General features: G+C 41.6%; 2 protein-coding genes across 4 annotated transcripts; both read left to right on the forward strand.

The window, feature by feature from the left end:
* The first annotated feature begins 46,406 nt into the window (after positions 1-46,406).
* PVALB (parvalbumin) lies at positions 46,407-65,250 on the forward strand. The gene is made up of 4 exons (XM_070754828.1): positions 46,407-46,490; positions 59,387-59,519; positions 62,929-63,038; positions 65,082-65,250. The coding sequence occupies exons 1-4, from the start codon at positions 46,430-46,432 to the stop codon at positions 65,108-65,110; spliced, it is 333 nt and encodes a 110-aa protein (XP_070610929.1). The 5' UTR covers positions 46,407-46,429; the 3' UTR covers positions 65,111-65,250.
* A 26,956-nt stretch (positions 65,251-92,206) lies between these two features.
* On the forward strand, positions 92,207-106,929 carry IFT27 (intraflagellar transport 27). Of its 3 annotated transcripts, XR_011559509.1 has the most exons (9): positions 92,800-92,885; positions 93,093-93,158; positions 95,142-95,221; positions 95,732-95,791; positions 98,700-98,759; positions 100,459-100,576; positions 100,833-100,942; positions 101,086-101,536; positions 106,493-106,929. XR_011559509.1 is itself a non-coding variant. In XM_070756193.1 (8 exons), exons 2-8 carry the CDS (start codon positions 93,125-93,127, stop codon positions 101,182-101,184), a joined length of 561 nt encoding a protein of 186 aa, XP_070612294.1. In that variant the 5' UTR covers positions 92,207-92,885; positions 93,093-93,124; the 3' UTR covers positions 101,185-101,956. The 3 variants fall into 3 exon arrangements, 2 of the variants coding, with proteins under 2 accessions (XP_070612294.1, XP_070612293.1); XM_070756193.1 differs by lacking the exon at positions 106,493-106,929 and having other exon boundaries at positions 92,207-92,885; positions 101,086-101,956; XM_070756192.1 differs by lacking the exon at positions 106,493-106,929 and having other exon boundaries at positions 92,782-92,885; positions 92,989-93,158; positions 101,086-101,956.
* Positions 106,930-144,179: the final 37,250 nt, after the last annotated feature.

The raw sequence follows: 144,179 nt of genomic DNA on the forward strand, positions 1-144,179 counted from the left end.
TGAGATCAGGGGATGTATTTCATAGGTGAGTCAGAGAGAAGAAACACTATCCAGTTTACAAGATCTTTATAAGTAATAATCCAGCAGTTTATTCATGCGTTTACTAGAAACAGAATCGTGTGAAGGTGATCTAAGTATTGCCCACAAGATCATATGCTGCAACGTTCTACCTGTCAATGACTACTTCAGCTTCAATCACAACAACACAAGAGCACACAACAGATTCAACCTTAATATTAACCACTCCAAACTTGACTGTAAAAAATATGACTTCAGCAACCGAGTTGTCGAAGCGTGGAACTCATTACCTGACTCAATAGTGTCAACCCCTAACCCCCAACATTTTTCCCTTAGACTATCCATGATTGACCTCTCCAGGTTCCTTAGAGGTCAGTAAGGGGGTTGCATAAGTGCACCAGTGTGCCTTCTGTCCCCTGTCCAATTGTCTCTCCTTATCTCATTTATCTTTTCTTCCATTCAAATATGTTCACCTATACTTTTATATCTTTTCTTCTATTCTTTTCTTTACTTATATTATTACATATCTTTCTCTTCAATGTGTATTTTGTATTGGACAAAATAAATAAACAAACAAATAAACAAACAAACAAATAAATAATATACAGCGAACCAAAAATGATACAATGACGATGGAATTAAGGGGACAAAAAGATTCTGAGTATTATGAAATATGAGCACAGTGGCACAGATGGGTTGAATTAAGAATTAGAAATCAAAAGATCACAAAAGATACATAAAGATCAGTAAAAGAAAGAATATAAATATGTAAATATGAATGGTTTGAATAGGGATTTTGTGATTGTATGAAATAATACGAATATTACTGTAATTCATTAATATGTATATTATTACAGGATTTAATGAAATATCTGATGTAATATTGCAGGAATACTGAATGTTTGCTGGTATTATAATTTCTTTTATTGTTGTTTTGTTTGTTTTTATTATTATTATTATTATTATTATTATTGTTATTGTTATTGTTATTTTTGCATTTATTAGATTTGTATGCCGCCCTTCTCTGAAGACTGTTTTAAAATATATTTGAAAACCAAAAAAAACTTTTTTTAAAAAAAAATACCCTGATGCAACCTTTTCCATCTTGAATCTACCGCTCTCACTGCTAAACAAAAGCAATTCATGCTCTGGAGCATGAACAGTCAAGGAAAAAAGAGAAGGAAGTGATGAGCAATATGACTTTGGTAATAGTGTAAGGATGTTACAGCACAGAATAAAATCTACTTCTACTTATTTAATGGCTGTTTAACACATCTACTTCAGCGGTGGATCCCTCTTACCTACTGCTTCTGGTGCGCTACGCTCGCAGCATGAGGGTTCTCGTGTGTGTTGTGGTTGGCTCTGGCCCAGCTCCTGCCCCAGGGAATGTGGAGGTGGATGCAGGGGAAACTTCAACATGTCACAGGCCTGTGTTATTGCCGACAGAGTCAGTTCAGAGTTTAGTTTCCTCGGATGAAGAAGAAAGTGGGAGTGACTCGGCAGAGGGGGGCTTGGCACACAGCCCAGGCAGTCAATCTCCCTTATCTTCCATTGAGTCAGATGAAGACGTTTTGGATCCACGCAACCGCAGAATTATGCGTAGAAGAGACCAAGTAAGGACATATTACAGGAGATAAGAGCGGCCACCTGTGTTTGGGTGGGGTTCCAGTAATTAGGGCTGCTGCTATAAATAGCAGCATGTGGGTTTGGCCGTTGTGGAAGAGTATCTGATCGCAGTTTGTCAGGAATCCTGTGTTGCTGGTTTCTGGACTTTGTTTGGTGATTTTTCACACCTTTGAAACCAAAGCACAGCAACATGTGTGTGTGTGTCTCACTTCGTTGGAAGAAGAAGGGGTGTGAAGTTTCTTCACAGCTGCTAGCTAAGTACTTAATGACTGCTTAAGGTTAATTGTACAGACTACCTGGTTGTTTGGGACGAGTGCTCTTTGCAATACAAAAAGAGTGCTTAGTTTATTTTGAATTTTGGGATAAAGAACATTGTTTTGAATTTTCAAACTTGTGTGTGTCTGAAATTTGTACCCTTGAATTTTCGGGAGGCTCCTACCAGAGAGCCCGGCAGAACAGCGTGCAAATATCCCCAATGTGATTTTGCTTCTGCATGTGCTCAGAAGCTTGTAAGGGGATGAGAGAGAGAGAGGGAGAGAGAGAGAGAGAGAGAGATTGATTTTGGTGCAAAAGCAAAAAATCACTGAAATCTCACAAGCGCGAGTGTCCCCTCATGAGATTTCGCTTCTGTGCATGCGCAGAAAGCAAAAGAGACCAAAAATTCAAGAAAAAAGATGGCGGCACCTGAAGGACCAGCATCAGAGGGGTTGTGCACAAATTATGAAATCTGGGAGTTGTCATGAGTATTCCTTGGCAGCCTCAGGAAATGTCAGATTCTGAGGATGAGGAAACAGAAACTTTATCTTACCCTAATTTAAGAAGGTTATCAGAAGGCAGTGGGGACGAGAGCATAGGAGACAATGATTTAGAAGTTAGCATGGAAAGTAGTTCATCTTCACAAAACAAGGGGATAGCTGTCAGCCCATGGGTATATCCTGGGTTCAGGAGGTGCACTAAAAGAAGAGAAGAAATTACTGGGAAAAAGTTTTGAATCTGCAGGTGAGAAATGTGTAATAGGTGACACGTAATTTCCAGAGATGATCGGAAGAGATGCTTGCTTTTGAACAAACTGTGTAGTGAAATATGGCCTGAATTCCTACCTCCGGAAGAGTAAGCTTTTGATAATAATTTAATAATAATAATAATTTATTAGATTTGTATGCCGCCTGAAATGATCCGAGTAAACGGCTTTGAGTTAAAACGCTTTATTCTTTCACAGAGAAACAACAGCCGCGGCTTACTTTCACTGCCGAATGCAATCTGACAGGAGACGCGTAAGCCCGGTAGCACAGGAAAACTTTCGCCCGGCAACAAGCGACGCCTGACAGCTCTTTAGTTTGGCGCCCAAAGCCCAGCGGCCAATCAGAGGTAAGTAAACAGTCCTGTCTGACTCTAATGACTTTTGCTTAACAATAACTCTTTAACTAAATTCCCTGGTAACAGAAACTTCTGGATTTAACATCCCTCCCCCTTCTGGTTGATTTATTACAGATGTTCACTCTGATAAATATGTAATAAATTCGTCCAAACGGGCTGGTCTTCTGGGTGCCCGCTCAGACCTTCGTGGGTCTTGGAGGACCTGGGTATCCACCGATGAAGATGGCTCTTCCGGATGGGACTGTCCAGCACCCCCATGGCTGGAGCCTTGCGGAGCTGCAGCTGCGCTGGCTTGACTAGTAAATCCAGGTAAGTCCCAGTCTATTTGTTCCTGGTTCCTAGTAGGTCTTGAGTAATTTCCTGTGGGGTGTGAAGGAGGAGAGGCCCCATTACTTATGGCAGCCATATTGTCCCTTATACTGGCAGATGCCAATCTCCCTCTAATGTGATCTATGTGCCTCTTCCAGAGGCGGCCATCACTTAGGGCAATTGTATATGTTTTTGGACCGGTTTGTTCTGTGACTATTCCACTCTCCCACAATGTGCCCTTATCAAAATTTTTAACATACACATTTTGACCGATACATACCGAGCGTTCCGGAGTGGTGACATTTACCGTTTTTAACTGGACATAGGCTGGGTGCAGCCTATCCAATGGTGACCTTAACTTCCTCCCCATCAGTAATTCAGCCGGGCTTCTATTTGTAGTCATACTTGGTGTTATATGTTGCATTAGAAGGAAAGTGTCCAGTCTGCCTTGAATTTCCCCTGGGGATGATCTTTTGATGGCCTCTTTGGCCACTCGGACATACCTTTCAGCCATCCCATTAGCCCACGCTGCGTGGACTGAGACCAAAGCATGTTTCACCCCCAACCCGGCGAGGAACATTTCAAACTCCCTCGAAGTAAATTGGGGCCCATTATCCGATACCAGAACATCTGGACACCCATGTGTCGCAAACAATTTCCGCAACACCTTTGACACTGATGTTGTTGTAGTGGACCCTAGTAACAGTATCTCCAGCCACTTGGAGTATGCATCCACCACTATTAAGAACATGTTATTGTTCACTGGCCCCGCTAGGTCGATATGTATTCTTGACCACGGGCCCCTAGGGGTGTCCCACTGTGCAGGGGTGGTTTTGGGAGGATTTGGTCTGGTCTCCTGACAGGACTTACATGTAGCAACCCAGTCCTCTATAGCCCTGTCCAGCCCTGGCCACCATAAATACCCCCTAGCCAAGGCCTTCATCCTGACCACCCCGGGGTGTCCTTGATGCAGCAGCTGCATCACTTGGGGCCTTAGGGAATGGGGGATGACTACCCTATCACCCCATAACACACATTCATGCATCACCGACAGTTCTAGCCGTTTTGTCTTAAACTCACCTACTATTGGGTCATCCCCATTGGCTGGCCATCCTTTTAGAATATAGTGAAGGACTCTTCCTAAGACAGGGTCAAGTTTTGTTTCCTTGGCTACCTCTTCTGCTGTCACGAGGGATGGATTGCCTAAGTCAATTAAGAGGACATCTCCAGCAGGGGCTGGATCTACCACCTGCTGACCCAAGGGGCAGCGGCTCAAGGCATCAGCATGATTAATTTGAGAGCCACCTTTATGCACTAGAATATAATCATAGCCAGCTAAAAATATAGCCCACCTGGACATGCGGGGGGACATGAATGGAGGGGTAGGTTTCCCAGTGGCTAATAATCCCAGCAACGGTTTGTGGTCAGTAATCAATTGGAAAGGGCGGCCCAACAAATAATTATGGAATTTTTTAACGCCGGCAACCAAAGCTAGGGCTTCTCTATCAATTTGGGCATAATTTCGTTCAGCCTGGGATAAGGTCCTTGAAAAGTAAGCTATAGGTGCCTCCTGACCATTAGGTAATATATGGGCTAGGACAGACCCCACCCCGTATGGCGAAGCGTCGCATGTGAGTCTGAGGGGTAATGTGGGACTATATTGCACGACTACACTTTGGGAAGTCAGGAGTTGTTTGACAGCAGTGAAAGATGCCTGTTCAGTATCTCCCCATTGCCATTGCGCCCCCTTGTGGAGAAGTCTATGAAGCGGCTCAGCTGCAGAGGCTTTATGCTTCAGAAAAACTGAATAGAAATTCAATAACCCTAAAAAGGCTTGCAGCTCTGCTTTACAAGTGGGGGCAGGTGCATCTCTAATGGCCCTAATTTTATCATCTGTGGGATGAATTCCTGCTGCATCGATTTTGAATCCTAGGAAATCCACAGATGGAGTTCCCCATACACACTTGTCAGGGTTCAGCCTCAGCCCTTTAGATTGTAACCTGGTCAACACCTGTCGGATTCTAGAGTGTAATTGGTCCCTTGTGTCCCCACAAATTAGAATATCATCGAAGTAAGGGACCACCCCTTTAAGCCCCCATAACAAGCGTTCCATTAGTCTCTGGAAAATACCTGGGGCTACACTAATGCCAAATTGCAGGCGTGTGCACCTGAAGGCACCTCTGTGGGTAACTATTGTCTGGGCTAAAGAAGTGGCTTCATCTACAGGAAGCTGTAGGTATGCCTGGGCAAGGTCCAGCCTTGCAAAGACCTTCCCAGACCCTAAAGTGTGCAGCAAGTGCTGCACAACTGGAATTGGATAAGAGTTGTGCTGTAATGCCTTATTCAAAGTGGATTTGTAATCAGCACACACACGCAGAGATCCATCAGGTTTAAGGGGGGTTACAATAGGTGTCTCCCAGGGAGCGTGCTCAATAGGAACCAAAATGCCTTGGGCTTGGAGTTTGTCCAATTGGGCATCTAATTTGTCAAGCAAGGGCAGAGGTACCCTTCGAGGCTTTAGTCTCAAGGGGGGAATGGCTGGGTCTAAGGAGAAGGAGATTGGGGGTCCCTTATATGTTCCCAACCCTGGTTTAAAGACATCTGGAAATTCCTTCACAAAATCAGGTGTGTTAGGTGCAAAAATTTTGTGGACACCGGTGATGGCTAATCCTAGGGGAGCCATCCAATTCAAACCCAACAAAGAATGATTGGCCCCGTCCACGATTAATAGGGGCAACCTATGGTGCACATTTTTAAAAGTTATAGGGACGCTAGTAGTACCCAATACACTAATTGGGTGTCCCTGAAAGTCTTTGATGACAATATCTGAAGGCAGCAAAGAGTCTCGAGACACATCGGGTAAATAAAGTCTTAGTTTGTGCCACGGCATCAAAGTATATTTGGAGCCCGTATCCAGCTCCATGTGGCAGGGATGTTGATTTAATAGGAGAGGGACAACAATTTTATTAAGGGGAGAAGGAGTAGCTGCAGAAGCAGGGCTTGCAAGGTTACCTCTGTTGGACCATGGTCTCCTATTTCCCCGTCCTTGTTGTCGGAATGGCCGGTAGGAACGCTGGGCAGGGAACGTTGGCAGCAGATCTTGGTTCCCTGAGGTGTCATCTGGCAGGGCGGCACGGCATACAGCAGCGATGTGGCCTCGTTTGTCGCAGCGGCGGCAGAAGGCGTCCTTGAAGGGACATCTCGAACGTGCGTGTTGACCTCGGCAGCCAGCACAAGCAGGGAAGTTTTGGCGGAGTTGCCGGTTAGGGGGTCCCCGAATCAGGCAGCACTCGTCGTCCTGGGCATCAAAATCAGCGGTGTAGTAGTCCAGCGAAGAGTTGACTTGTGCGCGAGGATGTGCAGTGAGTTTGCATACCGTTGACAGCTTGTCATTCGATTTCAATTCAGCGGCAGCAGACTCTGCCACTTCAGCCGTCTGGGCAGCTTTGATCACATCTTGCAGGGTCGAATCTTCCGTTGCTAATAGCTTATTTCGGATGGAGACATTCTTCATTCCGAAGATAATGGCATCTGTCAACCTCGCCTCAGGGTTATCAAATTGACATTTTGCCAATATGGTCCTGAGGCGAGTGGCGAACTGGTTAATTGTTTCCCCTTCGGCTTGTGCCGTGCGGGAAAACTGGTGCCGGTAAACCCTAGCGGGCTTAGTTGGTTTGAAATGGGAGGCTAATTTTCCTTTCAGAATTTGCCACGAGACGGAATTGGCAGGCTCTGGGTCTGTCAGGGTGCCCGCCAGCTCAAAAATTTGAGTGCCGCAATAGTTTAGGAATAAAGCTCTTTTGCGGCTGTCAGTGGCATCTTGCATGCCGGCTGCTTCCAAAAAAATTTCAAATTTTGCCATATAGGCAGTCCAGGTTGACCGTTCAGGGTCAAAAAGCTCAGGCGGCTGAATGATTGACGGGGTAGACATAATGATTCAAGGAGAAAAAGCAGTCCTCAAGACCCTCGTCGCCAATGAAATGATCCGAGTAAACGGCTTTGAGTTAAAACGCTTTATTCTTTCACAGAGAAACAACAGCCGCGGCTTACTTTCACTGCCGAATGCAATCTGACAGGAGACGCGTAAGCCCGGTAGCACAGGAAAACTTTCGCCCGGCAACAAGCGACGCCTGACAGCTCTTTAGTTTGGCGCCCAAAGCCCAGCGGCCAATCAGAGGTAAGTAAACAGTCCTGTCTGACTCTAATGACTTTTGCTTAACAATAACTCTTTAACTAAATTCCCTGGTAACAGAAACTTCTGGATTTAACACCGCCCCTCTCCGAAGACTCAGGGCAGCTCACAACATAACATCAATACAATATAAATACAAATCTAATGTTATTTTTTTTTTAAAAAAACCCTAATTTTAAACACATTGTTATTAAAAAAAACTTATGTACTACACAATCATACACACTCAAACTGAATGAAGATAAACATAATAAAGGTCAGCGAAAAAAGGAGGGGGGGATTTTCCTTTTTATCTTTTTCTCTCTTTTCTTTGTAATTAATTCTTGTTAAATTTGCTGTTTATCTATTTTTTCCCCTTTTATTAAAAGGAAACACAGAAACACACACACACTAAACAATACAAAAGAAACTTTAATAAGTAATCAGCTTAAGATCAAAATCTCTTAATATGTAAAATTAAGTGGATGTTCCATGGTTATTTTTCAATGGATGGAAAAGCTAAATAATTTTACACTTGTAATATTGCCATCCTAAATATTAATTAAAGTTGATGGAATAATCTTTTCTTTCCCTTTTCTCTCCTCAATCAATTTAAATAATATAATGCTAATAATTTTAAACAGATTATACAAACATCAATATATAGAAATAATACATATTTATATAGAACCTAATGTTCTAAGATTTATAACAACATAAAAAGAAAATAGAGTTACCTCTTCAGTTGTTACTCTCATTTACCAATAAATTAACTTTGCAGATAAATTCTCCTTCCATTCCTATGAACATTGACAATATTCTGGGAGTGAAATTAACTTTTTCCCTACCAGTTCTGTGGCCATGGCTTGGTGGGCATGGCAGGGGAAGGATATTGCAAAAACTCCATTTCCATCCCAATCCAGGGAAAGGATACTGCAAAATCCCCATTCCCTCCCCATTCCTGGAGGAAGGATATTGCAAAATATTCAATCCCACCCCACTCTGGGGCCAGCCAGAGGTGATATTTGCCGGTTCTCCAAATTACGCAAAATTTCTGCTACTGATTCCTATTTTACGGATTATAAACTAAGGCTAATCAGGCCAAACAACTCATCACTTTATGCTATTGCTACTCCTTCCATCATTTTGAACAAGGACTAATAGTAATATGCTGATCATATGCTGCAACGTCCTACTGGTCAATGACTACTTCAGCTTCAACTGCAACAACACAAGAGCACGCAACAGATTCAAACTTAATATGAACCGCTCCAAACTTGACTGTAAAAAATATGACTTTAACAATTGAGTTGCCGAAGCGTGGAACTCATTGCCGGACTCAATAGTGTCAAGCCATAACCCCCAACATTTCTCCCTTAGACTATCCACGATTGACCTCTCCAGGTTACTAAGAGGCCAGTAAGGGGCGTACATAAGTGCACTAGTGTGCCTTTCGTCCCCTGTCCAATTGTCTTTCCTTTATCTCATATATCATATATATTTTCTTCCTTACATATATCTTCTCCTCTATTTTCACTTTTATCCTTATATATATGTTTATTTTCTTCCTATGTATTTGTGTATTGGAGAAATGAAATAAATAAATAAATAAATAAATAAATAAATAAATAAATAAATAAATAATAGCAATAGCACTTAGACTTATATATCACTTCACAGCTCTCTCTGAGCCATTTACAGAGTCAGTATATTTCCTTCAACAATCTGGGTCCTCATTTGACCAACCTTGGAAGGATGAGTCAATCTTGAACCTGGTGAAAATTGCATTGCTGGCAGTCAGCAGAATTAGCCTGCAATACCGCATTCTAACCACTGCACCACCACGGCTCTTATCTTAAAATTGTTTAGTTGCTGTTAAATAAACTGCCCAATTGGAATCATGTGCAAGGAAGGCTTTCATTGTGATTTTGGAATAATGCATTGGATGAATCATATAGTATATGCAAATTAATCTCTGCTATTTTAAATCTTTAATCATCTCTATCATTTTTATCTCAAAAAACCCCAACCTAATGTACTGCTCCCGTTGGGTATATGCCACTTATACAGTGCCATATTGCACACTCGAGTAGAAATCCACAAAGCTGTTAATTTAGGTAGGTCACCTAATAAGGTCACCCAATAAGATTATAACTGTCCCAGTTAATCAACTATGTAGGAAATTATTATATAATTAGGACTATCATATCTAGGCCACAGACATCTGGACAGCCACTAGAGGGCAGAAAAGAGATACAGAAAACACAAAGTAAGGTGTATAAGGATGGTTTACACAAATGCAACATCTTCAAAAGAGTGTTGCCAGAGAAAATTTGAATCGAGTTGCTTTTGATTTGATTTGATTTGATTTATTAGATTTGTATGCCGCCCCTTTCCGCCCCACAGAGAAGGCTCTTCCCCTAGGCCCTGCCAACCAACACTGTTTGGTTGACGGAACCCTAAGTAGACCAAATCTGTGGGACCTCACCGGTCACTGGGATTCATGTGGCAGAAGGCGGTCTCCAAGATAGTCTGGTCTTGACAAGCAAAATACAAAGAACAGAAATACATAAAAGAAATTGTTAGGATTGCATCAGGATCTTTAGATGTCCCTTCCCCTTCGCTCTCCTTTCTTTGTGACCCAGATTGCCTCAACAGCAAATTGGTCAGACAAATGGGGGGTTACTAGAGAGCAACACTTCAGTAATTCTTCAACCTGCAGCTTATTTAACAGTCACTTGTCTCTGCATCCTTTGGCAGGAATTTCCTGATGCTTTTCAGCACTTTGGCAGATTTGCTTCTATGACTCCCAAGACGATGAAATGGAAATGTGTTGTATTATTTGTGTTAGATACGATTTTTTCACATTCTGACATTTAAAAAAAAAAACCCAACCCACCTGTTTTGCCAGGCTCTCTGGTAGGAGCCTCCCGAAAATTCAAGGGTACAAATTTCAGACACACACATGTTTGAAAATTCAAAACAATGTTCTTTATCCCAAAAGTCAAAATAAACTAAGCACTCTTTTTGTATTGCAAAGAGCACTCTTCCCAAAACAACTGGGTAGTCTGTACAATTAACCTTAAGCAGTCATTAAGTACTTAGCTAGCAGCTGTGAAGAAACTTCACACCCCTTCTTCTTCCAACGAAGTGAGACACACATTCAAACACACACACACGTTACTCTGCTTTGTTTTCAAAGGCGTGAAAAATCAACAAGCAAAGTCCAGAAACCAGCAACAGATACTCTTTCACGACGGCCAAACCCACACGCTGCTATTTATAGCAGCAGCCCTAATTACTGAAGTCCCACCCAACCACAGGTGGCCTCATTTTCTCTTGTAATAATCCTTTAGTTGTTGTCTCCTATGCATCACTCTACGCATGCGTGGATGTGTCATTAATTCTTGTTCAAAGAATCCAAAGATGATACAGATGATTGGTCTCCTCCTGGGCTGTGTGCCAAACTCCCCTCTTCCCTGTCACTCATGCTGCCTTGGTCAGAGGAGGCTTCATCGGCAGATTCCATCGGGAGCAAAACAGGCATGTGGATGTCTCCCCCACATCCACCTGCACATTCCTTGGGGCAGGAGCTGGGCCACAGCTAACCACAACACAGACAAACATTCCAGAGATAAAGAAGGAATCATGAAGGAAGAATGCATCTGAGCAGATTACAAATTATACGGAAGGGAGAGAAGCAAAAAAAAAAAAGCAAGCAGAAGGGGACACAGGAGAGAACAGATGGACACTAACTCTTGTCCAGCAGCATAAAATATGGCTTCAGAACCTGACCCATATCTCATGCTTTTTAATTTATGGGAAGCAACAAGGTGAACCAGTCAACATAAATCATTCATCTTGGCTAAGAGGGAAGGATATAAGATGAGTGAAATAAGAATTCAGCCCATTATTTTGTACACAGAGTTATATCTTCAGAGGCATAATAAAGAATAGCTCTACTTTGTAGGCACAACATTTATGGTGTGTTTGGTCTCTTATACACAAGGGGCCAGCAACCTTATCAGTTAATAGGCACCATTGCTCAATTTATCTGATGTGAGACAACCCAAAATTAATTTTGCCTTCCAGCGGAAATCTTGTGACAACTTATTAGGATTAGCAATATCATGCAGTGATAACGTTTTGGTTTTCAACCTGATTTAGTTTTGGGATGGCCGTTCAAGAATGTTTGGGCATTTGCGGATTTTGTTGAACTAAGTCAGGAGGAGTCTGATAGGATCTTTTCAGGGTACAGCATATGTTATTAAAAGTGATAAGCTCATGAAAGCTTATGCCTTTTAATGAAAAGGAAAGGTGCTATCAGGCTCCTGACTTATTTGCCCCCGTAGATTAGCACAGCTCTCCTCTACAATATTGCTGTATTGTGGGCTTTAAAACTATCTCGACAGTCAACTCTTGTTCTTATGATGTAGGCGGACTGATTAGGACAAGCTGTGTTAGAGGCTGAAATGGCATGTCTACTAATTTGGAAATGCGTCCTCTGAAATCTGTCAGATTAGCTTTATCAAGTAAATCTTAAATTCAGTCAAGCTATAAAGTTTAAAAGTGTAAATGAAGAGGTTTCTTTTATTTATTTTTATTTATTTATTTATTTATTTTGTCCAATACACAATGAGAGTTTTAGTGTGTGTGTGTGTGTATATATATATATATATATGTCAAATGTTTTTTTAGCTGGAATTTTTAAAATTAAGGGAGACTAGGATGGTCCCATTTCGGACCCATTTGATCCGGTGGACTCTGCCTTGTAAGGCACAGAATTAGCAGTTGAGCTATCAGTTCAGCTATCATACACACACACACACACACACACACAGAGTAAAATACATGATGAAGGTTATAGAGGAGATACTCATAGTAAAATATATCTATGAAAGAATAGAAAAGAAGATATAGTAATAGAACATATCAGTGAAAGAATAGAAGAAGAGATATAGGAATAGAAGAAAGGTATAAGAGATATAGGAGAGCAATAGGACAGGGGACGGAAGGCACTCTAGTGCACTTGTACTCGTCCCTTACTGACCTCTTAGGAATCTGGATAGGTCAGCCGTAGATAATCTAAGGGTAAAGTGTTGGGGGTTTGGGGATGACACTATGGAGTCCGGTAATGAGTTCCACGCTTCGACAACTCGGTTACTGAAGTCATATTTTGTACAGTCAAGTTTGGAGAGGTTAATATTAAGTTTAAATCTGTTGTGTGCTCTTGTGTTGTTTTGGTTGAAGCTGAAGTAGTCGCCGACAGGGAGGACGTTGCAGCACATGATCTTGTGGGCAATACTTAGACCTTGTTTAAGGCGTCTTAGTTCTAAACTTTCTAGGCCCAGGATTGAAAGTCTAGTCTCATTCTGTTTTGAGTGGAGGAGTGAAGAGCTCTTCTGGTGAAGTATCTTTGGACATTTTCAAGGGTGTTAATGTCTGAGATGTGATATGGGTTCCAAACAGATGAGCTGTATTCGAGGATGGGTCTGGCAAAGACTTAGTATAGACTTAGTGTAGCTTAGCACAATGTGTGACTTTCCTTGAGACTTTACTCTTTGGTCAACCTCCATCCCCTAGGACTGGACCTGTATTAATGTTTGATAAGGTATATGATCAGGCTTACACAGACTGCCTCTTCTGGCACAAAAATCTCATTTTATTTTTCATGCCTTTATCAGCCAGTGGATGATCATTTATGAAGACATCCGCTAAGCTTTACTTAACTGCTTGTTCAAGGTCTCCAGTAGAAATTGGCCCACAAAGAGGTATTACATTTTCCGCTTAGATTTTTTTTCATTATCTGGATACCCCAGAGCAATTACATTCTCCATCAAAGTAGCTGAAATGTCCCAGTGTTAATATAGAGAATCCTTTTCTTCTAAGATCAACTAATTACAGGCCCAGGGTTTCTGAACATCTCCAGTGTAATTCACCCAGCATGAGGGAAGACTTCTGGAAATGAAGGTTATTCTCCAGTTTCGAAAAGCTTTGCCTAAGGTGTACAGCCTAATTGAGATTTGTAGGAACAAAAGAAGGGTCAATTCCAAGCAGTGAGGACAGCTGGTTCCTATCTTGTTCCTCAAATGCTCCAAGACTAAGCTATTTCAGAGCCGCTGTATGAAAGCCATTCCCAAATCCTTGGCTGCTGCTTCAAATTCCAGACTATAGGAGGGAAATCAAGAGAAGGCAAATGCTAGAATATCTAATAATTTTGCAGTGATACTGGACAGCATCTTATGCTTAGTTACCACTACCCCCATCATGCCCCACCCTTCACAAATCAATTCATAAAGAAGACTAAGAGATAAAGCAGTACAGTGGTACCTCTACTTACGAACTTAATTTGTTCCATGACCAGGTTCTTAAGTAGAAAAGTTTGTAAGAAGAAGCAATTTTTTCCCATAGGAATCAATATAAAAGCAAATAATGTGTGAGATTGGGGAAACTACAAGGAGGGTGGAGGCCTTGTTTCCTCCCGGAGATTCCTAGAGAGGCCCCACAGAGGCTTCTCACTGCCTTTTCTGGCCCTGTTTCCTCCCAGGAGATTCCTAGAGAGGCTCCATGGAGGCTTCTCCCTGCCTTTTCTGGTTACAGTTTCAGAGGCTGGGGTTTGTAAGTGGAAAATGGTTCTTGAGTGTTCTGTCTGGGTCCCCCCAGACGCCAACACCAACCAAAAAGAGTAGCCAGACACACTGGTAAAAAGCAAAGGCAGTTTATATAATTCAAAGCAAACACAGGTAACAAAAACTGTTCTTACAGACAGGAACACTGTGAAGCTTCACAGAGGTTTGCACGAAGGCCAGGCAATAAAACAGGATTCTTGCTGGCAAAAACAACGCTGGAGATAATAAAACCCACGCCTCCCCCAAGTCTTCCAGACTTCTAGGCCACAAGCCAAGATCAGAGACGCCGAGAATTGAAGCAAGGTAACAGGACTCCCAGTTGATAACTCTCCACAAGACTGTAAGGGCGGGCCTGCCTTTTCAACCCTGCTGAGGAGAACCACACCCAAACCCAGCTGTTGCCAATTCAGGGATGGAAATACCTTTCTAATTGGCCCCTGTCTTTGAGTTGCTCGTCGCTGCCTCATGTCTATTATAGCCTGTGCTTCTTCATCCAATGAATCCAGGCTACTAGCTGGGGAGAGCCTCCCCCGGGGGTCTCAGGCTGCTCTCCCTCCTCCTCTTCCTGACGTTCCTCTCCCCTGTCTGCCTGGTCCTCCCCCTCCTGTTCACTGTCCTCCTCCTCTGGGCATGGATCCGGCAGAGCTCCAGCCAGTCCCTGAGGAGCCTCAGGCTGAATCACAACATTGAGAAGAGGCAAAAAAAATCTTGAACACCTGGTTCTTATATAGAAAAGTTTGTTAAGTAGAGGTGTTCTTAGGTAGAGGTACCACTGTAGTTTCTAGCTTTCCATAACTGCTGTTCTCTAGTAATACTCGACAAAAATACCTGTAATTTCCTCTGTAGTCCTGCCACTGACCATTCTGACTGGACGTATTGGGGAAACGCAGTTTACCACATCATGCTTGTTTCGTTCCAATGTTCTCTGTGTTCCTTGGCCTCATTTTCCCTGATTCCATATTTCTCCCATTAACCTTTCCTGTCATTCATCGGTGATGCTTTTTTCCTCTCTCTCTACAAAACAGGAGTGGACTTTTCATCTATTTTAAAAGGTAGGATTTGAGTAAACACGGATTCTTTTATTGTTTTTCTCAATTGTCAGATTCTTTTTAGGAGGCTATTAGTAGGACTACAAGATAAGGGCTGTTAAAATCTAAATGATAGATAGATGGCAGCAAAGAATAGTTTTTTGTTTTACTTTTTTTATTGATTATGTGCCATTATTATTATTATTATTATTATTATTATTATTATTATTATTATTATTAATAATTAGACTTGTATGCTGCCCCTCTCCAGAGACCCGGGGTGGCTCACAAAATACAGTACAAAACAATATGTATACAAATCTAATAATTAAAATTGTAAGCTAAAATCCCATAATCTTAAAAAGCAGTCAATTTACTCAATAACAGCCACACATAACATTTAATGGTCAGAGAAGGAAGGGGCATGATTTAGCTGCCCCAAGCCTGGAGACATAGATGGGTCTTAAGGCTCTTGCAAAAGGCAAGGAGGGTGGGGGTAGTGTGAATCTCCGGAGGGAGCTGATTCCAGAGGGCCGGGGCCTCCACAGAGAAGGCTCTTTCCCTAGGTCCTGCCAGACGACATTGTCTGGTCGACAGGACCTGGAGAAGGTCAACACTGTTGACCTTATCGGCCGCTGGGATTTCAAATCATTATGGACTCTTAGTGATCACATGGATAGATTTTTCTCCATGACAATCTGATCCTAACCTGGTCCTTCAAATTTTCTAGCTGTGCACTCAACGCTACAGCAACTGAGTCTATATAACTTACTGGTGGTCATCTTTTTCTTCTTAGGTTCATTACATTCTTTCTATTCTTCCTATAAATTCATCCTGTTAACCATTATTTGCAGGTTGCAAACAACAGTTAAACTAAATTAAATTTTGGAATCCCATATTGTATGTATATCGGATGTAGCTAACTTAATGGAAGGTGGAACTGAAAACTAGTAAGTATAAACCAGTGAAGGGCTGCAAAAAGTTTTACTACCACACTGTGGGCATGGCGTGTTTGTGGGTGGGGCTTGCCAGCCATGTCACCAGGTGGGAGTGGCTTGATGATCATGTGACCTGGGGGTTGGCTTAAAAGTCAATGTGACTAGCTAAAAGGTGCCCAACTTGATGTCACTCATGTCAAGGGTTCGGGTTCAGGTTAGGGTTAGGATGCCTGGCCTCTCCTCACCTCAAAGAGATACAATTTCCCTATCTATTTACTGTTACTGAACATCCAAAATATACTATTTAATTCTATGTATATATACCATATGTGTACATACATATTACACACAGGCACACAAAAATATACATTATATACTATATAAACTGTATGTGTATGTACATACACACACACATACAGCGCTCTTCTAAAATTATATACATTTAACCTCATTTACTGTAATAGGAAAAACATACCCAGAGCCCAGAAGGGGAAAAAAGAAAAAAAAATCATTTTTTTTCTACTGGTTCTGCTACCTGAGTCCATCACTGGTAAAAACAGACCTTCTAAGAGTCTGTCTATATCAAATTCATATTCTTTTTTTTTAATATAATTTTTTATTGATTTTTTAAGAATTTTACAAAAAACAAAACAGAAAGCATAAAGTGTACCATCACCATACAGAAAAAAAAATCCCTTCACCAGGGAAGAATCAATTTTGTATCCTTCATTTGCTTTGTCTCTGGGTTACATTGTCCATTCTTTATAGAGTGATTGAATATTATTTCTTACATTTGCATTGCTTACTGATGTTGTTAATATATAATTTTTAACCTTCTCCCACCGCCTCATTGTTGCTGCTAATTTCCCTTCATGAATGTGATCCGCCATGTATTTGCACCAATTTTTTATCATCCATTTATTGTCATCTTTCCACCCAAGCACTATAGTTGCCTGGGCACTTTCTATCGCTGCAATTTTGATTTCTTCATATTCTTTTACCTCACTATTTTTTATCAATAATGCTGCTTCCTTAGTTATTTTCCAATTACCATTCGTAATTTTATTCACTTCCATTTGTATTTGTTTCCAAAATTTTTGAACTTTATTACATTCCCAAAACATATGCATAAATACTCCTTTTTCCTTGCACCCATGCCAACAATTTCCTTTCTTCGTTGTTTGAAAACGTGCTAATTGTACTGGTGTATAATACCATTTATGTAGTATTTTTCTTCTCATCTCTGTTATTCTTGTGTTTTTAATATCAAATTCATATTCTCATGTCTTTTAACTGGTTCTAACTTAGTGATCTCAACATGACAGAAAGCCAGTCCAAGAAGGCAGCCGGTCACTTAAGCCCAGCTATCCACTGCGTTCACATGAACGGTATGTCTGGGTGCATATGTGCCAGCCTTAATTGCAAATTCTGTTTTCTTTCTACCTATGTCTAGATATATAATTTGTTAATGAGTGAAGTTGCCAAAACTCTTTTAAAAACACTTATGTTGGTCAAGCTACAGTTGGGGTGGGGATGTCAAGCCAGGAATACAAGGCAAGGCTAAGTTGCTCAACAACCATACCACAGCTAAATATGGTGTACTTTCCTCATAACCTAATGCCAGTGAACTAGCAGACAATCTTTGTTGATGATTATCTACGTAGATTATCCATAGTTGACCTATCCAGATTCCTGAGAGGTCAGTAAGGGGCGAGTACAAGTGCACTAGAGTGCCTTCCGTCCCCTGTCCTATTGCTCTCCTATATCTCCTATGCCTTTCTTCTATTCCTATATCTGTTCTTCTATTCTTTCATTGATATGTTCTATTACTATATCTTCTTTTCTATTCTTTCTTAGATATATTTTACTATGAGTATCTCCTCTATAACCTTCATCATGTATTTTACTATGTGTGTGTATATATATATATATGTTTTCATAGTTTTTCATGGGTATATGTATGTAGATTATTCTGAGTTCGGGTTTTGCCCCGTGTAATATTTTGAGTGTCTATGCGACGTTTTGGTGAAATCACATTCACCATCATCAGGCTGATGTAGATATAGTTTGTATATCTACTATATCTACAGCAGCACGAAGCTTACAACTTCAGCCTGATGATGGTGAATGTGATTTCACCGAAACGTCGCATAGACACTCAAAATATTACACGGGGCAAAACCCGAACTCAGAACAATCTACATATATATATATATATACCAACTAAAACTCTCATTATGTATTGGAATAAATAAATAAATAAATAAATAAATAAATAAATAAATAAATAGATGGATGGATGGATGGATGGATGGATGGATGGACGGACGGACGGACGGACGGACGGACGGACGAACAAACTAACTAACAAACAAACAAACAAACAAACAAATGCCATTAGCCACCAAACAGCTGATTGATGGGCCAGCTGTGGTAACTCTGGTCTCAAGTGATTCACAAAATTCCAGAAAATGTAGCAATTTGCTAACATGAGCCGGTACAAGCTTAGAAAACCAAGAATAAATGGATAAAGCATGCCAACCACATAAGTAGCAAAGGCAATTATAATAAAGACGGCTAAGGAGGCAAAGAAATCTAATTTACAATTATGAGTTTAGATGAACTAATGTCTATTTTGCTACTATTTCTCTGAGGCCTCCTAGTGTGGAGGTCATAGAATAACTTTTTCATCATCCTGTTTATTGTCTATAGAGGAATTTTATTACAGTGAAGCTATTTTAAAATAGGAGATAACTCAAGGTCCTTCCAGAAGCTAAGATATAAAGCAAGTTGCATAGTCACTCTTCTAACTGGTTTGTAAGAAAGGCTTATTCTTGATTTTTAATGGTTTAATCAGTCTTTGCAGTGATTGAAAAGGCAGTTAGGGGGTTTTTTTCTTCTCCCATTTTTTTTAAAAAAGTCTTCCTTAATGTAACTGACTACCATATTTTAGAATTGGAGCTGGCTTTGGGCAGTGTGATTGCAAAGAAAAATGGAGCAAGCAATACTTCTACTTCAGATCTTCATTTAAACAACATATTTTTTTTCAATTTGTTATGTAGCCAAAATTCATTACTATTGTAAATTTTCAAAAATACAGGTTCTGACTGCGATAAACCTGTCCTCATAACAGTTCTGAGGGGCAGCTAGTACACAAGGTGAGGGGGCAACTCTTAAGTAGACTGTTAGATGTTGCTGGAAATAGAATTGAGAGTATTGGAGAGAGTCAAGGTTACTAGAGCAGTGTTCTCAGTCTCAGCCATTTTAAGATGTGTGGACTTCCCAAAATTCCTCAATCAGCATGCCTACTTGAAGTCCATAGCTCTTAAAATGGCTGAGGTTGAGAAACACTATATAGAGTAATGTTCTCTATATACACCATGTTCTCATATTTCTGCACCAATACAGAGTAAGGGAAACAAACCAACAAACGCAGAGTAAGGGAAACAAACTTAAATATCAACACAGGATGAAAAATATGATGTCCTCAAATTTGGTGGGATGGAAAATAGTTATGGAAGGCTACAAGTTATTCAAAATCATAAACTCTACAGAAAGGCAATGAACATAGAACTTTACCATAAAAGAACATATGCCTGCCCAGATGTTTATGGATTGTAGCATGGGAAATCCTATTGAGGGTGGCTAAGAATAACAGGAGAGAGAAACAGATGTGCTATTTTTTTTGACAGAAAATAGAAATGGATGATTTTTTATCAGATGACAAACTTTCATAAAGTCACAAAACAATGACAGTGACAAATTTCCATGACACCTGTTAAATATCTGCTAGGAATCCAAAATCCTAGAAAGAAGTCCTATCTTCCCTCCTATGTCACCAGCTACCAAGCTCTCTTGGTGCTTTTAATAAGATAAAGCCCTGTAAAAACAGAATATTTTTTAAAAATTAAAATATTTAAAAATAAAACTTTATTCAAAGAGCTGTGCTTTCAATTTTAGTAGCGTAACCCTGCATCAGAGGCATTGCTGATTGAAGAAATGAAGTTTTTATTTTTTTATTTTTTATTTATTCAATTTTTATGCCACCCTTCTCCTTAGACTCAGGGCGGCTTACAACATGTTAGCAATAGCACTTTTTAACAGAGCCAGCATATTGCCCCCACAATCTGGGTCCTCATTTTACCCACCTTAGAAGGATGGAAGGCTGAGTCAACCTTGAGCTGGTGATGAGATTTGAACCGCTGACCTTCAGATCTGTAGTCAGCTTCAGTGGCCTGCAGTACAGCTCTTAGCCATCTTAGTAACAGTGATAATTGAATTAGGACATGGAAGTATATTGGCCTGAAATGTCAAAAAGCAATGTTATATGCTCCCATTTGGGACTTAAATTAAGATAGACTTTACTCCTTCTTAGTACTCAAGAGAGGGAATCTTACTCATCATAATTGCCACATTTTGGTTATTCCAACTTCTCATAAATAGTCATGTCTAACATAATTTGCCCAATAGTTGTTCCCAAAAATTGTGTTCCACTCCCCTTCCTCCAGTCTTAAATCACTCAAGAGGGGTTAGCAGAGCGATACCTTCTACAAAGCTAGCCTGATATGCACCTTTAATTGTATTGTCTTATCCTGATGTAAATAAAACCACAGTAGCAATTACACCAACTGCCTGATAGAACATAACTCCCCAATCCACTTTACAGCTTGTCTTCTCATTTTAACAGCACTTTTTTCTCCTTCTCGGACATCAGTAAGAAAGTTACTACCAGTAACATTTTCTGTCCACATACATTTATATATTTCTAGTTTTCCCAATAAGTGAACAACATTTTTGTTTTCCCATCGCTCAGGGATGAAATGCTCCGGGTTCGCTTGTGCCTGTCAGTCATCAGAGAGCTGGTCGCAAAGGCAGCGTGAGTCTCGGTTGGAGTAACGTTTTGCGGAAGCTAGCCCACCCAGATAGCCAAAGTAGCTAACCAGCTTGCCTCAGACCAGGATATCAGGAACCTTGAAGATAATTGAAGACATGATCAATTTCCGGTCACAATTCAAAGTGTTGGTTATGACCTTTAAAGCCCTTCATGGCACTGGACCAGAATATCTCCGAGACCGCCTTCTGCCGCACGAATCTCAGCGACCGATTAGGTCCCACAGAGTGGGGCTTCTCCGGGTCCCGTCAACTAAACAATGTCGGTTGGCGGGCCCCAGGGGAAGAGCCTTCTCTGTGGTGGCCCCGACTCTCTGGAACCAACTCCCCCCAGAGATTAGAACTGCCCCTACTCTCCTTGCCTTTCGTAAGCTCCTTAAAACCCACCTTTGTCGTCAGGCATGGGGGAACTGAGACATCTCCCCCGGGCATATACAATTTATGCATGGTATGTTTGTGTGTATGTTTGCTTAGTAAATGGGGTTTTTTAAATATTTTAAACTATAATTTAGATTTGTCATGAATTGTTGCATTCTGTTGTGAGCCGCCCCGAGTCTGCGGAGAGGGGCGGCATACAAATCTAAATAATAAAATAAATAAATAAATAAATAAATAAATGTACTGCAGAGTTTCTTAAGAAAATATTTACTTCTTTCATTTTTTTTAAAATAATTTTTTTATTAGTTTTAAATGTTAAAACATACAGACTACATACATACAACATAAAAACAGTGTCCTGTGAAGGTGCACCCATCACCTGACAACATACATATATACCCCACCACCAATTGGAGGGTCTGTACTAACATCTTTAATATTCTTCTAAGCTGGAATCTGCATTCTATTTACATATCAAAGAGTGATTCTAATTTATTCTTTATGGCTAGATATTCAATATAAATAAATAAATTAATGAATATTTACTTCTTTCATAGCAAACCTACACTAACTATTTACACTGTAGCTATCTCTCTAGTAGTTACTATACAAGTACTCTATTCATGATTCTTGAACTGCTAATCTCAGTTACAATATTCAACTTCAGCCACCACAAACCACACTAAATTTACAAGCCACTCTAAACCATACTAAGCCACAATACCTTCAAGCCAAGCCACAAGCCACACCTATGCAAAGGTGCATTATGTAATTTTGTCAGCCAATCAGGTTATATTACAATTTGCATATTCACCATGACTAGGCAGTTTTACATTGTTAAAGTTATACAATTCTTCTCTCTGCAATTTGGAATGTTCTCTCAGGTAGGCCTTATCCCGAGAGGCTCCACCTACCCACCTGGACACCGCCATTTAGGTTCTTTTACCTCTGTGCATGCGTAGAGTGTTCTGTACATGTGCAGAGGGTAATAAAAGAACCTAAATGGCAGCATTCATGTGAGTGAGCAGAGCCTCACACTGCTTTCATGACCAGCTCTCCAGCAACTGACAGGCATCAACAAACCAAATAATGTTTCAATTTGTGACTATTTATTTGATTTGATTTGATTTGATTTGATTTGATTTGATTTGATTTGATTTGACTTGACTTGACTTGACTTGATTTAATTTGATTTGATTTGTATGCCGCCCCTCTCCAAAGACTCGGGGCGGCTAACAACAGTGAAAAAGACAATATAAACAAATCTAATATTAAAAGTAATTTTAAAAAACCCAATTTAAGAAAAACCAATCATACATACAGATATACCATGCATAAATTTTATAAGCCTAGGGGGAAGGGAATATCTCAATTCCCCCATGCCTGACAACAGAGGTGGGTTTTTAAGAGCTTACAAAAGGCAAGGAGGGTTGGGCAACTCTGATATCTGGGAGGAGTTGGTTCCAGAGGGTTGGGGCCGCCACAGAGAAGGCTCTTCCCCTGGGCCCCGCCAAACAACATTGTTTAGTCAACGGGACCCAGAGAAGGCCAACTCTGTGGGACCTAACTGGTCACTGGGATTTGTGCAGCAGAAGACGGTCCCAGAGATATTCTGGTCCAATGCCATGAAGGGCTTTATAGGTCATAACCAACACTTTGAATTGTGACTGGAAACCGATCGGCAACCAATGCAGACTGTGGAGTGTTGATGTGACATGGGCATATTTAGAAGAGCCCATGATAGCTCTCGCAGCTGCATTCTGCACGATCTGAAGTTTCCGAACATTTTTCAAAGGTAGCCCCATGTAGAGAGCATTACAGTAGTCGAGCCTCGAGGTGATGAGGGCATGAGTGACTGTGAGCAGTGACCCCCAGTCCAAATTGATTTAGTTGCAGGATTTTAAAAGATTGTAATTGAAAGTATGTCTTTCGAATGAGCTGAATTGGCAAGTGGTCAATATTGGATTGAACATGTTAGATGGGAGGGAGCTAATATCAAAGCCACTACATCCTTATCTATATTTAGGGCTGATTACTTGGAATTTTCCTTTCTTGGTAGAAAATACGATAAAGGGTAAAGGTGGACTGTATTATTGCAACTATCGGAATTATTTCCCTTGTATTATTGCTGTTGTATGATATATTACCTCCCCAAAATGTCTGATAAAAAAGATTTCACAACAGAATGTACAGAAAATTATTGTTTTAGATGCTACAGCATATTTAGAACCACCTCTTATCCCTTCTCTGAGAAGAGCCTAAATGGTTTATCAAATATTCTTCCATTAAGATATTTTCTAAAATATTAGCCAAAGTCTAATTTGCATTCAGAGTATCTTTCTCTAACAATAAAATTATGGCCTCGGCTAGCATAGCTAGATGATAAAAAGGAAGCGTAGGCATCTTCCATTATTAAAGCACTTTGGCATGCAAATTTGCCATGCAAATATTATGCATCTTATAGAAATGTTCACTTGCTCACATAAACTATTAAGATTGTGTTAAAGGGCTGTAGAGGCCATAGGAAATAGCCTTGAATGGTAGGAGTTAAAGAAAAAAGAAAAAAAAGACTACCAAGGCAATGATCAGATAACTTCTGGAGCTGGGAATGTGGTCCTATCTTATGTGCTACAACCTTCCTTCTTCCCTAATTTAAGCTGCATTCTGCATATCTGAACCCCAGGGCTTATCAGCGTAAGAAAAACCAGGCTGCCAATCATCACTAGAAGATGTCCATCCTGCTGTTCAAAGCCACCAGTTAAATTGGATGCAGATGTCAGTGACAGTTTTCAATAACTCCTAACTAGATTTGGATTTGTAAGGGTGACCCTGAGATATCAAGCTCTGCATTTCTTTCCCAGTCTTGCCAGGTGGAAAAAGTGCTTGCTGGCTCATAAAATATCGCCGGGTAAATTACCATTTGACAGAGTCCTTGCAGTTCTCTCACAGTGGCCAATGAAAGTTATAGATTTTCTTTCCTTTGCATATGATTGCTCTGCCAATAAGCCCCTCTGAGGAACGCCCAGGAAAAAGGAAGGAAGGCTCCTATCTGAATTGGCTTCCCTTTCCTGAATTGGCAAAGATTGAAATCAGGGTCCACCAATCTTTCAGTTGACCTGTCCAGAGAGATGATGATGATGATGATGATGATGATGATGATGATAACAACAATAACAACAATAACAACACCAACAACACCAACAACACCAACAACACCAACAACAATAACAACAATAACAACAATAACAACAACAACAACAACAACAACAACAATAACAACAACAATAACAATAACAATAACAATAACAATAACAATAACAATAACAATAACAATAACAATAACAATAACAATAACAATAACAATAACAATAACAATAACAATAACAATAACAATAACAATAACAATAACAATAACAATAACAATAACAATAACAATAACAATAACAATAACAATAACAATAACTTATTAGACTTGTATGCCACCCCTCTCCAAAGACTCAGAGCGTCACACAACAAAATACAAAGCACAAATATAATATTAAAAACAATTATAAAAACCCGTTATAAAACAGTCATACATAAAATGAAACAGCTAAGAGTCAATTAGGTCCCCCAAGCCTGGCGGGATAGGTGGGTTTTCAGTAGTTTGCGAAAGGCAAGGAGGGTGGGGGCAGTCCTGATCTCCAGGGGGAGTTGATTCCAGAGGGCCGGGGCTGCCACAGAGAAGGCTCTTCCCATGGGCCCCCCCCCAAACAACATTGTTTTGTCGACAGGACCCAGAGAAGGCCAACTCTGTGGGACCTAATCAGTCACTGGGATTCGTGTGGCAGAAGGCGGTCCAGAAGGTATTCTGGTCCAATGCCATGTAGGGCTTTATAGGTCATAACCAACACTTTGAAATGTGACCGGAAATTGATTGGCAGCCAGTGCAGGCCACGGAGTGTTGATGAGACATGGGCATATTTAGGAAAGCCCATGATAGCTCTCGCGGCCGCATTCTGCATGATCTGAAATTTCCGAACACTTTTCAAAGGTAGCCCCATGTAGAGAGCGTTACAGTAGATACCATCCTAAACTTATTGTTTACATCTATCTGTGAGAAAATAGAAATGAAAACTCTTGATAGAATAGATGATTGCAGTATACTGCAACACAAAATGTAAAATTATGAAAGGATGGGAAGGTGGATATGCAAGCAGTTGGCTTATATTGCAGGCTTAAGGATCAAAAGGCCTGTTCGTGCAAATATGACTTAGAAGAATGAAAAATAGAAAACTGAAATAGATCAGACTGATGGCAATAAGAAGGATTTTTGAATAAGCGGACTGTTTTTACCCTTGGCAAAGTCAAAGACCGGCTAGCTGCTATATCATATACAGTATTAGTAAAATAATATATTTCTCCCAAGCTGTCAATTGCAAGCTAATTAGCATGATGCTTGGCAATTGATGAAGCCCAGGAATATTAATACAGGTATTCCTCAACCCCAGTAATATCATTTTATTAACCAAAGCATACAAAACTTTCACCAGACCAATCCTTGAACACAGCTCATCTGTCTGGAATCCACACCGCAATTCTGACATAAATATATTAGAAAGCATCCAGAGATACTTTACAAGAAGAGTACTCCACTCCTCTACTCGCAATAGAATACCATGCACAACCAGACTTGAAATCCTAGGCTTAGAAAGCTTGGAGCTTCGTCGCCTTAATCATGACCTAAGCATAGCTCATAAAATCATCTCCTACAACATTCTTCCTGTCAATGACTACTTCAGCCTCAACCACAACCATACACGAGCATACTCAAAGTAAACCACTCCAAACTCGACTGTAAAAAATACAACTTCAGCAACTGAATTATTAATGCCTGGAACTCACTACCAGACTCTGTTGTTTCACCACCAAAGCCCCAAAATTCCTAAGAAGTCATAAGCGGCGTGCATAAGTGCACCATAGTGCCTTCCGTCCCCTGTCCGTCCCCTGTCCTAATGTTTCTCTCTTATTAGTACCCATCTTATATATATATAAACAGCATTATATCTATGAATACTACCAATATTACTTGACAGACAGATAGACAGATAGACATAAGTAAATAAGTAAATAAGTAAATAAGTAAATAAGTAAATAAGTAAATAAGTAAATAAGTAAATAAGTAAATAAGTAAATAAGTAAATAAGTAAATAAGTAAATAAGTAAATAAGTAAATAAGTAAATAAGTAAATAAGTAAATAAGTAAATAAGTAAATAAGTAAATAAGTAAATAAGTAAATAAGTAAATAAGTAAATAAGTAAATAAGTAAATAAGTAAGCAAACAAACAAACTTGCAACTGTTCATCTGATGACCATCATCATCATCACTGGAAAAAGTGACTTATGACCATTTTTGACCCTTACAACTATTGCTGCATTCCCATGGTCACATGATCAAAATTCAGATACTGTACTTCGCAACTGACTCATATTAAAGATGGTTACATAGTGTCCCGAGATCATGTGATCATCTTTTGTGGCCTTCAGACAAGCAAAGTCAATAGGGAAGCCACATTCACTTAACGACAGTGTGACTGACTTAATTGTGGTGATTTACTTAACAACTGTGGCAAGAAATGTTGTAAAATGAGGCAAAACAAAGATCCAACGTAGCAACAAAAATTTGGGGCTGAACTGTGATCGTAAATCATACCTGTAATGAACAGACGGGTAAAGGGATAAAAAAAAATGAACAGAAAGATTAAAAGGAAAACAGACATTTAAAATTATTGACGGAAATTTTTAGAAAAATCTATACATATGAACACACAATGAGGTATTAGATGAAGGGAAAAAATCAAATTGAATATTTACTTAATTTTTCAAAAAAGATTTAATGATCTTTTTGATCTCATATTAAGTCACGAATGAAGGCAAATATGTGTGTTCCAGGATAATGTTTCAGGATCAAAATTGACTCGATTACCAGGACCAGGAATTTAGTCTTCCAAACTTTGGACCATGCTGATGTCCATCCCCAGAGAACTTCTTTTTCAATAGTTTTAGACTGGGAAGTATGTGGCTGAAAGAATTGAAATTTACATTATGTTACAATCTATTATGTAGAATGTATAAATATATTTAAAATTTAAAAATTGAAAATTTGAATGAGAAAGTATATTTTATCATGTTTGGTAGACATTATAAAAAAAATTGGAAGGACTGATGAACAAACAGTTGGGGAAAAGTCATAGAACTTTGTTTTTATACATGACCACTGCAGCCTGATTATTGCATTGCATACATTATTGCAGTGTTTCCCAACCTTGGCAACTTGAAGATATTTGGACTTCAACTCCCAGAATTCCCCAGCCAGCTGGCTGGGGAATTCTGGGAGTTGAAGTCCAGATATCTTCAAGTTGCCAAGGTTGGGAAACACTGCATTATTGCATGCCCAAAGATGGAAAGAATCTGCACTACCCACAATCGATAATGGAAGGCAAAAAAAATGGAACTTGCTGAGATGGCTAAATTGACTTTTTTGATCAGAGAAACAGCAAGATCTACATTTATTGTTGACCGGAAACCCTTTATGGACTTTTTGCATAAAACAGGAAAAAAATATTTATGAAGTTCATTGATTCTAGCCTTAACATTCTTAGCTATCCAGACTTGACTTAGTTTGTATTTTCTTGCTGTTTATTTGGACTTAGCCCACCAGTAAATCTACCTTTGAATCCATGATCCCCAGCCTGAATCCCTGCTGACCTTGAAATAAGCCTGATATATTTATTTTAGTAATTGAAGTCAGACAAGCACAACTGTTGTGGGGCCTAAACATATTATCACATCTTTCAACATAGCCCTTATTACAAAAGATATCCTGGTATCTGATTTTATGTTCCTATCCTTTCAGGTCTCATGACTAGAGTAAATCCTCAGCTTACACCGAACTCCTCTGATTAGCTCTGCAGAACTGGAGCAAAAAAGGAGTGTAAGAGGCCTGCCTTTTCTGTCTCATATATTCTGAACCCTCAGTGAAAGATTCTCACTGCAGGACAACTTCTCTGTAAAGTACGCCTTGGGAATAACCAGGAATAACCAAATGGAACCCATTTATCCATGAATATCTGACCATTTATTTATTATTAGAGTTTATTTTATTTATTTATTACTTAGATTTGTATGCCGCCCCTCTCCGAAGACTCGGGGCGGCATACAAATCTCGGAGTTGAAAGGGACCTTACAGGTCATCAAGTTCAACCCCCTGCCTGAGCAGGAAATCCTACATCACCCCAGCTAAATGGCAGTCCAATCTCCTCTTGAAAGTGTCCAAAGTTGGGGAGTCCACAACCTCCGTTGGCAGGCCGTTCCACTGGTTGATCGCTCTCACTGTCAGGAAATTCTTTCTTATCTCCAGGTTGAATCTTTCCTTGGTCAGTTTCCAACTGTTGTTCCTCATCCGGCCCTCTGGTGCCCTAGAAAACAATGTGTCCCCCTCCTCTCTGTCGCAACCCCTCAAGTACCTGTATACAGCTATCATATACCCCCTAGCCGTTCTTTTTACTAGACTATCCATGCCCAGTTCCAGCAACCTTTCCTTGTATGACCTAGTCTCTAGTCCCTTTATCATTTTAGTTGCTCTTTTCTGCACCCTCTCTAGAATCTCTATATCTTTTTTGAAGTGTGGTGACCAGAACTGGATGCAATACTCCAGGTGCGGTCTGACCAGGGCCTTATAGAGTGGTATTATTACCTCTCTGGTCTTGGAGTGTATCCCCCTGTTCATGCAGCTTAGGATTGTGTTGGCTTTTTTAGCCGCTGCTGCACATTGCTGGCCCATGTTTAGCTGGTTATCCACTAAGACTCCAAGATCCCTTTCACAGTCACTCATGGTGAGTGTGGTTTCGCCTAATTTGTATGCATGTTTTGGGGTTTTTTTGCCTAGATGCAGGGTTTTACTCTTCTCTACATTGAACTTCATTTTGTTCGTTTCGGCCCACTGTACAAGTCTGTCTAGATCTTTTTGAATTCTGTGTCTATCTTCTGGGGTGTTGGCCACTCCTGCCAGCTTGGTGTCATCTGTGAATTTAATTAATTCCCCCTCTATCATTATCATTATCTATCTATCTATCTATCTATCTATCTATCTATCATTATCAGATATCTGCATACGGTTACAAGTGTGACAACTGTGACAATAAGTATAAATATTAAAGAAGGATGATTATAAGAGCTAGAGAAATGTTATAATCTGTTATGTAATGATAATAGAATTATCCACTTAGGGAAGGAATTAAAGGGCAGGTGGGAAATAGGAATGAAGGAGAGAAAGGAGAGAGAGTGGGTAAAGATTAGAGAGAAGGAGGAAAAAGAAGGGAAGGGTAGTAGTAGATGAGGAAAGAAGGATTAAAAATGTAGTTAGCAGATGCGGGATAGCTGCCTGAGATAGAAGGAAAGAAGTGTAGACAAGGAAGTTGGATACAGATGAAATAATATAAAGCTAACCTGGAATATGATCTAGTTCATTGTATTGTATTTGAATAATGATATATGTATAATAAGATATATTGAAGGTACATAAAGTTGTATGTTGAAAGTGGAGGGAAAAATGGGGGGAAATAAAATGGACAACTTTGATGAAAGAATACATTAATTCCTCTTATGTTGGAGAAGGTTGAATAAAATAGTATTATTCACTTTCTTCTCTTTCTTGCTGTTCACTCTTATTGTGATTGCTGTAGGTAAGTTAAAAGTTGCACTTGAAGCTTGAAGAACTCTTTCTAGAGAAAAGATTAAAGTTGGTTGTTTATTAGCACCCTCTGTTTCCTTAGTAGAGTGATTCTTTTAAAAAAAGTGATTTAATTTATGAAGTGAATACAATATGTTGCTGGATGCAAAAACTAAACTTGTGGCAAAGCAGTCAAACTCATATACAAAAGTCTCAAGTCAGTCCAGATAAATCAAGTCATGGTGATCAGATAATACTGTCGGAAGGAATAACCCAACATTTTTACACAGTTTCTGACATAATATAAAATTTCCTACCTACAAAATTAGGCTCCGCATTGTCACAGTTCCTAGGTTTCTAGTCCACTTGGCTTTTAAAAAAACACCTAAAAATTATTTGTTTATTTTGGTTCTGAAGGAGTTAATTTTTCAGGCGATGGGATTTTAAGATCTCTTGACTAAATAATTGGCATTGTATGTGTGTTTTTTTAAAGGTCTGTAATTTATTACTATTTTTCATTTTAAATCCTGTTTTGGAGCAAAAAGAAGGGGACAGGGATTTTATATCTGACCACTAAATAAATGTGCTGAATGCTGTTTTAGTTTATCCTAAATTGAATAATACAGTTAAAAGTCAACAGTTTCATTTTCAAGACAATGAGGTGAGTTAAAGAGAAGAGGCAAAGATTATTAATACCGCTGGTTATTAATTCGTTTAAAAAATATAAATGTAATATCACTACCACCAACCCAGGGCATTTTTTAGCATGCAGCATGGAAAAAGGGAATAGAATGGTGTATAAGGGCTAATTTGCACACTTGTATATAGTCGGTTTTGTAAGGGAGAAATTCCTTTCATTCGCATGTTGGTTGTTGGTGAATCTGCACCACAGAGAGCAGATGTATTCTCTCAATGATAGAGTTCATGAGGTAACATATATATTTATTTATTTTTATTTTATTTATTTATTTATTTTGTCCAATACAAATTGAAAGTTAAGGAGAATAAAAAAGTGTAGTAGTAAATATCAGGGAAGGGATAGAAGAAGAGATATGAGAATAGAACACATCAATGAAGAGTAGAGGAAGGATATATGGATGGGAGAAAAAATATATAAAATATAGGAGAGACAACTGGACAGGGGACGGAAGGCACACTAGTGCACTTATGCTCGCCCCTTACTGACCTCTAAGGAATCTGGAGAAGTCAACTGTGGAAAGTCTAAGGGAAAAATGTGGGGGTTGGGGGTTGACACCATGGAGTCTGGTAATGAGTTCCATGCTTCAACAACTCGATTGCTAAAGTCATATTTTTTTACAGTCAAGTTTGGAGCGGTTGATATTAAGTTTGAACCTGTTGCGTGCTCTTGTGTTATTGCGGTTGAAGCTGAAGTAGTTGTTGACAGGCAGGATGTTGCAGCATATGATCTTGTGGGCAATACTTAGATCATGTTTAAAGCATCGTAATTCTAAGCTTTCTAGACCCAGGATTGTTAGTCTATTTTCGTAGGGTATTCTGTTTCGAGTGGTGGGGTGAAGGGCTCTTCTGGTGAAGTATCGTTGGACCTTTTTTGGGGTGTTGATGTCCGAAATTCGGTGTGGGTTCCAGACAGGTGAGCTGTATTCGAGGATGGGTCTGGCGAAAGTATTGTAAGCTCTGGTGAGTAGTGTGAGATTTGCCGGAGCAGAAGCTACGTAGGATCAGGTTGACAATTTTAGAAGCCTTTTTGGCGATATTGTTGCAGTGGGCTTTGGCACTTAGGTCATTTGATATTAGTATTCCAAGGTCTTTTACTGCGTGGGGGTTGTTTGTCAGATTTTGTTTATTTAGTTTGTATACGAGGTTCGGATTCTTTTTGCCGATGTGCAGAACAGAGCATTTACTAGATGATATTTGAAGGTGCCAAATGTTAGACCAATCTGAGATGAAGTCAAGGTCTTTTTGGAGAATAGTTGTGTTGTCTATGGTATTGAAAAGTTTTACATCGTAAAACATATATATAATGTTCATAGATAGAATATTTAGGATTAGGATAGGATCTAAATGAGGTACAAGGACTGTGTATATATGTTATTACTTGAGAAGAGAAATATAGTTCTGCTGTCAAATTGTTATTTGTGAAAACATAAAGAAGAAGAAATAAAACACATAAGCTTATATTGGAGTCAGTGTATTTATGTGCCCAATATACATCGTGTTGCACAATTCTGCTATAATAATATTCTGCTAAGTGAATTGAAGAAGATTACTTTAGAAACATAAATTTCATAGAAAGCTAACACATTTGACACAAGGATATATCGAAAGGGGACAGGAGGGACATAGCCTATCCAAATGAGAAACTTCATTGTCCCTTAAAAAGAGGCACCTGGAGTGTCACATTTCTTAAGAATATCTCCCAAACCCACCAGTCCTCCTAATGCAGGCGTCTCCAATCTTGGCCACTTTAAGACTTGTGGACTTCAACTCCCAGAGTTCTTCAGCCAGCAAAGATGGCTGAGGAACTCTGGGAGTTGCAGTCCACAAATCTTAAAGTGGCCAAGGTTGGAGACCCCTCTGTCTTAGTGGACATACATTGAAGCACTAAAACAGGGCTGCCTGGAAAAAGAGGCTGCCCTTTTGACACAATGTCTAGATTTGGGGAGCTAGTGGAAGTCTGGTGGACTAAGTTCTTCCCCAGCCATCATGGAACTACAGGCATTTGGGTAAAGTTCAGCATCTCTTCTCTGATACTCTTAATTTTAAAAAAGCAGAATTCTAGGCCTTGTTTGTTCATTTGTTTTGTCAAACATGTACAAGATAGCAAGTACAGATCTAAATGCATTGGTTGCCAACTGCATTGGTTGTCAATTGGTTTCTAGACACAATTCAAAGTGTTAGTATTGACCTCCAAAGCCCTACATTGCATCGGGCCAGATTACTTATGGGATCGCCTTCTGCCGTATGTGTCCCAGCGACTGGTTAGGTCCCACAGAGTTGGCTTTCTCCAGGTCCCCTCAGCCAGACAATGATGTTTGGGGAAGAGGGGGGGGGAGAACCTTCTCTGTGGGGGCCACGGTCTTCTGGAATTAGCTCCCCCCAGAGATTTGCACTGTCTCCACCCTCCTCATCTTCCGCAAGATTCTTAAGACTTATTTATGTTGCCAGGCTTGGGGCAATTAGATCTTGTCCCCTTGGCTGACGAATGTTATGTATGGTTGATGTCTGAATGGGTACGATTGATTTTTAACATAATTGGGGATTTTAGATCAATTTATCTAGTTTTAATTAATTTGATTTAGCCATTGTATTTCATTGTTTTTTTATATATATGTTCTAAGCCAGTAGGTAGGTAGGTAGGTAGGTAGGTAGGTAGATAGATAGATAGATAGATAGATAGATAGATAGATAGATAGATAGATAGATAGATAGATAGATAGATAATAGATAGGTTGGGTGGGTAGGTAGGTAGATAGGCAGGGCCGCCGATAGACCGGTACTACTGGGAGTGGTGTCACGGGCCCGGGAAAATTGAATAATGGGGGGGGCGGCGCTTCTCCTGCTGAGCCCAGTCCTCTCCCGGTGGCTTTTGGCTCCTCCCGCCGAGGAGCTGCAAGGCTGGCCTCGGAGCCCCGCGCAGCCAGCGTTCCCTCGTGTCCGGCGGGCTCCCCTTTCCTAAACCCCCGCCAGCCCCCTCCTTCCCTTCCCGCCCTGCCCTCCTTCCCCGAGGCGTCCCTTGCCCATCATCCCCGCCGGGCAATGGGGCAGCGGGACTGCTAGATGGGCAGCTCTGCCGGCGAGGGTGGGCAAGGCGCGCCCTTCTCAGCTCTCGGCCTCCGCCCGCGCAGAAAGCATCCTTCCTCACACCCAGCGCCAGCCATGGGGGCTTCCGCCGCCGCCTTCCGCAAGGCCCCCCGAGGAGCCACGTGGGTCTCCAGCCTTCTCCTGGTGAGTCACCGCGGCAAGGATGCGGGCGAGGGAGAAAGGGAAGAACCCGGCGCCTCGGGCGCTTCCATCTTGCGGTACAGGGGTAGGTGGTTTGTGGGGAGCCGGGAGCGGGGGAGAGAAGGAGCCGGCATAGTCAAAATCACAATTTCTTTCGTTTCTTTTTCTTTCTTTCTTTCTTTCTTTCTTTCTTTCTTTCTTTCTCTCTTGCTCTTTCATTCTTTTTTCTTTATCTTGCTTTCTTTCTTTCTCTTGTTTTCTCTCCTTCCTTCCCTCTTTCCATTTCTTTCATTCCCCCTCTCTTTTTATTTCTCTTTCATTCTCTTTCTTTTCTCTTTCTTTCTTTCGTTTCTTTTTCTTTCTTTCTCTCTTTCTCTCTTGCTCTTTCATTCTTTTTTTCTTTCTCTTGCTTTCTTTCTTCCTCTTTCTTTCTCTCCTTCCTTCCCTCCTTCCATTTCTTTCATTCCCCCTCTCTCTTTTTATTTCTCTTTCATTCTCTTTCTTTCTTTCTCTTTCTTGCTCTTTTTCTTTCTCTCTTTTACCTTCCCTTCCTCTATTTCTTCTTTTCTTTCTCCTTCCTACCTTCTTCCCTCCCTCCCTTCCTTCAGTCCTTCCTCTCTTACTCTCCCCTTTCATAAGTTTCCTTCCTTCCTTCCTCTGTTCCTGTCCCTTCCCCCTTTCTTTCTTTCTTTCTTTCCTTCCCTCCCTCCATTTCTTGCTTTCCTCCCTCACTCCCTTCTTTCACTCCTTCCTCTCTTACTCTCCCGTTTCACACCTTTCCTTGCTTTCTTTGCACCCTTCCTCTGTTCCTGTCCCTTCCCTCTTTCCTTCCTTCCTTCCCACCCTCCGTCCATTCATTCACCCATTCCTCTCTTGATCGCCCCTTTTACCATTCCTTCCTTCGTTCCTTCCTTCATAGCTCGCCCTCGCCTTTCTTCCCTTCCTTCCAGATGGGAGTGCCCCCTCAAGACACCCGCCTGACTGCTGGTACCCTGCTTTTTCTCTCCCCTCGTCCTTTCCAGCTCCTCTCCGGTGGCTGCCGGGTGTGGGATCCCCCTCCCCTCTCCCCTCGCTAGAAAGCACATGGTTTCGTCAACAAGAAGGGAGAAGTGCCAAGGAGCCGTAAATAAGCCTCGCTCCGCCTGACCGATGCCAGGATCTTTCTTTCCCTTGTCACTCCTGCTTCTTTCTTTCTCCTGGACGAGTCCACACAATCGGCTTAACCCAGTTCCTGAAATAGCCTATGGCAGTGCTTCCCAACCTTGACAACTTGAAGATATCTGGACTTCAACTCCCAGAATTCCACAGCCAGCATTCGCTGGCTGGGGAATTCTGGGAGTTAAAGTCCAGATATCTTCAAGTTGCCAAGGTTGGGAAACACTGGCCTATGGGACCGCCTCGCTTGGCGTGAAGCGGGAAATGATCCCCGGGGGATGGAGTGGATAGGCGACTTAAAATAGTTTTAAAATGGCGGGGGGGCACAGACACTTAGGCTGTATGGGGCCCCAAAATTCCTGATGGTGGCCCTGTAGATAGGTAACAATGATGGGCTCCTACGGGAACGGTCAGGAACGCAGTTCTGATATCAAAATTTGGAACTCCACCCCAGAGCACCTAATTTGCACTGAAAGATGTTGAAACAAAATGCATAAGCCACGCCCACAGTGTGGTAGTAAAAATTTTGGAAGCCCATCACTGGTAGGTAGGTAGGTAAGTAGGCAGGCAAGCAGGCAAACAAGTAAACAAACAAACATAAACAAAGGAAGTAAGTACAGATAAATGGAGACAGTAAAACCGGGACGAGAAGCACCAGAGACCAGGGCAACCTGGGATCAACTATGCAAAAGAAAAGAAAAGCAAGAATGGAAAAAGCAGAGCAAAGAGAAGTAAAGCTATAGTTGAACCCCGCGGGGGAGTGGGCAGTTCGCTAACTTCTCCCTGGGAGGCAGGATCTCTAAGAGGAAAGGCAAAGGGAGAACAGCCAAACCTTTCCACCGTTCAGTGCCTTTCAGTCTCTAGTTTATTATTATTATTTATTTTGCCGTCGCGTTTGTCCGGTTTAACTTTGAAAGCTTCTGCCTAGGATCTCTGCAGGAGCTTTCCTATTGGTTATCGCGAGCGCCAAAAGGGCTGAGGATAGTACATGCCAGCCAGTCACTCTTCTTCCATTCGCGCCTTGGCTCAGCTCTGCTGGAGGAGGGGGAGGAGGAGAGGAGGAGGGCTGAACCAGCGCTTCCCTAAAACCTGCCAAGTATGTACTGTAGTGGTGGGGTGTTTTTTCTTTTACATATTTTTTAAAAAAATCCAGAATCAAGACTGGCCCATTGGACCAACTGGTCCAAAGGACCACGCAAGACAAGGCTGGTGAAGCGTGGCGCGTTCCCGAGGCGGCCGATCGATTTGCAACGCGGATGCTACCTTGCCCCTCCTAACCACGCTTGCTTCTCCTTTAACGTTGTCAATTCCCCCTTACTTCAAAGAAGTTTGTTTCTCTTGTGCGTTGGGCGGAATGGGTTGGGCTCCACGTCTTATTGCGCGCGGCACAATTTTTTATTTTTTTTGCAATGCGCCAGTTTCTTGGAGATGGAAGACAGCTTTCATCCGTGAAGAAGATTCCTACTTAACCCTAAAAGCTTTTCGTTCTTACACTTAACCAGCAACTAGCCCAAACTTGATCTATTTCACTTGCAATAAAATTCTGTCCTTGCTGGAATTTCGCCCTGAAGGCGCATCGGCACCCATCTCCCCACCCCCAATTTCTGGTGTCCTCCTTTTCATACACTCATTCCTTGAGACTCTGGGAAATGGGCGCACGCGCTTCTTTCCTGGCCTCCCGCCATTGGCCGGACAGGAACTTAAGCACAAGTAAATAGCCCCTCTCTATTGCTGGCGACATCCCTCACCCCAGGACAGATCTCGAATCCCAAGTATTAATGAATAGATCTGCCCCCAACCAAGGGATGGAGCAAATGGGTCACCCGAAGAGTAGCAGCAGGCGGTTCCCCCTCCCTCTTTCTTGGAAAAATACGGGCAAAAATTCGCTGTTAACCAAGCAGGGCGACCCGAATCAGATCCGTGAATCTGATGCAATCCAAATGGGCGGGAAGCAGGGGGAGGGGATGCCAATTACAACTGTAGAAATTTATTATTATTAATAATAATAATAATAATTTATTATTAATATTTATTAGATTTGTATGCCACCCCTCTCCAAGGACTCAAAAACTACTTTGTGTATTAAAGAACGCTTGTATTGTTCTATTGTCTTCTATCATTACTTTTTATCATCACTTATCTAATGTTTTATTTGTACAAATTGCCATCCTATAAATAAACAAAAAATAAAATAAAATAAATAATAAATAAATAAATACAAATAAATAATTTCCCCCTATATACACACAAACACTCGCCCACCACTCCACACTGGTTTTTTCCCATCTCATTCTTTCTTCTGTTTGTCTTTTGAAGCCAGTAATCTGGAAGTTGTTTGGGTAAAACCCAAAGACTGGCATCACTCTTGGGATGATCTGTTTGAATTGATTGTTCACCTGGAGTGCCAAACTCATATGGACTAAGACAGCGGGACAGCTGTAGGGGTCAATCATCCCCTCCTCCAATTAAAAACACCAATTCACAGATTTAAATTTCAGCCGGACTCCTTCATAGCCTTTTTCTCCTGATTTATTCCAGCCAATCTAATAAAACAAAGGGTATTTTTTTTCAAAGATCCTCATTTGACTTTAATGGGTGAAAACTTGCAAAAGTTCTCACTCGGCTGTCTCTTCTAGGAAGAGCCTCAGCTGCCTGTGTATCTTTTGAACAAATCTGATAAATGGCAAAATCCTTGCTGCAGTTTTATCAGAAGCCATAAAATTACATAAAAGTCAAAAAGAGGGCTGTGAAAATGTTTACTGACTTCTCGCATCCTGGTCATAAACTGTTTCAACTCCAACCCTCAAAACATCACTGCAGAGCACTGCACACCAAGACAACTAGACACAAGAACAGTTTTTTCCCAAACGCCATCACTCTGCTAAACAAATAATTCCCTCAATACTGTCAAATGTTTTACTAAGTTTACACTTCTATTTCTACTAGTTTTTTGTCATCATTCCTATCACCCATTTCCTCCCACCTAGGACTGTATGACTGTAACTTGATGCTTGTATCCTAAGATTTTTATTAATATTGATTGTTTCTTCATTGATTATTTGACCCCTATGACAATCATTAAGTGTTGTACCACATGATTCTTGACAAATGTATTTTTTTTAATGTACACTGAGAGCATAGGCACCAAAGACAAACTCCTTGTGTGTCCAATCACACTTGGCCAATAAAGAATTCTATTCTAAAAAAAGAAAAAAAAGAAATGAGGTGAGTTCTCTAGGGCAGTGTTTCCCAACCTTGGCAACTTGAAGAGATCAAGACTTCAACTCCCAGAATTCCCCAGCCAGCATTTGCTGGCTGGGGAATTCTGGGAGTTGAAGTCCAGATCTCTTCAAGTTACCAAGGTTGGGAAACACTGCTCTAGGGATTGTATTTTATTAGGAGACCCCCTCAGCACTACTAGGAGTTCATCTGTTTAAGGCTCCCCTATTAAGCATCGGCAGGGAAAAACCATTTCGCAACTTTTAACACTTGTGTTTCCGTGTGTGCGTGCATGAATCTGCACAGGAACACACCTTTGAACCTGTTTTTTATTTGTGACAACTGCCTGGAAAAGTGCCCGCAGCTTTTTGGGCAAGATTTTTGAATTAATTTCTCATTGCCTTCCTTGGGCTAAGAGAGACTGGCTCAAGGTCACCAGATCTGGCCTGATGCCTTCACCGCTACAACAAATTGGCTCTCTTTTCTTGCTTGATCTTCCTATTTATCCATGCAGTTTATAAATAATCTTGGTTCATTTATTGCATTTTCTCTACTGGTGGTACTCAATGCATCCATCTCTAGACGTGCGTTTTCAAGAGGCAATTGGACTTTTGGGGGTGGGGGGGGGGGCGTTAAGACATTTTGCTTCTCATCCAAGAAGCTACTTCAGTTCTGAAAAAGAGCTGCAGAAGCTTCTTGGATGAGAAACAAAAGTCTTCAAAGAAAAACCAGAAAGTCCAGTTGCCTTTTGAAAAAGCACCTTTGGAACAATCATGACTGGGAATCTCCATAGACATCTGTCTCTAAAAAAAACAGTAATACTCTTGGGTCCTCCCTCTCCCGCTCTCCCTCCCTTACTCTCCCTCTCCCCTCTTCCTCCCACTCCTATTCTCTCTCTCTTCCCCCTCTCTCTCCCTACCTTCCTCTCCTTCTCTGTTCCCTCTCCCGCTCTCCCTCCCTTCCTCTTCTCCCTCCCCTCTTCCTCCCTCTCCTATTCTCTCTCTCTCTCTCTCTCCCTCTCTCCCTCCCTCCCTCAGTCTCCCTCTCCTTCTCCGTTCCCTCCCCCTCTCCCGTTCTCTCTTCCTTCCTCTCCCTTCCCCCCTCTTTCTCCCTCTCCTATTCTCTCTCTCCCCCTCCCTCTCTCTCTCTCCCTCTCCGTTCCCTCCCCTCTCTCCCGCTCTCCCTCCCTTCCTCTCCCTCCCCCTCTCTTGCTCTCCCTCTCCTTCTTCATTCCCTCTCCCTCCCTCTCTCCCTCTCCCTCCCCACTCTCTTCCACCCACTCCCATTCTCTCTCTTCCCCCTCTCTCTCCCTACCTTCCTCTCCTTCTCTGTTCCCTCCCCCCTCTCCCGCTCTCCCTCCCTTCCTCTGCTCTCTCCCCTCTTCCTCCCACTCCTATTCTCTCTCTCTTCCCCCTCTCTCTCCCTACCTTCCTCTCCTTCTCTGTTCCCTCCCCCCTCTCCCGCTCTCCCTCCCTTCCTCTTCTCCCTCCCCTCTTCCTCCCTCTCCTATTCTCTCTCTCTTCCTCCCTCTCTCTCCCTCCCTCAGTCTCCCTCTCCTTCTCCGTTCCCTCCCCCTCTCCCGTTCTCTCTTCCTTCCTCTCCCTTCCCCCCTCTTTCTCCCTCTCCTATTCTCTCTCTCCCTCTCCCTCTCCATTCCCTCCCCCCTCTCCCTCTCCCCCCTCCCTTCCTCTCCCTCCCCCCTCTCTTCCTCTCTCTCCCATTCTCCCTCTCTCTCCCTCTCCTTCATTCCCTCTCCCTCCCTATCTCCCTCCCTTCCTCTCCCTCCCCACTCTCTTTCTCCCTCTCCTATTCTCTCTCTGCCTCCCTCCCTCTCTCTCTCTCTCCCCCCCCCCCAACAATCCAGTGAAGTGGGTTGGGTTGAGAGAGAGCTTTCATATCTAAGCTTAAACTATAACTCACAATCTTTTGTCTTAACTAATACAATAAACGGGTTCTACGCAACTGGAATTTTTGGTGATCGTATATTTATCTTTTTATTATTTGTTAGCTGCCCGCAAGAAACAAACAAACAAACGTTGAGTAAAGCTATACCCAGTTGTTTCAAACTCGAAATGTGAACAGGAATGTCATTATGATCTACAAATGAATTATAGAGATTAAAGAATTATTTGATCCTGGTGTAGTTTAATGGTTAGAATACTTGACCAAGATGGAGAAGACTGAATTTCAATCTCAAATATAATACAAAACTTCAATAAAGCATATGAATCTAGAATAGTCATTATTTTGCTATCAAATGCCTTCTTAGGTTCATTGATAGGGTAAAATGGGGGAATAACTCCAGTTTGGAGGGAAGCAGAATATCTACGGCCTGGATTTGGATATATCCTGTAAATAAGTAAAAGCAACCAAGAATTATAGGACAGAATTCCCATGAAAAAGATCATTATATAATAATGGATATGCCAAATTCATGGCCTCTACATACATTGCCAAATTGCAATTCCCATGAGTCTCAACAATTAGGCTACTATAAAAGAATATTGGAAAATATAATCTAGAATTTGCTGTTCCTGGCATACATGGGTACCTGTGAATCAGATCCAAGGTAGGAGCATGCAAAAACTTGGTAACGTCAATAATCTGTTGGCCCAAAAAGTATCCATACAGTACAGCTTTCACTATAGAAAATGACATTCAAAGGACACAAAAAGAGTGGTTTCCTTTAAGTAAAGATGCTTACTTAACATTTACTTACAAAGGTCAGAAAAATTATACAAGTACATTTACAGAAACACTGTACTTGCACAATTAGCTCAGAAGATGCTAATCAAGTACAGTGGTGTACTTATGAACTCTTCTAGATAAGAACCGGGTGTTCAAGATTTTTTTGACTTTTCTCAAGAACCATTTCCACTTACAAACCCGAGCCTCCAAAACTGTAACCGGAAAAGGCAGGGAGAAGCCTCCGTGGGGCTCTCTAGGAATCTCCTGGGAGGAAATAGGGCTGGAAAAGGCAGGGAGAAGCCTCCATGGGGCCTTGCTTCTTCTTACAAACTTTTCTACTTAAGAACCTGGTCATGGAACAAATTAAGTTCGTAAGTAGAGGTACCACTGTACTTGCACAATTAACTCAGAAGATGCTAACCCAGCTTGGATAATGGAGTATCTGCAAGAAAACAACCAAGCTTAGAGAGCACAAAGCACCCCTCATTTCAACTCTAAGCTACAACTACTGTATTCTCCTTTATTAGAAAGATTGGAGTCAGAAATGTCAGTGCTCCAACCACCATGTATGCACGCTTTCGTGCATGCACATACACATACACACACACATCGACAAATACTAAAAAAGATTTTAGCCATCTGGCAAACTTTTTGAGAATAATTTTGAGGTACAAAGCAGGAGGATATAATTATGACTTCCCTGACTGATCTCTAAATGATCAGCATTTTGCAAATGGTGCAGCATACTTTACTTTTTGTTCTTTCTATTTAGACTGGATACAGCTTCCCTTTGCAAGCTATTTGAGCATTATATTTCAGAGCATTATACTTTTGATCTCTTTATCTTTTATCTTCTATCTGTGCTCTTTTCTTTATTCTGGAGTGTGTCCCTTTTGTTCCAAGGATGATCAGCAGGGATAATGTATTACAGCTCCTCAAGTCCTTACTTTTGTAATTTTCTTCCTACCGAAAATTGGTCTGATACTCTTTGTCCTTGTTTAAAGGACTTTGTACGATCTGTGTTTTTCTTCGTTTTTTTACCCCCTTTTTATTGTTAAGCACATTTATGGAAATTTCTTACTTTTTTCCATTTCCACCTTTTCTTTGTTATTAAGGCAGACTTTTAAAGCTTTTGTTTTCTCCTGATTTTACAGTCTCTAAAGCAGGAATTGTTGTTATAATTATTATTACTGAGGGAGGAGGAGGAAGAGGAGGAAGAGGAGGAGGAAGAGGAGGAAGAGGAAGAGGAGGAGGAAGAGGAGGAAGAGGACGAGGAAGGGGAGGAAGAGGACGAGGAAGAGGAAGAGGAGGAGGAAATACCTGAAGGCTTTAAGTAAAATATAAAAATATATGTTCAGGATCCAAAAGAATAAATTGGAAAATTGTTTTAGAGAGAATACTAGGAACCTTTGTTCAGCTATGTATCATATTGAGTGCAGAGGCCTTATTTTGGGATAGATGGCTAGAGCTGCAGTTTTAGAACATAGCGCACTAAAGGAAACCCATTGGGCTAAATTCTGAATCAAACTGACTGGAAACCATAAGAAAAGAGCTGCTTTTCAGCCAATGTGTAAAAGACAAATTGCTGAGAGCATTTAATAAGATTATAAGCAATTTCAAGAACAAGAAATTTGAACAAACTCAAGTTGTCCTTAAAATGAAATGGAAAATTTATAACTTATTTTAAAGTACTATGGTGGCTCATTCAAAATATACCTGAAAGAAAGCAAATCCAGGAGGAAGATGCCTTAGATTATGAAGGATCAACCACAGAAAGGAAAATACATCCTATAGGCAGGTTATAGGTTTTGTGATTAAATGAGAAGCAAAAGCATAAAATAAATCTAGATGTCTGAACCTGATTGGTTCCTGTCGTGGTAGCTGAATATTGTATTTATTTATTTTATTCATTTTATTTTGTCAAGGACGTATTGGTTAGTATACATAGATATAACACTGTTTATATACATGAGAGGGGTACTAATAAGAGGGAAACATTAGGACAGGGACAGTAGGTCCTTTACTGACCCTTTACTGACCTCTTAGGAATCTGGTGAGGTCAACAGTGAAGAGTCTAAGGGTAAAGGTTTTGGGGTTTGGTGATGTAACTACAGCCAGGTAGTGAGTTCCAGGTATTAACTACTCGGTTGATGAAGTCATACTTTCTATAGTCAACTTTGGCGCAGTTACTTTGAGTTTGTATCTGTTGTGGGCTTGGGTATTGTTGTGGTTGAAGGTGAAGTAGTCATTGACAGGAAGGACTTTGTAGCAGATGATTTTATGAGCTATGCTTAGGTCCTATCAAAGCAATGTAGTTCTAAGATTTCTAAGCCTAGGATTCAAAGTCTGGTTGCCACTGAAGGGCTACCAAAATTTTTACTACCACACTGTGGGCATGACTTATTTTGCAGGTGGGGCTTTGATGGTCCTGTGACCAGGTAGGAATGGATTGCATTAGGTTTCAAGCATTATTCATTCTATTTTCTAGGGAAACTTGGCAACTTTAAGACTTGTGAATTTCAACTCTCAGAATTCCCTAGCCCAGTGTTTTTCAACCAGTGTGCCGTGGCACACTAGTGTGCCGCGAGACATGGTCAGGTGTGCCGCGAAGCTCAGAGAAAGAAAACAAGAGAGAGAGAAAGAAAGAAAGAAAGAGAAAGCAAGCAAGAGAGAAAAAGAACAAGAGAGAAAGCAAGCAAGAGAGAGAAAGCAAGAGAGAAAGAGAGAGAGAAAGAGAACAAGAGAGAAAGAAAGCAAGAGAGAGAGAGAAAGAGGGAGGGAAGGTGGGAGAGAGAAAGACATAGAGGGAGGTAGGGAGGGAGAGAGAAAGAGAGCAAAAAAGAGGAAAGAAGGAAGAGAGAAAGAAAGGGATGGAGAGAGAGAAAAAAGAGGAAGGGAGAGAAAGAGGGAGAAAGAAATAGAGAGAAAGGGAGGAAGAGAGAGAATTTTTTTGTCCAATATTTTTTTAGCCCCCCCCCCCTCAATGTGCCCCATGGTTTTGTAAATGTAAAAAATGTGCCACGGCTCAAAAAAGGTTGAAAATCACTGCCCTAGCCAGCTATGAAGACATCTGTTCTAGAGGATATTATAGCCATTCAGAAAGGAGGGAGAGGCGGAAACCCAGATCACATAGAATTAATTCCAGATCTTATCTCCTTATACTTTTCCTAGATACTTTTGTTTGTAGCAGAATCGCTGGCTTTGGGGTTTTCAGGAAGAACGCAGATGCTGCCCAAAGAGAACGCCCTGTATTTTCTTTCAATATCTTTCAGTGCAAATTGGTTGCTCTGGGGTGGAGCTCCATTTTTGCTACCCCATTGCGTTTCCCCCCACTCTCATCCAGGAAGCAGCCCATCCTGCTGGTTGCCCACAATTCTGTTGCAAGTAGAGGAGTTGAGGGCTCTTCTCATAAAGTATCTCTGGACACTTTCTAATGTTTCAAGAGTTAACCTTTTGCACAGTCTTGCTTCCACACATAACCATTCTATATTCTTCTAGAGTTCCTTCTATTACTAGAAACAATCAATTAAGGAGGAGAAGCAGGGATGGGGGCCAAGTCTCTTGGACAGAGTTGGGGGAGCTAGGCGGAACCCATCCTCTAAAACCAGTGATTTTCAACCTTTTTTGAGCCGCGGCACATTTTTTACATTTACGAAACCCTGGGGCACATTGAGCGGAGGGGGGGGGCTAAAAAAAGTTTGGACAAAAAAATTCTCTCCCTTCCTTCCTCTTCCTTTCTCTCTCTCCATCCCTCTTTCTTTCTCTTCCTTCCTTCATCTCTTTTTTGCTCTCTTTCTCTCCCTCTTTACCTCCCTCTATGTCTTTCTCTCTCTCTCCTTCCCTCCCTCTTTCTTTCTCTCTCTTGCTCTCTCTCTTTCTCTTGTTCTCTTTCTCTCTCTCTTGCTTTCTTTCTCTCTCTCTTGTTCTCTTTCTCGCTCACTCGCTCTTTCTCTCTCTTGCTTTCTTGCTTTCTCTTTTTTTCTCTCTCTCTTGTTTTCTTTCTCTCTCTGAGCTTCGCGGCACACCTGACCATGTCTCGCGGCACACTAGTGTGCCACGGCACACTGGTTGGGAAACACTGCTCTAAACCAGTGTTTCCCAACTTTGGCCACTTGAAGATATCTGGACTTCAACTCCCAGAATTCCCCAGCCAGCATTTGCTGGCTGGGGAATTCTGGGAGTTGAAGTCCAAATACCTCCAAGTGGCCAAGGTTGGGAATCACTGCTCTAAACATCTGAATGGTGGGGAAATAAGCAAGGGCTACTACATAGGGAAGGCAATCTCTACTGACCCGTTTTTTTAAAAAGCGAGATGGCTGCCCCAACGCAGGTCTTGTCTGGAGCAGCAAAGAAGACCACATGCAAGAATTACCCCGCCGCCCGCTGCCCCCCACCCCCTCAGTCCCACCGCGATACTTAATTCACAATGCAAAAAAAGCCGGGGGGGGTGTTAATGGGAGCTCTGCATGCGGGAATGGGGAAAAAAGCCTATCTCCTTTTTAGAATTAACCACTAAGGGAGCGGGATTTATTCTTTACAGGGCGGGAGTCGGGAGTTCATTCACTGGGTGACCTTGAGCAAGTTCCTTCTGCTGTCTTGGGAATCTGCCTTGCGGATTGGTGCTGAGAATTGAGAATAGCGAGGAAGGGAGGGAGGGAGGATAGACGAAGGAAAGAAGGAAGGATAAAGGAAGGAAGGAAGGAAGGAAGGAAGGAATGATAAAAGAATGAAGGAAGGAAAGAAGAAAGGAGGGAGGAAGGAAATAAGGATAAAAGAATGAAGGAAGGAAAGAAAAAAGTAGGGAGGAAGGAAGAAGGAAATAATGGAGGGAGGGAGGGAGGGAGGGAGGAACTTCTCCATCTCTTTGCAAGAAATCTTCCGGACTCGGATGAAAGATAGGAGTGATCTTACAACTGCCCTCTGGTTTTAAAAATAAATAAATAAAAATAGTGCTGGTTTTGGCACTGGCCCGTTTTTTCCCTGCCGCACTGCTTCCCCCCCCCCCCAATCTCACCTCACCTCATCACAGTTTCCCCGTGCCCTAAATGACCATCTCCCCCCCACCCCCCAACAAAACGAGTCTTGATTCTTGACCGGTCCCTTTGCAAAGTGGCGCGCCTGGCGACCGAGCGGACCCGCAGCACTGTTCCTCAGTGCGCTCCTCGTTTGCGCTTCTGCCGCTGCCGGCAGCGGTGGCGTCTGGCACCAGTCCAACCTCGTCCCGGTGTGCCATCCCCGCCCAGCACTGCAGCTCTGGTCATATGAGCCAAAACCGAGGAGAAGGGCACTTCTCCCCCCTCCCCCCTCCGCCTGAAGTCTTCCCTTGCACTTTCTCGCCCGCTCCGTTCCCCCCAAAACAGTTGCGAGGATGGCGATGGCTGACTTGTTCGCCGGCGAGGAGATCAAGAAGATGCTGAGAGCCTTTGCGGGTGAGCCTTTTCCAACGGGGCAGGAGGGAGGGGATGGGAGCGGCAAGGTCCGGGTTGCTGAAAAAGTGGAGCTCCAGCAGAAAGAGGGGGATCGGAAGGCGCCGGGAGAAAGGGAGAGAGAGGGATGGGGATGCCCACCCAGCCTAAGCGGGCACAGCCGGGACGAGTCTCTGCGCCAACTTCCTTGAGTTGGAAAGGAAAGCTGGTCCAAGGAGAAACGCTGGGAAACTGCTGCTGTGCTGCGTTAGAACCAAGCAGGAGAGTCCAAAGGAAGTTTCTAGCTTTACCCTTCAAACCAGGGGACGCATCTTTTGCACTGCAGCTCCCACAAAGCTGGACCTCTTCGGGCATATTAAACATTTATATGCTCCTCGGACATATAAAAGTTGCCCTGCCACAAACCTGAGGGAAGGCAAGGTTGCCCTGTTTTTCCCCAATCTTCTTCTCTGTGGTCCCATCTTTCCAAGAGTTTCAATTTCTTGTCATAGACTTGGTTACTTTATTTGTCTGCCTGTCTGTCTGTCTATCTATCTCTATTTATCTACCTACCTACCTACCTACCTACCTATCAACTTACTTATTTATCTATTTGTCTGTCTGTCTGTCTGTCTGTCGGTCGGGTCGGTCCTATCGATCTGTGTATCTATCTACCTACCTACCTACCTACATACATACACCTATCTATCTGTCTGTCTGTCTGTCTATCTGTCTATCTACCTATCTATTCTATCTATCTATTTATTTATCTATCTATCTATCTATCTACCTATCTACATATCTATCTATCTATCTATCTATCTATCGATCGATCGATCTATTGATCTATCTATCTATCTATCTATCTACCTATCTACATATCTACCTATCTATCTATCTATCTATCTATCTTTTGCTTTCCAGGAAACAGCTTAATTTTAAGGGATGGGAAGATCAATTACTTTGAATTAAGTCACTTACAAGGGCAGAATGAAGATATGAATTGGTCAAATTTCCTTTTGCAATTTCCCATAATTCATTGATGTTGGCACCTAGTGGTTAGTTTTTGTCCCTAGATGGGGATTCGGGCACCTATTGGTGCCCCGTTGTGACCATGAGCTCAAGGGGCATTAAGGTCATGTTAAAACACAAAAGGGGCAAGGGGTTGGGGGGGTTGGAGAGAAGGAATCCACAGAGGTCTGGTGCAAGAAAGAAGAATGACAAGCTCTCCCACATTGCCAGCTGCACCGGAAAGATTATTTCTCCCAGTGTTACTTAGCATGCAAACCTGATCTGCAGAATTTCCTTCTGTCAATGATGCAAGAGATGTCTCGTCTCCTGCCTTCTTCGATATCAGACCACACTGATCTCTCAAATTCTCACTTTAACGAACGTGTCTTTTCATGTGTATGTTCCTTCAATATTTATACCGTGTACTATACTTTGCTAATGCAATTATTATTCCTTGGTTTGCTTCTGTTGTATGAACTTTTAAATGACATTTCTCTGGGAAATTCCATATAACTTCAGTGTGCCCGGACTGCAGATGGCTGTACCACTGTCAAGTAATACCGTTGAGAATGGCTGAAAATAGAATTGTTAAACCAAATTGTCATTATGAAGTCTGGTGTCCTCCATATATATTAGACTGCATGGTCAACGTTTGTCTACTTGACATAACCTTCTTTTCCTTCAAAATCTGGATTAGTTTACCCTATAAGACAGATCTGGATTAGAGGTTCCATTCAAGCAAGCCACTGCTATTTTACCCAAGTGTTCTCAAGGCTCTTTTCTTCTTTGGGATTTTATTTTGCTCTTATAGTTATATCCCGCCTTTATTTCTTTTTTCATTTCAGGGTGTGTACGTAACGTTTCTTTTGTCCTGTTTCCCCCACAACAACAATCCTGTGAGGTAGGTTGGGTTGAGGGAGTGACCACAAGGCTAGAACTTAAGGAGTCTTATACACCTGCTCAAAAAAATAAAGGGGGACACTTAAACAACACAATATAACTCCAAGTAAATCAAACTTCTGTGAAATCAAACTGTGCACTTAGGAAGCAACACTGATTGATAATCAATTTCACATGCTGTTGTGCACATTCAACTTTGTACAAGAACAAAGTATTGAATGAGAATATTTCATTCATTCAGATCTAGGATGTGTTATTTGAGTGTTCCCTTTAATTTTTTTGAGCAGTATAGTTTTGGTCCCACACCTTTAAAGCCCTCTCCCAAACCAGTTCTCTGGATTTGTCACTCTCTCAAACCATCCGATATTGTATGTTTGAGACAAGAATGAGGAGACCTCAAACTTACAAAATCCACTTCATTTTTTTTGAAGGAAAAAAACCCCCACCCTACGACCTATGAATCAACCTCAAATAAAAGCATAGCACATTCACGCCTAGACAGATGCTTGCAATTTAAAAATTCCTTCATCCATGAATTTATTTTCAGCGGAATTCAGAGCTTAGTTACGGAATGGTTTTTTCTTCATCTCCGTAAACTGAAGAACAGGAGCCTTTTTCATTTCCAGAGGTAGAAATCTGATCATTCCAGCCGACAAAAAAGAAACGGGCTTCTATTGTCCAGTTGTGGGCTAATACATATGCTTTTCTGTGTATATGTGCTTAAATTAATGCAAAGTAGCAGGCTAAATTGTGCCCGTCCTCTTTTTAGTTAAACACTGCAATTTGTGTGTGATTCTTTTTGCCCAGTGACCTTGGGTAAATGCCCTGAATGAAATGGTAGCAATCGCGCAAGGAAAGCGTGCCGTAGAACAGATTCCTCTAGGAGTGGACTGATCTCCAACTCACATCTTCCTCCTCTTTCTGTTCATTGATTTCCTCTAAATTTACATGCGGTGCCAGAAAAAGAAACCTGACCAAATGAAAGACATTGCCAATCAGAGCACTTCTTAAAGTCACTGTATCAGATTTCCCCATTACCTCTCCTGGATGTAAAAAAAACCAAGGTGACAATTATTTCAGCATTCAAACTGAGCCATTTAAAGTCTTGAGGATTATCATCAACATTATTAATGTTCTTACTGTTGTTCTGTAAGGTGTGTGTGTGTAAGAGAGAGAGAGACAGAGAGAGACGGATAGAAGCTCATGTCAGGGCTGTGATATAATGCAAAGCCTGTTTTATAGCAGTCTCCTAAATAATATCTCACCACCTCCATGTGCACCGTGAGATAATTTATACAAAATATACACTGGAGAAAACTTTAAATAGCTATTTGTCATCCCCTTTTAATTCTAGCCTTCCCTCCTGTTTAGGAATCTAAACAGCAATTTTAAAATATGGAAATTAAGGCACTCTTGATTGACAATGGGAAATTCTCCCGGGATTTTTTTCCCCCTCTGCTACAGAATGATGGTTAAAATATCTGTTGCCTTATCTTCTCCTCTCTTAGGACTCATCATATGCTGATCTAACAGGATATTCTTACTTTCTCGTTTTCTTGAAACTACTACTTTTTTCCTTGTAGAATTCTGCCAATGCCCTGGACATCCTGTGGACCTCTGCAAAATCCCCTCTCTTGTTCCCTGGGATGTAACCAGGCCACTAAACTGCTAAATCCTGTATCCAGCTCCCCCCAAAAACCCCTAAGTTCTTAAATTGGTGTTTAAAGTACAACCTGAAATGTCTTGAATCTTTTTGGGTGAACTGTGTGAATATCATGCAATCGTGAATATATTAATCCTCATTTGCAAATGTTCACACATATCTCTATTAGGAAGCTGGGACATATCTGTAGAGTGTAAGGGGAGGGGAGATAGACTGAGAGATGAGAGACAGAGAGAGAGAGAGAGAGAGACAGACAGACAGACAGAGAGAGAGAGAGAGAGAAAGGCAAGTGATTATCCTAAAATCATCTTAGGCTGGTTTCCTGATCAGGTCCTAAAATGTAGCTGAAGGCAATAAGACAACCTGGATGACTTTGGGTTAGTCACCTCTTTTGATACAGCCCCCTCTCAAGATTGTTGCAGTGGGGAAAACAGGAGACTAAAGCATTAATATGGCCCCCTGGGTTTCATGAAATAAAGGTGGAATATAAGTCTATTAAAAGTTATAAAAATATCACTACTGGCTTTGGATTTAGTGGGAAAGCACTTGGGGTACTTAAGAAGTAAACAAAGAATAAAACAAAAAGGTAAATGTTGGCTGTAAATATCAGGGTTCAGGGATCTTTCCTGCAAATGGTACGGTACAATTACCGTGTTGGTGCAGTGGTTAGAGCGCAGTATTGCAGGCTAATTTTGCTCACTGCCAGCAGTTCAGCAGTTCGATTCTCACCGATTCAAGGTTGATTCAAATTTAAATCCTTTTGAGTGTGAGTACAATGAGGACCCAGATTGTTGGGGGCAATAAGCTGACCCCCTGTAAACCACTTAGGGAGAACTGTAAAACACTGTTAAGCGGTATCTAAGTCTAAGTACTATTGCTATATGTTCTGTCTGGGTCACTCCAGAAGCCAATACCAACCCAAAAAGAGAAGCCAGACACACTGGTAAAAGGCAAAGGCAGTTTTATAAAATTCAAGAAAAACACAGGTAACAAAAAATGTCCTTACAAACAGGAAAATGCTGTATCTTCAGATATATTCACGAAGGCAAAAGTCCATGCAGCAATACAGAATTCTTGCATCCAAGCCGAGGCTGTAGATAGCAGACCTACACCTCCCACGGGTCTTCCAAAGCTGCTGGGCCACAAGCCAGGAACAGAGACACCGAGAAACAAGACAGGGGTAACGCAACTCCAAACTGATAACACTCCACATGGCTTCAAGGCTTGCCTGCCTTTTTAAACCCTGCTAAGGAGGACCACACCCAAACCCAGCTGTTCCTAATTCAGTGCTGATAATACTTCTTTAATTGCTCCTTTCGTTGCTCTGACCGTCTCTGTCGCATGTCAATGACGGCTTGTGCGTCATCACCTAATGACTCCAAGCTACTGGCTGGGGAGAGCCCCCCCCCCCGGGGGCTCTCATGCTGTTCTCCTTCATCCCATTCCTGATTTTCCTCTCCCCCGTCCGACTGTTCAGCCCCCTCCTCTTCGCTGTCCTCCTCCTCCGGGCATGGAGCCAGCAGAGACACAGCTGGTCCCTGAGCAGCCTCAGGCTGAATCACAACACTATATAAATAATTCAGAATAACAATACACATATGCCCGGTCAATAGATGGTGGGGTCTTAAAATTCCCATTTTAACGCTGTCTTAACCTTCTTCCTTCTTAAAAGCTAAAGTTACATTTGCATCCTTTTGGGTTTGATGTTCCCTACTGTGCTTTTCACAATACCACAAAAATAGTCTTGTTGTCTCCATTATGGTTGTGCAGTGCTGCACTAATAATTTGGAGATGATGCTTCTAGCAAGGCAGGACATGAAAATAGTATTAAGTAGACAACAGCAATTCTTTAAAGCAACTACATTTTCTAGGATTGTGAAGTTGCCCTCTGTGGTTGTGGTCTGATCTTTGGAAAAGACATGGCTGCTTTACAGAACTGAAGATTTATGTTCTCTTCATAATCCTGTGAGCATTGAAGCAACTTTTTTGGAATAGCCATAGCACTTAGACTTATATACCAATTCAGAGTGCTTTATAGCTCTCTCTAAGCAGTATACGGAATCAACATATTGCCTCCAACAATCTGGGTCTTCATTTTGTTCTGCCTGACTGGCTCAGGCAATGCGTAATAGTCCAAGGAAAAGAAACACACACGTGCTCTGCTAATCAGCAAACTTGTATTAAATAAACAAAAAAGGGTTACTCAAAACAGTTCTTAGTGTCCAAAAACAATGATAGTGCAAGGCTGACTTCAGCCGCATACAAAAACACAGGAAAAAAACGAACAAAGACAATCTGGAATGAGCAAAGACGTTTCAGGAGTCCTTTTGAATCTTTGAAGCAAACAGCAAGTCCCAGAGTTTTCACCTTCCACTTGTCTGAAAAAGCTGGGTTGAAAACTCCAATGGCACAGAACAGAAACTTCAGAGCAGGAACCACAAAATAACACAGATAAACAGCCACAGTTTGCCTTGGGCTGTTCTTCCCTTTTATACCTTTAGCCCTCATTAAGGGAACCACACCCAGCCCTCAGTATAAGAACCACACCCAGCCCAGGTGCTCCTATAATGACTTGTAATACTCCTTAAAGTGATCCCTTCTTTGCATAGCTCTTCAGCTACGCAGATCAATATATTGATCTGCAGAAGAACCCAGGGACGAAAGACTGTCTGAGGGACTGCATGCCAAATCCCCTGGGCTGTCTGGTGAATCCTGCGTCCCAGTGGCCTCATTCTCCTGGCTGTCTGCCACGTCTTCCTGGCTGTCTGCCACATCTTCCTGGCTGTCTGCCACATCTTCCTGGCTGTCAGCCAGGCTTTCATATTCACTTTGTGCCGTATCTCTCCCATCTGTGGGAGCAACGGCCGGCCCAGGCCCAAACACAACACATTTTACTGACCTTGGAAGGATAAAAAGTTGAGTCAACCTCGCCCCTGGTGAGATTCAACATGCCAAATTGCAGGCAGCCAGCAGTTGTAGCCTGCAGTACTGCATTCTAACCACTCTACTACCATGGCTCTTTGAATCACACTGAACATCATTACTCCCTGATATTCATAGATTCGTTTTTCCAATTGCAGTTTCAATTGGCCTGAAGATGTAACTGCAACCTAATGGTCTCTTTTGTTCACATACTGCTGGCCGCATCTAATTTGTAGGGTAATCAGTTTGCAGTCATCCCTTGGCAGTCCCAATTAAGAGCAGTTTTATTTCATATAAAGTGACAAGGTCCTGCCATAATAAGATGGGTACAATCCACCCCTGCATTCAGAGCAATTAGATATGAAATCTTGCTTCTGGAGTTGTCACAAGTGTGTATCTATCTACATGCATCTATACGGTCATCTATTCACTATCTAGTCCAGTGATGGCGAACCTATGGCACAGGTGCCACAGGTGGCACACGGAGCCATATCTGCTGACACGCGAGCCATTGCCCTAGCTCAGGGGTAGGTAAATTTGGCTCTTCTATTATATTATTATTATTATTATTTATTAGATTTGTATGCCGCCCCTCTCCGAAGACTTTAAAGTCCACTTTATATGTGGACTTTAACTCCCAGAATTCCTGAGCTAGCATGATTGGCTCAGGAATTCTGGGAGTTGAAGTCCACAAGTCATAGAAGAGACAACTTTGCCTACCCCTGCCCTAGCTCAGCTCCAAAGTGCATGTGTGTGCCGGCCAGCTGATTTTTGGCTCGCACAAAGGCTCTGAGAGGGCATTTTTGGCATCCAGAGAACCTCCAGGGAGATGGGGGAGGGCGTTTTTACCTTTCCCCAGCTCCAGAGAAGCCTTTGTAGTCTGGGGATGGCGAAACATGAGCCTACAGGGCCCACCAGAAGTTGGGAAATAGGCCATTTGCAGCCTCCAGAGGGACCCCAGGGGTGGGGGAAAGCAGTTTTTGCCCTCCCCAGGCCATTGAATTATAGGTGTGGGCACTGTCCCATGCACGATAGCACACACCCATGCTCTTTTGGCACCTGAGGAAAAAAAGTTTTGCCATCACTGATCTTGTCCATGATGCTTTCCAAGTGAATATTCAAGCATTTTATGCTATGTAAAGTACTAGGTACTTAAGAGTGGGTTCAGACTAGTTCAGACCAGTTCGGCCAAGCCAGTAGTGACCCCCCCCGGTGATGTCATGATGACATCACTGACCTGGTTCAGTCAGTGCCGGTCCATGGGCACAGCCATCTCTCTTTAAAAAAAAAAATCGGGAAAAAATTCCCCCAATTTTTTTAAAAAATGTTTTTTCTTCTGAGCATGCACAGAACTATGCATGTGGTTGTCATCTTGTTTTGGGTGGGTTTTTTTAAAGGATTTTCTGGCCCTGCATAGTAAGGGGCGAGTACAAGTGCACCAGAGTGCCTTCCGTCCCCTGTCCTATTGCTCTCCTATATCCCCTATACCTTTCTTCTATTCCTATATCTCTTCTTCTATTCTTTCATTGATATGTTCTATTACTATATCTTCTTTTCTATTATTTCTTAGATATATTTTACTATGAGTATCTCCTCTGTAACCTTCATCATGTATTTTACTACGTGTATACCCACTAAAACCCTCATTGTGTATTGGACAAAATAAATAAATAAATAAATAAATAAATAAATAAATAAATAAAATGCTGGATGAAGCAAACCCATAGCTAGGTAAGTGAGAATCCACCCCTGTAGGTACTCCTAAAAGTAAAACAAGGAAGAAAAGCAAGGAGCAAAATGAATTTTTACAGAGCTAAAAAGCAGTATACGGTGAGTTCAAATCCCACCTTAGCCATGAAAACCAACTGGGTGACTTTGGTCCAATTATCCTCTCTCAACCACACCTACCTCAAAGGGTTGTTGTTATGAGGAAACAGGAGAAGGAAGGTGTATTGGACATGTTTGCTGTCTTGTGTTATTTGTAAAAAATAATAAAGATATGGAAATAAATAAATACATACAAGAGCCGGGGTGGCGCAGCAGGTAGAGGGCTGTACTGCAGGCCACTGAAGCTGACTGTAGATCTGTAGGTCAGCGGTTCAAATATCATCACCGACTTAGCCTTCCATCCTTCTGGGTAAAATGAGGACCCGGATTGTGGGGGCAATATGCTGGCTCTGTTGGTTTTTTTAAAAGTGCTATTGCTAACATGTTGTAAGCCATCCTGAGTCTAAGGAGAAGGGCGGCATAAAAACTGAATGAATGAATGAATGAATGAATGAATGAATGAATGAATGAATGAATGAATGAATGAATAATACATACATACATACATACATACATACATACATACATACATACATACATACTGTACGTACATACATACATACAGTGAAGAGCTACCAAAAAATTTACTACCACACTGTGGGCATAGCTTATGCATTTTCTTTCAACATCTTTCAGTGCAAATTGGGTGCTCTTGGGTGGAGCTCCATTTTCACTGTGTTCCCCCCTCGTCTGGGCAGCAGCCCACCTCTGCATACATACCAGTGTCAGATTACACAGAGTAGCATCAATTTTGCTAGTTACAGTCACCTAATTTTTGCCTTCTTCCTGCCAACAGATAACCTTGACTTGGCGATGTCTCACACTATTGAGTTAAAGTACCATCCATCCATGCATCCGTTCATCCATTCATCCATGAATTATAAACTTGTTGCTTCCATTGCCGATCCCTATCCTGCCTCCACTCACTGCATCTGTTTCAAATCGCTGCCAAGTGCTATTTAGTTATTTATGAGCACGCCAATCATTAAAAGGCAAGGTTAACAGTTATTTGCTGTAGCTTGCCTGCTTCCTGTTTCAGCCAGTGGGAAAAGATACAGCAATTGGGGCACGCTAAGAGGAATGGGATTGGTTTGCCTTCAAGACTTTGCGTAGGCTTGTCTAGCCTAGCTTTTCTACCACTTTTGCACAAGTTGAGCACACAAGAGGGGGGAGAGGGAGGGAGGGTGGGAAGAAGGAAGGAAGGAGGGAGGGGGGGGGGGGGGTGGGAAGGAAGGAAGGAAGGAAGGGAGGGAGAAACAGCCCTAAAAACTAGGGAGGTAGGGCAAAAGTAGCCTCAGCGAAGGGCTACCAAACTTTTTACTACCACACTGTGGGCGTGGCTTATGCAGGACACCCTGCATTTTCTTTCAACATCTTTCAGTGCAAATTGGGTGCTCTGGGGTGGAGCTCCATTTTCGCTACCCCGCTGCGTTCCCAACCCCCTGTCCAGGCAGCAGCCCACCCCTGGTTAGCCTGCACTTTTCATTACTCCTCAAATATACAGTACTTATCATATCTTCTGGCAGTCGGATAGGACTTTCTAGATTTATACTCTGCTCCTTACCATACCAACAAAGTCATATCAGCCATCACTTCCTTCTCTTTTCTTTTGAATACATGTTCCACCACAGGGTTGCTATTGCTCAACAGTGGAAGCAATAGATCAGAAATGCGAGAAATGGGCTGCCACAAAGAAGAAGGAGTCAAGCTATTCTCCAAAACACCTAAGGGTAGGACTAGAAGCAATGGGTGGAAACTAATCAAGGAGAGAAGCAACCTGGAACTAAGGAGAAATTTCCTGACAGATAGAACAAGGAATCAGTGGAACAATTTGCTTCCAGAAGTTGTAAATGCTCCAATACTGGAAGTTTTTAAGATGAGATTGGATAACCATTTGTCTGAAATAGTATAGGATTTCCTGCCTAAGCAGGGGGTTGGACTAGAAGACCTCCAAGGTCCCTTCCAGCTGTTGTTCTATTCTATTCTACTCTACTCTACTCTACTTTACTCTACTCTACTCTACTCTACTCTACTCCATTCCATTCCCATTCCTATTATTTCTATTTCTATTATATTCTAAATTTCTTGTTTGCTGTGTATGATCTATATGATCCCTGTATAGGTATACTGTATCTTCACAAAGTTCTGTTCTCGGTCAACACAATATTTACATAAATCTTATTTATACAAATGTCTCTATTATTTACATAAATCTCATCAGCCAGATAGTGTCTTCCTCTCTGATTCTTCTAAGAAGTACATGCCTGTATCCCATTTTCAAACTTTATAGTCACAGAATGAGACAACTCTCCACAGCCAACTCACCATGGTCAACTTGTCACGGGACAACAATTACCCATATATATAATTGCTGAGCCATCAAACCACACCCAGCCACCAGTATTTATAGAAGGAAGGCAGCTCAGGTCTCGCTGTGTTCGCCCTAGAACAAGGACAGAAACACCAGCCTGAAGATGACGAGTGGGACCTCGTCGAAATGTCACCAGAAATTTCCAAATCTTACACGGGAAGAAACCCAAATATACCAAGACCATCATTCATATATATATATATATAGTTTGTCAGACAAACTAACAGGAGAGTAAATGCACGTGTTGTAGAACATAAGAATGCATTAAGGAAAAAAGAAAAAAACCACCTCCCTTTTCCAACACTTCAAAACTACAGGACATGAAATTGATTTTGACAGTACTAAATTAATTTCCAAAACAGAACACTACAGCAAAAGAATAATAATGGAAGCCATCGAGATAGAAAAACATCCCCAAAATATGAACAAGCGGGATGATACCTCCCGCCTACCAGACATCTGGAAACCAGCCCTCAAACGTAACCCAGTCATAAAAACAAAAACTAGACTCAGAACACATATTGCAAAACAATCAAGTAGCCTGCAAGCTCCAACTACTGAGGATATCACGCCTAATCAACAACCATTAACTAATCAGCATACTTCAGCTACATCAACGACCCCAGATGTTACCCCACTGACTCACCAGGAAGTTTCTACACAGCAGGCAATTGCTGAGCCATCAAACCACACCCAGCCACCAGTATTTATAGAAGGAATGCAGCTCAGGTCTCGCAGTGTTTGCCTGAGAACAAGGACAGAAACAACAGCCTGTAGATGACAAGTGGGACCTCGTCGAAACGTCGCCAGAAATTTCCAAATCCTACACGGGAAGAAACCCGAATATACCAAGACCGTCATACCTGTACCCGTGAAAATCTACGAACACACACACACACACACACACACACACACACACACATATATATATATATATATATGTCACATGTTTAAGCTGAATTTGAAAATTAAGGGAGACTAGGATAGATCTATTTCGGCCTTATTTTGGCCTCATCAGCTAGCCATACCCACTGGGACTTGAACCTGCAACCTTTGCCTTGTAAGGCAGAGAATTATCCTCTAGGCTACAGTATCCAATCCCTTCAGCTCTGCACCAGGGAAGGGTTACATTATTATTTAAATAATTAAATTGAATTGTTGAATTGCCCCGTGATGAGTTGGCCGAGGCGAATTGGCTGTGGCAAGACGGTCGTGGCAATAGTGATCCCCAGGTTTCTCCAGGTATCTCCTAGCCTGCAGACCTGGGATAATTTGAGTAAAGCAATGAAGTAAGGACAAGTAACAGAAGTTTGATTAAACTGCCTATTACTACCATCTGTCATGTGGAAATAATATGTTTTAAAACAGCATTTCGTGTACTGTATTTTTATTTACTATTGTTTACGTTATTTGACAGCTTCTTTGGGAAGATTGATGTCCTCAAAAAGAAGGAGATCAATCTATCAATAACAAAGAAGACCAAACAGCTCAAGGGCAAAGTGAAGGCACAGGGTGTAGTACATAAAGTTAATGTTTGGCTACCATAGATTAACATTCTTATGGATAGATAGATAGATAGATAGATAGATAGATAGATAGATAGATAGATAGATAGATAGATAGATAGATAGATACGGTAGATAGATACGGTAGATAGATACGGTAGATAGATAGATAGACAGACAGACAGACAGACAGACAGACAGACAGATAGATAGATAGATAGATAGATACGGTAAATAGATACGGTAGACAGATAGATAGATACTGTAGATAGATGGATGGATGGATGGATGGATGGATGGATGGATGGATGGATGGATGATAGGTAGGTAGATAGATAGATAGATAGATAGATAGATAGATAGATAGATAGATAGATAGATAGATAGATAGATAGATAGGCTTAGCTGCAGTCCCAACATCTGGAAGAAACTAGAATAAGTAATTCTAGACTGTAATAGGCACCAACAGCTGGTCATTTTTTAAAGATGTTAAAACATTTGTTGGATGAATTATCTCCACTGAGAATTATTCTAATTTGCTCAAGCTAGGGTGGCACTCATTGGCATAGTTAAATCACCAAACTTTGCTTCCTCCTCCCCACAAAATATGAACAATCCTGTATCAATTAATTGCTTCTATACTGTGACAAAGAATGGACCAGGACTTCTACAGAAGAAAAAAAATGCTTATGCAAACCGAATTCTGTTCATCTTCCTGCAGCTACCAATTCTTTTGACTACAAGAAATTCTTTGAGATGTTGAGATTGAAAAATAAAAGCGTCCATGAACTGAAAATGTTTTTTAGCATTCTGGATACAGATAAAAATGGCTATCTTGAACCCGGTGAAATACAGTAAGCAAAGATTAATATTCTTTACATAATGTGTACTAATTGAAATGTGCTCTTTGCTAGCAATGTGGAATACAGGTTGATATTTTTTTACACTGATTGGCTATTAGCAGAAAAATGCAAGCATAGATGATAATCTCCCATTTTTTATTTTTTATTTTTTTTGTAATGTAAAACTTATTTTAGATTTTAATTATTAGATTTGTTACCATGTATTGTTTTTATCACTGTTGTGATCCACCCCGAGTCTATGGAGAGGGGCAGCATACAAATCTAAATAATAATAATAATAATAATAATAATAATAATAATAATAATAATAATAATAACAACAACAATTATTATTCTAGCCCTACTGAAAGTATAGCTATCTCCAGTATACTACTCTCTGTTACTAATAAATCAGATAGAATATTCTCATTAAAGAAATAAAATCAGAACGGAATCTGAATTTAAAATTCTGAACTGAATTAAAATAATATCCCTAATACAAACTCTAACTCAGTGGTTCCCAACCTTTCTAATGCTGTGACTCCTTAATACAGTTCCTCGTGTTGTGGTGACCCCCAACCATAAGTCTAGTGCCAATTCTCCCATCAGAGCTTTAAGCTGATTGGCAAGAAGGTCAGAGGGACAGCCCCACTGTAAAAATCTGATTGGTCGGATTGTAAAAATAGGTTCCAAGGCTCCAGAATAGAAGCTTTAGTTCCTAACACCATGGGAAATTTGTATTTTCCCATGGTCTTAGGCGACCCCTGTGAAATGGTCATTCGACCCTAAAAGGGGTCCCGACCCCCAGGTTGAGAACCACTGTTCTAACTGATGTAGAATGAATTTTGCTGTTGATCACAATTTTCTATTTCTTAAACTATTTACCCAAACATGTTTGCATATTGCTTTTTAACTTTTAACCACCACTTACATGAGATGGAGAGACATAAAATTGAATAAATGAAAATAATAACTTTTCCCTCCAGCCCTTTATTTATTTGTGTTGACTTTTCAGACATTTCTCATGATGTTCCACTAAAATCTATTCTCCTGAAACTTAACTCCATTAAATCTATTCTGCTTTTAAGTCCATTAAGTCCATCTACTATTTTCAGTGGAAAAAATTCTGTAGGGCAAGCTTCAAGCCAATAGAGCTTGAATTACAGATACTGAGAATGGCTTGAAATAACCACTGTAGCATCTGAAATTGTGCTTCTTCCAATTGCATTCTCTTCCTTGCTAAGTAGTCAATGTCAGGCTGAAGCCATTTTAGTCGGGGTCTTTGGCCTGCCACACCTTATAGTATTATACTGTGCATTGTTTAGTGTGGGAATTTGGAAGGTGGAATTGCATTAAAGGCTGTCTGTATGTAGCCATAGCAAATTCTCTCTAGAAAGTCAAGGTCGTTCTTTGTCTCCATACTCCTGCACTTGCACAGGAGGAGATGGGTGGATCTGCCAGGCTGGCAGTTGGACATTGGTCAACATGATAGATTTGGAGGTGTGGGGACAAGAGCTTGAACTTTCAACTGGGTGGTGAACCCTGAAGGACTTCAGATTCAGGATTTATCCAGATGTGCCAACAGAGCTATGTTAATAAATTGAAATTTTGAGGAAGCAATTGCCTCAAATTCTAATTTAATTTTAGATGCTATTTGGAACCCTGACACTTAATATGTGACAATGTCCTTTCCTAGGCAAATTTAAGGTCATTCATTCAAGGTTTTCCCCCCTCTAGGCTGGTACTAGAACACAAACACAAATTAAAGAGAAAACACATTAATTTAGACAAGTTAGAGAGGAAGATGCTAAGGGTAATGACTAGGAATTAAGAAGTAAGTGGATGGTTCAAACATGATAATACACTAGTCCAGGAATATTCTTCGGTTTGTGAATGTAGCAGAAGTGCAGTGGAACCTCTACCTACAAACGCCTCTAGTTACAAACTTTTCTAGTTATGAACCGGGTGTTCAAAAAAATTTTGCCTTTTCCACTTACAAACCCAAGCTTCCGAAACTGTAACCAGAAAAGGCAGGGAGAAGCCTCTGTGGGGCCTCTCTATGAATCTCCTGGGAGGAAACAGGGCCTCCACCCTCCCTGTGGTTTCCCCAATCGCACACATTATTTGCTTTTACATTGATTCCTATGGGAAAAATTGCTTCTTCTTACAAACCTTTCTACTTAAGAACCTGGTCACGAAATGAATTAAGTTCGTAAGTAGAGGTACCACTGTATACTTTATCACCAGACCACTTTGCGTTCTGCTGTAATCCATTCCACTAAAGAACCAAAGTTGCTTTTCTAAAAGTCAACTGGATTTTCTTGATTTGTTTTTTCCCTTGAAAATGTTTTGCTTCTTATCCAAGAAGCTTCTTCGGGTCATGAATAACTGAATGGATGAGACGTGAAATATTTTCAATCCAAAGTCCCAAAAAGTCCACTTTCTTTTTGGAAAAGCAAAGTTGAGAATCTCCATAAACACTCTATTGGAATATCAATTTTCCATGAAGACGACCTTCAGGATGATTTAGAAATCTGAGGTGGTCCAAAATGAAGAACAGTGATTTTTATTGGGTGCCGACTTCTGCAAGCACAAAGCCTTTGTCCTATGAAATTCAGTTGCTGCCATTAGGTCCAAGGTGGTCGATCATCAAAGTCCTTTGCAGGCCTGTCAGACACAGAAGAACCTGTCTCATTCCTTATATCACTTCTCTCCTCAATAAGCTAAGATATACAGAGATAATTTCATTTGGAAACTAGACTAAACAAATAAAATGCATTTTAAAAATCAATTTCATTTTATGACTAAGCCTGCATTTAGAACAGACTACCTGTACTTGTCTAATAGATACATTATACTGAACCCTTTCATTGTCAAGTTAAAATCCTTTTCTTTCTGCCAAGATATAATTTCCATTACACATTTAGTTCTGTTTTAGAGCTGGGGTGGTGCAGTGGTTAGAGTGCAGCAGTGCAGGCTACTTCAGCTAACTGCTAGCTGTAGTTCAGCAGTTCAAATCTCACCACTGGCTCAAGGTTGACTCAACCTTCCATCCTTCCAAGGTGGGTAACATGAGGATCCAGATTGTTGGGGGCAATATATGCTGATTCTGTAAACCGCTTAGAGAGGGCTGTAAAAGCACTATGAAGTGGTTTATAAGTCTAAATGCTATTGCTATTAATTTGCATGGATTTTTCTTTTTAAAAATACACTTTGTTTCTTTCTGTTGTTCAATCATTCATATATTTTTGACTCTTAAGATCCAAATGAGGTTAGCTTTTATATTTTTTCAGTTTTGTCGCCAAAACTAATTTTTACCATTTTTTGAAAGAAAATAAAATTCTGCAAGTATAAATATAAATGTTTATAAAACCTTTACCTCTGGAATCAGTTATTCTGTTCTTTTCCTTTCCATTCACAGGGTGATGTTGCAGATTTTTGCCCCCCAAAGCAGGCATCTCACTGATAAAGAAATCCAGGAATTTATGGGTGCTGGAGATAAAGATGAGGATGGCAAAATAGGTATTGATGGTGAGTGTACTGTCCTGGACCAACCAACTTTCGTACCAGAATTTCAGAATTCAATAACTTGAAATAACTTGTATTCAAAGACAGTGATAAAAACATAAGGCTGGAAGGGCTGAGCCTTATTTATTTATTGGATTTGTATGCCACCCCTCTCCGCAGACTCGGGTCGGCTAACAACAATGATAAAAACAGCATGTAGAAATCCAATTAATAAAACAACTAAAAACCCTTATAATAAAACCAAAGATACACACAAACATACCATGCATAACTTGTAATGGCCTAGGGGGAAGGAATATCTTAACTCCCCCGTGCCTGGCGGCATAAATGAGTCTTGAGTAGTTTACGAAAGGCAAGGAGGGGGGCAGTTCTAATCTCCAGGGGGAGTTGGTTCCAGAGGGCCGGGGCCGCCACAGAGAAGGCTCTTCCCCTGGGGCCTGCCAAACGACATTGTTTAGTTGACAGGACCTGGAGAAGGCCAACTCTGTGGGACCTTATCGGCCGCTGGGATTCGTGCGGTAGCAGGCGGTTTATGAGCCTGCTACCGCACGAATCTGGTTCCATGCCATGTAGGGCTTTAAAGGTCATGACCAACACTTTGAATTGTGACCGGAAACTGATCGGCAGCCAATGCAAGCCATGGAGTGTTGAAGAAATGTGGGCGAATCTTGGAAGCCCCACGATGGCTCTCGCGGCTGCGTTCTGCACGATCTGAAGTTTCCGAACACTTTTCACTTACCCCTTGCTCAGTCCAGAAATCCAAATTATTGTATCCCCAAATACTATAATTTAGATTTCAGAGTATTTGAGCAGATGCAGTGAAGGGGTTTGACCACGGATGGGTTCTACTTACCTTTGCCATCGGTTTACATTACGTTGTGTACGCGCATCTCCTCACGCAATTTCACTTCTGCACACGCTCAATAGCTGGATTCAGACCGAAACACAGCTGATGAGCTAATCAGCTGTGCTTTGGGCACAGAAATAAAGGTTATTATTAACCTGGGGCAGATAGGGGGGGCTCCTTTTCGAGCAGTGGAAGAGGGGAAGCCATTCAAACACGGAAAAATTTGCCAAAAATTCCAAAAAATGATGGCGACACTCACGGACTGGCACCAACCGAACTGGATCTGTGACATCATTGTCACATCACTAGCGGGTCACTAAAGGTTCAGGCAATCTGGTACAAACCAAGAGTTTCACCACTTTTCATGAAATGATTCTACCATCAAGCCACTTCTGCGTCAGTAGATATGTACCAGTTCCGTTTATCAATTACTTTAGTCAACAAAGTGTTTCTCTAATCCCATTTTCTCAGGACTAAATATTGGCCCTGCAAGGGGCAAGACAGGCTGGTTTGTGATGAACCACTTTTTACCAGATAATGCAACTCCCTCTTTCTTTCAAAGAGGCACTTCATGTCAGCTCACAAATCTTCCTGACCTGACGCTCTCCAGAAATGTTAGGATTACAACTCCCAAAATTCCTAATCAGCAATGGCAGCCACCATTGGTTGAGAATGATAATACAGTAGTACCTATAGATACGAGCTGCTCCACATGCGAGTATTCCAAGATACGAGCCACGAGGGGAGAGAAATTTCTTTTTGAGACCCGAGCTCAAATTCGGAATATGAGACGAGCGTCCACTAGGTGGCGCAAGAATCCTTGCTTCTGGTTATCTCGGAGGGGAAAAACAAAGTCTAAAGCCATTTGTTCCAGATACGAGTTGTTCGACATACAAGCTCCCTTCTGGAACGAATTAAACTCGTATCTATAGGTACTACTGTATTCTAGAAATATAAGAACATAAGAAGCTGTTTTGTAAGTTTCATCCTTGGTCCCACTACCTAGTATAGTCAACACTAATTCAGACAATGTAGAAATTGAATATGAGACAACCTTTTGTCCATGAAATGTGTGATCTATCCCTTACCCCCTTGATTGCTGTGAGACAGGGAAAACAATGAACTTGGTTGTGTCTGCCATAGCTATCTCTTCTGTACATTAACCATTTATTCCCTTCTCATTTTTATTGTTCCTCCAGAATTTATTATCCTGGTGAATCAATCATAAAGGTTTGGAATCATCAGAATCCTTATCTATCATTTACTACCTGATTCCACTTGTTCGTATGGGCCTCTTTGGTTCTCCACCTGTTCCTCTATCTTGTTCTATACGTCAACTGTCCGCAGCAGTCCTGTAACACTGTAGTTGTGCTGGAAATGCTCTTAAAAAAATAAAGGCCACATCAATCTGGACTCTGTTCTCACTGCTTCTCTAATATTATTTTGGCATGAAGGGGAAGGGACACTATGGGAGGATTGGGAAGACATTTTTTATTTTATTTTATTTTTTACTTTATTATTATTGAAAGGGACCTTGCAAGTAATCTAGTACAACCCCCTGTTCAAGCAGGGGACCCAACACCACCCCAATCAAATGGCAGTTCAATCTCTTTTTGAATATGTTGAGTGTTGGGGCATTCACAACCTCCACTGGCAAGCTGTTCCACTGGTTGATCGCTTGCACCATCAGAAAGTTCTTCCTTATTTCCAAGTTGAATCTCTCCTTGGTCAGCTTCCATCCATTGCTCCTGGACTGGCCCTCTGGTGCCCTGGAAAACAGTGTGACCCCCCTCCTCTATGTGGCAAGCCCTCAAGTACCTATATACTGCCATCATGTCCTCTCTGGCCCTTCTTTTCACAAGACTATCCATGCCCAGTTCCTGCAATCTCTCTGCGTATGTTTTGGTTTACAGTCCGCTTATCATTCTGGTTCTTCTGAACTTTCTCTAGGGTTTCAATATCCTTTTTATAGTGAGGTGTCCAAAACTGAATGCAGTACTCTAGGTGTGGTCTTACTAGGGCATTATAGAGTGGTATTAGCCACACCATTCCCCGTAGGCTGCGCGCCCGCGCGCCGCCAAATACCCCCCACGTGCCCTTTTCCATGGGCGCGCAGTCCCCATCCCCCTGCCAGCCCGAGGGGGGGCGGGGGCGGGGAGGTGCTGGCAGTAGAAGGCGCTGCCCCCGCCCGCCCGATCCGCTCCCTCTCCTCTTCCACCGAAAGAAACGCGCAGAAGCTGCGTGCTTGAGCCTCGCGTTGCTCCACCCCACTTCGTCCTGCTTGTCATCCTCCATTGTGTTTTCAGGGGGGAGCGGCGGGAAAGCCCTGTGCCGGCCAGGAGAGCCGGGTTTGCTTTCCGTGAAAGCAGCGCGCCTTTTAAACACGCTGCTTTCCTGCACCTCTTTCCGGGGGGGAGTGGCATCAGCGCCAACCCTCTATGAGCAGCAAAAGCCTCAGCGACTGGGCACGCCGTTTGCCTTTCGGCTCCATCGTTGAGGCTTTTGCTGCTCATGGAGGGGAAGGCGCCGATGCCGAAAGGCAAATGGCGCGCTCCGCTGCTTAGGCTTTTGCTGCTCGTAGAAGGGTGGGCGCCGATGCCGAAAGCCTCAGCGATGTTTGGCTGCCGGGGGGGCGGGGAGGAGAAAATCCTCCCCCCCCTCCAGGAGCAGCAAAAGCCTAAGCGGCGGGGGCCGCCGTTTGCCTTTCGGCTCCGTCGCTTAGGCCAGCGTTTCCCAACGCGAGACACGGCCAGGTGTGCCGCAAAGCGCCTAGGGAAGCTCCAGCTGGGCGGGGCTCTGCCGGTGCCGACCTGGAGCTCCCGCTTGCAGCTGTCCCCCAGCTCCTGCTCGATGCCGCGGTTTTCGGCGCTCTCCTGCTGGGCCCCAAAAAAGGAAGGCAGGAAGAAGGAGAGCTCCATTCTTCACGCCTTTTTCCTGCCTTCCTTCTTTGGGGCCCAGCAGGAGAGCACCGAAAACCGCAGCATCGAGCAGGATCCGGGGGACAGCTACGAGCAGGAGCCACAGGACGGAGGCACTGGCAGCGCCCCGCCCAGCTGGAGCTTCCCTGGCATCGGTGGCAAGTGTCCTTTGTGGCCCGGTGGGAGGGCACTGACGGTGGGAGCGGGGGGTGGGGGTGGCTGCAGCAGCCGCAGGCAGTCACGGGGAGATGGCGGCGGCGAGAGGGAGCTCCAGGCGGCGGCGAGAGGGAGCTCTCTCTCTCTCTCTCAGCTGACTGCAAGCGGGAGCCCTGACGGTGGCGGTTGGACGTGCTGCTGGACGTCGTACATGCTGGCGCTGCTGGCCTGGCATATACGGTGTCCAGCAGCACATCCAGCTGCTGCCGTCAGGGCTCCCGCTTGCAGTCAGCTGAGAGAGAGAGAGAAAGAGAGACATATAAGAGAGGCAGAGAGAGAGAGAAAGAGAGACATAGCAAGAGAGGCAAAGAAAGAGAGACAGAGCGAGAAAGAGAGACAGCAAGAGAGGCAGAGAAAGAGAGATAGAGAAAGAGAGAGAGAAAGGGAGACATAGCAAGAGAGGCAGAGAGAGAGAAAAAGAAAGAGACATAGCAAGAGAAAAAGAGACTTAGCAAGAAAGGCAGAGAGAGAGAGAAAGAGAAAGAAAGAGAGACATAGCAAGAGAGGCAAAGAGAGAGAAAGAGACATATAGCAAGAGACAGTGAAAGAGAGAGAGAGAGCAAGAAAGAGAGAAAAAAGCAAGAAAGAAATAGCAAGAGAGACAGAGAGAGAGAGCAAGGGAGAGAGAAAGATAGCCGATGCCAAATGCTTTCCCTCCACGGTGGAGGGTGCAGGGCAGGCGCAGTCAGCCCCAGGAGACAAAGAGGGAATGAGAGAAAGGAAAGAGACAGAAAGGGAGGGAGAGAAAGAAAAAGTGAGAGATAGAAAGGATAGAGAGAAAGGGAATGAGAGAAAGGAAAGAGAGAGAAAGGGAGGGAGAGAAGGAAAGAGTGAGAGATAGAAAGGATAGAGAGAAAGAGGGAATGAGAGAAAGGAAAGAGAGAGAGAGAGAAAATAAGACAGTGAACGAGAGAGAGAGCAACAGAGAAAGAACAAGAGAGAGAAAGCATGAGAGAGAGAAAGAACAAGAGAGAGAGAGAAAGAAAATAAGAGAATGAGAGAGAGAGAAGGAAAGCAAGAGAGAAAAAAAGATAGCAAGAGAGAGAGAAAGCAAGACAGATAGGGAGAGGAAAGGAGAGCGAGAGAAATGAGAACAAAAAGGGGAGAAAAAAGGAGAAATGAGAAAATGATTGAGGCAGAGAATGAGAGGAGAGAGAAACAAAAGAGAGAGAGAGGTGATTCTTGAAGCATATGGTAAAAAGCATCCAAATAATAAGAAAACCCCGCCAGCCCACACCTGTTTTTGAAAAGAATAAAAGAGAAAATACCCCCAGCCCTCAACTGGTTTTGGAAATGGTTACACACACACACATAAGGGGGGGAGGGAGAGAGAGGGATGGAAAAAGAGGAGAAGTGAGAGGGAGAAGGAATGAGGGAAAAAGGGAGGAAGAGAGAGAAATGAGAAACATGAGAGAGAAAAGGGGGAAAGACAGGAGAAGTACCCAGAAATGAGACAATGGTATAAATTTCAGGAGGGATGATTGATGATTGACTGTATTTATAAGGGGATGTTACATGGGATTGTATATATGAGGGGGTTATTTATGTATGTATGTATGTATGTATGTATGTATGTATGTATTTATTTATTTATTTATTTATTTATTTATTTATACCTCTATGCCGCCCAGTCCCAAAGGGACTGTCGCTCAGACACTATACTTTTCCGCCCACACCGGAAAAAAATTAGAGGGAACATTGATTAGCAGTGATGGGCTGTTACGGGTACAATCAGGTACACAGAACCAGTAGAAAAAATTTGGTCAGTAGAAATTTTTTGAATTTTTTTCTTTTTTTCCCTTTTGGGCTCTGGATGTTTTTCCTATCGCAGTAAATGAGGTTGAATGTATATAATTTTAGAAGAACTGTGCCTGCGTATGTGTACATACAGTTTATATAGTAGATAATGTATATTTCTGTGTGCCTGTGTGTAATATGTATGTACACATATGGCATATATACATAGCCATAACCAACATTTGAATTGTGTCCGGAAACAGATCAGTAGCCAATGCAGTCCGCGGAGTGATGATGAGATATGGACATTTCTTGAAAGGCCCAAAACCGCTCGCGCGGCTGCATTTTGGACGATCTGAAGTTTCCGAACACTCTTCAAAGGTAGCCCCATGTAAAGAGCATTGCAGTAGTCGAACCTCGAGGTGATGAGGGCATGAGTGACTGTAAGAAAAGACTCCCTGTCCAAATAGGGCCGTAACTGATACACCAGGCGGACCTGGCCAAAGGCCCCCCTCGCCACAGCTGAAAGATGGTGCTCTACAGCCAGCTGTGGATCGAGGAGGACGCCCAAGTTGCGAATTCTCTCTGAGGGGGTCAATAATTCTACCCCCAGGGTGATAGACGGACAGATGGACGTGTCCTTGGGAGGCAGTACCCACAGCCACTCTGTCTTGTCTGGATTGAGTCTGAGCCTGTTGGCACCCATCCAGACCCTGCCAACCTCCATCACTTCCACTGCTTCTCTGAGTAAACACAGGGTGGAGATGTACAGCTGAGTATCATCAGCGTACTGATGGTAACTCACCCCATGCCTTTGGATGATCTCATGCAAAGGTTTCATAAAGGTATATTGCAAGTGTGCCTAATTTAATCTCATCCTATTTTATTGCTTTCTGACAAGACTGATTTCTTCTTTCAGAAACTTACCCGCACATGCACATAAGAACTTTACAAATCTACAGTGATAGCAGTTAGAAAACGTCATTTGACAGCCAGTTCCTATATATGACATTGTCACAACATATTACAATATTTCTTACCTGGCTTGGGTTTTGCTTACTTTTAAAAATGATAGGTGACTATTTCTCTAGTCATATATTCAGGAAATTATGCGTGTCTGGAAGATGCCTTATGCACAACCTTTGCAACTATTTCAACCAAGGGCAGTCAGTTCAGGAATGGACAATAGGGAATGTCTAGCAGCAGTGCCAGTAAGTAGCTTGTATGGGAAACAAAATGATTCATGCTACTTCCCAAAAATTCAGATGAACAGAAAAGAAATAGCTTTGCTGAATTTTTTTGTGCAGCTAATATCATTCCTGCCTTAGGGGGGAAAGGCTGCAGAGTTTATTCTCCCAAAGCAACAGAATTTTATTCTAGATTTTATCCATTGCAAGAGACGTTTTCATGTGAAACACAAACATTTTTCTTCCTCCTGAATCTTTGCTATTCTCTGCAGCAAATTTCTGACACTGTGAACATAGTTCCCTCTAAGCTGAGCAGTGAGCAATCGCTCACTTAAAAATCATCATCAACTCAGAGTTTTCCAAACCTGCCCAGAAGCCGAGAGGGAAAGAGTGAGAGGGAAGGAGAGAGAGAGGAAGAGAGGAAGAGAGAGAAACAGATAGAAAAAAGAGAGGAAGGAAAAGAAAAAGAAAAAGAATGGGAGTAAGGAAGAGAGAAAGAAAATCAAAATCTAGTTTGAAACTAGCTCAACTATTTAAGTGGCATTTTGATATTGATAGAGTTGCCCTATTATGAGCTCACTGTTATAGACACACAGTACAGTATTTTATTTTGAAATTCCCTGAGGCAAAACAGGGTGGGTTTTTTATTTGTTTGTTTGTTTGTTTGTTTGTTCGTTCGTTCGTTCGTTCGTTCGTTCATTCATTCATTCATTCATTCATTCATTCATTCATTATTTTTGTGCCGCCCAGTCCCGAAGGGACTGCCGCTCAGACACTATACTTTTCCGCCCACCCAAAAAAAAAATAGAGGGAACACTGACTGTGAACTCACTCTGTTGTGTGAGCCAGGCTGGGCACAAGAACTGAGGCGAGGAGAACGAGGTAAAGGTTAACACATGAATGTTTACTAACTGAGGTAACTGCTAACTGGGAACAATTAATTTAATTTTAATTTAATTTATTAAATTTATAAGCCACCCAACTCCTTACGGAATCTGGGCAGCGTGCCGCAAATAAAAACAATGTAAAAACAGTTAAAACCTCAGAAACAGAATAGCCATTCAACCAACATTCATTTCTTCTTGGCCAGAGCTAGATGGTCTTACTCAACAGGCCCAGGCCTGCCGGCAAAGTCAGGTTTTCACAGCCTCCCAGAAGGCTAGGAGGGTGGAGGCGGTATGGTCTTCAGGTGTAGTTGGTTCTGGAGAGCTGGAGCCACCACCGAGAAGACCGTCCCACGCAGCCCCACCAAACAACATTGTTTGACCGACGGGACTTTTGTTTTCTTCATTGATGACCTCCACCTCTCAGTTACTGCCCTTGACATGGCTAGTGCTACTTCTCGGCATCAGGTAATGTCCTATGTCAGTGATGGCGAACCTATGGTACGGGTGCCACAGGTCTGGCACATGAGGCATTGCCCTAGCTCAGCTCCAATGTGCATGTGTGTGCCAGCCAGTACACAGGGGCTCTGGAGGGCATTTTTCTCTTCCAGAGAGCCTCCAGGAGGATGGTGGAGGATGTTTTTACTCTCCCCCAGCTCCAAGGATGCCTTTGAGCCTGGGAAAGGTGAAACACAAGCCTACTGGGCCCACCAGAAGTTGGGAAACAGGCCTTTTCTGGCCTCCAGAGGGCCTCTGGGGGGCAGGGGAAACTGTTTTTGCCTTTCCCAGGCATTGAATTATGGGTGTGGGTGTTGTAATCATAGGTTCTTAGGCACTGAACGCTGGGATAAGATATTACTGAAGGGTGATGTTTTAGCCTAATGGGTGTTGAATAAAACCTTATTCTTCCTCTATAGAAAGGGAGCAAAAGTCCAGGCTGAATAGCAAGCTGCAAAATCCATGATCACGTGGAAAATAATTAACTTGATATACAGCATGAAGATAACGTAGAGCTAACTTCCATATAAGGAAATATATGCCTTATTCTCGTTCCTTTGCCAATCACCAGTAAACACACAATCCAGGAAAAGGCAATGAATGGAGCTTCCATTAATTATCTATAGTAGTGGTCCCCAAACTACGGCCCGCGGGCCGCATGCGGCCCGCTGAGGCCATTTATCCAGCCCACGGGTAAGTGACACAACACAGTGTTCCATCTAATTTTCTATGAATAAAATGTGGTATTTTGTTAGTAACTAATAAGTTGCAAAAGTTTTTTTTTCTACTTTTATCATCCAGTTACATTCATTTTCTTTTAATTAAATTCCCTCCTTAATGTTCCTTCAAAAAGTACACCAATTATAATTCTAACTTATTAACCATTATGCCAAAGTGCTTCCTTCTTTCTTTATACATTTTTCTATAAGCCAAGAAAACCTACAATCAGATGTTAACAAAAGAAAATTAAAAACAAAACATAAACTTATATGAATTTCAGACTTCTTCCCTCCCTCTAAATAGTACATTCCCATTTTGTTTTTTACTTTAAAATAAGGTATGTGCAGTGTGCATAGGGATTTGTTCATAGGGTTTTTTTTATAGTCCAGCCCTCCAACAGTCTGAGGGACAGTGAACTGGCCCGCTGTGTAAAAATTTTGGGGACTCCTGATCTATAGGGAAGCCATGAGGAGGTTGCCTTATACAGCGCATGACTGAATGGTAGTTGGGGGATGGCTTAATGTATGTGGCATTCGTGGATTGGTTATTCTGTACCACATGTCAGGAAAAGTGAAATACAATAAAAGGAGCGATCTCAATACAATCGAGGTCGTCTCACTGAGAAAATATTCTCCGTTGCTTCATTTTGATGTGGCAATTATGGCATTCTGTACCTTCCTAGAGGTCGGCCCACTGGGGAAGGGCTGTTTCCCTTCATGTGGGCACTCGTGCATGCATGCATCAACACTTTTTCAGCACCCAAGGGAAAAAAAGGTTCACCATCACTGTCCTATGTGATCGACTGGATGCAAAGGGGTTGGCTGAGAGAAAGGGTGATCACAGGCTATGACAAACATGAACATATCAATCTTTCCTAAAAATGTATTTCTCGTTTATAAATCAACCAACAGATCAAAGACTTTCTGGGATTCATGCCATTTCAAGTTCTGCATGTCATAGGAATGATAGGAAGGGGAGATGGGAAGCGTTTTAGTTGGCTCCACCCTCCTCTGGATTGGTTCATTGGTTCTTGACGTCAACGTTCTGGCTGATGAACCCAACCAAAGGAAGCATGGCTGAATCTTTTTCTGCAAAAACTTTATTGAGTGCATCACATCGGTAAAGGTAAGGGCAAGGTCAGATCTAACCACAGTAGTACTTCATCTTGCGAACTTAATTTGTCCCGTGACCAGGTTCGTAAGTAGAAAAGTTCATAAGACGAAGCAATTTCTCCCATAGGAATCAATGTAAAAGCAAAAATGTGTGCAACCCCATCCCAAAAGTCACCCCTTTTGCCTTGCATGGCTAGGAATCCCTGCCTCCGGACTTCTGTTGCCAGCTGAAGTGCCCATTCTTGCATTGCTGGGATTTTCCTGAGGCTCCCCTCGTTGGGATTCAAAAGAGCGCCGGCAAAAATGAAGGAGATCCCAGCAAGGGGAGCCTCAGGGGAATCCCAGCAATGTAAGAACGTGTGCTTCAGCTGGCAACGGAAGTCCAGAGGTGGGGATTCCCAGCAAGGGGAGGCTCATGGGAATCCCAGTGCTTCGGCTGGCAACGGAAGTCTGGAGGCTGGCATCCCAGCGGTGGCGGCTCCAGTTTGTAAGGTGAAAATAGTTCAGAAGAAGAGGCAAAAAAATCTTAAACACCGGGTTCGTATCATGAAAAGTTTGTATGAAGAGGCGCTCATAAGATGAGGTATCACTGCATTTCCCACACAAACATAAAGGTAAAAGTTCAGGTATTTCCTCCCCCCTATTAAACCAGGTCACATTGTCCAATGCAGTCCCGCGATATTGTTGTGAGAAAACATTTTGGCTTTGGTAAGCACCTGCCGAAACGTCCTTGATTCTCATGGCTGACATCTTGATGTCTGGAACCTATGTTCTATCTCCCCTTTGCCTGCCCCCATAGTTGGTTGGCAAGCTGAGAAGCGATAATAGTTGCAACAGCAAAAGCACCTTTTGAAGCTTGACATTTGGCAACCTGAATGGATCTCTCCTGGAAGGCATGTAACTGTGACGGTGCATAATTCTAAAATGAGAGAGAAATATAGGTGAACATCTACACTCTCTGTTGCAGAAGTTCCCCATATGACTCTTTCTTTCTTTCTTTCTTTCTTTCTTTCTTTCTTCTTTCTTTCTTTCTTTCTTCTTTCTTTCTTTCTTTCTTCTTTCTTCTTTCTTTCTTCTTTCTTTCTTCTTTCTTTCTTTCTTTCTTTCTTCTTTCTTTCTACTTTCTTTCTTTCTTCTTTCTTTCTTTCTTTCTTTCCTCTTTCTTTCTTCTTTCTTTCTTTCTTTCTTCTTTCTTTCTTTCTTCTTTCTTTCTTTCTTCTTTCTTTCTTTCTTTCTTTCTTCTTTCTTTCTTTCTTCTTTCTTTCTTCTTTCTTTCTTTCTTCTTTCTTTCTTTCTTTCTTTCTTCTTTCTTCTTTCTTTCTTTCTTTCTTTCTTCTTTCTTTCTTTCTTTCTTCTTTCTTTCTTCTTTCTTTCTTTCTTTCTTTCTTCTTTCTTTCTTTCTTTCTTTCTTCTTTCTTTCTTTCTTTCTTTCTTTCTTTCTTCTTTCTTTCTTCTTTCTTTCTTTCTTTCTTTCTTCTTTCTTTCTTCTTTCTTTCTTTCTTTCTTCTTTCTTTCTTTCTTTCTTTCTTCTTTCTTTCTTTCTTTCTTTCTTTGACTTCTATGCCGTCCAATCCCAAAGGACTCAGGGCGGTTTACAATAATAATACAATACAATACAAAAAGATACAAGCAATAAAAGAGGTCAAATATAATCTCTATAAAACTAACCCCGATAAAACCCATTTATATATTTTGTATACAAATTTAGATTTGTAATTATGTAATTTAGATTTGTATACCACTCCGAGTCTTCGGAGAGGGGCACCATACAAATCTAATAAATAAATAAAAATAAATACATAAATATAAAGACCAGTTAAATCTTATTCATGCACACCATTCATAAAATAAAATTTGGCCATGAAAGATGGACAATTCATGGCCCCCAGGCCTGCCAGCAAAGCCAGGTCTTTGTGGCCTTGTGGAAGGCCAGTAGAATGGGAGCAGTACGGACATCAGGGAGGTAGTTGGTTCCATAGAGCCGGGAAGCCACAGAGAAGGCCCTCCACCATGGTCCCACCAACATACATTGTTTAGTCGATGTGACCTGGCGGAGGCCAACTCTGTGTGCTCTTATTGGTCTCTGGGAGGTATGTGGCTGGAGGCGATCCCATATATATAGACTGGCCCTGAGAGAATGTGTCATAGAAACCTAGATGTTCTCTTGCCATAATTCAAACCATGAGGAATGGGACCATTAAAAGCATTGAACTTTCTTTTGTGGCACATAAAAATAGGCTAAAGCAAAACAATTCACTTTGAAAATGTAAAGGAGATTTTTTAAAAATAAGATCTTTGACTGGGAAAAAAACCCCTCAACTCCTTATCAGGTAAGTCTCAATGAAAACAGTCTTCTACAAGTCCAACTCCTCTGAGAAGTCCTTTTTATGGCCTTATTCAATTCAGAAAGCAGACCTCTCTAGAAAATGTCTTCCTGGTGCAGCATAAGCCATTGAAAGTCCTAATATTCTGTCTTAGAAGAAAGGAAATATCAATATGTTATTGCAGATCGCAGCCAAATTGTTCCTAATGCAATTGGAAGTCCTTTGCTCCAGTGAGTATGTGCAGCAGTCATTTATGCTACACGCACACCCCTTTTCAAGATTGGTTCATCTGTCTTCCACATAACAGGGTATCTCCATCATAGATGCATATACTACTCATACATCCCAAACACTGTCACAGATCAGTGTATGCTATCTTGGACAGGTCCGTGCAACGCTGCACTTTAACATCCAATCCACACACTGCCTCCAGAATCCGACATGATCATCCCTCAGTTCTTTAGGCTGACACATACCAGCAGCTTTCTTCTCTCTCCTGTGATCAAGAGTGACATCTCAGGTTTTGAAAACTATGGTAAATCTCATTTTCTCAATACCTGTACAGGATTGTGAATTGAGAAAGGGAGCCTTGAAGCATCTTTTTCTCAGCAACCACTGACCTCCCATGGCCAAAAGTGGCATTGCACTGTCTTCAAGTCAAATTATATTTGGCAATAATTACGGTACAAGGTAAAATGCTTGCAATCAACGGACCTAGGTTAAATTGTTAGTGCAGTGGGTGTTTTTAATCCCCATTCCCTATGGACAATTCTATAGTCATCTTTTTCCCATAGTAATAAATAGGTTCTGCCTGAGTGCAGTCCAACTGAGCAGAACAGTTGCAATAATAACAAACACAGAGATTACCTTTATCTTTCTCACTTTGCCTGAGGTATTGAAAACAGCTGATTTTTCCTGAGTCATACTGAGGTTTGTTCTACGTCCAGCATCATCAATCATGACTAGCAGCAATTTCAAGGGAGCCAGTGAGGTTAAGGCATTTTCCCATCCTGCTATCTGAGATCAGAACTGGCATAAAGTTGAACATATAGTAGAAATGGGTATTGCGCTAGAGAGTGTTTTTTAAAGTAATTCTTGTTAATTAATTTTAAGGCAATAATTAGGTGAAGCAGTGTTATGTCAAACTCAGCATTATTTGTATTCCTTTCCTTTAAAATCGTAGGTTAGTGATGAAGCATGATTTTACATTTTTGTAACCGTATGTAAGGGAGAAGAATCAGTCCCCCACAAGCTCATTCTGGTTTCTTTAAAGATCTCTTAATGGGATGGAGAACATTCGAATAAAAGCTGGTCTTTCTTGTATTTTAGAAAATATTTTTATTGGTGAAAGATAGCAACTACAACAGGAACAAAAACCAATAGTGACAATACAAAAAAACCTACATGCACCATAATGATTAAAATAAAGAGAAAACTAATACTATACAAATCAGGTAGTATTGATTTGTATCAATACTGGATTCTTTATCAATATCTTTATCAATTCAAAGTGTTGGTTATGACCTATAAAGCCCTTCATGGCATCAGACCAGAATATCTCCGGGACAGCCTTTGCCGCACGAATCCCAGTGACCAGTTAGGTCCCACAGAGTGGGCCTTGTCCGAGTCCCGTCAACGAAGCAATGTCGTTTGGCAGGACCCAAGGGAAGAGCCTTCTCTGTGGCCAACACTTTGAATTGTGACCGGAAACTGATCGGCAACCAATGCAGACTGCGGAGTGTTGGTGTGACATGAGTATATTTAGGGAAGCCCATGATAGCTCTTGCAGCTGCATTCTGCACAATCTAAAGTTTCCGAACACTTTTCATAGGTAGCCCCATGTATGAGACAGCCTTAAGGCGAGCAGCGACCCACTGCCAATTTAACATTATGGAGCCCCTACACAAGTTGTGGTCAAAAATCTTTCCCTGGTTTGGGGGTTCTGTGCAAGACAGAGCATCCCAAGATGTAAAAAAAACTTTCTTTCAAACAACAGTTTCTTGATCCAATTTAGTGAGACTCTGCCAGTGGTGTTAATATGCGATGCATCACCTTTTGGGATGGGAGCTGTATTAAGCCACAGTATTAAGCTACTGTTAAAATACTTTTCTAATGTTTTCTTTTGGCAAAATCACTCACCAGCTTCAGTTTGCCGTCCATTTTTAATGGATAATCTGGATTCACACAGTAACAGCAGTCTGAAGCCTTCAACAGATACCTGCTGATCCTTGCCTAGTACCCTAGATCAGGGGTGTCAAACTCGCGTTGTCATGGCAGCTTCACATGATGTATCATGACTTTTTCCCTTTGCTAAACCTGGTATGGGCGTGGCCAGCACGTGACGCATGTGGCCCATAGGCCACAGGTTTGACAGCCCTGCCCTAGACCATCTCTCTGTGGACTTGGGATATTACATATACTTCTAGTGAAAGTAATAAAGAACAATAACAGGACTGACTTCCACATGACTTTGCACAAACCTTTTAAGCAAGATTGATTCACACCTGCAGCTACATTTATGGGATAATTATTCCTTAATTAAATTATGCCTATAAATGTAGGAATTAGCTCCATTCAGGTTTCATTTGATTTTTTTTTAATGGCTCTAAATTGCGGTGTTATTATTTGTTCCACGCTGGTCAATAACAGGTTGATTTGTCATTTTTAAAAGTCAATTTATAATCAATATTCTTGTAATTAACCTGATAGAAAAGACATTACAGAGCTCATTAACTAGAGCAGTATAAGCCTGGGACTATGGAACAATGAATTTTCTGAGCATACACATATCACATGGCTTGTCTATGAGATTATTTAAGGACAGCATTGTTTCAGATAAATGCTCCCTTGCCACTGCCACCCACATAGCAAGACACCTGCCCTACCTGTCATGTATATGATCCATCTGGCACACTATATTGAAAAGCTAAGGAGATAGTCCTTGAAACACAGTCAAGAAAAAATCATGCTTACCTTCTAGTGGGAAAAAAGCATGAAAAAATAACGTATCCAGATAATCAAGCAGAAACTTGCAACACAGCATTCATTATGAGATTTAAAAAAATAGAAAATCTGCCTTACACACCTACTTCAGATCATACATCCAAGTTATCTGCACTGGGGTGGATCCTAACTTACCTCCCTACCGGTTCATTTCCTACCGCACCATGTGGCCAAACCTCATGGGCTTTTCGTGTGCACGCAAGTGCAGTGACAAAATATTCCCCCAAAAAAGCTGAAAACAAGATTTGACGATGTGCTGTGCCAGAAACTTGGGTTCTGCGCATGCGCAGAAGAAAACCAACCCAGAAAAAAATTCTCCCCCCAAAAAAATCCAGATTTTTTTTTAAGATGGCGGCATCGACAGACTAGCACCATCTGAACCAATTCCGTTCCGTGATGTCGTGATGTCACCAATGGTTTGCTACCGGTTTGGGTGAACCGGAACCCACCTCTGAATTCTCCACATTTTCAAGATAATCATCTTATTTATTTATTTATTTATCTATCTATCTATCTATCTATCTATTTATTTATTGGATTTGTATGCCGCCCCTCTCTGGAGACTCGGGGAGGCTAACAGCAACAATAAAACCGTGTACAATAGTAATCTAATACTAAAAATGATTAAAAACCCATTAATATAAAAACCAAACATACATACATACATACCATGCATAGAATTGTAAAAGCCTAGGGGGAAAGAGTATCTCAATTCCCCCATGCCTGATGGCAGAGGTGGGTTTTAAGGAGCTTACGAAAGGCAAGGAGGGTGGGGGCAATTCTAATCTCTGGGGGGGAGTTGGTTCCAGAGGGCCGGGGCCACCACAGAGAAGGCTCTTCCCCTGGGTCCCTCCAAGCGACATTGTTTAGTTGACGGGACCCAGAGAAGATCCACTCTGTGGGACCTAACTTGCGTCTTTAGAAGTAGCGAAATTATTGTCTGCCTGTTAACGGTCTCCCAAGCCTTCATATATTTTATTTTATTTTATTTTTTATTTTATTTTTTTATTTATTTATTGGATTTGTATGCCGCCCCTCTCCGTAGACTCGGGGCGGCTAACAGCAGTGATAAAAAACAGCATGTAACAATCCAATATTAAAACAACTAAAAAAAACCTTATTATAAAACCAAACATACATACAAACATACCATGCATAAATTGTAAAGGCCTAGGGAGAAAGAGTATCTCAATTCCCCCATGCCTGACGGCAAAGGTGGGTTTTAAGAAGCTTACGAAAGGCAAGGAGGGTTGGGGCAATTCTAATCTCTGGGGGGAGTTGGTTCCAGAGGGCCGGGGCTGCTACAGAGACGGCTCTTCCCCTGGGTCCCACCAAGCGACATTGTCTAGTTGATGGGACCTGGAGAAGGGCCACTCTGTGGAACCTCGCTGGGATTCGTGCAGCAGAAGGCGGTCCCGGAGATAATCCGGTCCGGTGCCATGAAGGGCTTTATAGGTCATAACCAACACTTTCATGAGATGTTTACACAAAAAAAGGAGAAATTATATTTGGAGGCATCATTCAGTATTATATTCAGTAATTACAACCTGCTATTGTAGAATTAGTAATCAATTTCTTTGGAAGATGCAGGCAGTTCTAAAAGAAATGTAGGTCAATCTTGCTCACACAGGGACTAAACTATATTCTGACTGTTAGGCACATAAATTAGGCACAGTATTTATTGAAATAATCTATTGATGTGTGATTATGCAAGAACAAGTGTTACGCTTGGCCTAGCAACCTAAACTCAGAAGTTGCAAATAATGGGGAGTGTTGGACATGGAACTTTACCCTGAATACTAGTTTCAATATTTTCCAGCTGTGAGAACCAGTATCTAATATAACAGAGTCACAGAGGGAAAAGAATAAGAAAATGTATTCTATCCAATGCCTCATAATTTTATTGAGGTAGCAATTTGCTCCTATCCCACTAACTTTTGGATAATATTGACACATATCTTAACCCCTGCACAATGCACATAAAGAAGCAGAATCTGGCTGCATCTTGATTTTTTCAAGACGCAGATACCCTTTTCCAGGCATAGAGATGAATGGTGGCAGCGTTGAAAAAACAATTGTAAAAAGTTAAACTAAATAAAAATGTGCATCTTTATAACCTGATCCTTTGGAATCCAATAAACCCTATTAGGCATTTGGGGTGGATTAGTAGAACATGCCTCCCTCTCTGCAGAGACCTGTAGTACCAATGAACTCCACAGAAATAAGAGATTGTGCCATATATTTGTAAGCCTAGTGGTTTCTACTCCCCTGCAGAAATCTCTCCTGTTGTCATGTTCTAAATTTCTTATCTCAAACAAAGAATGAAGACACTTTAGAGAAAGCTTAGAACTGCGGCGCCTAAAACAAGATTTAAGTATTGCCCACAAGATCATATGCTGCAACGTCCTTCCGGTCAACGACTACAGTGATCCCTCTATTATCGCGAGGGTTCCGTTCCAGGACCCCTTGCGATAATCGAATTTTCGCGAAGTAGCGGTGCGGAAGTAAAAACACCATCTGCGCATGCGCAGATGGTGTTTTTATTTCCACAGCAGCAGCGAGGAGCCGAAGATTGGGTTTCCCCGCCGCCTCGCTGCTGCTGCTTGTCCGCGCGCGTGCCGCCCGCCGCCCGCCCCCCGCGCTGTTGCTGGGGCCGCTTCTCAGCTGAGAAGCGGCCCGGGGGTTTCCTCGGCGTGCGCGCGTGCCGCCCGCCCCCCGCGCTGTTGCTGGGGCCGCTTCTCAGCTGAGAAGCGGCCCGGGGGTTTCCTCGGCGTGCGCGCGTGCCGCCCGCCCCCCGCGCTGTTGCTGGGGCCGCTTCTCAGCTGAGAAGCGGCCCGGGGGTTTCCTCGGCGTGCGCGCGTGCCGCCCGCCCCCCGCGCTGTTGCTGGGGCCGCTTCTCAGCTGAGAAGCGGCCCGGGGGTTTCCTCGGCGTGCGCGCGTGCCGCCCGCCCCCCGCGCTGTTGCTGGGGGCCGCTTCTCAGCTGAGAAGCGGCCCGGGGGGTTTCCTCGGCGTGCGCGCGTGCCCCCCGCCCCCCGCGCTGTTGCTGGGGCCGCTTCTCAGCTGAGAAGCGGCCCGGGGGTTTCCTCGGCGTGCGCGCGTGCCGCCCGCCCCCCGCGCTGTTGCTGGGGCCGCTTCTCAGCTGAGAAGCGGCCCGGGGGTTTCCTCGGCGTGCGCGCGTGCCGCCCGCCCCCCCGCGCTGTTGCTGGGGCCGCTTCTCAGCTGAGAAGCGGCCCGGGGGTTTCCTCGGCGTGCGCGCGTGCCGCCCGCCCCCCGCGCTGTTGCTGGGGCCGCTTCTCAGCTGAGAAGCGGCCCGGGGGTTTCCTCGGCGTGCGCGCGTGCCGCCCGCCCCCCGCGCTGTTGCTGGGGCCGCTTCTCAGCTGAGAAGCGGCCCGGGGGTTTCCTCGGCGTGCGCGCGTGCCGCCCGCCCCCCGCGCTGTTGCTGGGGCCGCTTCTCAGCTGAGAAGCGGCCCGGGGGTTTCCTCGGCGTGCGCGCGTGCCGCCCGCCCCCCGCGCTGTTGCTGGGGCCGCTTCTCAGCTGAGAAGCGGCCCGGGGGTTTCCTCGGCGTGCGCGCGTGCCGCCCGCCCCCCGCGCTGTTGCTGGGGCCGCTTCTCAGCTGAGAAGCGGCCCGGGGGTTTCCTCGGCGTGCGCGCGTGCCCCCCGCCCCCCGCGCTGTTGCTGGGGCCGCTTCTCAGCTGAGAAGCGGCCCGGGGGTTTCCTCGGCGTGCGCGCGTGCCCCCCGCCCCCCGCGCTGTTGCTGGGGCCGCTTCTCAGCTGAGAAGCGGCCCGGGGGTTTCCTCGGCGTGCGCGCGTGCCCCCCGCCCCCCGCGCTGTTGCTGGGGCCGCTTCTCAGCTGAGAAGCGGCCCGGGGGTTTCCTCGGCGTGCGCGCGTGCCCCCCGCCCCCCGCGCTGTTGCTGGGGCCGCTTCTCAGCTGAGAAGCGGCCCGGGGGTTTCATCGGCGGTGCGCGCGTGCCGCCCGCCCCCCGCGCTGTTGCTGGGGCCGCTTCTCAGCTGAGAAGCGGCCCGGGGGTTTCCTCGGCGTGCGCGCGTGCCGCCCGCCCCCCGCGCTGTTGCTGGGGCCGCTTCTCAGCTGAGAAGCGGCCCGGGGGTTTCCTCGGCGTGCGCGCGTGCCGCCCGCCCCCCGCGCTGTTGCTGGGGCCGCTTCTCAGCTGAGAAGCGGCCCGGGGGTTTCCTCGGCGTGCGCGCGTGCCGCCCGCCCCCCGCGCTGTTGCTGGGGCCGCTTCTCAGCTGAGAAGCGGCCCGGGGGTTTCCTCGGCGTGCGCGCGTGCCGCCCGCCCCCCGCGCTGTTGCTGGGGCCGCTTCTCAGCTGAGAAGCGGCCCGGGGGTTTCCTCGGCGTGCGCGCGTGCCGCCCGCCCCCCGCGCTGTTGCTGGGGCCGCTTCTCAGCTGAGAAGCGGCCCGGGGGTTTCCTCGGCGTGCGCGCGTGCCGCCCGCCCCCCCGCGCTGTTGCTGGGGCCGCTTCTCAGCTGAGAAGCGGCCCGGGGGTTTCCTCGGCGTGCGCGCGTGCCGCCCGCCCCCCGCGCTGTTGCTGGGGCCGCTTCTCAGCTGAGAAGCGGCCCGGGGGTTTCCTCGGCGTGCGCGCGTGCCGCCCGCCCCCCGCGCTGTTGCTGGGGCCGCTTCTCAGCTGAGAAGCGGCCCGGGGGTTTCCTCGGCGTGCGCGCGTGCCGCCCGCCCCCCGCGCTGTTGCTGGGGCCGCTTCTCAGCTGAGAAGCGGCCCGGGGGTTTCCTCGGCGTGCGCGCGTGCCGCCCCGCCCCCCGCGCTGTTGCTGGGGCCGCTTCTCAGCTGAGAAGCGGCCCGGTGGTTTCCTCGGCGTGCGCGCGTGCAGCCCGCCCCCCGCGCTGTTGCTGGGGCCGCTTCTCAGCTGAGAAGCGGCCCGGGGGTTTCCTCGGCGTGCGCGCGTGCCGCCCGCCCCCCGCGCTGTTGCTGGGGCCGCTTCTCAGCTGAGAAGCGGCCCGGGGGTTTCCTCGGCGTGCGCGCGTGCCGCCCGCCCCCCGCGCTGTTGCTGGGGCCGCTTCTCAGCTGAGAAGCGGCCTGGGGGTTTCCCGCGCGTGTGCTGCCCACCCGCCCACGCCGTTGCTCGCGCCTTACCGGGGCAAGAGGGGGAAGACCCAGGGAAGCCTCTGCCCGGCGGGGAAACTCCACCATCTACGCATGCGTGGAAGGGCACGCATGCGTAGATGGTGGAGTTTACTTCCGGGTTGAAAACTCGCGATATAGCGTTTAGCGAACATCGAGATCGCGAAACTCGAGGGATCACTGTACTTCAGCTTCAACCGCAACAACACAAGAGCACACAACAGATTCAAACTTAATATTAACCGCTCCAAACTTGACTGTAAAAAATATGACTTTAACAATCGAGTTGTTGAAGCGTGGAACTCATTACCGGACTCAATAGTGTCAACTCCCAACCCCCAACACTTCTCCCTTAGACTCTCCACGATTGACCTCTCCAGGTTCCTAAGAGGCCAGTAAGGGGCGTACATAAGTGCACTGATGTGCCTATCGTCCCCTGTCCAATTGTCTTTCCTTATCTCATATATCATATATATTCTCTCCTTATCTATATATATATCATATATATTCTCTCCTTATCTCTTATATTATATGTATTCTCTCCCTCCCATCTACTTCTCTTCTTTTTACTTTCTATCGTTATATATATTACCTAATGTCTATTCTCTTCCATATGTATTGTATATTGGACAAAGAATAAATAAATAAACAAACAAACAAACACTGAATAGCATTACTTCATTTGGCTGTTAAGATATGTTTCAATGCATCCACCGCCTTCTACCTGTCTAAATCAAAGCATGGATTATAACTAAATGAAAATAAAGATTTTGTGCAAGCATTTTGCTTTGCTGATACTTTTACATTTGGCTGCTTGTCCTAACATTTGTGATTTACTCCAGCGTCAATTCATATTCACTAACTTAAGAATTCACATTGGATGGCTTTCTCATTAGAGAATATTCTGGGTAGAAATGTGATCAGAATTTATTTACATAAGGTTTTTATTCTTCTGGCTCATGAAATTACATCTCAAATTCTGGACATGTAGCAGGTTAGATGATACGTAGCGTTTTTTTGCTGTATCAGAACTGTCCTTCTGCCCTTGCCCTTTAATCTTCAATGCTAATCAAGAAAAGATTATTAGTAAATGCTATCCTCTTTATATTTTATGAAGCAGCTCCTAAGGGTTGCAGCAACGTTACAGTATCAACTCTTGCTTCATCTATTTAGTACTTCTACACCAGTGGTGGCTTTTTACCAATTCGTCCACCCACCCAGACATAATCTGGTAGCAAAGGTAGGTAAAAACCCTTACTGTTCTACACTATCAAAATACAATTCATAATTAAATTGATAGTGATGATTCTCCTTCATCAGCCTACATATGGAAGTGCAGAGATAATGTATTTGCAACCTGGTGCTCTTCCGATAGTTTGAAGTAAAATTTTTATCAACTCCAATATGGCCATTAGTAAGAGATTAAGAAGAACACTGATTATCTACTCTTGCAAAAAAGTTTATACTGATAGTATACTGATAATGTTTATGCAGATATTATAAACTAGTACTGAGTAGATTGTTTAATTCACTCTGCTTAAGTTCCCCTTAGTTGATTAGATGCAATCAAGGCTATGCTTTCTGCAGTCCCAGCATATATTTTATTTATCACATTTAGAAACTGCCCATCACCCTCACAGGGAGAAATAGACATTGGAGCAGTGGTTCCCAAAATGGGTGGTACCATCCCCTGGAGGGGGGGGATGATTTAGGGGGGATGCTAACAGACAAGGGGGGTAGCAGGGGGCATTAACAGGCAAGGGGGTGGCAGGGGGGTGTTAACAGGCCACATGGAAGGTAGGAAAGCATATCGCAGCAGCAGGGAAGGGAGGTAGCAACCTAATGCCTTCCCTGCAGCACTGCCACCATGCTTGGCGGTCTTTTCAGCAGTTCACCACATCCGCTTGCCTTCGAAAGTCAGCATCCAGCCCAGCCTGGCCAGTGGGTGGAGGTTGGCCTTTGGTGGAAATGCAGACACTGAGAGGGGAAGCAGAAGGGCAAGCAGATGTTCCAGGGCTGCTGAACATGTGTCTGCCTCATTTCTGCAAATGGGGATGCGGCATAAAATTAGATAAATAAATAAAAGGAAGGAAGGAAGGAAGGAAGGAGGAAGGAAGGAAGGAGGCAGGAGGAAAATAAGAAAGGAAGGAAGGGAAAAGGAGAGAAAGAGAGAGAGAGAGAGAGAGAGAAAGAAGACAGAAAGATGGTAGGAGGGAAAACAGAAAGAAAGAAAGAAGAGTCCATGGAGAGGGGTGGCATACAAATCCAATAAATAAATAAACAAATAAATGAATGAATGAATGAATAAATAAATAAATAAACAAATAAACAAATAAACAAATAAATAAATAAATAAATAGAAGAGGGAGGGAGGTGTTGTGGTTAGCTCTGGCCCAGCTCCAGCCCCAAGGAATGTGGAGGTGGAGGTGGGGGAAACATCCACATGCCACAGGCCTGTTTTTCTCCAGACAGAGTCTGCCAGTGAAGTATCCTCTGACGACGGAAGTGTGGGTGACATGGAAGAGGGGGGTTTGGCAGACAACTCAGGAGGAGATCAATCATCTTTATCTTCACTGGATTCAGATCAGGAATGTATGACAGACCCACACATGCATAGAGTTATGCATAGTAGAGAACAATTTAAGAAATATTACAGGAGATAAGAGAGGCCACCTGTGTTTGGGTGGGGCTCCAGTAATTAGAGCTGCTGATAAAAGAGCAAAGTGCTGGCTTGGCCATTGTGGAGGATTATCTGATCCTAGTTTCATCAACACCATGAATTGTTGCTTCCTGTTTGTATTCAAGACTGTGTGTGGAATTCCTGGACTCTGGATTATACTTCATTGTGAGTGTTTATCATTGTTTGGAGAACATTTTCCCAGTTACTGGGTTAGAAATTGGATTGCATTTAAACTGTGCCTTGTTTGCATAAGAAATCCCTTTGAAGTTTAAAAGGGAGTTTTTTCTCCTCTTCTGTTGATAAAGAACATTTATTTTGCATTCAATCGTGTGTGTGTGTCTGCTTGGACTAATTACCCTGTAATTAAGGGTGTTTGGCACATGCCAGCAGAACAGGAGGGAGGGAGGGAGGGAGGGGGGGGGAGGAAGGAAGGAAGGAAGGAAGGAAGGAAGGAAGGAAGGAAGGAAGGACCTATGACCACAATTGAGCCCAAAGTTTTGGTTGCAAAGCAAGAGTGTTGTTAAATGAGTCTCCTATTTTACAAGTTGGCCATGCACACCCAGTCACCTGACCACCAAGCCATGCCCGCCTGGAAGGAGTGAGGTTTGAGGACACTGAGCATGAGTTTGTATCACCAAGGGGGTAGTGGACTGAAAAAGTTTTGGAACCACTGCATTAGACGTTGTGGGTCATGATTATCTATTTCAACTCTAATTTTAAAATAATGCTAAGTTTCTTATCCTAAAATCTTGAAAAGAGCCCTCTTTTCTTTCATTCCACCTTTCCCAGCATTATACACCATCAAGAGATCTAGTTATCTAAAATAACTAGCCCGGGTCATTTGGGTATCAAATGACAAGCCTGAAATGATTTGTACTATGATCCATTTGTTTGCTTGGCTATCCGTGACATGCTCAGGAGTTTTCTCCAATACTAACGGATGAATTTTCTTTCTATTCTGCTTACAGACCAACTTTGTCTTCCGTAAAGTAGAAGGGAGAAACATTGCCTATCTAATTTTGATCTTTGTAGGCAGGCACATCACAGCATTTGAATATAATTTTCAAGACTTTCATTCCTATACTATCAAGTCCTAGTAGTATATGTTATATCTCATGACTTTATTCCTTTATTGTTAATCCTAAAGGCAGAGCTGTTCAACATGTTACTGTGAATTCCCAGTCTTCTTTATAATTAATCTTAGATCCTTTTTTCAATGTTCTTCTTGACTTTCATTACTAAGATTGGAAATTATTCATATTTTCAGCTATCACAATAGTATCAATCAGTACAGCTTACGTTATTGATGTTTATTTATTTATTATTTATTTATTGGATTTGTATGCCGCCCCTCTCCGTAGACTCGTGGCGGCTAACAACAATGATAAAAACAGCATGTAACAATCCAATACTAAAACAACTAAAAACCCTTATTATAAAACCAAACATACACACAAACATACCATGCATCAATTGTAATGGCCTAGGGGGAAGGAATATCTCAACTCCCCCATGCCTGGCGGTATAAGTGAATCTTGAGTAGTTTACGAAAGACAGGGAGGTTGGGGGCAGTTCTAATCTCCGGGGGGAGTTGGTTCCAGAGGGCTGGGGCCGCCACAGAGAAGGCTCTTACACTGGGGCCCGCCAAACAACATTGTTTAGTCGACGGGACCCAGAGAAGGCCAACTATGTGGGACCTTATCGGTCGCTGGGATTGGTGCAGTAGCAGGCGGTTCTGGAGGTAATCTGGTCCAATGCCATGTAGGGTTTCTTCTTCCAGTTTTAAAAATTGTGGTCATCTCTTTCCAATTCCTCAATATGTATTTAGCATATAAAGTGATTAAATCAAAAGAAATTGTAACTGTGGTTTAACAAACCATAGATAAAGAAGCCATGGCTTAGACTGAAGTGTCTATTTAGTTTAAGTATTCTCTGCAGCTCCTTTGTCTCCTGCCTTTTCTTTTTTACCAATCATAAACTGTTCATTTTTTATACGGCAGCCTTTTAATTATTTGAAAACTGCTAACCACATTTAATCTACAGTATTATGGAAAACTTGAAGGCAACAGAAAATAGAAAAATCAAGGCAAGAATACAAGACAAGATGGCTTATAGTCCCAATGGTATTATGACCACAAAAATATAGGTCAACTGTTGCTCAGATCAGTTCAGTTCAGGCTACAAAGAAATGGGACAAATGAATATCAAATATCAATGCTAAGGACTTTATTCATTCATTCATTCAGTCATTCATTCAGTCATTCATTCATTCATTCGATTTTTTTATGCCGCCCTTCTCCTTAGATTCAGGGCGGCTTACAACATGTTAGCAATAACATTTTTTAACAGAGCCAGCATATTGCCCCCACAATCCGGGTCCTCATTTTATCTACCTCAGAAGGATGGAAGGCTGAGTCAACTTTGAGCCGGTAATGAGATTTGAACCGCTAACCTACAGATCTACAGTTAGCTTTAGTGGCCTGCAGTACTGCACTCTACCTGCTGCACCACCTCGGCTTGTATTATGTCATATAAACCCAAAATTGCTGAATAGCTGAATAAATTATGATTAATTTACCTACAAGTATGCCTTTGTATCATATTCAAACTCACAAGTTTGCCTTATAAATGTATAATCCCTGCAAAAAATTCTTAATATAAATTCGTTTGGTAATAGCAAAAATTCTAAACCTTGAGTAATGGTTTTGTTAATTTAATTTTCTTTTCTTTTTTGTGGCTATTGTCCTTCTTTTGCAATTTCTTTTTTTCCATCATCATTTTTTAGCACTGACTGACTGCTTCTCAGGGCGAACTGAAGATACAGTGATCCCTCGAGTGTCGCGATCTCGATCTTTGCGAAACGCTATATCGTGATTTTTTCACCCGATGACGTCACTCCCTTCCTTTCTCATCTTTCTTTCTCTCTCTCTTTCTCTATCTTGCTTCTTCCTCTCTCACACTCTCTTCCTCCCTCTCTCATCTCTTTCTTTCCTTCTCTCTCTTTCTCTATCTCTCCCCCTCTTGCTCTCGAGCGGCGGGAGGCACCCAGGGAAGGTTCCTTCGGCCGCCCAGCAGCTGATCTGCTCAGCAGCGCAGTAGCAGCGAGGAGCTGAAGATGGGGTTTCCCCTTTGCGTGGGCAACGGGGAAACCCCATCTTCGGCTCCTCGCTGCTACTGCGCTGCCGAGCAGATCAGCTGCTGGGCGGCCGAAGGAACCTTCCCTGGGATCGTGCACCGAGCGGCGGGCAGGTGAGCGGCGGGCGGGCGGGCAGCGGACAAGCGGCGGCTGGACAAGCGGCGGGCGGACAAGAGGCGGGCGGAAAAGCGAAGGCCGGACAAGCGGCGGACAAGCGGCGGGCAGGCGGGCGGCTTCTCAGCTGCTGGGCGGCGGAAGGAACCTTCCCTGGGTCTTCCCAGGTGCGGAAGTAAAAACACCATCTGCGCATGCGCGGCCATGGAAAAAGGGGCGCGCATGTGCAGATGGTGCTTTTACTTCCGCACCACTACATTGCGAAAAATCGAGTATCGCGAGGGGTCTTGGAACGTAACCCTCGCGATACTCGAGGGATCACTGTACTGATTTTTGAAGATACTGATTTTAGAGCATACTTAGAGAATAAATTAAACTGGCACTGTAAATATACCTTTTTTTAATTGGCTCGGTTTGTGTCTCACACTGCCTCACCATTTTGTAAAATAAAAACATAACTGTTAACTTCTTCAGAAAAGAAAGTGAAGTATAGTGTGAATTGAATCTTAAGAAATGAGTACCAGAGGGAATTGAACAGTATCTTGGAGGTTTCAAGGGAATATCATAGGCAGCTTTTCTGTTATGCCAAGCTTTTCCCAAACTTCCTTGAGAGCTGCTACCTTGACCCTGTCAGTCAGAGAATCAATGCATCTTAAAAGGTTTTGCTACTGCAGAACTGTTTCCAATTTGAAAAGAAATAAACATCACAACCTGTGATGACGGGAAAAGGAAGCATCCATTTTACAATTCAAGATACTCATTTTCTTATTTCAGCTATTCTGATTTAATTTAACCATTCAAAATGCATTAGTTTTAGGGCATTTGGTTTACATAAGAGATACAGCTTGGTGCTATGGTCTGATTGAGGTCAACCCTATGTAGGAAATCAGCACCCGCCCTTCTCCTAGGAAAATGAAATATTCTAGGAAATATTTAAAAAGCAGAATATAATATCTTCCCTAAAGGAGAAACATGTTTCTAAAGACAAACCCAGAGCCTCAGCTCCTTGCCTACACCCCACCCCACCCACGCAGATATTTTGGTACCAAAAAAGCCAATAGTTCTAACTTCTAGGCTGTACTAACAGGGATGGAATCAAGATCACATGACGTGTTAATACCACTTTATAAGGCCTTGGTAAGGCCACACTTGGAATACTGCATTCAGTTTTGGTCGCCATGATTCAAAAAGGATGTTGAGACTCTAGAAAGAGTAGAGAAGAGCAACAAATATGATTAGGGGACTGTAAGCTAAAACATATGAAGAATGGTTGCAGGAACTGAGTATGTTCTCTGAGAGATATAATTCCAATTAATGATGGATACAAATCCAGTAAAGTTTGATGATGACGATTATTTATTTACTTACTTACTTACTTACTTACTTACTTACTTACTTACTTACTTACTTACTTACTTACTTACTTACTTATTAGATTTTTATTCCGCCCCTCTCCGTAGACTCGGGGCGGCTAACAACAATAATAAAACAACATATAACAAATCTAATATTTAAAATAACTAAAAACCCTTATTAAAAACCAAACATACACACAAACATACCATACATAAATTGTATAGGCCCGGGGGAGATGTCTCAATTCCCCCATGCCTGAAAGCAGAGGTGGGTTTTAAGGAGTTTGCGAAAGGCAGGGAGGGTGGGGGCAATTCTGATCTCTGGGGGGAGCTGGTTCCAGAGGGTCGGAGCCGCCACAGAGAAGGCTCTCCTCTGATGATAACGATGATGTCTAGTTTAATGAAAAGAAGGACCAGGGTAGACATGATAGCAGTGTTCCAATATCTCAGGGATTGCCAGTGAAGGGCTACCAAAAATTTTACTACCACACTGTGGGCATGGGTTATGCAGGACGCCCTGCATTTTCTTTCAACATCTTTTAGTGCAAATTGGGTGCTTTGGGATGGAGCTCCATTTTCGCTATCCCACTGCGTTTCCCCCACCCAATCCAGGCAGCAGCCCACCCCTGGGGGTTGCCATAAAGAAGAGGGAGTCAACCTATTCTCCAAAGCACCTGAGGGTAGGACAAGAAGCAATGGGTGGAAACTAAACAAGGAAGAAGCAACTTAGGACTAAGGAGAAATTTCATGAGTTAGAACAATTAATCAGTGGAACAGCTTGCCTCCAGAAGTTGTGAATGCTCCAACACTAGAAGTTAATAAAATTTATTTTTTAAAAAATAATTAGGATGTGCTTCTGAAGAAAACTGGGATGTAAATCATCCATGATGTGTGTGTTTTTCTGTTATGTCTGTGTGTTTTTATGTGTTTTGTTTTAAATAAAATAAAAAATAAAATAAAATTTATTTAAAAAATAATAATAATAAGGATGATGGTGATTTCCTTTCGCCTTTTGCTTAGGAAGCCCTGTGTGGGCTGCCAACAGGGGCTACTCAGCAGATTAAGTCAACCAGAAGCCGTTTATGCTCCTCAGATTTGAGGGCAGCGGCTTGCAACAAGCTTTAAATGCGTCTGTCAGTCAAATCACAACGAAGCGGGGGAAGGCAGGCAGGAGTGGCCGAGGCCAACGGTCGTTTGGAGAAATGCCTCTAACACGGAGCAGCCTCAACCCCTCGCTGCCCTTTCCGAAAGCGGGATGGGGGGAAGGGAGCGGCTGCAGCGGACTACGCAGGCGCCAAAAACTCAGTTAACCTTGCGTGGAGCGAGCCAGACGCGAGAAAAGTACATGAGAGCTGAAGAACGGTGTGAGAAAAGTCCATTATTTAGAACGAGGGGGGAGGCGAGGATGAAAACGACGGTTCATTCTATTCTCCATCGCTTTTGGAGCCTACATGGACACTCCAGAGAAGGCACAACTAAATAAGCAAAGGATTCTCTCCTCAATCAGAACAAACTTCCTTTGAAGATTGATAACCAGCCGACTCTTTGTCCAAATGGTACGGTCCATCTGCATTTTTAACCAATCATAAAATACTCTCTTAGGGGTATCATAAATTACCGGGTAGAACTAAAACGCTAAGAACAACGCACGCTGAAATTGTAGATTCGAATGACATCATCCTTTGCCTGAGAGTCGGAGGGGGGCGGGACAGGCGTCGCACCGATGGCGAAGAAGATTGACCATCGACTCTATCAATCACAAACGGATTTTCCTTTGAGCGGCATGTGCTGAAAACCAATACACCGAAGCCGTGGGCGGTGCCCTTGGGCACAAAGGCGGAAGAACGTGAAAGTGACAGCCAATGGAAACGGTCTGGTGAAACCGCTTAACCAATCGGCTTTTCCTATTTAGAATCCTCCCGATGGAGGCGTCTACCAGCGAATGGAAAGGTAGCGGGTGTCTTCGTGTACTGTTGCTAAGAGAGCTTTCGGCTTGTGTTTCTCTGCGACCGAGAACAGAAGGTGGTTATTGTGTCCTCCACAGTTGGAACTCATTTACGGCCTTTTTTTCTAGCAGGGTCTCCGGAGGGACTCACTAGCTCTCTGCCTCTCTTTCCTATATCAGCCCCCCTCCCCCTCTCCCCGGCTTCCATAGGTGCCTGATGTCTCTGGACTCCATTTACTTTTCTCAAGATTCCAGTCCTCATAAATGCACGTCTCTCCCTCCAGGCCCATTTTTATGGTGAAGATCAATACAGGCCATGGTGAAACTGGCTGCCAAATGCATCGTGGCGGGTGAGTCCCTAAACTGGCCACCGCGGTTTTCAGTTGTATCCTTTTTTTTTAATTAGAAAAAAGTAAATTCATATACAAATTAAGTAACAAGCAAAAATATACACACAACTTTAAAAACAAAAGAGATAACCTTGCTCTCTCTTTCCTTACGTATTATTCCTTATACATTTCTAAATTGTTTGCAGATATTCATATCTTTCTTTTTTAATAGGACCTGGATAAGCCGAGCAGGGGGTTGGACTAGATGACCTAACAAGGTCCCTTCCAACTCTAATGAACAAATAAATAAAAAGCCTAAATCAAGACTTGGGTCAAGAAACTCCGTTACTTCCCAGTAAACTTTAAATTGCACTTAAACATGAGTTTAGGTGACTTGGAAATAAGGGCGAGGAATCTAATTGATTCACGGGCTGAGATTCCTCCTGACCTGAAATCGAGCAGCCAAAGTTGTTGTGTGGCTTCTTTTGGGTTGGTGTCAATCCTGGTATATTTAGTAAACTATTAAAATATTCTGCTTAGGCTTAGGGGAATTGTGAACCCAATCATTTGGTAGTTGCTGCTTTGCAACAGTTCAGGTTGGAGGTTTTTCCTGATGTAAACCTAAGGATGACAGCATTCTGAAATTTTTGTTTATTTATTCATTCATTTAATTATTTGTTTTTCTAGATTGTCACGATAGATATATGTATGTATGTATGTATGTAGATTGTTATGAGTTTGGTTTTTTTCCCGGGTGATATTTTGAGTGTCTTTACTCAAAGACACTCAAATATTTTGAGTGTCTTGCTCAAAGCAAAGACACTCAAAATATTACATGGGGAAAAAAAACCTAACTCACAACAGTCTACATACGTACATACATACATACATACATACATACATACATACATACATACATCCTTTATGCAAATCATATATTCTATTGTTGGGCTAAAAAAAGTACCAGTGAGAATTACTTGCAAGGTAGTTTTATGGAGTACACATGATTTCCTTATCTTTTCAGAACAGTGTTCCTTCCCTTTATGCCTGTTAGTTTCAGTGTCTTTTTGGCCTCTCTAAATCCAGAGTTTTTCAAACTTAAGGCTGCAAAACCTGTTAGCTGAAAAATAATTCCCTAGAACCCCAATAAAGACTTTTTTTTCCTGGTTGCTATTAAGTCTCTCTCAAAATCTATCAAAATATCTACATTGCCAAGATGTACACTGCATTGGCACAGGGTCTGCACTGCAGTGGGGTGATGAGAACCAGGGTGGATGAAACAGTGAGTTAAGACACGTAGGGTGTGTTAATGATGGAGAAAGGTGGTAAGGGTAGCTGTCTAAATGCCTGTGGTATGACATAGACAATTGTATAAGAAATACCTCAACCCCAAATTGTGGGCTGTATATCTATTCTAAATAAGATCTGTACTACATACAGGCCAACAGGTGGGCCACTGGAATTTTTTTTAATCATTAGAAAGAACTGCCACCCTAAGAAACACCTTTTAAAATTATTTTTGCCCTTTTTTGCCCATTTTCAGCTTCATAGTATCCATTCTGAGATGTTTGATGATTAGAACTACATAGGAAATTTCTACTGTCAAGTCATCATAGATTAAAATAGTATTCTACTGGGAGCTGTATTGTTTAATTTTGTTCCTAATTATTCCAAGCATGGAATTTGCCCCACATACTGATAGCAAAGTGGATCCTGAAGGTTGGTGCTTCATTCTGTAGCATGCCTGCTAACTATTTAACTTCAAGCATTTTTTTTTTCAAAAAAACCCTAAATTACATTTAAATCAGCCAGGAAACCTGGAGGGTACTATATATATAATCTTGATTCACCCTTGAATTTTTATGGGTTTCCTTTTCTGTGGAAAGCCTGGTATAAATATAGGGTTGTTTAACATAGCCAATAATAATAAAATGGGAGAAAACTCGTGGTTTCTTAAGTGGAAATGGCTTAATCAAAGAGCTTTTTCATCCATTTGTGATGCAGGTGACTCAACTGTGGGGAAGTCTGCTTTGGTTCAGATGTTCTGCAATGATGGGACTCATTTTCAAAAAAACTATACTCTGGTGAGCCTTATGATAAACTGAGAGATGCTGACAAGCTAAGTATTAATTATGATCCTTAAGATCAATATTAGAACAGTTTTTTAAAACACTTGAGTCAGTTTATACCCAGGTATTTTCAGGTGGGAAAACTATTCAATTCCATTTTCCACTATATACATAGACCCACAAAGGGAATGAGCATCCCTACAGTGGCCTGTTTATATAGAAGCTCAATTGGAACTGGCAAATATAATGCCGATCTAACCTGTATACTTTAGATTGTTGGCAAAATATATGTATGAACCCATCCTCAAGTAATATAGAATAAAGTTTAAAGACTTTTAGTAAAAAAGATATTTAAATTAAATGAATAAATCATTTTTCAGCCTAAATCTTAGAAATAAATTTGAGTTTCTCTGACTGAAAAATATCTAGCACTGGGTATTATGTGTCACTTGAAAGACCTAACAAGTTGTAAAATAAACTGATTTTATTATTATTTGTTACATTTTTCCATGTTCTGATCAATAGACAGTAGGAGTGGAACTTTTGGTGAAGACAGTACCTATTCCAGGAACAAATGATAGTGTGGTAAGATTGGCTACAGTTTAGATTTATATATTTTTTAAACTCCTTGAACAGACAGTTTTCTCAGAAATATTATTTGTGTTTTGTTAAGTTTATCTATTTGTGTTCAGCTGCATGCGGAACTTTAATATTGGCTGTGTAGAAATAGGGATGGCCCTTCATTGTTTATGAATCTTTTAAACTGAATTTCTCCCAGATTAAAAAAAATCAAAACAGTCATAATTACTTGCACTATTATTATTTCAAATTTATTATAGCCACCCACTCCCATGAACTTATAAAAACCAAACAATAAAAGCAGATAAAAACACATAGCACCGTAGGGACCACAAATTAAGACAGTCATAACAATAAACCAAACCAAAACAGGTTCACAAACACATCATCCCAAGCCTAAGGCCAAAGCCAAGTCTTAAAGGTGTTTCGTAACCCCAGGAGAGAGGGAGATGTCCATACCTCTGGAAATACGCTGTCCAAAGAGGAAGGCACACTTCTTAGCCCTACAAAATGACAAAATTTAATAGAGATCTGGAGCCCACCCACTCTGCCAGAATATATTGGTGGTCCATAAAGATTGGCTAGCCAGTTCCTAAGCCAGTGATGACGAACCTATGGCACGGGTGCCACAGGTGGCACGTGGAGCTATATCTGCTGGTACACAAGCCGTTGCCCTAGCTCAGCTCCAGTATGCATGTGTGTGCCGGCCAGCTGATATTTGGCTCGCACAGAGGCTCTGGGAGGGAATTTTTGGCTTCCAGAGAGTCTTGAGGGGGTGGGGGACAGAGCGCTTTTACCCTCCCCCAGCTCCACGGAAGCCTTTGTAGACTGGGGAAGGTGAAACATGAGCTTACTTGGCCCACCAGAAGTTGGGAAATAGGCTGTTTCCAGCTTCCAGAGGGCCTCCGGTGGGTGGGGGAAGCTATTTTTGCCCTCCCTAGGCATTGAATTATGGGTGAGGGTACTTGCACATATGCAATGGCACGTGCCCACGCTCTTTTGGCAACCGAGGAAAAAATGGTTCACCCTCACTGTCCTAAGCTATAAAGGACTTTATAGGTAATAACCAGCATTATTATTATTATTATTATTATTTAGATTTGTATGCCGCCCCTCTCCGAGGACTCGGAGCAGCTCACAACAAGCAATACAAGATACAAATCCAATATTAAAAACAGTTTTAAAATCCTTATTGGAAAAAGCCATGCGACCCAAACAAACCATACATAAACGAAGCAGCCAAGGGGTATATCAGTCTCCCCATGCCTGGCGACATAGGTGGGTTTTCAGGAGTTTACGAAGACAAGGAGGGTGGGGGCAGTCCTAATCTCTGGGGGGAGTTGATTCCAGAGGGCCGGGGCCACCACAGAGAAGGCTTTTCCCCAGGGTCCCACCAGACGACATTGTTTTGTCAACGGAACCCGGAGAAGGCCAACTCTGTTGTGTGCTCATGTATTGTTATGGTTGAAGCTGAAGTTGACTACATGAAGTAGTCATTGACATATTAAATTGCACTTGAGATAATTGGCAAGAAATCACCATAGCAGCACTGCTGGTGGGTATTCTGAGAGGCACCCATAAATGCTTACACTTCGGCATTTTGTACCAACTGTAGCTTCCAGATGATCTTCAGGGGCAACTCATGTGCAGCGCAAGGCAATTATTATTACAAGTAAAATAATCCAGTTATGCAAAATACTTCATTTTTTGATACTATGTAGATAGTCCTCGACTTACAGCGATTTGTTTAGTGACCGTTTGATGTTACAATGGCAATGAAAAAAGTGATTTATCACCACACCTATCCCCATTACAGCACCCCCACAAGTCACCTGAATAAAATAGAGATGCTTGGTAACTGACTCATATGACGGTTGCAATATCCTAATGTCATGTGATCCCTTTTGCAATTTTCTGACAAGCAAAGTCAATGGAGAAACCAGCTTCACTTAATAACCGTGTTAATTCAACAACTGCAGTGATTCACGTAACAAAAGTGGAAAGAAAAGTCATAAAATGGGGCAAAACTCACTTAACAAATTTCACAACATAAATTTTGGGCTCATTTGTGGTTGTAAGTCGAGGACTTTACCTTATCCAGCCTTTTTAAAATACAAATTGCATTATGTAGGTTTAATAAACATTATCTCTATTTGCATGGAATGTTCAATGTATTTTTGTTAGAAGTATTTTGGCTTTTGTATATTTTTGTTTGAGCCAAATCTTTTGAAGGTGGTATTTTATTTATTTTTATTTATTTATTTTTATTTATTCATTTGTCCAATACACAAATACATAGGAGGAAAAATAGACATGTAATAATATATACAAGGGTAAAGTGAACTTAGAGGAGAGGATATATGAAAGAAAGAAAATATATATGATAAGTGAGAGAAAGGAAAGACAATTGGACAGGGGACCAAAGGCACACCAGTGCACTTATGTACGCCCCTTACATAAGTATTTGTGTCATCATAGTCAATGAAAGTCTTGTATTGTTGCATCAGAAACATGTAACTGTTAAATTGCTATTTTCATTACAGTGCACATGAAGTTAACTGGGAATAATAACTGAATCTTTTGGTTTATGTAAAGAAAGGTTGTTCAAATCTAGGGACCATTCCTTGAACTCACTCCATTGCAGCTGTGTATTGTGGTGACTCAGCACCACAGGCTAATTCTTGAGGGAAGAGGGTATGGAGAATGGCATCTTTGCAACTTAGGTATGGCCTGGAGCTATTCTGTCTATGGAGTGTAATTTATTATCTTAACTTAATAAATTACATTTATCTTTTACGCTGCAAGCTGGTTAGCCACATTCCCCCCCCCCCCATGCTGAAAATTCTAAAAATCAAAAGCTGTTCTGAACTATAGATTATTTTTTTATTAAACAATATATTTGTTCTCTTTTCAGGAACTCTTCCTTCTAGATTCAGCAGGCAAAGAACTCTTTTCTGAACTATTAGACAAATTGGCAAGTGTAAAAATCTTTATTCTCCTGTCTTTTCTCCTGAAAGATCTGCTGTTTGTTTGGATGTTGTGATTCTTATTTAAAATGTTTTTGTTTTATTTGTTTTATTTCAGTTATAGTGTACGTCACCTAACTTTTAAGACTGCAGTCTTAATTTTTAAGACTGTACAATATAGAAGATGTAAAACATTTTTTTCCACAAAATGGAAAAATGTCCAGAAAAAAATAAATACCATCTCACAAATCAGATAATCTAGCAGAAGGTGCACCCATTCTACCCCAAGGGCAAGGGAAAAAGCTAGATCTTAAGGGCTTATCTAAACAAGGTTGGGCAAACAGACATATGACTCTCTAGGGGGAATGTCATTTCAGAGCACAGCCACTGTCACAAAGAGGTTCTATTTCCAGAGTTCTATTAGGGTGGAATAGCTTAATAGACTCTTGAATATGCCAGATCAGCAAATAGTCCCTAAAATATCTCGTCTCTGCCATGAAGGTCCTTATAGGTGATTACCAGCACCTTCAATTATACCTGGATGTCAGCTGGGAACCACGAAGCACTGGTTTTATATGACTGTATTAAGTATGCCCAGAACTGCCTTTGCTGCTGCATTCTAGACTAGCTGCAGGTTCCAAATGGTCTTTAATAAGAACAACCCCAGATAGAGCACACAGTAGTGGCTCAAATGCAAGATGACCAAAGTTCAAGTCCATTACCAAAGAAATTAAATAAACTGTTAGAAATTGTGTGTCTCGGGTTTTTTTTGACACAACACGACTCTCATCTGGTTTATGAAACCAAGGCCATTCCATCCCTGAAGTCCTCTTGAAGTTCCCTCCAACAGAAAGGACTGCCAGTTCCTTACTAGGGCAATCCTCAAGCCTCTGTTCATTTGTTACCTTTCCAGTATAAACATGTCGAAGAATGAAAATGGCTGTTTAGAACTGCCTTATTTGCTGAGTTTCTTAACTGAGTACATTTCTTTGTGTCTGCCTAGAAAATTTTTTTTGCAGAGATGGATTGTTTTAAGGTGTGGAGCTTTGTGGAAGAAAACCACAACCCATCATTTAGGAGATGTCCCATGGAGCAAATATGCCAGTTTAGAAGAAAACATGCTATATGTCTTCATGCAGTGGTAGCTGGTCTGACACTTGTGCTATAGAAAGTACAGTTGTGTTATTTTCTACAGTTTAATTCTTCAGAGATCTTGAATACGTATTCTTGTTTTACAGAAGTAGCTGTAACTGTTATAATTTTTTAATTGATAATTTAAAAAATAAAGGTAGCCCAGGCTTAACAATGTCTCTATTTTTTTAAAGTATAAAGTTAATTGCAATTAAAGGCATTATTTTCCTCTAATTTATTTCTGTCTTGAATCAAGTCACTTTGTTTCCTTGGACATGTTTCATATTCCAGACTTTAAAACAAATGTACTCTTATTAACTCTTGTTTTGTTCATTCACATATTTTTGGATACATGTATACAGTATTTCAAAAAATTTTAAAAAGCATGTCCCCCTTTTATAAATAATGATATTTCCAAATGGAGTAGATTCTGGATTTTTTAAAAGAAAAGACTGTTTTAAACTGGATTTTATTATGTTCTGCAACAACATTTTGTCATTTTCCTTTCAGAGGATATAGGATTATATGGGTGATTTGTTGCGGCATAATTTATAATGTTTTCCTTTTACTATATAGTGGGGACAGCCCAATGCCCTTTGCATTGTGTATGATGTCACCAATGAGCAATCTTTCAATAACTCTGCTAAGTGGCTAGAAAGGTTGAGAACCCAAACATCAGGTATTCATACTCCAGGTAGGAAGTTTTAAATGTCTTTGCATATAATATTTTGTTTCTATACTCCTCAAATACGCTGGAAAACAGAACCTTAATTCCAAACAATTGCTTGCTTCAGTTTACTCAGTCATGCATTGCAGAATTGTAAAATTTATATTCTAGCTTATTCCTTTGTGATCCTTCTCTCTTGATAAATGTCAGACAATTCTTTTTAACTTGTTAGCTTGCTTATCTGTAACAATCCAATATTTCTTTTCCTTTTCCTTTTTTTTAGGTGTCCTGGTGGGAAATAAGATTGATTTAAGTGATAGGAGAGTTGTAGAGCGCAAACAAGCACAACAGTGGGCAGAAGCAAATGGCCTGGAATACTGTGAAATATCAGTAGTAAGTAGCTTTACTTTACTGGATATATCTAAATGCATTTCTTTTCATTTTGAGGAAAGGCTGGAGTACTTTGATTGATTTATGCCGTAGCTTGATTAAATAACTATTCATCCACTTGTAATTGTTTATTTTTCTCTTTACAGAAAGAGATGGAAAATTTTGAAGCTCCTTTTCACCTCGTGGCAAATTCTTTCCACCGATTGTACAAAGAGAAAGTAGAAATTTTTCATTCATTGGTATGAGACGTCCTTAAGTACAATATGGTGAATTAAAAAGAAAACACACTAACAGGCCAAATCATATGAAAATGGAAAGTGGGTTTTTATTGTATGGTCATTTGCTTTCTATCACAGAGAACTATAGTTCTTCAACTATTATTTCAGATCTCAACTGCTTATTGTTTTTCCTGTGATGGACCTTTTTACAAGAAAAACTGTTTTTGGTTATCATTTTTGCATGAATTCAGAGTTTATATACTGTGAAATATTTGTCAAATTTCATAAGGAGAAATCTATCAAAAATTAACAAACCTGCCGTTACTCTGGACATTTCAACAGCCTGCAGAATCTGTTTCTTACAATTGAGTTATAGCAGGTAATTGCTATTCAGAAATCAATATAAAATATATATTTCAACTTTTTTTCCAGTGGTAGAAATTTTTAATCCTTAAGAATCTTCTGCAACATTTTTTCTGCCGTCTCAAAATATCATTTGGTGGAGTTCTATTTGAATTTTAATAACTAAAAACATTGTTACAGGCCTTTTTGGTTTCCTTTTCTAACTGCAGTGGTACCAATTATTTTAATGGAGGGAAAAGGTTGAGACACCACTTTGCACAATGTCATTCTTAATACTATATTCTAAAAACATTGCAGGTTAGTAAATCATTTTCCAGGGTTTTATCATATGTTGCTAGTGTTTATAGGAAACTAACCGGCAGACTTTTTAACATCACTATAAAGGTATACAAAGAATCTGCTGGGAATAATAAAGAGTGTGTTTTAAACTGAAAAATTATAATGGAAAGATTTGTCCTAATGAGCTGGGGGCTCAGAGCAGGTCATGGCACATAGTTCCAAAAGACTCTATTGTTGTTCTTGTTTTTAAAAGCCTTTCAATAAAGTTTCTGCCAGCTAGAAACCCATCATAGGTTTAATTTCAAACAAAAATTATAAAAATTCACAAATATTGAATTTGGTATATCTTAACACATACAAAATGAGTGAACCAAAATGAAGTTGGTACATTGCTTGGGTAAATTTGAATTATATGAAAAGGGTAGGACTTCAAAATATTAGGCCTTCAATGGTACAGAGGAGAAAATGTTTTATTCCTGTTGCAAGAAATGGATAGTTCTGCCTAAGTCTGCTCGCTTCTAATTTACTTGAGTTGCTTTCCAAAACTGTTGCTCTCCTTGAACTGGCTTTCTTTCTTTTCTTTTTTTCTTTTCCTTCTTGTATGGCTGCTCACTCAGTGCTCTTTGCAAAAGGTCATCTGGCTCATTAAGAAAGCAAAATCTGCAATTTAAAGACCACATCAAACGTTTCTCAACAAGTTTGAGTTGAATAGTTAGGTCACAAGCTACACTATTCTGAGTGTATCAATATTTAATTAAATGTATCTTTCAGATGTAAATCTGAAACTGTACCCTAGGGCTGTGCTCCTTCCCTGACCACCTGAGTCTGTATGTTTAGACACAAAGCAATTTTAAATTACCCTGGAATATGCGGCACAAAACCTTTGAGAGATACAGCTTTCTTGACACTTGAGCAGTAGGTTTGATGGCATGCTTTGGTTATTTCACAAAGTGCTTTGCACAGCCCAGCTGTACCCTGCTGTATCCCCCACCCACACTTATTAATGTTAATGTTGCTACATAAGTAAGGTTCAGGAGGGAAGTGTTTTTAATAGGAAGGTGAACACAAGAACAAGGGGACACAATCTGAAGTTAGTTGGGGGAAAGATCAAAAGCAACGTGAGAAAATATTATTTCACTGAAAGAGTAGTAGATCCTTGGAACAAACTTCCAGCAGACGTGGTTGGTAAATCCACAGTAATTGAATTTAAACATGCCTGGGATAAACATATCCATTGTAAGATAAAATAGAGGAAATAGTATAAGGGCAGACTAGATGGACCATGAGGTCTTTTTCTGCCGTCAGTCTTCTTGTTTCCATGTTTCTACATGTTGCTGGATACCTAGAAGAGATTAACAGGTAATGAATGCATTAATTATTTCAGTTTATACACTTCACCTATGTTTGGGTAACTCCAAGAGGATATTGCATTCATCTTATTACTACTACTGTTGACTTTCATGTTCTAAGTGCACATTGTTAAGCTGAAATAATTGGTAGAGGAAACAGCAAATTGAGAACATTGGGCAGTTTGGCAAATACCATATCCTTCATTGGAAGTTAGAATTGTCAAAGGTTTTCCATTCCTGGTTTTGTTACCATGATCCTGAAGGAAGTTTTATATTTGGCATACTCAAATATGAAGTTTTCTTAATCTTTCTGAGCTCCTGTCCTATTTTTTATTTGTCAGGTGGCCGCATCAATGAAAAAAGGTGTGATTGTGTGGGAGGTTCATTTGACAATACTGCTTCTCCAAGGAGTAAGGGACCAATGGTCAAGTTCAGGTCAGCAAAGCAGGCAGACAGATGTGGAATCTTGGGTAGATTTGATGAATTTGTGCTTTTAAAAATCCATGCAAGTTTTTAAAGTAGCAGATCATTTCTTAGAATTAATCTATTATACCCACTCATATAGTAAAAGGTACATGAATCCAAGCTATTGGTAACCATTGGTTGTGATTGCATAATGAGCTCAGAGGCCACACGGAACATTGTATACAGAGTAATTTACATCTGAAATGGCTTATTCCATGAGTCATAATAGAGCCCAGTCCAACTTCATACTTGGTTCCGCATTAACATTAGGAAAAGCAAATCCATAATCTAGCATATGAAAAGCATAAATATTTGTAACTTGAAATGTAACATTTATATGTAATCTAGACTCTTTACCAAGATTCACATCAATATGTGAACATATTTTTTTAGCCACCATTCTTTAGAAAATAATTTTCTTTAAAATGTCTATATTTTGTAGGGATAATTAACAAGTAAACAATGCAGCAATAATAATCATTGGTATTCCAAATTTTGTTTATGGCTAATATGCCCTCCCACTTTTTTGATTAATTTCTAGCATTCCTTGCCTCTTAAATTTTATATCCTGATATTAAAATTGTATTATACAGACTTCCTTTATGAGAGAGATGCATAGCTCTTAAATATAAACAAATGTATGATTGTGTCATAGGAGCAGTTTAAACTTAGCTTTAGTGGGAGAGTGTTACATGCAAAAGCTGAGTCTCTAAACAAAACAGTTTCTGTTGTCTATCTATATTACCATGATTGGAGATCTAAGAACGGTTTTCTGAGGCAAGAATTGAACCACAACAGCTTCTACTGCTGTTGATGGTTGGTAGTGCTCAAATTCAGCTGAGTATTGAGTAGAGTACAGCGGTAGCCCTGACCATTTTTAAGATTAAAATCTTAATCCTTAACCCTTCATTTTTTTAACGGTATAATAACTGAATATTGCTCTCTCGTGCATCAAAGAGAATAAAAATGAGATATTCTTGAATTTATTTTTTTCTACTCTCCTCCCCCCCTCCCCCCTTCTCTTGTTGATGTTTATGTAATCATTCTTGTAATGTTCCTTTAATATTATCTTTGCACAATACTACATGGTCTGGCTTTCATTCCTTACCAATAGGAAAAAATGACTAAATAGAAGTGACAGCTAGCAGAAGAAAAGAGAGAGAGCACATAGTTAAAGAAGACTTCATGGGAGCAGGCTACTTTTTATGAACCTGTTTTTCTTCACCAGGCAGAAATTGTACTAATTATTTATTGGCTCTGGATTACTTATGAATGTCATCAATGTGGAACAATATTGCAGATGTTTGCACTGGGCATAAGTCTTTTACCCTGTTTGTAAAGCCCATCATCTCAATGTTGTTCTGTTTTTAGCTGACCAAGAATATTTTTATATAAAATCCTAGATAGAGTCTAGGATTTCTCCAGCCATTGGTATGTTCCAGTTGATACTAACACCAAAATTATTATTTACTTCACAGTGCTAGGAAAGGATTGACGTGATAATCAAGAAACATAGAAACATAGAAGTCTGACGGCAGAAAAAGACCTCATGGTCCATCTAGTCTGCCCTTATACTATTTTCTGTATTTTATCTTAGGATGGATATATGTTTATCCCAGGCATGTTTAAATTCAGTTACTGTGGATTTATCTACCACGTCTGCTGGAAGTTTGTTCCAAGGATCTACTACTCTTTCAGTAAAATAATATTTTCTCATGTTGCTTTTGATCTTTCCCCCAACTAACTTCAGATTGTGTCCCCTTGTTCTTGTGTTCACTTTCCTATTAAAAACACTTCCCTCCTGAACCTTATTTAACCTTTTAACATATTTAAATGTTTCGATCATGTCCCCCCTTTTCCTTCTGTCCTCCAGACTATACAGATTGAGTTCATTAAGTCTTTCCTGATACGTTTTATGCTTAAGACCTTCCACCATTCTTGTAGCCCGTCTTTGGACCCGTTCAATTTTGTCAATATCTTTTTGTAGGTGAGGTCTCCAGAACTGAACACAGTATTCCAAATGTGGTCTCACCAGCATTCTATATAGCGGGATCATAATCTCCCTAATATGAGTTAAAATATATTTGAATTAGGGTTATCTTAAGCAGGCACCCCCTTCATTCTCCTAGCAAGACTGTTTTCATTTATTTTACCATCTGCTCTTCAGTGCTGGAGATGATGCTGGAGATATGTGACTTGGGGCACTCAGGCGGAAACTGGCCTGCACAAGGCCAGGCATGTGTTTGTCTCCTAGCAATGCAGCGGTCAGCAACAAAAAAAAATTGCTGCCATATCGGAGAGCAAGAGCTTGGAAATATTTGAGATGCAACAAGATGGGCTGTAGGAAGGCAAGATTTGGGGAGGGTCAGGAGACAAGCAACTTTGGTACAAAAGGCAGACTGATAGGCTACATGCAGAGGTAATGAAAGAGATTAAATAACCAGATAATTTAAAGATACTGAGATATTAGAAGACAGGGATAGAAACATAGAAGACTGACGGCAGAAAAAGACCTCATGGTCCATCTAGTCTGCCCTTATACCAACCACATCTGCTGGAAGTTTGTTCCAAGGATCTACTACTCTTTCAGTAAAATAATATTTTCTCACGTTGTTTTTGATCTTTCCCCCAACTAACTTCAGATTGTGTCCCATTGTTCTTGTGTTCACTTTCCTATTAAAAACACTTCCCTACTGAACCCTATTTAACCCTTTAACATATTTAAATGTTTCGATCATGTCCCCCCTTTTCCTTCTGTCCTCCAGACTATACAGATTGAGTTCATTAAGTCTTTCCTGATACGTTTTATGCTTAAGACCTTCCACCATTCTTGTAGCCCGTCTTTGGACCCGTTCAATTTTGTCAATATCTTTTTGGAGGTGAGGTCTCCAGAAGTGAACACAGTATTCCAAATGTGGTCTCACCAGCGCTCTATATAAGGGGATCACAATCTCCCTCTTCCTGCTTGTTATACCTCTAGCTATGCAGCCAAGCATCCTACTTGCTTTTCATACTGCCCGACCACACTGCTCACTGGGATACATGGAGTTGGTAGTTGCGGACAAAATGACTTCATCTGTCCCTCTAGCAATGAGGAAATAGGAACAGCATGAATCAAGACTGATGGTTGGAAATGCCACAACAAAGCAAGAGCAATTCTACCACACGTGTCGGTTATGTTAAAAACCTCAAAGGTACCATAAAGAAATAATCAACATATTCAAAAAAAAATTCCAAACAATACATTTCAAACTGCAGCCATATATTTTTTTTTATTAGGTATGATTCCAGAAATAAAACAAAACAACAAAAATCACAGCTTGCTGAGATATTTGTTAACTATTGCAAAAGCAAAGTTGTCACAACACTGGGGAAGAAATCTTGATGTCAGATTGGGAGACTAAAATTGGAACATAAGCTGTAATGGCAAAATGGACAGCATATCTGGGTCACCTACTACATGACCCAGACGGGGTGGGGTTCCTCCAGAATTTCTGTATTATGTGAGGATATTTTTCTGCAAATTGTTCTATTGTGACTGTAATATCGGTGATAATTCTCACATTCTTCGGAAGTAAGGATCTGAGATGTAGCCTTAATGCACAGGTAAATAGGAAGTGGTTATCAGGCATTGGGTGGTATTAGCAGGGGCCCTTTTATTAACATATTTTGACCATAATGTGGGGCTCCCACCATCTTCCCAAGCAATTGGGACTTCATCAACAGGAATGAGCATGTTTGGACGGACTATATGGATGATGAAGTAAAAGCAGATCCAACAGTTTGATTGCTGACAGCTGGCTAACATTTAAAGAGATTCTTCGCTCCTTAAGATCTCTATTTCCATGCTGTGAAGAAGAAGCAGGATGGAATGGACGAGCCTGCATAAATTCTCAAGCACCACCTGCAGAGTAGTCACAAGAGAAGGTGTTGGGATTGGAATGGAGGCTTCAGCACAAGTCCTCAAGCTGTTAATACATCAACTTAATGCGTCTTCACTGCATTAGAGGATGCATATTGACAGATCTGTTAGGACATGTATACAGATATCCTAACATTTCCATTACTTTATATGGCATGAGGACCTGATAGCCAAAGGAACTGTGGTGGCTTCTCATTAGCCAAGATGCCCTTTGAGGTTAGGATTTCGAGACCCATAGTCCATGCAAGAAAAGATACCTTATTTACATCCCAGTAGGTGAACAGCAGGGGCAAAATTATGTTACTTAGACAAGTTCTAAAGAGCTAGATAGGCACCATAGCATGGGAGGAAAGGGGAATTGATTTTATTCTAAATGTTAAAAGTAAAATGAGATTAGTTTATCTATTTAAAATGAGTGAGAGTGCCTGAACCAATGTGAGGCAAAGATGGTACATATGCGTCATAAAAAGGAATAGTCTTGCATTACTGCATACATGTTTATGCACCATACCCCAAGACCCTAACAAGGTGAACTAATTCTTTTCCAAAACAGCAAGGCTTCCCTTCAGATATTTTTACAAATGTCCATCCATTCCAGTATGGATTATAGCTGATGATACCCAGCTATACATCTCCACCCTATGCCAATAGCGGTGGAAGTAATGTGCCGGTGCCTTGAAGCTGTAAGGATCTGGATGGGAGCCAACAAGCTCAAACTCAATCCAGACAAGACCAGGCTGCTGTGGGCATTTCCTCCTAAGGACCATTCTAACTGTCCATCCATCATTCATAGGGGGAGCGAGGGGGCTTTGATCCCTTCAGATAAGGTCCGTAACTTGGGTGTCCTGGATCCACAGTTTGCCCAGGTTCACCTGGTATACCAGTTGCGGCCCTTTCTGGGTCAGGAGGCTTTATGCACAGTGACTCAGGCCCTCATCACCTCCCGTCTTGACTATTGCAACACACTACATGGGGCTATGCTTGAAGAGTGTTCAGAGACTGAAAATAGTCCAGAATGCTGCCCCTGAACTGTCATGGGTGCATCTCAGTATACCCATATAACACCTATACTCCGTGAGCTGCACTGGCTACCAATTGGTCTCCGGTCACAATTCAAGGTGTTGGTCATTATCTATAAAGCCCTACATGGCTTAGGGCCAGACTATTTATGGGACTGACTCCTGCTATATACCTCCCAGAGACCAATAAGATCATACAGTGTTGGCTTTCTCTGGGTCCCATTGACTATGCAATGCAGGTTGGTGATGCTGCCGGGGAGGGCCTTCTCTGTAGCTGCCTCTGCTGGGGCGGAAGCAACTCCCCTCCCCGATGTCCATACTGCTCCCACCCTGCTGCCTTCTGAAAGGCTATGAAGACCTGGCTTTGCTACCATGTTTCCCCGATAGTAAGACCCCCCCGATTGTAAGACATATGGGGGGTTCCAGGGGGGTTGGCTAATATAAGCCATACCCCGAAAGTAAGACATATGTCTTACTTTCGGGGAAACACGGTACTAAAAGCGAGGGAGGCGTCGGAGCAGTTTGCGGTGCGGATAAGGACTCCTCGGCCGGCAGAGGAAGCGCGGCGGCGGCAGCAGGCTCCGGAGGGAGCTCGGGCGGTGGCGAGAAGACGGGATTCCGGGTGCCGAGCGCCACCTGCCCGCCGTTCATGCCAAGGACAGGCAGCCCCAGTTCCAGCACCTCGGCCTGCTCGCCCAGCCTCTTGCCCGGCAGGAAGAGCAAAGGCGGCGGCGGGAGTAGTGGAGGCGAGGCGGAGAAGAAAGAAGCGGCGGATAGCTGGCGAGGCGCCGACTAGAGGGCTGGACCCCACCGCTTTGCCGCCGCTCCTGCCGCCGCCTTTGCCTCTTGCCCGGCGGGAAAGGCGATGAAAGGGGCTATCGGGTCCCTTCCAATTGCCCGGCCGGCGTCGCCTTAGTCAGCAGCGGAAAAGCAAAGGAAGCAGCAGGAGAAGCGAAGTTCTTGAATGGTGGCGGCGGCCCTTGATCGCAGCCGATGAGGTTCGGCTTTCTTCGCTTCTCCTGCTGCTTCCTTTGCTTTTCCGCTGCTGACTAAGGCGACGCCGGCCGGGCAATTGGAAGGGACCCGATAGCCCTTTTCGTCGCCTTTCCCGCCGGGCAAGAGGCAAAGGCGGCGGCGGGAGCGGCGGCAAAGCGGAGGGGTCCAGCCCTCTAGCCGGCACCTCGCCAGCTATCCGCCGCTTCTTTCTTCTCCGCCTCGCCTCCACTACTCCCGCCGCCGCCTTTGCTCTCCCCGCCGGGAAAGGCGACGAAAAGGGCGATTGGGTACCTTCCAATTGCCCGGCCGGCGTCGCCTTAGTCAGCAGCGGAAAAGCAAAGGAAGCAGCAGGAGAAGCGAAGAAAGCCGAACCTCATCGGCTGCGATCAAGGGCCGCCGCCACCATTCAAGAACTTCTGCGAAAGACGCAGGAGCGGCGGCGGCGGCGGAACGCTGCTTGAACCGCCCCCGCCTTCTGCTTAAAACCCTCGGTTCGTGCCTTTCCTGCCCGCCTCCACTCACCCGCGCTTCTGCCACTTCTAGATTTTATTTATTACATATTTTAAAATAAGAAATTAAAAAATTGCCCGGGACAATATAAGACATACCCCCAAGGTAAGACACAGTGGGGCTTTTGGGGGTAAAAAGATAGTAAGACACTGCCTTACTATCGGGGAAACATGGTAGCAGGCCTGAGGGCTATGAATTGTACATCTTTCATGGCCAAATTATATTGAATGATATGTATGTTTTGATTGGATTGCTGAGTTGTGGGTTTTAACTGGGGTTATTGTTTTAATTTGTACTTGACTTCTTTTTATTGTTAACTGTACTTTTTTATATTATTGCAAGCCGCTCTGAGTCCTTCGGGATTGGGCGGCATAGAAATCAAACAAACAAACAAACAAACAAATAAATAAATAAATAAATAAAATACTTCTTATAATTTCTGGGCAAAGGCCCAAATACTACATTCCTACAACCATATTTAGTCTCTTATAAATTGAATGCAGTATGTGTGCTGGTTTATGGTTCAGTGTGTTTTACAAACCCAGAAAATTGGGTTAGTTGAATAGTTTTGTACAGGATGAATAAATTTTGCTTAAAACACAGCCAAAAATCTGTACTCTGTTTATATTCATCATAACTCGTGATGGGTAGTTCTCAGAACCATTTAATACCATCCAGGGTTACAAAGGCACTGAAAAAAAAATAAGCTTATGATTCTTTCACATGACCGTTGCAGTATCCCCCATGGTCACATGATCAAAATTTGGATGTTTAGTAACTGCCGTGTATGATGGTTGCAGTGCCCAGGGCTCAGGTGAGCATCTTCTGCAATGTTATGGCAAGCAAAGTCAATGGGAAAGCCAGATTTCTCTTAATTTAATTTCATTTATTCAGCTTCTATGCCACACAACCTGGTACGACTCAGGGGGCCTTACAACAATAAAAAGCAATACAATAGTGCAATCATAAGAAGCTGAACATCAAGAGTAAATTTAAAAACCCATGATAACCCTAACAACCTGTTCTGCCGGGCTCTCTGATAGGAGCCTCCCGAAAATTCAAGGGTACAAATTTCAGACACACGTTTGAAAATTCAAAACAATGTTCTTTATCCCAAAATTCAAAATAAACTAAGCACTCTTTTTGTATTGCAAAGAGCACTCGTCCCAAAACAACCAGGTAGTCTGTACAATTAACCTTAAGCATTCATTAAGTACTTAGCTAGCAGCTGTGAAGAAACTTCACACCCCTTCTTCTTCCAATGAAGTGAGACACACACACACACACACACACACACGTTGCTCTGCTTTGTTTTCAAAGGCATGGAAAATCAACAAACAAAGCAGAAACCAGCAACACAGGATTCCTGATGAACTGCGATCAGATACTCTTCCACAACGGCCAAACCCACATGCTGCTATTTATAGCAGCAGCCCTAATTACTGGAGCCCCACTCAAACACATGTGGCTGCTCTTATCTCCTGTAATATGTCCTTACCTGGTCTCTTCTACGCATAATTCTGCGCTTGCGTGGGTCCAAAACATCATCTGAATCAATGGAAGATAAGGGAGATTGACTGCCTGGGCTGTGTGCCAAGCCCCCCTCTGCCGAGTCACTCCCACCTTCTTCTTCGTCCGAGGAAACTAAACTCTGAACTGACTCTGTCGGCAATAACACTGGCCTGTGACATGTTGAAGTTTCCCCTGCATCCACCTCCACATTCCCTGGGGCAGGGGCTGGGCCAGAGCCAACCACAACACAACCCATTATAAAAAAACCCAAAACCAATTTAACCAACATACATACTAGGCATGCAAACACAATTTGGACATGTCTGATGTTAGAGTTCACGGCCCCCAGGCCTGTCGACAGAGCCAGGTCTTAACAGCTTTTCGAGCAGCCATTAGAGTGGGAGCAGTGCAAACATCGGGGTGGAGTTAGTTCCATAGAGCGGGGCAGCAACAGAAAAGGCCCTCTCCCATGGTCCTGCCAACCTACATTGTTTGGTCGATGGCACCTAGAGGAAACCGATTCTGTGCGATCTAATAGGTCTCTGGGAGTTATGCGGCAGGAGACAGTCCCGTAAATAGTCAGGCCCTAAGCCATGTAGGGCTTTATAGGTGAAAACCAACACCTTGAATTGTGACCAGAGTCTAATCGACAGCCAGTGCAGCACATGGAGTGTTGGTGTTAACCGTGTTACTAACTTAACAAATGCAGTGATTCGCTTAATGACTGGTAAGAAAGGTGGTATAGCGGGACAAAACTCACTTGACAACTGTCCTACTTAGCAGAGGAAATTTGAGGCTCGAGCAGGGGTGGGCTGCTAGCTGGAGTGCTTGCAGGGCCAGTGCAATTTTGCTTCTGCAACTGCGGAGGTAGCAAAATTGCGCATGGAGCTGCAGGTGCACCCATGTTTTGGCATGCGCGGAAGCAAAAAAACCCTCGCTGAAAGGGGCGCACCTGTAACTCCGTGCATGATTTTGCTACCTCCACAGGTGCAGAAGCCCAATTTAGCATTCTGGCTAGCAGCCCACCCCTGGGCTCAAGTGTGTTCAGGTTGAAGACCACCTGTGGCAGCATTGCTACATACATAATGTTCTGTCGGGCTCTCTGGTAGACTCCTCCCAAAAATTCACAGGTACAAATTTCAGACACACACACGTTTGAAAATTCAAAACAATGTTCTTTATAATGAAAAGTCACTGAAACCAAGCCCTCTTTTGGTATAGCAAAGAGCACTCGTCTCCAAACAAACTGGTAATTTGTACAAGTCCCTTATCAGTTCTGTGATACTTAGCTTGCAGCTGTGAGGCAATTCACAGTCCTTCTTTCACAAAGTGAAACACACTTTGCTCTGGTTTAGTTTCAAAGCGGGGGAAAATCAGCACACAAAAAGTCAAAGTCAGTAAAGCAGTCACGAAACACAACGATCAGATAATCCTCCACAATGGCCAAACCCACAGGCTGCTATTTATAGCAGCCTCACTAATTACCACAGCCCCACCCAACCACAGGTGGCCTCATTTTCTTTGATAATAATCTCTCAGTTGTTGTTGCCTATGCATCGCTCTCCGCATGTGTGGCTGTATCATTAACTCTTGTTCTGAATCCAAGGAGGAGGTAGATAATTGATCTCCTTCTGAGCTGTCTGCCACACTCTCCTCCTCCCTGTCACTCATGTCTTCTTGGTCAGAGGAGCCTTCATCAGCAGATTCCACCAGGGGGCAAAACAGGCCTGCAGCATGTGGATGTCTCCCCCACATCCACAGTCCTTGGGGCAGGAGCTGGGCCAGAGCTAACCACAACACATAAAAGCATTTCTGTGATATAATCTCATGTTTATATTAACTGCACTAAGCCTGGACACATGCATAATGTGATAATTCATTTTTATTTAAAATGTAATAGTTAACCAGGTTTAGATCCCATGTATTTAATATCAATCAAACTCTAGGAACTAGCAGAAACTACAAATGGCTTGTCTTTAAGGCTACGCTGTCTTGTTGCTTATGAATAAATACTGATCTCTTTAACTGGTAGAGTTTGTTTTAGCTAATGTTGTTTGTAATGAAATTTAGCTTTATGGTGCATTTCTTAGCAACTAATGTCTTAGAAACTGATGTCTAGCTAGGATTATGTTTCATAAGCTCATTTATCTTTTCGATTATTTTCTTCTGAGATAGTGTATCTGTGTAGTGAACTATTAAGTATTTTTTGACAAAGCAGTTCTGCTTGCTTTTGTAAATCCACATGATCCGTCCTCGTTTACTCAAGTTTGCTTTTCATGCTTGTGTATCTTAATATGCCACTCAACTGTATAGAGGAGACACATTAACTCGGCTGTGGTTTAAAAGGGTAAAAGTAATTAAGGTTCCTCTTTCTAATTTTATAGATGTCATATCAGTTTTAGTCAGACAAATCATTGATGAGTAGTGGCAATTTCAGGGAGAAATATTCCTATCAAATCTATATTAGTTGGTCTGTGTGCAAGTTGCAGTAATCATGGCAGAAATGTTGGCATTCTAAACAAATTTAGACAGCACTTTGCAATGGTTATGATGTGTTGATAAATGATGTTATTCCTGCAGCCTGAATGCATTTATTTTCAAAGCTGACCCCCAAAAAATTGTTATCCAAATTCCACATCTCCATCTCTCATTTTAACATGTTGAGAAGTCTATCTTCAATATTTATACAATGCTGATGATACCCAGCTTTACATCTCCACCCCATGTCCAATCAACGAAGCAGTGGAAGTGATGTGCCGGTGTCTGGAGGCTGTTGGGGCCTGGATGGGTGTCAACAGACTCAAACTCAACCCTGATAAGATGGAATGGCTGTGGGTTTTGCCTCCCAAGGACAATCCCATCTGTCCGTCCATCACCCTGGGGGGGAATTATTGACCCCCTCGGAGAGGGTCCACAACTTGGGCATCCTCCTCGATCCACAGCTCACATTAGAGAACCATCTTTCAGCTGTGGCGAGGGGGGCGTTTGCCCAGGTTCGCCTGGTGCACCAGTTGCGGCCTTATTTGGACCGGGACTCACTGCTCACAGTCACTCATGCCCTCATCACCTCGAGGTTTGACTACTGTAACACTCTCTACATGGGGCTACCTTTGAAAAGTGTTTGGAAACTTCAGATCGTGCATAATGCAGCTGCGAGAGCAGTCATGGGCTTCCCCAGGTATGCCCATGTTACACCAACACTCCGCAGTCTGCATTGGTTGCTGATAAATTTCCGGTCACAATTCAAAGTGTTGATTATGACCTATAAAGCCCTTCATGGCATCGGACCAGAATATCTCCGAGACCGCCTTCTGCCGCACGAATCCCAGCGACCGATTAGGTCCCACAGAGTGGGCCTTCTCCGGGTCCCGTCAACTAAACAATGTCGGTTGACGGGCCCCAGGGGAAGAGCCTTCTCTGTGGCGGCCCCGACTCTCTGGAACCAGCTCCCCCCAGAGATTAGAACTGCCCCTACCCTCCTTGCCTTTCGTAAACTCCTCAAAACCCACCTTTGTCGTCAGGCATGGGGGAACTGAGATATCTCCCCCAGGCCTTTACAATTTATGTATGGTATGTTTGTATGTATGTCTGCTTAATAATGCGGTTTTTTAAATATTTAAAATTGTAAATTATTAGATTTGTCATGAACTGTTTTTATTGTATTGTGAGCCGCCCCGAGTCTACGGAGAGAGGCAGCATACAAATCTAATAAATAATAATAATTCCTGTCTTCAACGGTAATATGGAACTCCTTTTATCAGCTTTACAAAAGCAGCTCCAACTTTGTTGTAAATGTGTTTTATTTCACTTTTTTTAAAAAAATCCATGACACCAGAACCCAAGGTAGCTTACACACCAAGTTCCTACTTTTATCTTTAGGAAGTGAATTTTGCTAAAAGTGACAGTCACAAAGCTACTGAAAGATCTCTGGAGTTAACTGGGACTTGATTCTAAGTCTGTCTGGTTCCAGTCCAATACTTCAATCACTCCATTCTTTATGCATATGAATGAATGAGCAATAATAGACAGTAAATGCTTGGAATAAAATTCCAGCAGATGTGGTTGGTAAATCCACTGAATTTAAACATGCCTGGGATGAACATATATCCATCCTAAGATAAAATACAGGAAATAGTATAAGGGCAGGCTAGATGGACCACGAGGTCTTTTTCTGTCATCAATCTTCTATGTTTCTAATAATAGCTGATATGCTTATTGCCCCTGCATCTACGGAAAGGGGCGGCACACAAATCTAATAAATAAATAAATAAATAAAATCTCAAACTGCATTTCACACTGGTTTCTTTTAAATATTACATTCAGACGAACATCGTGAAAAATATGTTCTTTTTTTCTTTTTGTGTTAATTTATTAATATTACCTTGTCATTTTTCCTGGTTCCTCTTTCTCTGTACCAATACATGTCACTTCTCTTTTGTTCCTGTATATAATGCTTCTCATATACAGTATTATTCTCAACTTTGTATTTACCCCTTCCAGGTCCCTTTTAGTCCATCTCCTTCTATTGCTATTGAATTAAAGTGAGAATACTGTCAGCATCATAAGGGGACAAGCTGTAAAACTGCAAATCCCAGCAGGTTAAGTTGTGATCCATTTGATTTCTACTTTGTCCTTGAATGTGCAAAGGTGTTTATTCAAGAGGGAGGGGCTGTACTGTATTTGTGTCAAAAGAGAATACAGCCTGGAACAAATGGAGCTAACGATGAATATAGGCCAATTATAGATAAGTATGTAAAACTGGAGTATCTTATGGCTTTCAGCAAGCTAAGAATGTGGAATACAGCAGAAATCGCACGGATAAAATATATTGGATGCTTTATCCTTCAGTTGAAGATCTGTTACTTGCATGTGTGGCTGTTGTAAAAGGACAATCACTACTTTCTGCAAAAGGCAATCATAGCAGTTCTTGGATTCATTATATGTACCTTGTTCCCCCCAAAATAAGACAGGGGCTTATACTTTTGACCCCCCCCCCAAAAAAAAAATGTCCCTGGCCTTATTATTTTTGAGGTGCAGGAGGCATCTCGCCTGCCACCTCCAAATTGCGCTCCACGCAAGACACAAGTCCTACCTGGAACCTGTAGCTTCATCGCGTTCCTGAGCATTGTGTCCAGGGAAGAAAGCCCACTGTACTGGTTAAAAAACCCTTCTCATGAGTTCAAATCAAACTTTTCAAACTCGTGAGAAGTTTTCTTTTACTGGTACAATGAGTTTCCCTGGATGCAACGCTGAGGAACGCGACGGAGCTACCAGTCTCAGGTAGGATGCGCGTCTCATGATCCACCCCATCCAGCCCCCCTCAATTGCTACCTCTAAATTGTGCCCCACTGCAAGACACGTGTCCTACCTGGGACTTGTAGCTCCATCATGTTCCTCAGCATTGTGTCCAGGGAAGAAAGCCCATTGTACTGGTAAAAAAAACCTTCTTACGAGTTCAATCAAACTTCTCGAACTCGTAAGAAGTTTTCTTTTACCGGTACAAAGGAGAGGCCAGGCTCCCTAAACCTAACCCAAACCCTTGAAATGAGTGGTATCAGCATCAATTGCCAATTGATAAGGAGGGCAATTTTGGGGGTTTCACAACTACCTATATGGAGAAGCTCCATTGAAATCAATACATCTGTATAGCATATATATAGATATGCTCCTGGATACTATTTGATGTTATGGCTAGGAACAAGAACAGTTGGAATGACATGGGTTTTTCATTTGTATCCCTTTGTATTACATTTAAGACTGTGACCCTGAAAACACTAGATATCTCAAGGTTTACTTCTGAGTAAACACACATGGATCTGTACACATAAATTGGGGATGGGAGAGTATAAAGAGGTTTAATATATACAATATTACTGATTAACTTTTTGATTATTTTGTCATAACAGTAGATACAATTAATCACAAGCAGATATTTAGACTGGATTTGGCAATTTTATCCACCAGAGTCTTTCCCAAGGACTTGACACAGGCAGTTCTGGTGTTAAAAATATGATCACAATATGTAAATTGTTCTAAGTAAAGCTGCCTTCTGCAAAGTAAAGCTGCCTTTTGCAAATCACTGTTGGTGATTTGTCAATGAAGATGATTGATTGATTGATTGATTGATTGATTGATTGATTGACTGACTGACTGACTGACTGATTGATTGATTGATTGATTGGATTTGTATGCCACCCCTCTCCGTGGACTTGGGGCGGCTAACAACAGTGATAAAAACAGCATGTAACAATCCAATACTAAAACAACTAAAAAACCCTTATTTATAAGACCAAGCATACATACAAACATACCATGCATAAATTGTAGAGGCCTAGGGGGAAAGAATATCTCAGTTCCTCCATGCCTGACGGCAGAGGTGGGTTTTAAGGAGCTTACGAAAGGCGAGGAGGATGGGGGCAATTCTAATCTCTGGGGGGAGTTGGTTCCAGAGGGCTTGGGCCACCACAGAGAGGGCTCTTCCCCTGGGTCCCGCCAAACGACATTGTTTAGTCGACGGGACCTGGAGAAGGCCAACTCTGTGGGACCTAACTGGTCGCTGGGATTCGTGCGGCAGAAGGCGGTCCCGGAGATAATCTGGTCCGGTGCCATGAAGGGCTTTATAGGTCATAACCAACACTTTGAATTGTGACCGGAAACTGATCGGCAACCAATGCAGACTGCGGAGTGTTGGTGTGACAGGGGAATATTTGGGGAAGCCCATGATTGCTCTCGCAGCTGCATTCTGCACGATCTGAAGTTTCCTAACACTTTTCAAAGGTAGCCCCATGTAGAAAGCATTACAGTAGTCGAGCCTCGAGGTGATGAGCGCATGAGTGACTGTGAGCAGTGACTCCCGGTCCAGATAGGGCCGCAACTGGTGCACCAGGCAAATCTGGGCAAACGCCCCCCTTGCCACAGCTGAAAGATGTTTCTCTAATGTGAGCTGTGGATCGAGGAGGACGCCCAAGTTGCGGACCCTCTCTGAGGGGGCTAGTGATTTCCCCCCCCAGGGTAATGGACGGACAGATGGAATTGTCCATGGGAGGCAAAACTCATAGCCACTCCATCTTATCAGGGTTGAGTTTGAGTCTGTTGACACTCATCCAGACCCCAACAGCCTCCAGGCCCCGGCACATCACTTCCACTATGTTCTAATGATGCTCCAGATGTTTTGGGATTGTATACAAAGGCTCTATTGGTACTATATTTTTGATGTCTGAAGCACCGTTGTTCTATTTGAAAGTTTGTGTATTTTGTGATTTTAAAAAAATACAAAAACTTGCAAATAGAAGTAGAATAACTGTGGCAAAATACACCAAAGATACTACCAACGGTAATGGGCCCTTTGCATGCAACCCCCAAGTCCATCTGCATTTTTCTTCCATTCCATTGTCTCCAAGCACTACAACATACACAATTCAGTCTTTTTTCCTGTAGCTTGTCTGATTTCTGTAGTCCCAGAGCACTTTATTGTTTTCATTTTCTATTGCTTTGTCTCTTTTATGATTCCAGCAGTTTTTGCTTGCGGAAAAATAGTATTCCTTGCAAATATTCCAATGCACCATTGTGGCTATTTTGTCATTCATTGTTTGTAGTCTATAGCTGGTTGTTCTTGTGTGGTACAAATATGTTGCATATTTGTAAAATGTTATCTTTTGAATATTTTACTTTAGAATATTAATATGCCTCGTTTCAATAGAAACATTTTTGTGTGTTTATAAAAAGATATAGCTTTAGAAAAGACATATTGTAGTTCTAATTCGGAGATAACTACAGATAATAGTTCGTCTGATAAAGTAGTTTTTAATTTCACACATTCCCATCTAATAGATGGGTTAATTACTTTGCGGGATTGTAATTTTCCATCCAAATCTTCCAAAATATGCCTATTCTCCCTTTTGATTCGCCTACAATACCCAGCAGTTCCATGGATATTTTCAGTAAATTGGCAACAGTAAAGTTCTTGCTACACGTACATATTTTTTTTTTTACAAAATGTATAAACAGATGCTGCCAGATTTTCTGCCTCCAGACAGTTCTGCTTAACACATACGGCATTTTTAATAACATGACATAGCATAAAGGCCTAAAGAGGAAGAGTGATAATGACAACAACTGATTACACATCGAAACCCAGCAACTTAAATTCTTGCCACTTTGTTAAACAAAAATTGAAACACTGCCCATGAATAAAAACCAGTTACGTCAATATACATTGTTATGCAAATGTGGAATCAGCTATTGTTTTCTGTAAAATTAGAATTCCACTTGCACTGATGTTTAACTATTGAGATCGGATTCATTTGCTTATTAATTTATTAGACCATTTCTTTCCGCTCATGGCCCTTACACTAATTTAGGGGATTTATACATGGGAAACCATGCATTCAGAAGCATCTGGAAATGAACTAAATAGAATAGACAAATGAATTAAAAAAATATCATGCTTCAAAGATTGAAAGCAAGGCACTCTTTCACGGAGCTTCAACTCACCCTTGGTCTCCCAACCATACTTATGATATTAATGAGAAGAGCTGTGAGAACAACACTGGGCATTCTGCCTATTTCCTAGGATTACAGCCAGAATTCAACTCTGAACTGAATTTAAATTAAAAGAATTCAGATTTTGAAAAATGTGGTAGCTTTCTTTGGCCACATCCTGGCTCGCTACTACCACTGCCCCCATTATCAAAAACTAATCACAAATATTGAACCAGTGGGAAAGGATTGATTAAATTGATTAAAAGTGTTGTGGATAGCTCTGGCCCAGCTCCTGCCCCAAGGAATGTGCAGGTGGATGTGGGGGAGACATCCACATGCCGCAGGCCTGTTTTGCTCCTGATGGAATCTGCCGATGAAGCCTCCTCTGACCAAAGAAGCGTGAGTGACAGGGAAGAGGAGAGTTTGGCAGACAGCCCAGGAGGAGATCAATCGTCTGTATCATCCCTGGATTCTGAACAAGAATTAATGACACATCCACGCATGCATAGAGTGATGCATAGGAGACAACAACTAAAGGATTATTACAAGAGAAAATGAGGCTACCTGTGGTTGGGTGGGGCTGCTGTAATTAGTGCTACAAATAAAAGTGCAGCCTGGTGTTTGAGTCTCATGGCAATTTATCTGATTCATTGTTTCGTCAAGATCGTGGTTTTGGTGCTGTTCAAGATTGTGTGTGGACTCTCTGGACTTTAGAGTTAGACTCAATTTCCCAGTTATTGGGTGAGCAATTGGATTGCATTTCACCTGTGCCTTGTATGTACCAGAAAATCCCTTTGACATTTAAAAAGGGAGCTGTTTCTGTTTTTCTGTTTATAAAAACTTTTGGGTTTTCCTTTTATCATGTGGTGTGTGTCTTCCTGGACTAATTACCCTGTAATTAGGGGCGGTTGAAACATGCCGGCAGAACAAAAAGCATGATAGTTTTTTAATTTTAGAAATTCAGCACTGCCCACATTTTGCTTTTAATGCAAATCAGTTAAGTGGCAACATTATAGAAATAGGATTTTCTATTTATTTGCTTCTTCTGCCTTATAGGGTTTTCGTTTTCATCTTTGTGATATATCCTGGGGGGTTTTTCTCCTTACAACTACCACATAAGTCTCAGAAAGAGCAACTGGCCCAATGTCACTGGAAGGATACCATTTATGGCTTGGTAGTTCATAGTCTTAACAGCTTAATCCAGAGGTCTTCAAACTTGGCAACTTTAAGACTAGTGCTGGCTGGAGAATTCTGGGAGTTGAAGTCCACAAGTCTGTCTGTCTGTCTGTCTGTCTATTTATTTGACTTTTATGCCACCCCTCTCCAAGGACTCAGGGCGGCTTACAACATATAATAAACAATATACAATATCTTAGATCCAATTAATTAATTTAAAAGTCTAAAACCCCAAGAAACCATTAAAAAAACCAGTCATTCCATTCACTCAGGATACTCTCAATACATTCATTGGCCAGGGGGCAAGAATCTACTAGCCCCAAGCCTGGTGGCATAAATGAGTCTTAAGACTCTTACGGAAGGCGTGGAGGGTGGGGGCAGTATGAATCTCCGGGGGGAGCTGATTCCAGAGGGCTGGGCCCCCCCAAAGAGAAGGCCCTCCCCCTAGGTCCCACCAAACGACATTGTCTAGTTGATGGAACCTGGAGAAGGCTGACTCTGTGGAATCTAATCGGCCAGTGGGATTCATGCGGCAGAAGCGGGTCCCGTAGGCATTTTGGCCCAATGCCATGTACGGCTTTATAGGTCATAACCAACACTTTGAATTGAGTCCGGAAACCAATTGACAGCCAATGCAGACCGCTAAGTTTGCCAAATTTGAGGACCCCTAGACTTTACCAGTACACCAGACTGCTTTTTGTTATGTCTTTGAGTTTTCTTGAGTAGCTATATGTTAATTGCCAGGTTTCTTATTTTAGTGAGTTTTTTAATGGTTCATTTTCCTTGGTATTATATCTGTGTTTAGATGCAAAACTAGTTTCCTATAAGAATGCTACAGGCAGTCCTCATCTAATGACTACAGTAAATAAATGTCATGGCTTTACAAACTTTTCTTCACTTTGCAGGTTGTAAATACAAAGACTGGCACATCTTTTTTGATCACCTTTAAAATTGCGAACAGTTGCTAAACAAGTTGGTCACTAAATGAAGACTACCTGTGTGCTATTTGACTTCTAAGTGAACAGTCCTTGTAGTGTCCTGTTCTCACTTGAGTTCATAAAGTTTTGATTTGTCCACTTCTCTTAACAGAGATTGTTTCTGTCTCTGAAAAAATCAAACATGGCCGATGAAATTCAAAATTAATATTTTGTTAGGTAAAGATTGTATTGAAACAAACTCAGCTCCTGGTTTCCATGTTGTTCTATTGAAAGGGAGAGGAAATGAGCTGGGGTGGCGCAGCAGGTAGAGTGCTGTACTGCAGGCCACTGAAGCTGACTTGTAGATCTGAAGGTCAGCGGTTCAAATCTCATCACCGGCTCAAGGTTGACTCAGCCTTCCATCCTTCCGAGGTGGGTAAAATGAGGACCCGGATTGTGGGGGCAATAGCCTAGCTCTGTTAAAAAAGTGCTATTGCTAACATGTTGTAAGCCGCCCTGAGTCTAAGGGGAAGGGCGGCATAAAAATCAAATAAATAAATGAATAAATGAATAACTAACTAACTAACTAACTAACTAACTAACTAACTAACTAACTAACTAACTAACTAACTAACTGATTGGCTGCTGATTTCTTCCAGGACTTTTTTGGCTTCCCAATCTAGTCTACAACCAGTGAAGGGCTACCAAAATGTTTACTATTGCATTGTGGCCGTGGCTTATGCATTGTCTTTCAACATCTTTCAGTGCAAATTGGGTGCTCTGGGGTGGAGCTCCATTTTCACTACCCCACTGCGTTCCCCCCCGTCTACAACCCTTTTCCAATTACTTACCAGGTCTGGTTTCTTTAAATGTTCACTTCAGCAATTCTCTTTGGACCATTGGACTTTTTAATTTGACAACCAGGAAAGTGCTGCCCATCGCCAATGCTTCTGTGTGCTCCTGGCCCATGCGCAGAAAGCGAATCTCATGCAAGGATGCTTGAGCGTGAGAAATTCTGTCAATTTTGGGTGATTTCTTTGCTTCTGCGCATGCCGTGCATAAAAGCAAAAAACGTCCAAAATCAGAAAAATATTGTGCACATCAGTGTCCTCGTGTGAGATTCGGCTTCCTGCACAACAGTTCCTTTTTTTTCAACCAGGACTGCGCACCTAACCATACCAGCTGCAGCCCAATACTGCTGACAATGCTCTAGAAATTATGTTTTTAGGCTCAGAATATCAGAGAACAAGAAGAATCTGTAACAGGGCTGTCAAACTCATGGCCCACAGGCCAGATTCGTCACATGCTTTCCATGCCCATCCCTGTTTAGTGAAAGGATGTAAAAAAATCCCAAATATGTTCATGTGACAATGATGTGACGATGTAAGTTTGACCACCCCTGATCTGTAGCAATTCACTCCTCCAGCCTTAGCTGGTTCTACATCTGATGACCAAAGACAGAAAGAATGGACCAAGCCATAACCATTGGAGTTTTCAGGAAGGATGTAAATGGAAAGTCCATTTGTTACTGTTCTGTCGGGCTCTCTGGTAGACTTCTCCCAAAAAATTCACAGGTACAAATTTCAGACACACACACGTTTGAAAATTCAAAAACAATGTTCTTTATAATGAAAATTCACTTAAACTAAGCCCTCTTTTGGTATAGCAAAGAGCACTTGTCTCCAAACAAACTGGTAATTTGTACAAGTCCCTTATCAGTTCTGAGATACTTAGCTTGCAGCTGTGAGGCAATTCACAGTCCTTCTTCTTTCACAAAGTGAAACACACTTTGCTCTGGTTTAGTTTCAAAGCGGGGAAAAATCAGCACACAAAAGGTCAAAGTCAGCAAAGCAGGCATGAAACACAACGATCAGATAATCCTCCACAATGGCCAAACCCACAGGCTGCTATTTATAGCAGCCTCACTAATTACCACAGCCCCACCCAACCACAGGTGGCCTCATTTTCTTTGATAATAATCTCTCAGTTGTTGTTGCCTATGCATCGCTCTCCGCATGCGTGGCTGTATCATTCACTCTTGTTCTGAATCCAAGGAGGAGCTAGATAATCGATCTCCTTCTGAGCTGTCTGCCACACTCTCCTCCTCCTTGTCACTCATGTCTTCTTGGTCAGAGGAGCCTTCATCAGCAGATTCCACCGGGCAAAACAGGCCTGTAGCATGTGGATGTCTCCCCCACATCCACAGTCCTTGGGGCAGGAGCTGGCCAGAGCTAACCACAACAGTTACTATTAGCCCTTATGGTCTGATAATGCAGGCTTGTCCCTAAATTTTGAAACCCCAGAGGTGAGCATGAACAAAATTCAAGGAGGTTTTTTTTCTGTATGGCTTATAACTCTCGAAAAAACCAAGGTTAGCCAGTGTCTATGATGAAATTGTGAGCTGAGTTTACAAGGGCCAATGGGCTTTTCTGCAAAGGCAGGGTTTTTATTATTATTATTACTTCCCACAAGCAAATCTGCTTTGCACAGAATTCAGGTAATGAAGTTTCTTAGAAGGGGTTCTGGCTTGTAAGTATTAAGCCATGATGGAAACTGTGGGAAGTAGCTTCAGCAAATTGAAAAAAAAAACTATTTGTTTTTCTCTTTGCCACCAGAGAAACAACCAGCATTTCATTTTTATTTTATTTTATTCTGATCACAAAACTAGTGCTGCTAACAGTGGGACACCAGAGGTCTTCAAACTTTAAGACTTGTAGACTTCAGCTCTCAGAATTCTCCAGCCAACATAGCTGCCAAAGTTGCCAAATTTGGGAGGCCCTGATGTACACAGTCAATTATAAAGAAAACTGAATAAAATACAAAGTGCCAAAATTAAAGCTAAATTAAAAGCAATGCTCATGTATCTACTAACAGATGAAATGCATAAAAGTGCTGACAACTGAGCTTGTAATGAAAGGCTTAAGCTTAATATAGCTGTAGTAACAGCAGCATAGAAAGATGGAGGGTTTTTATTTAAAGAGTAGGGACGGTTTCAGATTTGCACATCATAGAACAAAATAAATGGAAAATGGAAAATGTATGCAAAGCCACTGCTCTGTAAGAATCATTAGCCCAATTCCAGCTTTAATGTTTTTGTGCTTTTATTGTCCTCACATTCATATATAATATTCTCTCATTTTGTGATTCTCTCATTTTTTTCTCATTTCCTGCCCTTTAAATAGAAAAAAATCTAAGCATAGCTGCATCATAAATATTTATTTAATCAGAAATTATATCTTACTTCATTCTATCAGCATGTCAAATAACATGGTTAGCAAATTATGCTACTGCTGGAGTCTTCTAATTTTGTTGGACTTTCTTTTTTATTAAAAAAGGAAAGAAGGCATTTATGGGAGAATGTAGAAGCAATCCCCTGAATTATAAACAGGTCTCTACTGGAAAATCAAAAAGTATTCCAGAGTTCATGTTTATCTTTTACATTCATACCTAAAACTCAGTTTCTAATATTGGTACATTGTAACACAGGGTTGACTTAGCTGTATGTAATGTAAGGTTTGCAAAAAAAAAAGGGGGGGGTACATGAAGAGCTTTTAAAAAAAAGAAACAGGGAGCTTTTACTTGATTTTTCTTCCTCATTTTCTGATTAAGAACAGTAACAGTAACAGTAACAACAACAACAACAACAACAACAAACAGAGTTGGAAGGGACCTTGGAGGTCTTCTAGTCCAACCCCCTGCTTAGGCAGGAAATCCTACACTACTTCAGACAGATGGTTATCCAACATCTGCTTAAAAACTTCCAGTGTTGGACCATTCACAACTTCTGGAGGCTAGCTATTCACTGATCAACTGTTCTGACTGTCAGGAAATTTCACGTTAGTTCTAAGTTACTTCTCTCCTTGTTTAGTTTTCACCCATGGCTTCTTGTTCTAACCTCAGGTGCTTTGGAGAATAGGTTGACTCCTTTTCCTTTGTGGTAACCCCTGAGATATTGGAACACTGCTATCATGTCTTCCCTAGTCCTTCTTTTCATTAAAGTAGCCATGCCCAGTTCCTGCAACCGTTAATTTTCTTCTGTATTAAATTGTCACAAACAATAGCTTCTTTGGAAAAGATTATCAACATTTCTTTGCCAGTGAAAGAGTCTCGGTCTCAGTCAGTCCTGTCTGTCTGTCTGTCTGTCTGTCTGTCTGTCTGTCTGTCTGTCTGTCTGTCTGTCTGTCTGTCTCTCTCTGTCTGTCTCTCTCTCTGTCTCTCTCTGTCTCTGTCTCTGTCTCTCTCTCTGTGTCTCTCTCTCTCTCTCTCTCTCTGTGATATATTAAGTAAAAATCCAAAAACCAACACAATTCACCAAGGTTCACTGTTCTGTTTTATACTGTAACTTCCTTTACATAAAGTTGCAATGCTGTTTTTTTTTGTGTGTGTTTTTTACGTGCATTGCAAAGGATCGGATTGATTGCAAATCTTGCAGTCTAAAAGGACTTGGAAGGATCCTAAGTACTTATTTCCTATTTGCAGAGGAAAGATTTCCATGTTGTAATATGAATGTTTTGATATGGGTGCATCAATTTTTAATTTATTAAATTTATTAAAATACAATGTACATATATTGCTATCATGTCTCCCCTGGTTTTATTATGTTATTAATGTCTTTAAAATGAGTTTAATTTTTTATTGTTAGATTTGTAATGTATTGTATTACTGCTATGCTGTGAGCCGCCCCGAGTCTTCGGAGAGGGGCGGCATACAAATCTAATAAACTATAACTATAACTATTTTCTCAATAGTACATAATAAATTGAGAGTAGAGCTTTCTGCAGTTTTAAGAGCATTGTACATTGTACAGCTATCTTCATTCAAGAATAGAGAATGCCCTGCTTAAATTGATTTGCAGCCAAAAAATATATTCCATTTGTGAAATATATCTGTTTCTCGTATGTCTACAGATGAGACATAACTCTATAATAATTCATAAATATGAATTTTAATATTTAGTCTGATTTCTCTCTTTACCTATATTCCTGACAACCCTCCTCTTCCCCCCCCCCCACCCTGCCATATACACACACAGGAAACCATTATTTCAGCTGGTATGCCTTATTAACAGCCTGCCCTCTATTTAGAACTAATGGCTGACATGCATTGATTTATTCCCTTCTCTTATTGATTAGGCTGCTGCTGAACGTTCACATCCCACCAAAACATGCACAGAGAAAGGAGAGAAAAACAGTTCAAAAACAAACTCTCATGCAGATAATGTGCCTGGCAGAGCCTGACTCATTTTTCCAAAACTACACAGAACAGGACAGGGCTCTCCGAGCTCCACTCATTAGGGTGCTCAATCACAGAGGCCACAAGAACACAACTTTCTTGGCAACAACATAGAAAGTGCTTTGGTATTTAAAGGGAGTGGGGAAAGTGTGTAAAAATGAAAAGAAGGACCAGGGGAGACATGATAGCAGTGTTCCGATATCTCAGGGGTGGCCACAAAGAAGAAGGAGTCAACCTATTCTCCAAAGCACCTAAGGGTAGAACAAGAAGCAATGGGTGGAAACTAAATAAGGAGAGAAGCAAGTGGCGGCCCCAACCTTCTGGAACCAGCTCCCCCCGGAGATTAGAATTGCCCCCACCCTCCTTGCCTTTCGTAAACTCCTTAAAACCCACCTTTGCCGCCAGGCATGGGGGAATTGAGATATCTCCCCCGGGCCTATACAATTTATGTATGGTATGTTTGTATGTATGTCTGCTCAATAATGGGGTTTTTAAAATGTTTTTTAAATTATTAGATTTGTTATAAATTGTTTTATTGTGTTGTGAGCGCACCCCAAGTCTACGGAGAGGGGCGGCATACAAATAAATAAATAAATAAATAAATAAATTATTTATTTATTTATTTATTTATTTATTTATTTATTTATTTATTTATTTATTTATTTATTTATTTATTTATTTATTTATTTGTATGCCGCCCCTCTCCGTAGACTCGGGGTGCGCTCACAACACAATAAAACAATTTATAACAAATCTAATAATTTAAAAAACATTTTAAAAACCCCATTATTGAGCAGACATACATACAAACATAAACAAACAAACAAACAAATAAACAAACAAACAAACAAACTAAACAAACAAACTTAGAACTAAGGATAAATTTCCTGACAGAACAGTTGATCAGTGGAACAGCTTGCCTCCAGAAGTTGTGAATGCTCCAAAACTCGGAGTTTTTAAGAAGATATTGGATAATCATTTGTCTCAAGTATTGTTAGGTTTCCTGCCCAAGCAGGGGGTTGGACTAGAAGACCTCCAACGCTGTTGTTGTTGTTGTTGTTGTTGTTGTTATCATCATCATCATTTGGGATAGATATTTCATGGGATAGATAAATTTTATATCTGCTAGTTCAAAATACTTGGTGCTTTCCAGAATGCTCATTAAATTATCTGTATCCCACTTCCGAATCTCAGTTCATTGTAATTGTTTGTTTGTTTGTTTGTTTGTTTGTTTGTTTGTTTGTTTGTCAAACGTACAAGATAACAAGTATAAGTATAAACATGGAAATGAGCACAAGAAATGAGTACGAATAAATGGGGACAGTAGGACAGGGACGGTAGGCAGGCTGGTGCACTTATGCACGCCCTCTTACAGACCTGTTAGGAATGATGTGAGGCCTATGGTAGAAAATTGAAGCTATGGGCATTTGAGGAAGTAACAACAGAGTCAGGTAGAGCATTCCAGGCATTGACCACTTTCTTTCTTTCTTTCTTTCTTTCTTTCTTTCTTTCTTTCTTTCTTTCTTTCTTTCTTGTTTGTTTGTTTATTTTTATGCCACCTTTTTACTTAGATTCAGGGTGGCTTACAACATGTTAGCAATAGCACTTTTTAACAGAGCCAGCATATTACCCCCACAATATGCTGGGTCCTCATTTTACCCACCTCGGAAGGATGGAAGGCTGAGTCAACTTTGAGCCGGTGATGAGAACTGAACCGCTGACCTACAGATCTACAGTCAGCCTCAATGGCCTGCAGTACAGCACTCTACCTGCTGCGCCACCTCGGCTCTTGCTGAAATTGTATTTTCTACAATTGACTTTGGAGCGGTTTACCTTGAGTTTGTATCTATTGTTTGCCTGTGTGTTATTGCGGTTGAAACTAAAGTAGTTGTTGACAGGTAGGTCATCGCAGCAGACCATTTTATGTACTATGCTCTGCCGTAGCCAGTGTAGTTCAGAGTTCTCCAAGCCTAAAATTTCAAACCTGGTGGCATAAGGTAGTCTATTGTGAACAGAGAAATTGAGTACTCTTTTCGTGAAATACTTCTGGACTTTCTCAATTGTATTAATATCCGATATACAGTGTGGATTCCAGACAGATTAGCAGTATTCAAGGAATGGTCTGGCAAAAGTTTTGTATGTCCTAGTTAGCAGTACCGGAGAAGAAGCTTTGTAAAATTAGGTTAATAACCAGTGAAGAGCTGCCAAAATTATTACTACCACACTGTGAGTGTGGCTTAAGCAGGATGCCCTGCATTTTCTCTCAATATCTTTCAGTGAAAATTGGGTATTCTGGGGTGGAGCTCCATTTTTGCTACCCCACTACGTCCATCTGTCCATCCCCCCATCCAGGCTTTAGCCCACTCCTGTTAATAAGTCCATGACAGAGTGAGGATCATTATGACCCTTATAATAATGAAGAACCTATTCCATGTAACAATCCCTCAGTAATTGTCTCCGCAATAAAATAGCATTGTCCAAGAGGGCATTTGAAAAATGCTGAAAGAATTTCAATGTTTTCTGTTCAAGTTAAAAAAATGTTTACATACGTTGTTTGAAGTTATGCAGTAAGGGGGGTATTAAAAAGAATAGTTATTTGGCTTTTACGTTGGTCTACTTAGTTCCTATTACTAACAGGTTAAAAGCATATATGATTGTCTGAATTTGGAGAAAAATAGACTTAATCCTTTCCCTTATCTTTTCTCTGTAATTTTTACACTGTTTATTTAGTATGGCTAATAATTAAACTTTTTAAACTGCTATTAGTAGAAAATAGCACTTATTAGTAGAAAATAGCTCTTATATAGTTGCAAATATAAAAACCTGTATAATTTTAGAAGTATGAGAACACAACATGAAACTTGCTAGCTAAAACATAAAATCAAAAGCACTTATTGGGAGTTATTTACAATTAAAACTGTGCATAGCATTGTACATAACAAGATGCAGGGAAAGAAAAGTTGAAAAAATGGAATTTGCAAAGGAGACATTGATATTTGCAAAACTATTTGTGACATTAGAATAATTCAAGAATGAGAAAAATACTTGTTTGTTTGTTTGTTTGTTTGTTTGTTTGTTTGTTTGTTTGTTTGATTGATTGATTGATTGATTGATTGATTGATTGATTGATTGATTTCTATGCTGCCCAATCCCGAAGGACTAAGGGCGGCTTATAATAATAATATAAATAAAATAAAAATAGATACAGAACAATAAAAAGAAGTTGAATGTGATCTAAAACTATAAAACTCCACATTAAAAGAAGCCTATTAATTAAAAGCAGTCATAATCCCATACATACCATTCATACAGTGTGGTCCTGTCAGTTGTTAGCTCATAAATATTGTTAATTTATAAATATGGGATGTAATACAAGATAAGGAGAAACTCTAGGTACATTAGGGGGGGGAAACGGGATGATCAGAGAAATAAAAACATTTGTAAGCCATAAATCCTACCGCATTCAATAAGATATGTAAATTCACAAGAGTAAGCCAGAATTTATCAGATAACATGAATTGAGCACATGGGAAAGCCATATGAATAGCAAACAAAATTCTGCAGTGAATTATGATGAGAATTAAGAGCCAAAATTGACCTTTCAGATATAAAACTGAATCAGTGAACTGAAAAGCTGAAATGGTGGGTGAAAACTCTTAAAGGTCAAAAGTTCTATTCATCGGCAGATAGCAATCTGAACAAATGGTGTTGAGAAGATAATTATGGATGGGGACATTGTAATGTTTTTTATTATTATTATTATTATTATTATTATTATTATTATTATTATTATTGTCTCTTTTATTCATTAAACTTGAAACTCAGTCAACTGAACATTTAAAAATATTCAGTCAATTGAATTTTATGTTTTATGAATAAAAGAGATATAATTCATGGCACTGGACCAGAATATCTCCGAGACCACCTTCTGCCGCACGAATCCCAGCGACCGATTAGGTCCCACAGGGTGGGCCTTCTCCGGGTCCCGTCAACTAAACAATGTCGGTTGGCGGGCCCCAGGGGAAGAGCCTTCTCTGTGGTGGCCCCTACTCTCTGGAATCAACTCCCCCCAGAGATTAGAACTGCCCCTACTCTCCCTGCCTTTCGTAAACTCCTTAAAACCCACCTTTGTCGTCAGGCATGGGGGAACTGAATCACCTCCCCCGGGCATGTACAATTTATGCATGGTATGTTTGTGTGTATGTTTGTTTAGAAATATGGGTTTTTAAAAATATTTTAAATTATATTTAGATTTGTCATGAATTGTTGTATCCTGCTGTGAGCCGCCCCGAGTCTGCGGAGAGGGGCGGCATACAAATATAAATAATAAAATGAATAAAATAAAAATAAATAATAATAATAATAATAATAATAACAACAACAGCAACAACAGCAACAACATTGCAACCCCCACTGATTCATGCTCATGATTGATATGGGTTGCTGCCAGCACCCTAGGTATCAACCAAGTACAATATCTTCTTAAAATTAATTAATTAATTTATTTATTTATTTACTTACTTACTTACTTACTTACTTACTTACTTACTTACTTACTTACTTACTTACTTACTTACTTACTTACTTACTTACTTACTTACTTACTTACTTATTTATTCAATTTTTATGCCGCCCTTCTCCTTAGACTCAGGGCGGCTTACAACATATATGATGTTCCAAGTAGCACAAGTTTTTGCAGTTCTGCCGATGTTATTACAGGAAGCTTCCATTTCTTGACGTGTTTTGTGAAATTCTTGGACATGCAGTGATGGGCTCCTACTGGAACAGTCAGGAACACAGTTCCGGTAGCAAAATATGGAGCTCCACCCCAGAGCACCCAATTTGCACTGAAAGATGTTGAAACAAAATGCATAAGTCACGCCCACAGTGTGGTAGTAAAAATTTTGGTAGCCCATCACTGTGGACATGGTACCAAATGGGTATCACTGTTGCATGTTTCATCAACAGCTGTGCAGTTTCAATGGCCCTGTCATGATAGTTCATAATTTTTTCCAGTTCTTTTTCTTTGACTCTGGCATCTCCTGGTACAGAGATATCAGTAAACTGTACTCTTCGGCTCTTGACAACCGTGATATCTGGTGTGTTGTGTTCCAAAGGTCGATCTGTCTGTATTTGAAAATCCCACAAGTTCTTCACCGTCTCATTTTCAGTTACTTTTTCCCATGACTTTTCGAATACAGGTATGTCATATTTTTTACATAATGACCAGTGGACTAATTTAGCAACTCGGTTATGTCTAACTTTGTAATCAGTTTGCACAATTTTGCTGCACTCACATATTAAATGTGAAACAGTTTCAACTTTCTTGTTGCAAAGTCAGCAATTTGGATTTTCAGTGGATTTTTATATCTTTGCTTTCATGGTATTAGTTTATTGCTTTATTTTTATTTATTTATTTATTTTGTCCAATACAAATTGAAAGTTAAAGAGAATAAAAACGTGAGGTAGTAAATATCAGGGAAGGGATAGAAGAAGAGATATGAGAATAGAATACATCAATGAAGAGTAGAGGAAGGATATATGAATGGGAGAAAAGATATATAAAATATAGGAGAGACAATTGAACAGGGGACGGAAGGCACACTAGTACACTTATGCTTTGTCCTTGAGCAGCAAATATTAAACCTTCAGTTTCTTTCTTGATGGTTACCATTTAATCCATGCCCATTTACTGTTTGTTAAGATATTCACAAACTGGAAGAGACATGTTAATAAGGTTAGCCAATGAATAGGCATAGCAGCTAAGTTGGCCAATGGGAGTTAAACACTTCTGAGTCTGTGCAGAGAATAGAAATTGAAAAACTTAAGCTTACGGCTGGGCATGGCTGAACCCACTCTGCTCTCTTGTCCACTCTTTCTATGTTTTCATTGATGTGGTTTTCAATCTTTTCTTTCAACATTTTTGCTAGATCACATAGCTCCACATTTTCGAGTTGTTGCACAGGATAATTTTCATTCTGTGTTGTTGGTTTCTTCCACTAACTGGTCAGTTTGTTCATGTGTTGGAGCAGTTTCTTCAGTTTGTTCATCATTACTTGTTCTTTTCTTTGTAGCCAATATTTCTAGATGTTGAGCGCTCCTGGGCCTCCTGCCATGTGGCCAGCGCAGCGGCTGCGGTCATCCCTTGCTGGATTGCCCTCGGCATGCTCCACGTGGCCAGGGGCTATTGCGACACTTGTCCCACGGTGTCCTTTTTTCCCTGTGGTGAGGATCCAAAAAGGAGGCGGCAGCGTGGGAGGCAGCCTTATACACTCCTCCCATGCTCCACTCCTACCTCACTGACTGCACAGGAGCCACCTGTGCGAAGCCTTTGGGTGATCTCACCATCTCTCCTGAGATCGCCCTCTTCCTCTTCTGAGACGCCCACAAATGGCGGCTCCCGTATGCTCGTTCCTTACCTGAAAATGGCGCCGGCGGATATTCCACCAATGAACACTTCTTTTTAGCCAATATTTCTAGATGTTGTATTTCTACATCGGTGAAAACTTTATTATGGATGATGAAGCATCTTTGATCCAGCAATCTTTGTTCAGCTACATCACTTTCTGGGTGTTTTTCCTTCACAGTTGCATCATTCTTTTTTGAAATCCCCTGGCTTTTGGTTCTGCCTGGTAGTAATATTTGATGATCGCTCGATTTTCTTCAGTTGTCCAAGTTTTGCGCTTTGGTTCCAGTCACTTTGCAGTTGCATACCCTGGTTCCCTAGCAGTAACAACTGAGCCCTGAAGACCCTTTTTTGACAGATATCCAAGAGCCATAGCATCTGATGCAGTTCAGTTGACTTGGGCAACAACTGACCCAATGTAGAATTTTGTTAATTTCTTCTCATCATTTCTGATGGTAGGTGCCTGGATTGGTTCACAATTGTTAAGTCCCTACTGATCCAAAGATGATAATCCCATAACCATAGAAACCGCACAAGATAGCTGTTGTGGTTAGCTCTGGCCCAGCTCCTGCCCCAATGACTGTGGATGTGGGGGAGACATCCACATGCTGCAGGCCTGTTTTGCCCCCGGTGGAATCTGCTGATGAAGGCTTCTCTGACCAAGAAGACATGAGTGACAGGGAGGAAGAGAGTGTGGCAGACAGCTCAGAAGGAGATCAATTATCTAGCTCCTCCTTGAATTCAGAACAAGAGTTAATGATACAGCCATGCATGCGGAGAGCAATGCATAGGCAACAATAACTGAGAGATTATTATCAAAGAAAATGAGGCCACCTGTGGTTGGGTGGGGCTGTGGTAATTAGTGAGGCTGCTATAAATAGCAGCCTGTGGGTTTGGCCATTGTGGAGGATTATCTGATCATTGTGTTTCGTGACTGCTTTACTGACTTTGACTTTTTGTGTGCTGATTTTTCCCTGCTTTGAAACTAAACCAGAGCAAAGTGTGTTTCACTTTGTGAAAGAAGATGGACTGTGAATTGCCTCACAGCTGCAAGCTAAGTATCACAGAACTGATAAGGGACTTGTATAAATTACCAGTTTGGTTGGAGACGAGTGCTCTTTGCTATACCAAAAGAGGGCTTGGTTTAAGTGAATTTTCATTATAAAGAACATTGTTTTGAATTTTCAAACGTGTGTGTGTCTGAAATTTGTACCTGTGAATTTTTGGGAGGATTCTACCAGAGAGCCCGACAGAACAATAGCTGTCCAGGCTCAACCATGGCAGCCTACTTGCCTACTGGTGGCAGAAGGCAGGATCAAGAATGGAGGGGGAGGAAATAATAATAATAATAATAATAATAATAATAATAATAATAATAATAACAACAGCAGCAGCAGCAGCAGCAACAACAACAACAACAATAACAATAATAATAATAATTGTTATTATTGTTATTGTTATTATATTGTTATGGCCTCTTGGTAATTGATTAAAAATGTTGGTAGAAATGTTTGTCTTACACTGCTGTATTCCTGTTCACTTCAGCAGAATTTCAGAAATGTAAAGGGCACTGATAAGCAACAAAGCCAATAAAATAATTGTATTATCTCTCATCAATTCAGTTACGATTGTTAAATTCAGTTACAAGCACAGATTCAACATATTTGCTAGCAGTGTAAAAATGTAGGTGCTGTTAGACCTGATTCTGGTATTTGTTGGACTTGACAAATTTCCTGCCCTGTTTTATTTAATTAGTCAAAGGAATCCCTAAAATGTCCAAATTAAATCATAGCATTTTACATTGCACATGTAACAGACAAATTAAATTAAAGGGATACATTTTATTTTATTTTTTGTTTAATCTTAACCCTCATCTGTCTCATCCAATTCCTTCCTTCCATAGCTATTTGAAATAAAATTTAACAGCACTGCTTGAAATCGTCCCGTTTGAAAGAGAAGTCATTTGATTCTGTCCTTGATCTGCATTTTAGATGTACCTGTAAAACTAGCCTAGATTTATGGTTTGGTTTAACAACTATTGAGGGCATATTAGAATGTACAGATCTGAGCACATTTTCAAAATAGGCAAAAGCACATTAAACTTAAATGGCTATTATGAAAAGGTCCTGAAGTACTGTATTATATTTGCTGAAATTGATTCGAGACCACAAATTAATGGATTTCAGTCTTTGGAGTTTTGGGATTACGCGATTCCATTTTCTGACAATTTCTCTTTGAAAACTAATGAAAGGTCCCTCAATAAATAATTGATGTAGAATTACACTGCAGAATTACTCTTGAGTGTGATCAGAGTAATTGTCGCTGTTTTCTGTCTCAGGAATCTCTTTGTATCCTCCAATCTTTTTTGGGAGTACCATATATTTTTGAGAGAAGGAAGATATTCTGTTCATTTCTCACAATGGTGGAGGTTAGAATGCTAATATTCTTCACCCAAGCTTCTAAACGTAGTAGATTTTACTGCCAAAGTGGTCTGTCTCCTCTTGATCCAGAGTTTATTATTACGTTTGGCTCTCTTTATTAAGAAATTAATTAATTAATTATTGCAACCAAAGGCAACAAAATTATTTCTAAAAGCTCATTATATAGATTTTATTGACCCTATAAATTGTTTCTGGTATTCACTGTTGTTCTCCAGTGCAATCCCATGTGCTTATTTACTACGATCTCTGTTTCTATTGTTAAATCCTGTTGTTGAGTTCTCGGAGAGGGGCGGCATACAAATCTAATAAATTATTATTATTATTATTATTATTATTATTATTATTATTTATTATTATTATGACAGTACAACACAGCAAACGAGATCACTATGCTGGATTTCGTATTTCATCACCAGTCGGGCGCTTCCCAAGCACCTAGGACTGCGTAATGTAGCGGCAAATTATGTTTGCCTATCCCAGTAAAGCGGCCTTTTGCAATTGACAAATGGAGATTTTGTCAATTCCGATGGTTTTCAAATGTCCGCTGAGATCCTTTGGTACTGCACCCAGCGTGCCAAGTACTACTGGGACCACTTTCACTGGCTTATGCCAGAGTCGTTGCAGCTCGATTTTTAGATCTTCGTATTTCACTAATTTCTCTAGCTGCTTCTCCTCAATTCTGCTGTCTCCTGGGATTGCGATGTCAATGATCCATACTTTCTTTTTCTCCACAATCACAATGTCTGGTGTGTTATGCTTCAGAATTCGGTCAGTCTGAAGTTGGAAGTCCCACAGTAGTTTTGCTTGCTCATTTTTGACCACTTTTTTGGGCTTATGATCAATTATTATTATTATTATTATTATTATTATTATTATTATTATTTAAATTCAGATTAGTAATAGTTTTATTAGCAGTAGTAATGATTTCTGTCCACAGTAGTAATGATCTCTATATTTTTAGAGTCTTCCAGACATCATTGTGATAAAATAATAACAATGTGGATAGCTTTATTTTTTAAACCATAGCTGACCAATAATGTAAAGACACTGGAGGGGGATAATTCAGAAATGACAAATCATGGATCCAGATTTATTTGTTTGTGGTTTGTTTGTTTGTTTGTTTGTTTGTTTGTTTGTCTGTCTGTCTGTTTGTTTGTTTGTTTGTTTGTTTGCTTGTTTGGAAAATGAGAGGATGAAATTATGGAACTGCCCATTTAATACAGCATAACCATGGACATATCACAGACAATAGTAAAATAGTAGTAATGATGATGATAACAGAACGACTGTGGCAAAAGAAAGCAAAGATGGTATCAATTGTATTATCTCATACTACATCAATACCTGTGAATTGTATGGAAAAAACAGGTCTTTCAATCGCTGGAGAAAACGAAGAGGTGAGTACCTGCTAGATTTCAGGAGGAAGGGCATTACAGAGGGCAGGAGCAGCTATGGAGAAGGTGCAATGCCTAGGTCCCACTAGATGGCATCATGTAACAGAAGGAACCAGAAGTCTGCCCACCCTTTCAGACCTAGTAGAACATGGAGATAGCCTTAAAGAGAGACAGTCCAACAAATCAGCGGGACCTAGGCCACTCAGGGATTTATAGATGATAACCAGCACCTCAAATTTAATCTGTAAAATAACAAGTGTGTAGGATTTGTTACTATGATTAAAAGTTGGTGCATTCTGAACAAAGATTATGTATTTCTTCTTCTAACATAGAGTTTACATGCACTCAAAATTGCTGACTTTCTATATGTGTTAATGGAGGATACCTCCAGCAATGGATAAATAATATAATAATTGCATATGGAGGTGAAGAGAAACATTCTCACAAACTCCTCTTAAGTGGAATGACACATTCCCCTCTAACACTTGTCAATGGAATTGGGGTAATTCCACATTCTGATAACCTGTGGGGGTGTACAGATTTTAATTTCCAGAATTCATAACAAATTATGCCGATTTCCCAAATGATCAGTTGATCTCCCTAGAGTATAATTGTATTGCTGAACTGCTACAGTAAGTTGGGCCAGGGGTAGGCAAAGATGGCTCTTCTATGACTTGTGGACTTCAACTCCCAGAATTCCTGAGCCAACCATTCTAGCTCAGGAATTCTGGGAGTTGAAGTTCATATGACATAAAAGAGCCACTTTTGCCTACCCCTGAGCTAGGCTAATGTTGGTATATCAGATTTGGGGTTTCAGTGATTAAAACAAATCACTGTTTTAAGTAGACCCAAGATTTCAAGTAAATCTTGCCAATCAATTTCCGGTCACAATTCAAAGTGTTGGTTATGACCTATAAAGCCCTTCATGGCATCGGACCAGAATATCTCCGAGACCGCCTTCTGCTGCACAGAGTCGGCCTTCTCCGACTCTGCTGCACAGAGTCGGTCTTCTCAACTAAACAATGTCGGTTGGCGGGCCCCAGGGGAAGAGCCTTCTCTGTGGTGGCCCTGACTCTCTGGAACAAGCTCCCCCCAGAGATTAGAACTGCCCCTACCCTCCTTGCCTTTCGTAAACTCCTCAAAACCCACCTTTGTCGTCAGGCATGGGGGAATTGAGATATCTCCCCCAGGCCTATATAATTTATGTATGGTATGTTTGTAGGTATATCTGCTTAAAAATGGGGTTTTCTTAACTACTTTAAATTTTTAAATTGTAAATTATTAGATTTGTTATGAATTGTTTTATTATGTTGTGAGCTGCCCCGAGTCTACGGAAAAGGGCGGCATACAAATCAAATAAATAAATAAATCAATCAATCAATCAATCATTTGGGCCCGAGTCTCAGAGTCTATTGAGGACTCAACAGCAGATTGCCAGAAAAGGTTCTTGCAGTACTTCTGAATACACTTCAGTTTGTATCAATTCTATTCATTCTATAAATGATGGCTAACCGAGACTGCATTTCTAAAACAAATAGGAGGACAGAGAGAATGGCCTTGAGGAGGAGCTGCTTACCAATGCCATGATTAGATAAAAGAGACCTAAGTCCGGGGCAGGAATGCAACCTGAGTAAATGTCTTACATTTACTGCCTTACATGTTACATTCCCTAGAATATCTCTAGATATGACAAAGATAAAGAGAGGGGGAAATGTACTCAGACTTGCAAATTTCTGTTACTGTAGCCTTACAATAAAAATAGTACTGACCTACATGATATCATGCTAATCTGATCTACCTTGAAGGGTTGACACATCCAGAGAATGTCAGATCCAGGAATATCTCAAACGATCAGAATCCTCTAGCTGGCTTCCTCATACCCAGGAGCACATTGCTCCTCAGGGAGTTCCACATCCACATGATACTAAAGCCATACTGACTCGGAATTTTAGCAATCCTATTATATATCACACCCTAAAGATAGTCAAATAAAGAAAATCACTGATGTCTCTAATTTAAAATATACATACTATGTCACAAGTCACCTCGAGAAGGGCGGCATAGAAATCTAATAGTAATCTAATAAATAAATAAATTCTTTCAAGTTAAGGCCAACTCCTAAGAACTGCAAACGTGCAATTTTATAAGCAGCATTATGGAAATGATTTGTCATTGTCTTCTTTCAGTTTTCATTTCCCATTCAGATACTAACAGGGCCTATGCTGCTTAGGTTCTGACATCAGGTAATGTCAGGTACAATGCTGTCACTAATTAAAGGAAAACAACCCCAAATATTTCATTATAGGTTTATTTTTTAAAAAAATGAAGTGAAGCAAAGGAAAATAATCTAGATGGGGAAATTAAAGTAAACACTGAGGGTAAAGGTTTATTCTCCGAGCTTGTGGGTTGGTTTCCAAACATTAATTACCAGGCTAGGTAACATCTTCAGTGGAGTTTATTTTATTTGTTTGTTTGTGTATTTTTGTATTTTTGTATTTTTGTATTTTTGTATTTTGTATTTTTGTATTTTTGTATTTTTATATTTTTGTATTTTATTATTATTATTATTATTATTATTTATTTATTCATTCATTCATTCATTCATTCATTCATTCATTCATTCATTCATTCATTCGACTTCTATGCCACCCAATCCCGAAGGACTCAGGGCGGCTTACAATAATAATATAAATTTACCTGACCATATCTGATTTTATAACCTTTTTCTGCTATGGACATTAAGTAAAATTTGGTCATTAAGTGAATCCAGTTTTTCCCATTGGCTAGAAGCTGGTTGGGAGGGTCACAAATGGCAATCACATGAGCTTGGGATGCTCTAAACATCATAAATATATGTTGGTTGCACAGCGCTCGAATCATGATTGCATGACTGTGGGAATGCTACAACAGTTATAAGTGCAAGGATACATCAAAAGTGAATCTTTTCAGCACTGTCATAAATTCAAATGGCTAATAAATGAATATTTTTAAATTGAGGACTACTTGTAATACTTTCCTCCAAATGAACGCCTTTAGAGTGGTTCCTGTGGAGACATACACTTAGAAAAATAGACTTAGATATTGATCGGCTGTATTGATCTTTTTTTCAAGGACTGCCCAGTGGACAGGATTATTTCTACTCTTATTTGCCGGATTGCGCATCACAAAAAATAATGTTTTCATGTATATAATCCCATAGTATCTTTCCTAGTGCTCGCTCTTTGGGAACAAATGCTGAAGCAAAAGAGTCCACTGAATCATCAGATCAAAGTCTGTTCTAGTGTGAGAAATGAAATCTAGACCCTAAATTTAATATTGAAAGAGGCAAATTGATATCTGCTCCCAAAGGTAGTTCTTTCTCCATCAAAGAGAATTCTAAATATCCTGGACACCTCTGGCTTCTCAGGCACATATTTTTAACCAGCGTTTTTCAATCATGGTTGTAAAACCTGGACAAACCGGAGAGGAAAATGAAGGAATCAAGATGTTTTATGGAAATAACAAGAGCCTGGATCACCTGGGCATCCTTGAAAATCCAGCTCAGTGGTAGAAATGCCATTAAGACAATTAACATCTGGACAAAACCAGTCATTAGATGCACAGCTGGACTAGAGCACTGGACTCAAGCTGAATGAGAAGCACTGGGTAGGAAGACTAGAAAAAACAAGGACAATAAATCATGCCTTTCATCCACACAACAGTGTTGAAGACTTGGCTTTATCAAGGAGCATAGGTGAATGTGGAATTTTGCAAGTACTGTACAGTTGAAGAAAATAAAAGCTCATTGGAAGAATATACGAAGGGCAATGAAGAAGATGCACTAAAGCAAGTACTGTACAGTGTTCCCTCATTTATCGTGGGTGTTAAGTTCCAGGACTACCTGCTGTTCTTCCTGCGTGTTTCAACCGCCCGTAATTACAGGGTAATTTGACCAGGAAGACACACACCACACGATAAAAGGAAAACCCAAAAGTTTTTTATAAACAGAGAAACAGAAACAGCTCCCTTTTTAAACTGTCAAAGGGATTTTCTAGTACACAAAAGGCACAGGTTAAATGCAATCCAATTGCTCACCCAATAACTGGGAAATTGGGTCCAATTCTAAAATCCAGAGAGTCCACACACAATCTTGAACAGCACAAAAACCACGAGCTTGACAAAACAATGAATCAGATAAACTGCCATGAGGCTAAAACACCAGGCTGCACTTTTATCTGTAGCACTAATTACAGCAGCCCCACCCAACCACAGGTGGCCTCATTTTCTCTTGTAATAATTCTTCAGTTGTTGTCTCCTATGCATCACTCTACGCATGCATGGATGTGTCATTAATTCTTGTTCAGAATCCAGGAGATGATTGATCTCCTCCTGGGCTGTCTGTCAAACTCCCCTCTTCCCTGTCACTCATGCTTCCTTGGTCAGAGGAGGCTTCGTCGGCAGATTCCATCGGGAGCAAAACAGGCCTGCGGCATGTGGATGTTTCCCTCACATCCACCTGCACATTCCTTGGGGCAGGAGCTGGGCCAGAGCTAACCACAACACCTGCGATAAACCAAATCTGCGAAGTAGGGATGCTATATTTATTTAACTATTTATACACTATTTTAAGGCTTTATAAATCATCCCTCACACTTTTATGCTACAAAAACCTTTCCCATTCCCTTAATAATCATCCCCACACTGTTCTGTGCATGTATTGTACCTTTACACTTACTGTAAAATGTTTTGAATTCCTAAACCTACACGATGAAACGATACTCCATGTGAAATGGCCGAATGTAGGAGCAGAGATAGGGAAGCTGAGCACAGACAAAAAGTAAACAACGCACTACTGAGCCAATCAGGCTCTGGGATACAAAGCAGCACTCTCTGGTTGGTCACTTCTCCATCAATCAACCACTTGTGTGTTGTTTACAATCTCATGTAGGAAAGCAGGTGGGCAAGTTCCGCAGAAAACCTGTGAAGTAGCAAAAATCCACGATATTATTTATTTATTTATTTATTTATTTATTTATTTATTTATTTATTTATTTATTGGATTTGTATGCCACCCCTCTCCGCAGACTCGGGGCGGCTAACAACAATGATAAAAAACAACATGTAACAATCCAATTTAATAAAACAACTAAAAACCCTTATTATAAAAACCAAACATACACACAAACATACCATACATAACTTGTAATGGCCTAGGGGAAGGAATATCCTAACTCACCCATGCCTGGCGACAAAGGTGGGTCTTGAGTAATTTGCGAAAGACAAGGAGGGTGGGGGCTGTTCTAATCTCTGGAGGGAGTTGATTCCAGAGGGCCAGGGCCGCCACAGAGAAGGCTCTTCCCCTGAGGCCCGCCAAACGACATTGTTTGGTCGACAGGACCCGGAGAAGGCCAACTCTGCGGGACCTTATCGGCCGCTGGGATTTGTGCAGTAGAAGGCAGTTCCGGATGTATTCTGGCCCAGATATATTTTTCCATTAATATTTTATAAAAACCCACGATACACCGGGTCCGTGAAAGGTGAACCGCGAAGTGGTGAGGGAACACTGTACACTAAGAAAGCTTACTGAATATCGAAGAGACAAAAATGACCTGCTAGAAGAATAGAAAAGAGACGGCAATGCAAACAATCACACGGCCAGTATAGACACACACATTAAATAAAAACTAGCAGGAAAAGCATAGAATTGCAAACTCTGACAATATGCTAAGAACAGGAAAATTGAAGGAGACAGAGGGGCTACTCCTGCCTGTAAAAAGACCAAGTCTTAAAAACAAATACATAGCAAGCCAGAATTGAGATGACAGGAAGAAACAGCAAATGCTGTCTCAGCAAAGAAGCTGAATAAACAGTGGGCCACCTAGTTAGCTGCTGAAATCCGAAGTAACTGGCCTCCAGTTTCCAGACTCTCTGCAAAGCCTATCACCTGTGAATGGAAGAAACCTAAATAGAGCAGTTATGAAATACCTCCTCCCAATTTTTCACTGTGTTTGATGGTGTGAATTGTAGGTGAATATACCACCAATTTGGTGGGTGAGAACAGAACAACTCAAGGATACAAAAAACAGTATTTACGTACAGGGGTGATTTGACGTCTCCTTTATTCCCCCCTGTTCCTTATGGCAGCTGATGTCTGCAGCTTGCAAAACAAAAAAAAATTTGATGGCATTTGCCAGGACTGAAGAAGGGGCTCTGACCTCCAACCCCCTCCCCACTGCCTCCCCACCCATGCTATAACGTATCTTAGTTTATGAGCAAAGAAATGGTGCATATATAACAGCAAAGAGCTCTTTGGAAAGGCTAGCACCTTTGCAAAGTGAGTGGCATCAGAGTCCATTTTGTTCCTCTCGTTGGACCCTATTTGCTTACTGATAATTATGCAAATTTGGGTAGGAGAATAACATCAGTTGTGAAAAGTGGCAGGGTTAATTTTGAAGCACAGATATAGAAAAGAATACAGTGGAACCTCTACTTATGAACTTAATTCATTCCATGACCAGGTTCTTAAGTAGAAAAGTTTGTAAGAAGAAGCAATTTTTCCCATAGGAATCAACATAAAAGCA

The sequence above is a fragment of the Erythrolamprus reginae genome, chromosome 6 (assembly GCF_031021105.1).
Source record: "Erythrolamprus reginae isolate rEryReg1 chromosome 6, rEryReg1.hap1, whole genome shotgun sequence".
Classification (NCBI taxonomy): Eukaryota; Metazoa; Chordata; class Lepidosauria; order Squamata; family Dipsadidae; genus Erythrolamprus; species Erythrolamprus reginae.

What these genes read in the sequence shown, in the direction of transcription:
- PVALB (XM_070754828.1), top strand. Translation starts at nt 46,430, where the DNA reads ATGGCGATGGCTGACTTGTTCGCCGGCGAGGAGATCAAGAAGATGCTG. An exon ending in CTTGAACCCGGTGAAATACA is followed by an intron (nt 59,520 to 62,928) that starts GTAAGCAAAGAT and finishes TTCCATTCACAG; the next exon opens with GGTGATGTTGCAGATTTTTG. An exon ending in TGGCAAAATAGGTATTGATG is followed by an intron (nt 63,039 to 65,081) that starts GTGAGTGTACTG and finishes TTGTTCCTCCAG; the next exon opens with AATTTATTATCCTGGTGAAT.
- IFT27 (XM_070756193.1), top strand. Translation starts at nt 93,125, where the DNA reads ATGGTGAAACTGGCTGCCAAATGCATCGTGGCGG. An exon ending in TTCAAAAAAACTATACTCTG is followed by an intron (nt 95,222 to 95,731) that starts GTGAGCCTTATG and finishes TCTGATCAATAG; the next exon opens with ACAGTAGGAGTGGAACTTTT. An exon ending in CTGAACTATTAGACAAATTG is followed by an intron (nt 98,760 to 100,458) that starts GCAAGTGTAAAA and finishes TTTACTATATAG; the next exon opens with TGGGGACAGCCCAATGCCCT.